At 31.7% G+C, this 121896-nt stretch overlaps 7 protein-coding genes across 19 annotated transcripts; 4 read left to right on the forward strand and 3 right to left on the reverse strand.

Annotated features, from left to right (window-relative positions):
- The first annotated feature begins 674 nt into the window (after nucleotides 1-674).
- On the forward strand, nucleotides 675-3611 carry Rpt1 (26S proteasome regulatory subunit Rpt1). Its single transcript, XM_031993511.2, has 6 exons — nucleotides 675-893; nucleotides 957-994; nucleotides 1086-1568; nucleotides 1650-1814; nucleotides 2865-3031; nucleotides 3104-3611. Exons 1-6 carry the CDS (start codon nucleotides 821-823, stop codon nucleotides 3480-3482), a joined length of 1305 nt encoding a protein of 434 aa, XP_031849371.1. The 5' UTR covers nucleotides 675-820; the 3' UTR covers nucleotides 3483-3611.
- Nucleotides 3612-4877: 1266 nt separating this feature from the next.
- LOC143174139 (uncharacterized) lies at nucleotides 4878-9673 on the forward strand. 5 transcript variants are annotated; one of them, XM_031993558.2, is made up of 3 exons: nucleotides 4878-5047; nucleotides 6744-9209; nucleotides 9327-9673. In XM_031993558.2, exons 2-3 carry the CDS (start codon nucleotides 6779-6781, stop codon nucleotides 9347-9349), a joined length of 2454 nt encoding a protein of 817 aa, XP_031849418.2. In that variant the 5' UTR covers nucleotides 4878-5047; nucleotides 6744-6778; the 3' UTR covers nucleotides 9350-9673. The 5 variants fall into 5 exon arrangements, with proteins under 5 accessions (XP_031849418.2, XP_031849386.2, XP_031849402.2 ...); XM_031993526.2 differs by having other exon boundaries at nucleotides 6744-9673; XM_031993542.2 differs by lacking the exon at nucleotides 4878-5047 and adding an exon at nucleotides 5186-5347 and having other exon boundaries at nucleotides 6744-9673.
- dib (Cytochrome P450 302a1, mitochondrial) lies at nucleotides 5268-12762 on the reverse strand. Its single transcript, XM_031993492.2, has 8 exons — nucleotides 12338-12762; nucleotides 11723-11963; nucleotides 10990-11165; nucleotides 10647-10851; nucleotides 10260-10407; nucleotides 9792-10040; nucleotides 9424-9645; nucleotides 5268-5417 (listed from the first exon to the last, which is right to left on the reverse strand). The coding sequence occupies exons 1-8, from the start codon at nucleotides 12525-12527 to the stop codon at nucleotides 5286-5288; spliced, it is 1563 nt and encodes a 520-aa protein (XP_031849352.1). The 5' UTR covers nucleotides 12528-12762; the 3' UTR covers nucleotides 5268-5285.
- Nucleotides 12763-12798: 36 nt separating this feature from the next.
- Cpr49Ah (cuticular protein 49Ah) lies at nucleotides 12799-21338 on the forward strand. 2 transcript variants are annotated; one of them, XM_076370005.1, is made up of 5 exons: nucleotides 12799-12860; nucleotides 15872-16024; nucleotides 17676-17854; nucleotides 18983-19244; nucleotides 20914-21338. In XM_076370005.1, exons 2-5 carry the CDS (start codon nucleotides 16013-16015, stop codon nucleotides 21010-21012), a joined length of 552 nt encoding a protein of 183 aa, XP_076226120.1. In that variant the 5' UTR covers nucleotides 12799-12860; nucleotides 15872-16012; the 3' UTR covers nucleotides 21013-21338. The 2 variants fall into 2 exon arrangements, with proteins under 2 accessions (XP_076226120.1, XP_031849426.1); XM_031993566.2 differs by lacking the exons at nucleotides 12799-12860; nucleotides 15872-16024 and having other exon boundaries at nucleotides 17655-17854.
- A 4527-nt stretch (nucleotides 21339-25865) lies between these two features.
- On the reverse strand, nucleotides 25866-46277 carry LOC116430741 (uncharacterized). 5 transcript variants are annotated; one of them, XM_031985555.2, is made up of 6 exons: nucleotides 38328-38419; nucleotides 37862-37917; nucleotides 37575-37686; nucleotides 30299-30549; nucleotides 29314-29433; nucleotides 25866-26946 (listed from the first exon to the last, which is right to left on the reverse strand). In XM_031985555.2, the coding sequence occupies exons 3-6, from the start codon at nucleotides 37611-37613 to the stop codon at nucleotides 26373-26375; spliced, it is 984 nt and encodes a 327-aa protein (XP_031841415.1). In that variant the 5' UTR covers nucleotides 37614-37686; nucleotides 37862-37917; nucleotides 38328-38419; the 3' UTR covers nucleotides 25866-26372. The 5 variants fall into 5 exon arrangements, with proteins under 5 accessions (XP_031841415.1, XP_031841331.1, XP_031841169.1 ...); XM_031985471.2 differs by having other exon boundaries at nucleotides 37575-37690; nucleotides 38328-38371; XM_031985309.2 differs by lacking the exon at nucleotides 37862-37917 and having other exon boundaries at nucleotides 37575-37690; nucleotides 38328-38424.
- Nucleotides 46278-52937: 6660 nt separating this feature from the next.
- On the forward strand, nucleotides 52938-55780 carry LOC116431691 (threonylcarbamoyladenosine tRNA methylthiotransferase). The gene is made up of 2 exons (XM_031987519.2): nucleotides 52938-53592; nucleotides 53887-55780. The coding sequence occupies exons 1-2, from the start codon at nucleotides 53195-53197 to the stop codon at nucleotides 55109-55111; spliced, it is 1623 nt and encodes a 540-aa protein (XP_031843379.1). The 5' UTR covers nucleotides 52938-53194; the 3' UTR covers nucleotides 55112-55780.
- Nucleotides 55752-120959, reverse strand: LOC116431753 (uncharacterized). 4 transcript variants are annotated; one of them, XM_031987650.2, is made up of 2 exons: nucleotides 119159-120959; nucleotides 55752-62907 (listed from the first exon to the last, which is right to left on the reverse strand). In XM_031987650.2, the coding sequence occupies exons 1-2, from the start codon at nucleotides 120398-120400 to the stop codon at nucleotides 62656-62658; spliced, it is 1494 nt and encodes a 497-aa protein (XP_031843510.2). In that variant the 5' UTR covers nucleotides 120401-120959; the 3' UTR covers nucleotides 55752-62655. The 4 variants fall into 4 exon arrangements, with proteins under 4 accessions (XP_031843510.2, XP_076221536.1, XP_076221532.1 ...); XM_076365421.1 differs by lacking the exon at nucleotides 55752-62907 and adding an exon at nucleotides 94177-94599; XM_076365417.1 differs by lacking the exon at nucleotides 55752-62907 and adding an exon at nucleotides 98285-98667.
- Nucleotides 120960-121896: the final 937 nt, after the last annotated feature.

Raw genomic sequence — 121896 nt, forward strand, 5'->3', positions numbered from 1 at the left:
ATTTTGAAAGATACTGAAAATTCTTTCATTTTATCACGAAATGTATAAGTACCGTAGAGTACTTTTATCGTAAACTAAATATTTATTTTTCGATAATAACTTTCAATATATAAATCTTGATATTTGCTTCAATAAATAAACCTTTTTGTCGCATATTAATCATTAATATTATTAATGTTTCCATTTTTATTTTTGTTCAGTTAAATTTCAGATGTAAGTTGAATGTTTACGACAAATTTACAGGAGTAATTGCACGTGATTTAATGTTTCCTTTATGAACTTCTCTTTGTTATTTGCGACATGTTGAAGCTAAGACTACTTATTTTTATTCAATTTGTTATTTGTGATTTCTCTTTAGAAGCACTAATAAGGACTAACAATTAACAAATAAATTAAAAATTCAAATATTTTTACATTTAATATTTATTTATGAACAATTTTTAAATACAGAAGAAAAGTAACTAACCGATAATTTTAAATAGAAGCATTTATTTTCATTTTTTTATATTTTTAGATTTTTAGATTTTTTACTTCTGGTGTATTGTTTTTGTTGTTTATAATGAAGAATATTATATAAAATTTATATAATTTTCGGAATTTAATCAATAAACATACATTCTTCCTTATCTCTATGGTCACAAATATCAATTTAAAAACTAGTAGTTCAGAATGTACAAGTAGATGTCAGTGACAGAAGGTACAATTTTGCTGGTAATGTAATGAAGATATAACCTCAAATTTAGTTTATGCGGTATACCTTTGCTAACAAGTAGAAAAAATCAATTTATTAAATATCTAAAGTATTTTATCAGACTCAAAAATGCCGGATCATTTAGGGGAAGACATGCGAAAAGTAAAAAGTGAAGATGAAAAAGAAGAAAAAGAAATAAAATGTAAGTTGTATTGTATATAAATCACGTATTGTATGTCAAAATTATTTAAAACAATAATTTCAGCTCTGGACGAAGGAGATATTGCTTTACTTAAAACTTATGTAAGTGAAATTTTATAAAAATAATACAAATAACATAATACTTGTTATGAAAAATATAATTTTTAATATATTGATAATAATTTTTATAAAGGGCCAAGGACAATATACAAAGAGTATTAAAACAGTAGAAGAAGATATTCAAACAATAATTAAACGTGTAAATGAATTAACAGGAATCAAAGAGTCTGATACTGGTTTAGCACCTCCAGCTCTTTGGGATTTAGCTGCGGATAAACAGACGTTACAAAATGAACAACCTTTGCAAGTTGCTCGTTGCACTAAAATAATAAATGCTGATTCTCTTGATCCAAAATACATTATAAATGTGAAACAATTTGCAAAATTTGTAGTAGATTTGGCAGAATCAGTAGCTCCAACTGATATTGAAGAAGGCATGCGAGTAGGTGTTGATCGCAACAAATACCAAATTCATATTCCATTGCCACCTAAAATTGATCCAAGTGTAACAATGATGCAAGTTGAGGAAAAACCTGATGTTACATATAGTGATGTTGGTGGCTGTAAGGAACAAATTGAAAAATTGAGAGAAGTTGTTGAAACTCCTCTATTACATGTTAGTATTTTATATTATTATATTTCATTGTTGTCATAGTACATTTAATAATAATTATAAGAAAATGTACTTTCATTTCAGCCAGAGAAATTTGTTAATTTAGGAATTGAACCACCTAAAGGAGTATTATTGTTTGGTCCTCCAGGTACAGGTAAAACTTTATGTGCCAGGGCTGTAGCTAATAGAACTGATGCTTGTTTCATTCGTGTGATTGGTTCTGAATTGGTTCAAAAATATGTTGGTGAGGTATGTCAAACATATTAAATACAAATGAGATAAATATTTATTGTAACATACTCCACTTAAATAACTTTACTAAAGATATGATCCTGAATAACCTTTCTTAATAAATTATTTTGAGGTTTTTTATTTTTAAGATATTCATTATAATAATTTCAATATTTTGCTAATTGTTTATAAGAAGGTACACTTCACTGATTCTAATGATCTTGAAATTTGTTGTTATGGACATTATTTTGGACAATTTTTTTCTATACATGTAACCATCTCTCAATCATAATTTCCGAGATATGTATATGAAAAAATCTGTTCAATATTATAAAGTGTAATGTAGGTTAGTGATCTTGTTGTTTAGTGAAATTGTTATTCATAGAACTAGTTTTTTCGAGATGGAAGTGCAGGTCGCTATTCTCACGCTCACATTATCACATGATAATTACCAATTAGCCTGTCAGATTCAAAAGATTTTTGCAATGATGAAATGACAATGTGGGCAGGGGAGAAGTTTTGCTGTACACTTTACACTCCTGCTCCGAAAGAAATAGCTCCACGAATACAAATTTGTATTATTAAAATGACAGTCGTGTGTACCTACATATTGTAAAAGACAACATCAATAAATGAATGTGAAAGTGAAAGATCTGAGCATAATGCGAAATTTTAATGTTCATAACTAAACTTTTATCTAAATAATTACGATAGCTTCTCTTTCTCAGACGTATTTTTGTGAATATCTTAAAAAGGGATTGTGTGTTATATGTGTAGGAGAAAAATGTTTCAGAATTACGTCCATGACAACATATTTTAAAGTCATTGGAATCAATGAAATGTACTTCTTTGTAAATAATTAGCAAAATATTGAAACTGTTATAATGAATATTTTGGAAACCACAAAAGACTATGAAATAATTTATTAAAAAAGGTTGCTCATAATCATTTCATTAATAACACATATAAGGTCAATATCATTGGTGCAGTTGCCGTTAAAGTAAATAATTACCATAAATAAGTCTGGAATGTTACAAAATAAATATATTGCGTTGATACTAATACTAGGGAGCTCGTATGGTACGAGAATTGTTTGAAATGGCACGCAGTAAAAAAGCATGCTTAATATTCTTTGATGAAATTGATGCTATTGGAGGAGCTCGATTTGATGATGGAGCTGGAGGTGATAATGAAGTACAGCGTACTATGCTGGAATTAATCAATCAATTGGATGGGTAAGATAAACTCTATTATTCCGACTGTGTTGAATATATTGCTTACTAATAGTTATGATCTTAATATTACAGATTCGATCCAAGGGGGAATATTAAAGTATTAATGGCAACAAATAGACCAGATACATTAGATCCAGCACTGATGAGACCTGGTCGTTTAGACAGAAAAGTAGAGTTTGGTTTACCAGATTTAGAAGGCCGAACGCATATTTTCAAAATTCACGCACGTTCAATGAGTGTCGAAAGGGATATCAGATTTGAACTACTCGCACGTTTATGTCCTAATAGTACAGGTGCTGAAATTCGTTCTGTTTGTACAGAAGCAGGCATGTTTGCTATTCGCGCACGTCGTAAAGTAGCTACCGAAAAAGATTTTCTTGAAGCAGTGAACAAAGTCATTAAATCATACGCTAAGTTCTCTGCAACTCCTAAATATATGACTTATAATTAAATATATCATCAAATTTTCTATACTAAATTTAAAATAAACATGTATACAAGGACATTGTATTACGAATTATTGACGAACTAATTTAACCGTTAATTATGCTTAATAAAATGGAAAATGTTCTTTTCTTAATTCTGTATTTCTTTATACTGTTTAAAGTAGTATTTGATTAATGTTTCGGTAGTTATTAACACTACTCATTTCTCATCAATTTGGCTAACCTTGAAATAAATTGTCAAAGTCATAATTCTGAACAACTTTCTCTTATATATATTACTGCCACTCGGCCTTAGTTTTCCAGAGATTTGCAAAAAATATGTCCAGAAATGGGGAGTTTTCGTACTTATTTACAAAGAGAATAACCCTCGTATGATCTTCATCTTGATATATATTGTTCAAAAGTTATGAAGCATTAAAGGTTCGGCATTGCTCTAGAAATTTTCGTCTTCATTTTCATTTATTGAAGTTGTTCCTTATAATATGTGTATTTACTCGTACATCATTTAGATAATAAAGAGTGGTATTAACCCCTTCCCGTACTTTAAAGACTCTGACTCGTGATGAAGATTTTGGCCCAAACATGAATAACACGAGTCAGACTCGTGGACTGAAAATCGGGCCAAACGTAAACATCACGAGTCAGACTCTTTTCCAGTTACCGGACTGCAAAATACGTGGGAAACCTACATTAGGTGAAACACCTCTTCGACTCCAAGCATAATATTGGGCTCATTTCCCAAAAAACATCGATCCGACGCCTCGAAAGAAAAACCCAATTAGAACGTGTAAAGTTTGTTATAAACGCAAAATATAAAGGGAAACGAAGTGGGAATGCACGGAGTGTAAAGTAGTTTTATCAGTATCATACCATGCAAGACTTAATTTTTAGAGTTGTATTTTCCTATTAGATATAAATTCACGGTGAGTATTATAATTAAACTTTGTGTTTATGATATGCTACTTATTTGTAGGCGTAGTATTATTACATTCCTTAGGACAAAGACACACCAGAAGACTGTAATTTCTATTAAAGTATTGTTTATTTATGAAATATAGTTTTGAACTATAAAATATAATAAATTTATTATATATTTATTATATATTTTAATATATATTAAATGCACAAAATCGAATTAATTTAAATAAAAAAAATCGAAAAATATTTCTTTACCATGGGGAACCGAATCCTGGCTACAGAGTACAATTCCAGAACGTTACATTTATGCCACTATTCAACTTTGTGAGTAATCTGATTAATACCGTACTTATTAAGGGGATAAATTTTTAATAACGAATATCTAAAAAATTATTGAGTATCTGCCCATATAATGGTATATATTCATAAATAGGAGAACCAAATCTATCAATATGCAAAGTTTCAATGAAATCGGTGACCTGAAGGCCTTGCACTCTCCTTGTTAGTTTATGCGGTGTACGTATCGTTATCCAGAAATGATTAATTCATTGAATATCTAAAGTAAAGCTGGTCAACCTTTAGGAACAGAATCTGCTTCGCTTAGAGGAGGAAAAGGAATAACTCAATCTCGCAACTTAATTAATTAATTAACGTAAGTTTAAAAGGCACACATTTATTGAAGCACTTAAAAAGGATAAATAGATTCAAAAATTCCTGATTATTTAAGGCAAGATATGCAAGAAGTAAAAAGTGAAGAAGAAGAAAATTTGGAATAAACATCTATACAAGGACATTGTATTACTAATTATTGATAAATTAATGCAATTCTCAGATATGCTTAAAAAAATGGAACATGTTTTTTTCTTAATTCTGTATTTCTTTTTACTGTTTCAAGTAGTATTAGAATCTGTGTTTAATATATTACAAAATTGAAGTTTCATTGGGCCATCAGGTTTGTTTATTAACAAAGATATCATTCCAAGTTCATCACCATGCCAGGAAAATTGAAGTTGGCTGCATATCTGTATGGAATAAATTAAAATTTATTATATACTTAGTTGTATTTCATGACATATTCTATTTATATCGATGCTATGTTTGTAAGATTTTATATTGGGTATTTAAATGTATTTAGTATTTTTTTTACGAAATAACAATTTTCAAAAACTGTGATTATATTTTATATTCACAGAAGTATAATTTAGGGTCATTCTTCTTTTTCATTGTTATATAGTTTTAGGTTATTTAATACATGTATCTATAATTCCTCCATGTTTAGTGATAAGAAAATTGCATCAGTCAGACCTTGATTGTTTTCAAAGAGAAGCTTATATTCTAATGTCAATCGTACTTTTGTATATAAATACCCATGTAAAGCAAACATAAAGAATGCCTAGAATAATATGTTTTTCTATTTACCTTCATATAGAGCACTTCAACATATACAATGAAGTGGTTCAGTAGTCAACTTTGTTTATTTATTTGTTTATACATGCACTGCTAATACAAGTATTTAAAATGGTTGTGACGTTCTATTCCATTTTATTCTGATATAAATAATATAGAATTTCATTTAGATCAATTGTGTCTAATTTTCATAGAAATATAGGTACTTCTTTCATAATTTAATGATAACTGTTATGAGTACAAAATAAACTTTCTCTATCTCTGACTAAGACATTTTAAAGTATTGGGATCAGAAATTTGAGTCATTCTTTGGTTGATAACATATTGCGAAGTAATATAATATTTATGACTATAAAAAGGTATGAAGGAGAATTAAATATTTTTTTCCAGTTTACAACCATAAAGTGTGCGAAAATATTCAAATAGTTCCTTGAAATAAATTATTATTTCTCACTGTAGTTGGCCTCCAACTATTTTTGAATAACATTTAACTATAGGTCACTGCATGCATTTTAAAACGCTCTATTATAAAGTAATTAAAGAAAACATATTATTCCATTTATAAAAACGAAGTTGATCTACGTTTCTGCTCAGAAAAAACTACTGACATCAGATTAAGTCTCTTGTAAATGAAACCAGTTGAATGCATTTTTCTATCACTGAAAATAAGTAGACAGATCTTTCACTACTTATTGTTCTATGTGTGATAAAAGAATTTAATTTTAGTTTAATAACTTATCTTAATAGTATAACGATAAATAGTATTATTTTATTTGTTAAATACTATTCAATAAAATTCTCATATTTAAGACAACATAAAAAAATATTTAAACAAATTTTTAATTATACATACATAATTTATTAAACATTGATATATTATATATTATATTATATAACTATAGTTATATTACCATTTATCCCACTTTATTTTTTTTGAATAGGGATACTTGAAAAGGGAAGAATACTTCTATTCTTCATGTCTGAACACAAGAATATACACCGAGAGCCTGAAGATGATCCATTGTATATAGATGCACTGCCGCTTTTGCCTGACACGAAATGTGTTATGCCAATTCCTCCGGAATTAGTGCACTTTCCAGGTTTTTACGCCTTGCCAGACATAACCGAATCGACATATGAAATGCTTGCAGGACAAACGAGTTTTGCACAGATGGTTCCGGAATCCGCGTTTGTTTATTATGTGGCTGTCTTGGCTTATGCCCGCCTGCTTAAAACACTTTATATATCAGGCGAACCAATTACACATGAAGAAACAGATTTCATACGAAAAGTTTATTGCAGACGTTTTCAGCCTCCAACCATAATATCTTTATATTTAAAAGGGTTTGGCAACACAACATTAGAGACAGGGCAAGAAATGCGAATACGTGCAAAACGTCGTCAATACCTGAAGTCGACAGCGGACGGCAGCGTTGGCTGGTTCGGTCAAGTAGGACCTAACACACATTATTTGTATGCAGCCTACCCATGCTTAGCAGTTTATCTGCGTAGAATACAATTTGATCTCCAATACACAAATAATGAGGAGTTGAGTTCTGCGTGGGACCTGCCCGACGACATGGTTCCCAATGACATCAAAAGAGGCATGCCTACGCGGAGTCTTCTCGGATATCGTGAAGCCAGAAAATTAACTACGCACCAAGCAGAATGGTTATCACGTTGTGGAGTGTCAGATGATAACGATGATCTAAATGCTAATCCTGCGATACCGTTCATTTCTGGATTGATGAGCGGCATACAGATGATATTGAACGGGAGCAAGGTAAAGCTTGAGCCTCTCCCGGATGGAGAAGAAGGCTCGTTAGTTCAGGCTGTAACGACTACCCAATTTGAACCAAATGTCCCACAGCATGATTCAAAGAAATTACAATTCGAAGCTACCTACGCCAGTAGGATTGATGGAACACTGGTTGTAATGGCAAAGACCATGCGCTATATGCAGCAGTTTAAAGAAGACAGTAACTGGTCCATTTATGACTGGGGAGGTTTGTCAAATGTCCCTTCTAATTGGACTTCTACGTGTAATACACTGTACGATTCAACCACTACTAAAATTAAGGATTATTCATTTCGTACTCATTCCTTTATACCTGATATCGAAACAAGCAGGTTAATGAGCATACTAGATACTTGGGAGACGAGCTGTCGAGAGAACAAACCAGGGACACATAGAGGCAACCGCGGCGAAAAACGAGAACTGAATCCTCAACATAAACACCAAAAAACCTTTAGGCCGCCCCGAAAGCAGATAGAAGCGAGATCGGAGACATCAAAGACTTCGTTTTTTACAACTACGACTTCCACTTCAGCAAAAGATGATCCGCTGTATATGGATGCGCTGTTGCCTTGGTCTGACACGCGATGTGTTATGCCAATTCCTCCGGAATTAGTGCACTTTCCAGGTTTTTACGCCTTGCCAGACATAACCGAATCGACATATGAAATGCTTGCAAAACGCACGAGTTTTTCAAAGAGGGTGCCGGCATCCGCTTTTGCTTATTATGTGGCTGTCTTGGCTTATGCCCGCCTGCTTAAAACACTTAGTCTGTCATGGGAACCAATTACGAAGGAAGAAACAGACTTCATACAACAAGTTTATTGCGGATTTTTTAAGCCTCCAACCATTATATCTTTATATTTAAAAGGGTTTGGCAACACAACATTAGAGACAGGGCAAGAAATGCGAATACGTGCAAAACGTCGTCAATACCTGAAGTCGACAGCGGACGGCAGCGTTGGCTGGTTCGGTCAAGTAGGACCTAACACACATTATTTGTATGCAGCCTACCCATGCTTAGCAGTTTATCTGCGTAGAATACAATTTGATCTCCAATACACAAATAATGAGGAGTTGAGTTCTGCGTGGGACCTGCCCGACGACATGGTTCCCAATGACATCAAAAGAGGCATGCCTACGCGGAGTCTTCTCGGATATCGTGAAGCCAGAAAATTAACTACGCACCAAGCAGAATGGTTATCACGTTGTGGAGTGTCAGATGATAACGATGATCTAAATGCTAATCCTGCGATACCGTTCATTTCTGGATTGATGAGCGGCATACAGATGATATTGAACGGGAGCAAGGTAAAGCTTGAGCCTCTCCCGGATGGAAAAGAAGGCTCGTTAGTTCAGGCTGTAACGACTGTCCTATCTGACTCACGTGTCTCGGTTATCTACGCCGATAGGATTAATGAAAAATTGGTTGCAATGGCAAAGATCATGCGCTATATGCAGCAATTTAAAGAAGACAGCGACTGGTCCATTTATGACTGGGGAGGTTTGTCAAATGTACCTTCTGATTGGACTTCTACATGTAATACACTATACGACTCAACCACTACGAAAATTAAGAACTATTCGTTTTGGAGTGTACCCTCCTCATTTGGTAGCGTATTTTTCTTTTTGGATAACATACTATAGATACTATAACTATAGATAACTGTAGATATCATTGTTTAAATGTTTCAAATTCGTTATAAGTAACATGTCTCTTAAATTACAGTTTACTTGCTGCTAACTTTATAATATATTATAATATATATAGTACTGCATACAGAATTCATAATCATAATTTATTTTAAAAGAGAATAGATACTTACTCTTAATAGCAGTACTTGCATGTTTTGTTCAGCAAAACGCCTAGCTATGCAAGAGCGAGGACCATGACCAAATGGTAGCAATATGTATGGGTGTATAGGTTTTCCACAACTTATTTTACTTTCTGAGTTTTCACGAAGCCATCTTTCTGGTATAAATGAGTTTGGATTATAAAAATATTCAGGAAGTCTACAAATAATCTGATTTTGTGTCACAACCACACTCTAAAAAATAAAATACATTATTATACAATTATATATTTATTTTATTTATTCATAATATTAAAATTATTATAAATTTAAAACTATAAATAGATATAAAAATGAAATTAAGCAATTACTTTATAAAATCATAAATTTTGAAAACTTACTCCTTTAGGTACTCGATAACCACTAAGAACGATATCAGTTTGTAAGATGCGGCCTATTCCAACAGAAATAGGATTTAATCTTAAACCTTCTTTTATAACAGCTTTCGTATATGATGCACTGCGTAGAACATCTGCTGTTATCGGTTGATTAGGTTGAGGTAGTAATTCTATAGCTTCGGCTCTCAATTTCTGCTGAATATCTTGATTCTTTGCAAGATGATACAAGATAAATGCAGTGCTGTAGGTGGTCTAAAAATATGTTGAAATAATCTAAAGTTATAGGTTAATTTGTACATTGCTTACAGTAGTAATATTAGAAACAAATATTCTCTGTTTATAAATATAAAATTAAAAAATTTAATTGTATAATCATATTTAGTTTATTTTAGGTTTAATCTTTAAAATATTTTCTGTTAAATATGTATTACTAAAAAATATTGCATATTATTCGTGTATCATGATATTTACAGTATCTACACCAGCAAGTAGCATGTCACAAGCCATGCCCACAATGTCCTTGATATCCAAAGCAGAATTTTCAAAATAAGCACTTAGAAATGATTTGTTTCGCCGAGCATCCTTATCCTTTTTTTGGGATACAAGTTCTAATGCAACTCTAATGCATTAGTAAAACATAAAATGTATATCATATCATATTTTATTGTAATTTGCAAATAAGAAAATTAAATTCAGAAATTCAGGAACCTACTCAACAGATCTAAACATTCTGCACATAAATTACTTTTTATATTTTGTTCAATTTAATGTTGCATTCAAACTTCGTATATGTTTAATTTCAAGTACTACGTATTATATTTTTTATTAATTTCATTATTTAAAAAGATTTATTCTTACGATTCCATATATGACTGTGCTTTACGCAATTTCCGATATAAAGGTGTTTCGAAAAACTTCCATAATTGTAGACCATTATCCAGCTTTAAAATTGCATTGTTTGTCGTGACAGCAGCTTCAATCAATTTAGAACTCCTTGAATATTTATGTCTTTCTTCTTCTGAGAAACTGTTCAGCTTTACATCAAAGACAACTAAACATGTCACTAAAATAAGAAAATTTTAATGAATTCAATAAAGAACTATTTAAGTAATAACATAATTAACTGCAATTGCAAAATTACATTAATTACTTTTTTACAAATTTTGTAATTAATTAGTAAATAATAACAATACGCAATTACATTCAAGAAATAAACGTGATAAAATTGGTAATAGGTCTTCAAATTTTTCTCTGTTACATAATGCAACAAATTCTTGGACAACATGATCTGTTTCCTCTATGTAATTTATTATATTTTGAGGTTTGCTTGTAACTTTTTGAAATTCTTTTCGTAATCTCCACCATTCTGGTCCATTCCTACAATTCATACAAAATTATTTGTATTCAATAATACAATGTAATACTGCAATAACTAAATATTATTATTTATTTTAAATACATCTATTTGAATTCTAAATATTTAATATGTAATTTCAAGATTAATATCAGATATTCATATTCTTCATTTATAATTGCATTTTTCTTGTAATAAGATTGACTATAACAGGTCTAAACTAAAATTAAATAACGTTATAAATTATTTCACTTATAACATTATCAAATATAGTTTAAATAAAAGATATCCTACTATTTCCATCAATTTATGATATTCGTTAAAAACAAAGTAAAAGGTTTACTGATTATTTTCATTAATTTATATTTCATTTAATACTTTAATATTAAATAATATGCGAAGATGATAATAGGTATATGGAATACGTTTGCATAAATTTTTGGTTGACAATGGTAATATTAGTGATAGTGTTCTAATTATTAAATTGAAGAAAATACTTAATATAAATGATAAATAAAGTTTAACAAAATTTGTAATTTCTATTTTTTTTTAAATTATAAACGTGTGAGGTGCATATTACGTGGGTAACAGGCCTCCTGTACTGTACACATCTGCTCGATCTTTTCTGTATTTTAAAAGAGCTAAGTGACTTCTCCTTTCTGGATGTAAACCGGATTCTGCTCTGAAAATCTCAGCTATATCTTCTGGTCGATAAACCCATACAACATTTACGTTGGGTACGATTTCTTCACGGACTAACGGCCCAAATCGTTTTAATTTCTTGACTCCGCTACCATATAGTTTAGTAAAATTGTACTCGCCTATATTACCATTTAATATAATAATATTAATATAATCGAATTTTAATCATATTTATAAGTACTTTCGATTTCGTAACACGATTGTAATTTGTCGACAAAGAGGAAACAAAAATTTTTCATTATAAAATACTTTAATATTTATATTGTAATCAAGTATAAGTAGCATGAAAGTTTTGTTACTTTAATTTATTTTTACATTTCTATATTATCGGAAAGAGCACGATCGATACAATTTTTAACAATAAAAACTTGAGAAAAGTCCTATTTTGTTAAATAGATACTTTACATATATTAAAGTTTAAATATTTTAATGAAAGCTTAAAATCTGAAGATACAATTATACATATACTTCACATGTAAATTAAGGTACTTACCAATTATCGGTAAATATTTGTACAGTGTTCCAATAATAGGTAAAGATTTGGGTCCTGGTATGTCTCGGAAAGGTTTTGGTTGACATTCGTGCGATACAATCCTGCATTCCATAAAGCTACCACAGTGAAATTGCGTACACACATTCTTTCTACACTGGAATCGGCTGCATCTCTTCAATCGCGTATACATTGCACTTGCAGAAACTATTTATGAAATCGAAGATTCACAAAAACGATGGTATTCGAATAGAAAACTTTTGAGAACGATCTAGCAACAAAGCATTCACAGCGTATCGATTTCGAAGACTATGTATCTGGATCTTTTACAGCCGAGAGATCCCAAGATTTTTCCTCTTTCTTCTTATTTCGTTGTCTCTTTCTTACCTCGCTCCCTTCGTTCCCTGTTCAGGTCACTCGTAGAATTTCAATGTGCTGCATATCCTTGCATGAATTCGATGCGACAGCGATAAAACGTGCCGTTGACGGGTTTCGTCACCTACCGAAACATCGAATAAAATCTAGAGTAAGAAAAATTTATATAAGTGTACAATAACAACATAAAGAATTAAACTATTTTTATATTATAAATAAAATCTTATTGACGTTCTTACTATTGATACTATTAACATAATCTTTATATGAATATATAACAAATTTTGTCTATTATTTCTTTGTTGCTTATTCCTTATACAATCTACTGATATTAATGACCTCGTAATATTGTATACATTGTATTTGTATGGACATTTTATATACAAAAGAATAAACTTTCTTATTTCGTTTATTATCTGAACGCGTTGAATGATATGCGAATCACCAATGATCCACAACTAAATCAAATTACTGTAATTCACTCAAATAAATGACAAGTACAGTATTTGAAATGTTTTTGAGAAGTTTCTCAATGTTGAATAATTTATGAAAAAGTCAATTTGTTGCGTAAATTCATGGTAATTATTTATGATTTGAATGACCCTGTAACAGGTCGTTGAGGTCATCATTCTGAACAACTTTTCCCTATAAATGTTACTACCGTTCAACCTTGGTTTTCCAGATATTCGCAAAAATATGTCCGGGAATGAGCAGTTATTGTAGATGTGTACAAAAAGAGTAACCCTCGTATGAACTTCATCTTGATATGTATTGTTAACGTGATTGCTTTATAGACGTAGAACTTAAACCCTTTTAGCAGTTAGTATTGGTTCAAAAGTGATAAAGCATTAAAGTTTCGCATCGCGTTAGAAATTTTGGTCTTCATTTTCATTTATTGAAATTGTTTCTTGTAACATGTGCACACGAACTTCGTTTAGATATTAGTCGGACTAGTTTTTCCGGAGTGGAAGAGCAGGCTCCGCCCCTTTCTCGCCCACGCTTTGACTTTATAATTATCAACAATTCTATCAGAATTGAAGAGTTTCTGCAGTATTAGGAAGTATTAATAATAATATAATAATTTAAATAGTCTCTGCCCTTCTCTGCCGTCTCACCCCATTCCAGAGAAACTAGCCCAACTAATACCATTATCTATTATTTAATGATATAAATATTTTTTAACTCGGTTTAATATTTGAGTTAATTTTTGGTTAAATTAGTTTTGGCTTTAGGTGATATCTATACCTACAGTTGGATTAGTATATATATATCTACTATGTGGAGGAGACACTATGTAGTTGTTAGACACTGCAGCCACAATAATAACTGGAATGTATGTGTAGATACAGTACAGACTCGTGAAATACTAATTTACGAGTGTTTACAAGTGTAACATCAGGTATATCTCACGCCTAAACCAATAACATCTTTCAATAAAAAGACTTAAATGTCTTTTATTGAAGTTTATATTATCGATTACGCGTTACAAATCTAGAAAGCGTTGAAATCAGTGAAGTTCGCTGCTTAAAAATCTAAACATATATTTTTATAAATGTCTCCGAAATTGAAGCCAAGCGGCGGTAACATACACGTATTATATCGAAAGCAGATGTTTAGAATCAACCTTCATTTATGCACAGTTAAAAGTTATTAATATTTTAGGCAAACAACAATTTGTCTTTTGTAAATGCTAACAATGTAATAAAGATGTGAGTCTAATACTATTTATTGAATTATTACTTATGTTCCGCAGTCGTGTCATGGTAACTATACTAGAAAGTAATGTCACAATCAATAACTATCCACTGTAACAATATTTTTTGGACGCTTCGTTATTTTGTCATAATTTAGTATTCAATTTTAATGTTACGCATTATTCTTATATGTATAGTTGCTCGATCACGTAAATTCTGTTTACATGTTTGTGATCATACATTGAAAATAAAATTCTTTATGTATTTAACGTTTATGAGTGCTATGTTACCAATCATTTATTTTCTACTGGCATATTACAGAAATGAAAGATTTCGTGATTTATGACTATACTACAAACTGTAATGTATAATTAATTACGTATTTCTTATTTTTCATCATTAGATATTTGAAAAAACACCACTTTTTAACGATCACAAGCGATCACAAAGAAAGAAAAATATCTATTTCAATTTTATTTCCATTTAAACTTCAATGATTTTGAAGTTACACGTATATGTAGTATTGACAAATTTGTTTTTATTAATGATAGATGAAAAAAACGAATGTTAGAATTTTAGAAATTTCGAATCAAATGTTCAAATACTAAATTTAAGGAAAAGTTTCATTTTCAACAAGATACTAGCACTAAGTCCTATACCTTCTAAACTTGACTCACCACAGTATATCTTATTGGATTATTTTTAATACATGTCACCCTTATTTTCAAATTTAGACCTCATATCTTTGGGTTGAATTAAGAAAGCGTATTTAATATCATAATATTACAAATAAACGTCACCCGAGACAAAGAATTTCAATATGAAGTAAACACATAATATTAAATAATTCTATATTATTTAACAACCTGTAGTATAAAATTATAAGATTTTTGTTAATACTTCTTTTTCCACAAAAATGACCGTTAATAAGTATATTTTATACTTGTCTTTTGTCGTGTCACTATGTGGTTAAAGCGTAACTTATATGATACTTTAAAAATATGAATCTAGTAAATATAATTTATAAGGTAACGAATATAATATCGCTTCTTATAGATTCAGGTGCGATTACATAATTAAAAAGTGATTGTATCAATATTTTTGTTTGCAACTAAGGGTAATTGTTACACGCTACGTGTGCCTAACATTTAATTTCTAATAGAAAATTTTATATCATAAATGTTTGCAACGAATTATATGTTGCTAAAATTACGAAATTATATCGCCATACCATAGAAACGAAAATTTTACAAATGTATCCGCAGGATACTTTTGTGTTACATGTGCATATTATGTAACAAGTATGAATGAAAAAATATTACCTTAATGTAATTTGTAGGTCAATACAGCGATACTAATAATCTACAATGTAAGTATTTTAAACGATCATTTTATTATACCATTTAATGGTTACACGCATGTTTATAAAGCAACGTACGTATAAAGGTTTTTGTAATCAGGTGTACAGACTATCTTGAGAGGCTCATCACCATCCAAGTGGGGATAAAGTGAGAGTTGGTATAAAAGGTGAATTCTTTACTTTCGTGAAGTCACAAACGTCTGGACCCAATCGGCATCTCCTTTTTGTGCAACAGCTCCTTGTTCCAAGATGAAGAGCATCGTAAGTAATCGTTATATAATACGTTCAGTTCAATTTCCATATATTAGTATCCATATATTAGTAACTTCACGGTACATAGAAATAAAACTTAAAAAAAAATTTCAATGTAAAATTAAAAACTAACAGAATTTTCTATAGAAATGGCAATGGTAATTGCAGTAAAATATGTTGATTATGTTTAAAATACTTGATTATGAGAAATAGCAATTGATGATCCTTTAATTATGAGTGTTTCACTCATTCTTCATTTAATTACGCTCTTTCTTTATGAGTATTATACAAAATGAATTTCAGATATATTATCAGGAGTAGATACACTAACATGGCATTATACTTTTACATTATAAAGAACGATAACCGTCATTATATTATTCTATAATTTTATGTGAACTGTTGCAAAATATAACACTCTGCCATTTTAATTTATAAAGCTATGAAATATTTTATTTGTATGCTATTGATATATTTTAATTCGCTTAAACAATGTTCCTTCATACAAAATCACTGTTTATATTTATAACATACACTTTCTATTATCAGACTTCGGAAGGTCACCATGCTATTTAATCCACTATATTCAATCCAATATACTTTTGAAATTTAGAGTTTTCCCTATAAATGTTACTACCGTTACTACTAATATTATATTTAATATAATATTAAAAAATTATATTTTTGTGCGTAACTGTGACATATCATTACAGTTAACGCAATTTCTTGTAATACATAAGTGTAAACTTTATCAAATTATACAATTTTTATAATTTAATAAAACTCCAAATGTATAATGTATTTTAGGGCTACAATTTCTACTAAAGAATTTCTCTAATAACTGTTTCATTTAAATTGTTATATTCTGATTGACTTATTTGTACAAGTGGTTTTAAAATTGAAGTAACATTGTACAAAAAATGTCTACTCTTATATTTTATAAATCATTCGGCTTCAAAATTGATATTCACTTTAGGAAGAAAATGTAACTGTAATGTAATTACAATATATACAGTTTGTCAAATTAATTCACATATTTCTAGAACAAAAAATATAGCTGAGAAGAAAGCCTTGAGACCTAAAAATCGAAAATTAAAAGTGACTCTCCGTTGCGTGTAATTAACTGTTGTAGCTTAAGTTTAAAATATTTATAAAAATCTGAAAAAACTTGTAAAATATTATAGAAATGTCGATGAAATACGATACATTTTTCTTTCACCTTTAATTCAGTGAAATGAATAGCGAATAAAATGAAGTTACACCTAATTTGTAATTTTCTTTCTTTAAATGTTTCATTAAATTCGTGTATTTCAGAAAAGATTGGTAGTCTAATTATGATGTACAAGTAGGTGACTTGAAGCAAAACAAAGAAAACTAAATTAACGAGTTTGCGAACTCTTCACAGGTCAGAAGTAAATGACCTGTGCTGGCATTTGCTTCTCACTTTCACTCATCTTGCTACCTCTCCGTGGATGGATGGTACAATGGAAATACCGTTGTTCAATCGTCTGCCCTACTAAAATTCCGTTTCATCCCAAGCATTTTCATATAGAGACATACAATACATATTTGCATCGTTCATGACATTAAGTCACCACTATAGTCGCACAGTGTACCCGTTAACATGACATTATGTTTGATGCAAGTTTTATTGTGCCAGGTGTTAGCTATAGTTTTGGGATTGGCAGCAGCGCAAGATCCGAATTACCATGCACGTAATTATCACGATAACGACAGGCCAAGCCCTCCAGCTGATGAAAGAAAACCCCAAAGTACAACACCTGTTCCGATATTGCACTGGAATAAACAGCAAGAACATGATGGAACATATAAAACGAGGTATTACACATTATTTTGCTGCGTTTCATCGGAATAAAGATAAAAATAAAGAATAAAGATAAAAAGAGACCAGAGATTTCATGAGATTTTTGCAAATGGCAATGTCAGTCATCTTTCGTTAAAAAGTACATTATTTCTTTATATTTAATTTTGTTATACCCTTATCGCCCATTGAATTAACAATTAATTATTACATTATTATATATTTTTGCTACTTTTGTATTTCTTGATTAGAATGATGAATATCTCGAAAATAATGCTTCTGATGCGTGTATTTTACAAATGATACAGTGAAACAAGTTGTAATAAAAAAATATTAATAATTAAAAATTTTATAAACGATAAATTTCATTAAATTAGTCGCGATTTTTGATAGTCAATTTTTTAAATTGTAAGTATACAGTTTTTACGCAGTTAAAAATTGCATAAATGGAGTTTGCATGTACAAAAAATGTACTTAAGAGAAGATCCTATATATTTGATAAAAATATATATTTTTCATGTTTAAAACGCTCAAGCTGTCTCTTATAATTTAATTGAGGTCATTATCTTCATAAAGAATACAATGATTTTAAAAAACCATTACCTTCAAAAAATATATTTTCTGACTGTGTATAAAGAGTATCACGAAAATCAAGCGATATGTACAATTAAAAAGATATTTATTCTGCTCGTTCTAGATCCCACTAAGGTAAAAATAAAGTTAACACAATGTTATAACATAAATGAATAATAATATAAACCGTATAACATGCGACTAAAAAGTTTTCCTGTTCAACAAAGAATATTTTCGTCACAGACGAAATGAAAAAATACTTTCAAAAAAATAAATAAAAATTCTGTTCTATTCACTGCAATTATCTATGAATAAAATCTGTTAATTTCGGTACGTTATTTCCAAATACGTTTAATTTATTTTGCACAAACAGAACTTTCAATTTTCTATTGTTCCATACTGTCTGAGAGTTCGTTAGTGATATTGTAATAAAAGAAATTTGCAAATAAATATCGTGCGAACGTTAGACGTGAGATTCCGTGCGATACCGTGCGTACTGTATTCGGATGTTGGGCGGCGTTTTCATTCTCACAAAGACGATTTCAAATCTGATGCGTATAAATTATTCGTAGTTATGAAACGGGAAACAGCATCATCGCAGAAGAGAGTGGTTACATCAAGAAGGTAGGCGAAGGTGAGGAACAAGGAGAGGCATTGGTCCAACAAGGAAGCTACTCGTATACGAGTCCCGAAGGGAAGCTGATCACTATTCACTACACAGCTGACGAGACTGGCTTTCACGCGACCGGTGATCATATTCCCACGCCACCGCCAGTCAGCGAGGAGATTCAGAAAGGCCTCGACCTCATCTTTGCAGGCATTCGTCAGCAAGAGGTACGACCCACGGGTTATCTTCTTCTCACTCTCGTGTTTCTACTTTCTCTTCATTCTTTCCATTTTACCATCTTCAATTCTTCCCACTTCTCGTCTTACTCCTCTTCAACGATGTTTACTCTTCTCCATTCTATATTTACAAACACGCATGTTTCTTCGCGCACAACGTTTACCGTTTAATTGAATAACTTCTAACACTATGTTTATTTTTACCGAATTACCACTATTTTCAGCGAAGGGATTAACAGATTCCTCTTAGAATTTTAACTCAAAATTATTTTACTAAGTTGAATCATTTTTCTTCAACTGATTCGTTCACTTTTCCTGCAATGATTATGAAATTTGATTTGACGGTACATTTTTCTATTAGATGATATTAAGTAATTGGAGGGATTTTATTAAACGATCTAATACTAAAAATAATGATAATAGAGCTTCTGAATTTTTAAAAATGTTGTTATATCCCATCACAGATATTATATCATGTTTTTATAAAATGTATGCTTGGTTCACCTACCAATACAGATGCTTTCTTGTTTACAAGGGACAGTTAATCCAAATATAACGATATTAAGAACATTTCTGAAATAATTTATATTAATGTGAACTCGGTACAGTCTGGTTATATCAAATTAAACTAGTCTTTCTTTTGTACGAAATATTAAGTAATCATTCTTTTAATATTTTTGAAGCTACACAGAATATACAATATTAGCTTGTTGTAAAATGAAACAGTTGCTGTTTAATCATCAGTATTTATTGATAACTTATCTATTGAAATAGATTTAATTGAAACACATGTTCTTTACTGCAATATTTTTCCTGAAATAAAAATCAGCAAGCAGAAAGCAAAAATTCTTTAAATTTTTTAAGAAAAACTATCTAGGCGCGTGGAAAATCTATAAATCTATCTATGATAATCTATGAAGAAAAGTAGATAATGTCTATTATGCAATGCTGCGATTATATTTTTAATTTTTTCTAAAACTATCGGAAAACATTGCAGTAATAAATATTTCTTTGGTTTGCACTTTCTCAAGCAATTAGATGTAAATTCGTTTTTATCTGATTTCTCGAAACCGCATGTTCAATATTGTTGGTTTGTCACTCCGAAAACACATTTTCGGAGTTTGCATCATGTCAGAAGTTGACCATCCTTGAAAACGAGAAAGCTAGTAATTGACCATATGTTAATTAGTCAATTATACCTGTCAACTTCTAGAAATTCTAAGAATGACAAGATTCAATAGTTGACCCTATTCTCAATTATGTTCTTTGAGGCTCAGATAACAAAAACATGACATTTATTAAACATAAAACTGTAACAATTTAAGTAATGAGAAATTCAGCCATAAAGAGTAAAAAGCTTAGGAATTTCTTACAGTGAATTATATACCGTTTCTTAACAACAAAGTTAAAGAAATTGCAATGTGGAGTCATACAACCAACGCCAATGAAATAAATCGTTAGTTTTTATGATAAGCAATTTAATTCAGGTAAAAGTGTATCGCGTCTTTATCGAAAGATTATTACTTTTAAAAACCTTAGTTTTAGCGTTTTCCTGGAAAATGGTCAACTACTAATACCAGGTCAATTACTGGTGCCTTTACCTTATTTGATATTTACATCGTAAGAAAGTGTCCATATAATAAATTTAATCATTTTTTAGGAGGCTGATGCACGAGAAGCCGCACAAAAATTACAACAGCAGCCCCTAAATCAACAAGTCGATCGACGAGACAATTATGACCGAAAGTTCCGGAAGTGAGAAGAATGAAGGATTCAGTTCCGCTGATACGCAACCGACATACAGTGGTGGTCAAAAGAACGATTAGAATTGATATTTTTGTACTGTGTAATATACATTTTCTACTAAATTGCAAGCATCATTTTCGTATGTAATAGTATTCATGAAGAACTCTCTACAACAAATATTTATTTATTGATAAAAAATACTTTATGAAAGCAAAAAAAATTATATTTATTCTAAACACTTAAATAATAATATATACCGATTATATCGTTGTTGTGTTTGTACTAATGATATGGCTAAGGCATATTCAGGTTGTAGTAAGAGAAGAACAAAAATTACAATAATAGGCTTCGCTAGTATTCATTGCTATGGAAGTCATTTTTTTATATTCTTTCACATCACATTGAAATATTGTATATATATATATATATTTTTTTTTTGTTTTTTTACTTTTATATTTACTGTTACTACATTCATTGTTTTAAGTAATGTATATTTTACAATAAATTACAAATTAGAGTTACATTTCTCAGCTTGCTACACATGTACCACTAATAATGACCACTACTGTACGTCATCTTAGAGAACTAATAATTAAGTCGTTAAATTAAGAACAATTAAATTCTATACATTCATGTGTATTTAATTTTCATAAAACACACGATTAATCGTATGATTAGTTTATCCTTTTTCTATTTTGTAATGAGAGTAGTCTCAACATAAAAGTTTATGACAATAAATAATTCTATGTTGTTTGTATAAAAAGAAGGTTGTTATAGAATAATTGAGTACCATAAAATCGACGTTATATATATATATATATATATATATATATATATATATATAGTCGAAATATATATATATATATATATATATATATTCCACTGTTTAGATCTCTAAAAATATTTCAACAAATTGTGTAAATGAAGCTCCTATATATGCAATAAGTTTCAAATAAAAACTGTAGTAGTATGACGAATAAAGATGATGAATTATTTGTATTTGAATGGGGATGTGTAATATAGGCATTTATTCCATTTTAATAAATTCGCACCCACAAGCAGAATAATTTACAGAAAAATGCTGCTTCATATCACTAAATGAAAAATAATCCACGTGTCAAGACTGGTATTAATTTTGAATTTTACTAATTTACAGGGTGATTCACACAACTGTTAGAAGCCATATCTTTTCACAGAAACGAACTTCTATTTGAATGAAGTAACTGTTATATGTATATTTATCATCATCAACTAATGTGCAACTGAACTACATTTTTGTAACGCGACTCAAAATAATAACGGTTCAGTATTTTCGATTCTTATGGTTAAATTCTTTAAAACATTAATTGTAAGTTTTACTGACCATTTCTGAGTCGTTTGCAACGTTACCAATAAAATGGAATGGCGCATATTACAGTAAGATCTGAAACTCGAATTTAACTTTGATAATACGAGTATTAAACTATAAAAGACTTCATGAGAAACTGAAACACAGAGCGGGGTGGTTTCCGACATTATTTTAGTTCTATAAAATTTATTTAAAAAACAAAGCGCGTAAAAGTTCATTTGCGTCTCTTTTCGCGATAACGTGTATAAAGTGAAATTTAATTCGAAATATAAAAACCATTTTTTTACAAGGTTTCTTCTAGAAATTGTCGTACATTAGCAGTGTCTTTTGCGTTTTTTTAAATTAACATAATTAAACACAATATCAATAGAAATCTATTTGCTCGTTTATACAAGTTTAACTATGTAAAAAATCATATAATATTAAATAAATGAATCAAACCAAACCACTTTGTTATTTAAGCGATCGCTAACGCTCCACGTTTGATCATTCAACTACTGATTGTCACCGAACTCATTAACGTTAGAACCCAGTTTAACTGCTTTGAGTATTCTTGTACAAATTACAAAAATTCATTTGTTGAAATTTCGATTAACATACATCTCAGCGCGCGCATAATAAAATCAATTCGTTCAATTACTTCTAACAGAAAAATCCTACTTCATAAATAAAATTTCAGGAGAAGAAATTCGAAACGGGTCATTTTGATTCATCTTATACCTCCAGTATTAAACATTTGAAAGTGGTCTGTGTACGTCCAAAGTAGGAAATAACTCAACATTGCTCCCTCTAATATACAATTATTCTCGAATGATTTTGCCAAGAAGTGGGAAAACAATGACACCTTTTGTTAAAAGGTCCGTGCCAGAATGCACGGCACTTAACCCAGAACCACTGACGGGTAATGTTTTACAATTCCTTATCTTCTCTCGAAGATACTACAATAAGTCGTTAGACATAGGTATTTACACTGTTTCGGTAAGCGCCTGAGTTCAAAGTCCATCGAATGAATCAATGAGAGTGTAAAAGTGTTTCCAGCAATAGAGCGTGAGAAGTGTGAAGTGTGTATGAAAGGTCAGCGGTGTAAGAAACGACAGGAAATGGATCGAAAGCGAGAAACGTTCTCACGCAACAATAACATTTCAAGGACTGGTGAAAGCGAGGGTGGTCCGAGCTACGGGAAACTATGACACCATCTAGACGCAATGTCCTTCATCAACGTCGCCGATACCCACGAATGGCTTGAAGATGTTCAAGTTGGAAAGAGAGACGAATACATTGAGGCAAAGGACGCTTTCTCTGGACGACCTTCCTACAGAAGAAAATACAATGATTCCTCAGGATTTCTTTTTTATTTTCCAAGAATCTTTGCAATTTATCCAGTAGAACATTTGGTAAATTAACTTAGCATGATTAGGAGATATATCACGGTGATACCTGTCCTATAGAATGGCATTTTGTGTACCAAACCAAGGGTTTGAATATCAACCCTTTGCACTCGATTTATTTTCAGTGTTGTTGAATGTGAACTTGTATTTATTTATAGGGAAACGAATTAAAGTAATTTACAACGGTAGAATTCAACGTTTTATGTTTATTTTATTTATTATTATTATAATATGAGTTAATTTTTATAATCTTTTAAAGCATGATACTTTTTAAAACAATTCCCAACGTGACGTCGTGTTTTAGAGTAAATTAGTGTTGTCAGCTCTAGCATGACATGCAAATTCTATAACACATTTGTATTGTCATCTCCAGCATGACATACACTTGCAAAGGGTTAACGTTGTACATCACAAGGACGTTTCCTTTTAACTGTACGAAGTTGGTGTATAGAATATATATCTATAGCTAGTGCATTGGGGTGGTTTCTCAATCTTGCACTGTATCGTCTGCAGGAATAGAGTTCGATATGTTTGTGCACAATCGATTCTGCTAAAAACGATTTTCAAGATCTTTTCAGTGGAATCATTCAAATGAACAACGTCGTTTCACTTAAGTGCTATTTTGAATAGTACTATGTAACACTGAAACAATTTGATCGCTCAATCGGGATTCATCAAATTATTCGTTATATCAGAGCAACTGTCATAAGAAAACAGTAACTGGAAAGCAAGGACTGAAAAGGTTCCGAAAACAACTGTTCGAAATTGTTATACATTGATTTCGATTGAAACAGTTATGGAGGACCGAAAAAGAGTCATAATTTTTATTAGGAATATCGGTTCTGAGCTGTATCGGTTCTATACATATACTATGACTGTTATTTTTTAGTTTTGCATTTCGGTTCTATATTTTGGTTGTGCATTTCTTCTAGAACCGAAAGCTGATTGTTATAGAACTGATACAAAATCTTTTACTGTGTGCGCAGTAAAATCAAACAATGAAGTATATACTCGTCAAACGCAGGGCAAATTAAAACAAAACGAAGAAGAATTACATGTTCATCTGAAATATAAATAATTCATCGTTGAAGGAATTAATACCATTTTGCGTTTTAAGATGACGTGTATAGTCGTCGAATGCAATTACATAGCTGGTGATATTGGAAGTACCGCAACCGAAACCGATACAGCTCAGAACCGTCGGTAGGTGTTTGTAGAAAAATGAGATTTCTTGTTTCCGATGCGCAATGTGTTAAGTTAGTTAGGCCAAATTTAGTACAGATAAAAAGAAAATGTTCAATATGATGTCCTTGACAATATACGTATTTTAACTCTTTGCACCCCGAATTTCTGTTGCACCTTTTTCTCGATAACTCTGTATTATTACGATATTTTATTTGAAATGCATTTTAAAAAATAATTAGTTTGTAGAGAACAGTGTAAGCGATTCTTCTTATTAATAATATTGAAAATAACGTAATAATATAATTTACTTGAAAAATATCTTGACAAAGAAGCACACCCGTGAATAAAACTGATGTCGAGTCACGCTCGACATAGGAGCGCAAAGGGTTAAGCTCATTTAACACGTTGACCTAACCTATGAGAATTTAGAGCGTTTCGTATAGCATTATTTACCGTTTCATAATATACTCAAATGGTATTTATTAGAATGAATTAGCAATGATTTGGTATCATAGTTCCCAAGTTACACTATTATTTAGCTACCCGCGTAACTAAACATTTTGTTACGACATCAGTGACCACCTCGGCGGTCAACATGTTTGGCAGTAGAGGGGTGAAACATTTAACCAGTTAACCATGTTTAACGCGTATGCAGGTAATTTTAAAGCTTAAAATGATATTAATTCTTTCAACGATGAGTCATTTATTTTTTTTTTTTTTTAGATAAACGTGTAATTCTTCTTCGTTTTGCTTTAACTTTTCGTTAGAATATATTATAGATGCATTTGAACTGCGCTTAACCAGTATACACTTCATCGTTTAATTTTATTGCGTGCACAATGAAAGATTTTTGGAACTAAATCCCACAGTTAACAGGTTAGATATCCAAACCAATTTCTCTCGGAAAGGCGCCGAATTAATATTTACATTTAATAGAAACTTCACTTAAACATATGAGTTTTTATTTGAATTTATTTTCTATGTTCGTTGTGTAGTTATAAATATTTTGTAAGGCTAGTATTTAAAAAAATGTACATGTACATATATGAAACAAGCTCCAAGAATTCCTTCATCATAGTGAAAAGTAAAAACGAACGTCGTCGTCCAAGTACATTAATATCGAAATGTTATTGCTGTTTTAATTGGAAATGTAAATATATCGCGTAAATACGAACAATCTAAATGATACATTAGGCTGTCATGATTCTGTTAGTCATCTATCATTACGCCTTAACGTATTTTACAAAACTAAATTATAAGTTCCTCATACAAATTTCGCGATACTAATGATTCTTTTGTATTTTCCTTATGTTTTCAAACGTTTGACTACTAGCGGAACATTATAAATAATAGAATAGCTTAATATGGCACCTAATGTTAACAACTGAAGAAATCTTCCAATTTCTTCGTAACATTCATCGTAATTCCGATGATTCAATCATCGAGGTTACACTAGTTCGTATATTTCTCGTTTCCTCTTATTGAAAGGACCGGTGATGGGTCATAAGGTGTTCCGTTCAGGCCGACGTATTTGTTGTTCTTCTGATGGAGAAAGCCACCGGTGTGTGGATCCGTTTTATAATAAATTACTCTTCTGATGCCAAACGGATCGACGTAACCGAAAGAGCCAACGTTAGTTCCGGTAGGCTCTTGTTCTTCTTCGTGGTATTGTCGCTTCAAATAATACTGAAATCCGTTGGCAGTGCTGTGTGTTCCATCGTACGGAGGAAATCGTGCAACATTGCTCCGGGAACCGGACGTTGCCAACTGAAAGTTTTTCCTCAAATTGTTGTAGCCGGCATTGTCTTCGCTATCGGAGCGTTGCAGAGGATTGTAGTGATTGTTCGAAAGCTGAGAATAGTTTCTAAGGTTTCGTAATCCGGATGAAAAGCTTGCTTGATTCGTGCTGTCATAAAGATTATTTGAATTCGTCGAAAATACACGGGGTCGGATCGTTGTACTGTCGTAAAAATCGGAGTTTATATCGTTCTCAAGTATCGGAGCAACGCTATTCGGTTTCCAATGCCTGAAACAGAAATAATTGTCGATTTGTTAACATGTGTTTACTGTATATTAATTTCTGTATACAAGGTTTTTCAGTATGAATTACCACATGACTATTTCCGCTGTTTCTGAAAAAAACATCGTTAACCCTTTCGGTGGAATAGACGAGATACTTCGGTACCACGATGTCTTCGTATAATGCTACAGACGAGATATCTCGTGTCGCTTTATTATTGATATGAAGTATTATATTTCATTTGAAAAGATACAAGTAATATGTCATCGTTAGTAGAAGGTGCTTAACCCTTTGCGCTCCTCTGTCGAGCGTGACTCGACATCAGTTTTATTCACAGGTGTGCTTCTATGTCAAGATATTTTTAAAATAAATTATATTGTTACGTTATTTTCAATATTATTAGTAAGAAGAATTGTTTACACTGTTCTCTACAAACTATCTTTTAAAATGCATTTCAAATAAAATATCGTAATAATACAGAGTTATCGAGAAGAAGGTGCAACAGAAATTGGGGTGCAAAAGGTTAAAGATGATAGACATAAAATATTTTATATTTTACAGAATTAGTGTTTTTGTTGTTTATTTTGTATGGAATACTTGTCTCTCCTGATGCGCAGTGCTGCCACAGCTAGCCAGTTTATACGCGTTGACATTGAACATCGCTGTCGGTATCTTATGTTTCGCGCAACTACATATGTTTTCACTCTCAACTGAAAACGAAATATGTTACGGGACATTTTTCAACGGATTTCGCAAGGCAGACATCTGCTCTATCGCATACTGAAATTAGATTTTCTCAAATGTAATTCTAGCATGTCGATTTTTCTCGGAGATAAGGATATTCCTAGCTTTTTAGAGATCTAGCATATGTATGCATGTATTTTTCTATTTTCGAAGAATATTAACCTGACAACATTGCAATATTTTTTTTTCCTGTACTTATTACAATTACTTTTTTCATATTTCTAGGCTCACTAAACTTCTCAGAAAGTGATAGAAATATTTAAAACGCACGCCAATGTTCAAATCATTTACTCTTTGTTTTATGATCGATAACATTCTTTTGTTTATATCGATCTGTCTGCTCCTCTCTGACCTGTTTAAAAATGAAATTTACCTGTTTAAAATTTTTACTTCTTTTGACGCCATTTGTTAAACAATTATCATCCAATTATAAAAATGAGACCCTTTAATAAAGTTTATGTAAAACATACTTCGTTGTATTAAAGAGTACTAACGAAACTTAAAAATAAAGTTAAATTTATGTTTGGAACAGCCAATATTCTAACGTTTTATTATATGTTCGCCTAAGCGAGAGTTTATACATGTGGCATATAATAATGAAATATTACTTCGCAAGATCATTATTGTTGAATATTTAAATAGATGGTCTGTAATAGAAGCTTTAATCTGTTAACTGTGGAATTTAGTTTCAAAAATCTTCTATTGTGCACCCAATGAAATCAAACAATAAAGTGTATACTGGTCAAACGCAGCTGAAATACACCCATAATATATTCTAACGAAAAATTGAAGCAAAACGAAGAAGTATTACATGTTTATCTGAAGAAATAAATAATATATCGTCGAAAAAACTAGTATCATCTTGACTTTTATTATTAAGTATATTCGTCAAACGCAGTTATCTGGTTAAACCTTTGTAAGAAAAGAATAATTCGTAAGCAACATGTCCGCCGCCACATGACCGCAACCGTGCAAACATTCTTGACGGTCGGGTAGTCGGTTTAAAATATACAGTATGTTTAGTCTTTTAGTGTTTTTATGGAAATACCGCAAGACCGTTCTGAATTTCCATACTTTTAACATTGTACGTCGATTTACTTATTCAAAATAACAATGCAGGAAATAATTAATACTAAATCGAATATTGTGGAAACACTTGCCACTGATCAGAACTCACACGTTTTAAGAGAGTGGATCTTTAAGAAATAGTATTTCTTCTAATTCTTTAAATTCGAATAAAATAGTATCTATTCTTTCTCGTTGTTTAATTGTGAAACAACACTTGAACATCCGCTTTTGATTACTTTTAAGATATGAATTATTTCTTATAAAAGCGATACATCGTATATTTTTAGAACAAAATGACAAAAAAATTATTACGAAAATACTATAAATTCATTTATGACTCAGAACAGGGGTATTAGTACAGTTAATTTTCATGAAAGTCGTTTATGCAATACAGTGTTTACTTACAAGTATTTTAATTTATACGAAATGGGATAAGTTCAATAGGCTTTATTATTGTTACTGAACCGAAACGAAGCGTAAGTTTTTCAATATTATGGCACAGGGATAGATAGTTTATAATAAATGGTTCATATATTAATATAAAGCAATTCAATATAATACCTGAAAGGATTTGGTGGTCGCGTTGGGTTCACAAGAATTCCAGTTTGAGGAGGAGCACGTTTCGTTTCCGCTACTGCATCGTAAATAGGTCTGTCTTTACCCACGTATACCATTTTAGACCTAATTGCAATAAAAGATATTAGTACAAACTTTTATTTAGGATAACATTTATATCATATGCATAAGGGAGTAAGGTAATAGAGCCTCGGATTTGATCTTTTTCGCTATAACGTGAGTTTAGAATAAAAATAAGTCAATATGTATCCCAATATTTATGTAAATTCACATTGTTTAGATAGTAAAGTTCTAATATTTCGTTATTCCTAATGTCTCGAGGAATTAATTTCACGGGGCAAAATGGAACACTTCAGCACAGAGGCAACGGGAGTCGTTTGTTATGTGCTTTATTTATAATTTTAATTGGTTACGTTTCATCATATTAGTGTATAGCAAGTTAGAATCGAAGATGAGATAAAAACTGACCAATTAGATTGCAACAGTGCAGAAAAAGGAGATGGCACAGTTGTTTGTGATTTTTCTTCATGAAATCATATATATTCATATTTTATATATATCAGCTAACAATGAAATATATTTACCTAGCAATTTTGATTTAGTAGAAATAAGGATTTTGTGTTTTTATATGACTTTACACGAGTGTTCCGTTTTTCCCTACTATTTTTGCGATGCAGATGTTTCTAACTATATATTTTTAATAAAAAAATCTTTTATTCCCTTCCAACCAAAAGTCTGCTTAAAACTTTAAACAAGAGAAGGTTTCATGCGTTTATTACTCCAAATACTTTGACATTATGATTAAAAAAACAACGTCCTGTTTTTCCTTACTTTCCCCTACCTAATAACAGTTATGATTCTATTTCTGTTTTCCATAATTGTTTTAAGAATCAAAATCAATAGCATAATTGTTTTCAACGCTTGACTACTAATCTATACATAAATGGAATACATTAGTTTGTTCACTTACCTCAATATACGAAATCCATTACTATCAGCTACGTAATCTTTAAGGCGTAAGTATCCAAGGGGATCTAGCCAGCCCTCTGTGCCAATGACAGTACCATCAACTAATCTCTTTTCCTTTCTGTATTGTCCATTTAATGTTTGGAAACGAAAGTGTCTTTCGGGACCTTCATCTGTCTGAATGTGGTATTGTGTGGGAGCAAAACTCCAGCCGCTGTTATCTGCGCTTCCTGCGTTTAAGCATAATACTGAAACCTAAAAAATCAATAAAAAAGAAATGCTTAAATGTTGTGAAAAAGAATAAAAACGATTATTTTCGGGACAAGATGGAGCGAGTTGTTACGTCTTGTATCAACACGTAAACATAAGACCAATTGCTATTCGTTATTACCGCCGATATAGAAATGTACGCCTCAACAATAGAAACTGTCAATTGTAACAAAATTTCGATCCATCACCTCCAACAAGTTTGAACGTTGAAATTCTTCTTTTTAGGTGTGTTAATTATTTCGAATCATTGCTTCATCTCTAAGTGAATTATACATTTTTTTAACTCTTATAAATTTTCGAACGACGTAACAATTATTCTTTGGGTGAAGTTTTAGAGAAAAAGTTATAAACCGAGAAACATTGAGAAAGGGTCTGTTGATTGTTCATGAATGTAGAACAAAATACGAAGGTATAAATGTTCTCCGGTTAGATTTAATTTAGGCTCTGCTACATTTTTACACCGCATGGAGGCAGATGACATGAACAAGAGCGACCGAAAACTACAAATGCTGTGAGAATTACCCTTGTAATCTAATATTCATATTAGTATCAGTTAGATGGAGTTCTGATTCAGAAGAATTATCTTCTTTACGGTCGACAAGTGCGTCAGGAAGTAAATAATAACGCCACTGACATTAAGATTAATAAACAATGTAATGAAAGTATGTTGTTTATTTTCTCACTTGATCTTAATCTATTTTTATCTTTCGATATGATTTCCATTAAAAAGAACGCATTTATTAACGCTATTTCATACAATTTTCGATGTTTAATGGCAGTGGAATATTCCTACAAGTCATTAATAAAATATCATTATATATTATTTTATATCTAATGATACGTGACAGGAGAAGAATTAATTATACGCATATATTAATAATAGAAAATAGTATTGTATGTTCACCAATACAAAAATATTATAAAAAAACTATTAAATAACGTGATGGAATACCTTTAATACTACGAATAAAGAAGATGGTAATGATGATTACCGAAAAACTTTCTCCGAAAAATTTCCTCCTGTGAAACTGATAGAAAGTTTCCTTGAAGCGATATTCAGTTTTTTAATTATGTAATGTTATATGCATTTGCTATGACTGAAAATACTTTCTAGTTTAATAAAAAATGTATTATTATTATAACAGATGTTTGGTTTACTTGGTCGAATACTCTTTGTCAATGTATGTACACATATATTGGATTGGTAAAAAAATCTTATTGAATTTTTGAATAAAGCTTAAAGAAAAATTTCACTATGGTAAATTAAACTTTATTGAACTATGCGTTGCGTATTTTATTTGAAAACTTTCTATTATCTTTTGTTTACCTATTTATAATATTTATTTATACATTATATTATAGTATAAACGTCATATTAAAAAATGGTACGTCGAGAGTTTGAGCAACCTAACAATAAATCGTTGAAAGAGTAAGTGACTCGTTAAAATGAAACTTCTACCTCTGAAACTATTAAAATTTAAGTGACTTTTTATTTCACGCAGAAACAGCTCAAGTTTATTCGTGATTAGAATTATACCAAAAATTTGCATCTCATTTCGATTAGCGTGTTTAAGTAGGTAGTAGATACTGAGATGGGTAACTAGATTAGTAGATTGCATAGCTTACTGTGAGTGTTAGAAGTATAAATAATATCATGGACTCATGTAATTATTGAATGAATCAGCACTACTATAAATAAGTATCAAATCGAATGCGTGACATAGTAATAATGACAGTCCTCGATGTACTTAATATTCATTGCCAATGTTCAGTTCCTATATGGTATAGTGACCTTCGGTGCATCGGATACACGCTTGGCACATTGAGTTAATGATTTGTATGGCTAACAAAGTTTCAATGTTTACTCTAACGATTTACCATCTATCTGCAATACTATCACGAATGTTGCTGCATCACAAATAAAAATTATTATGAAGTACTGTACATAGAAAGAAGATTTTTAATAGTAAATTATTTTTCTGGAAAATTATTATGTTACAACAGTTATACACTCAGAGAAAAATCAAAAGTTTTCATTTAATAGTTATTAACAACAAAATTCTTAAAGTTTACTTAAATTTAATTGACCTGACGTCTCTAAGTGGTATTCCTCCTTAATACAAGAAAGTAAAGCGTAATGGCACCTTTAATTATATTAAAGCTGGTTCGTTTTACCTTGACCTATATATATGTGTATATGTATGGTTGATATGTGTTTGCTAGCAAAAGTGTTTCTTCGAAATGATGCATCTTTGTTTGTGAATACTCTGATAAAATTATGTGTGATAACGCATATTCTTACTAGTAAACTTTTCAATTTTATTGCTTATGAATACATTTAATTCTTGAATCAGTGTGTTCATACATTGGTAAGTAAATGTATGCATTTACCGAATTAACATATGTACAATTAGTGTAGTATATATCATACATTATAGCATGTGATCCTGTTTCTCATTAACATTGACACTGATACAAGCTCTAATACCGCATTTAAATAAAGTTCTTAATACATTGCTACACCTCTGCTAACTGCTACGTTATTGTATCTACTTCTTTTTATGGAAGGTATTAACGTTTATTCACTCTCTATATGAATTGTCCTCAAATTTAGTTTTCTTTGTGAATTATTCTTTGACTAACTGTTGTAAATTATTATATACGTTATAATATAAATATATATTAAATCCATCAATATCCTATAATATTATGTTTGATATTTTATTATTTATTTATTGTTACTTTGAATATTTATGTTGATTTTATTATCTGCATTTAATAAGTGATATATTTACATTTGATAGTAATATTATAGTATGCAGAAAATTAAAGGATGAAATGAACATTAAAAATATCCGATCTATTAGATTTGAAAAATTCTAAATAATGTGTATACGTGTTTTAGTTAATGACAATAAAAATTTTATGGTTTCCTCGATGAGGAAATGGATAAACGGAATTGTTTTTAATTAATTTCAAATTCTATGCTGACAGTGACCCCAAACTTGCTTTCCATACAACAATGGAACTATTGCATAACTAATTTAAAAATAATAGAAACACTAGCACAATGTAATCGTTCGCATATCAAAGAAACTGGAAGAAGGTACATTGCTTAAGAGTACAAGTTAGACAAAGTTACGAACACTAGAGCATTAAAAACATTACAAACAGAACATTTTATGAAAGTTTAGTTAAACTGATTTCTTTATTCTGAAATATTACTGTAACCAGTCGTGGTTATTTGAAAAATTCTTAAAATACTAATTAATTTCCTTTTTATTATCTGCCGTAATACATAATTAACAACTTTCACTGTACAATAGTATTACATTGTTATTTTTAAACGTGTTTAATTTACTTTTTAGAAATAAAATTTTCAGTTCACAATCATTCTCTATTGAATAAAAATACATCAACGCATCTTCTTATAAATAAAAATCATTCGAGTGCAAAGATGTACGATTTTAAGTGGTATTTAATATATATAAACAATTTCGGCATATACATATAGAGAGAAATATGTCGAAATTATATATATATATAGAACTTGTTTCTTATAATTAAGTAGGCACATAGCTTGCTTTTTGTGTCAACTCTGAAAGGTATTAGATTCTAACCGCGACTGATTTGAAGATTATCCAGCATTTCTTCAATGTAGGAATGTGGTATTGTGTAGGATGTGTGTCCGATGATTACACACCAGTGTTTTGTTATTAGTGATCTAATGGCAACTTTGTAACTACCTATTGTTATATCCTGGAGCTTTTCAGTTAATTTTTCCATGACTTCTTTGTTATTAAGGAATAAAACACATGCTATTATTTGAAATGTGTGAACAAATTTAAATGTCTTTTAGTTCTATTAAGGTTTCCTACAACATAATTGCGAAACTTTCTTGCTCTCAGTAGCGCTTGTTATAAAATACACACACGTTTCAGTACAAATCCACGAGTTAGTGATACTATGGTAATGCTAAGTTATCGTAAATTCCTCGGAATTGTATAATCGAAACGGTATAACTGTTAAAATAGTTAAATTGCGTTTTTTAATCCGTATAACGATATTAAACGAATCATGTAGCGTCTCATTAAAAAAGGCAAAGACTACTTTGAAGTCCTCAAAAGTTACCTTTGGTAATTTCATTACCAAAAGCTAGCGCAATAAATATCAAAAGTAGCCTTCCCAAATACTGTAAATTTGTCTGCAAAAGTTTGTTTTTAACGTTAAAACTAACGAAAATATTTAGATGTAGGTACCCATATTTGGGTGAAACAACCTGTATATTCCATGAAAATCAACTAATTTTCTCCTTACTAATTTTCTCATATCATTAGCAGCAACGGAGATATTTTCGGTTCTAGTCTTTATATTTCACACTATGCAAACTGCTTTTACACCTCTGAAAATAATGAAGGCATTGAAGCTGATCATAATGATTGCACCATCCTGTATACTTCTGGCACAACAAAACGACTGCTGAGAATATGCATAGAGAAGCGGTTTAGCACGTGGTGCGATCTGTAGCAGGTATAGGGTGTGGAATAATCACAAGCCAATGTATACGAATAAATGAACATACCACTTACACGTGCACACTCTTACGTACATGCCGCACTGTACCATTGGCCACGGCACTTTAGTAGGAATGCATCTTCCCTTAGAATTGGAACGAAAAATAGTAGAGCGAGCTACATACATAGTTTATTGATGATACCATAGTGTGGCAATTCTTGAAGTGGTAAATACTCCCATTGTGACTTTGTTTAAATGCAAAATGACGCATAACAAAGACTAATTGCCATGCCTCTACACGTATTTGAAATTACTGTTAATGAGTATAAGAATAAGAGTAGAGTAAGAATAATAATAATTTTATTTCTATGCAGAACATTTTTTAAATAAATTTTCTCTTATTCAATTTCTAATGAACACATTATTGATAACATTTTTAAGCGGAATGAGATTATAACGTATGCTGCAGTTATTTTAAGGAATAAAAAATTAAAACAATTTCCTTTGAGCTAGCTGTATGTGACATTATATTATAATTATGTAGATACTTGTTTGTAAAATATAATTTATACAAATATCAACGTAACAGAAACCATAAAATTATTTTTATTTACCAAATTTTGTATTTCATTGAATTTTACATACTGGAGAATAATATGCAAGTACATCAAATTTATGGTTTATTTAAATTAGTAATACCTGATTCATTACATTCTTCCTATTTCGAAATACTTATACGTTCACAAAAATGAAAAATCGTTTTTTGGTATTCTGCGAACGTGTTTCTATGAAAGTTTTTTGTTCTCCTTGTGTTTCAAGCGATTACTAAAACAATCATCATTAAAAGGAGAAATGGAAAAGGAAAATACGTTTCATCCAACCTAATAAATTTCTTGTTATCTTTAATTAGAAATTTTCAACTATCCAATTCTCCGTTTCTCTATCATTATTATCCTCTGTAATATTACTTTTATGTTCATTTCATCCAAGTAGATATCGCCACGGATGCTTTACCTTTCTGTAATATTCTGCAAAAAGTGTATAACTTTTTGTAAGATTTTTATGCAACTGCTTATCCTCGAAATAATTGAAGCTGGAACCTTAGAATGTATAGTATTTCTAGTCGTCGGAGTTCCTTTTAATTAAAACTTCGCGGATTAAGGTCACTGCATCGTATGTTTCAGTACACGGAGATTTCATTCGTACGTGTTTGTGTTCGTGATCGTTATTATGAAAATCTACCATTATAATACTACGAACGAGTGTCTTCTATTACAGGAGAGAGCATGATAATGACTTATATTCTAGAGATGAATTTAAATGGCGAGAGGAAAATACTCTCATACAATTCTTTCACCCGTTTTTCACGCATCATGAACACCTACACTGAATCTTTTTCAAACCTGAAGTGAGTACAGTGGCCCTGAGATTTTAATGCTTCTCGAATATTAATTATTTCAATATACAACAGTGTATTACTGTGTATATATTATTATTTTTGGTAGTATTGTACATATTATTATTAGTGTATTATTGCATATATTGTGTATTATTATTGATATTTAATCTTCAAATAATTATGAGATTAATATTTCATTTCTAGCACTACTTATACGTAAGAATAAGAAAATTTTCTTAATGCATGTGTCGAAATCCATAACTACTTTTACACTGTAATTATACTAAAAAATTAATTGTATACTGTGTAATTAGAAATTGTATAAAAAAATGTTTTATTACGTGTAAAAAAGGTTAAAAATAATATAGCATTTGAGAAATATATATTCAATAGTGGATAGAACGAATTATATATATATATATATATATATCTGATAGTTTTCATTACGGAAAATGTAAATTATAGGAAGTGTACTGGAATAACTTATAAAGTTGTAACTTTATACATTAAATTGATTTGTAATTTATATGGAGACTTAAGTATATTTTTATCGTTAGTTTCAAAGGTTATAGATCTTTATTGAGAATGATACTTTAGTATTTACAGAAAAAATAATTTCAAACGTTATTGCGTACACGAAATGCTACTAAAATTTAAATTAATAAATCATCGCTTCTTATAAATTTTGCTGTAATTATGTTCTCATTGTGTCTTAGTTATAATAAAAAATGTACACTAATTCTAAAAATTCTAGTTAAAAATAGTTGTGTCAAGAACACAGCAATCAGAAAGCCGACGTACCATCGAATAACAGAATGTTAAATGAATACATTAAACCTTTTTATTCCAAACAAAAAAAAATAATAGTTAAAGTCGCCAGCAGAATAATTTCAATTAATTTGTTTAAATATATTTACAAAATGAGTCGTTGTATGTGGTATAGTTGTGAACTTTTATAAGTTGAACAGAATTTAATGAGTAAACTCATCATTACTAAAATATTGACTGAAATAGAATACATTAAATATTCGAATTCGTACGTATACAATAAATAACGTTACCCGAATAGGTGTAAAATGTAATTAACAAAACCTACCGTTAAAAAATTCAAGCTAATCAGCGTCCACAGGAACATAGTCGTTACAGTATCGATTGAAATGTATTAGAACTATATCATCATTCTTCTTTCTTTCTTTGCTTCCTTATCACTGTCTAAGACGATGTTTCCGAAAAAAATAAAACACATGTCGGTGAATATTGGAATATCAGAATGCGCCTTATTTAAATTAGAGCGATTAAATTAATTTCCACGAAGCTATTAAAACACTTCATACTTGAATGCTCATTGCCGCATGAAAGTTTCTATCATCTTTCACTACTTACATTTTTATCAGTCCATTATAAATAAATAGATATTCTATGAAAACTATTATTCCGTTCTAAAAATAAAGTATCTCCACTGTGGTTAATTCCAATTAAAAGTAAACCTTACATTCACATTATTAGTAATAATGTCTTCATTTCATTTTCTACGGAATTAATAGCATTACAATCACGACTTTCACTTTGAATTACAATTAAGCATCGTTTTATTGTTATGAAATAATAATCTTTTCAATCAAACATTGGTTCATTTAGGAAACACATTATTTATTTCGAAGTCACTGCATCTTTCAAATTGTCCAGCGGCGATGTTACAGATTGATAAAGAATTGTTTCAAATATATGTTAAACGTATAAGATTAGTAGAATTTCTCCAGTTCGATGTGAAATCGATTGTGCTCAATATTATTCATGTATAGAAATTTTGATAAGGATAAAAACTAGGAAAGAAAGAAGACTGCGGTACCACAGTGTATAACCAGCTCGAGTATCAGCGAAGCGAACGCAAACGACGCGGTGCGGGAACTGAGTCTCGGTGGATGCTTTGTGTTTTCAGAGTATCGTCAACCATTCTATAGATCTGAGCTCCTTCCTCGCAGATGTATCCCTACCTCGTTAAGGTGCCTGCACCGTTTTTCCTGTCCAGTAAAACCACACCTATGTCTACCATTACAGATGATCACTCTACATTTAAGGTTGCCTCAAAGAAGCTTATAGTTATGCATGCCTATAGTGCTCAATCTTTAATCACTATTACCTTCCTGCATCACAATGACCGAGCCTATATATATATATATATATATATATATATATATTGCAGGACTGGCACGGCATAAAATGAGTCACCGTCCGATAGTTTAACACTAAAACTACTGGACGGGTTAAACTGATCCATTTCAGAATTTGTATTTCCCAAGTATTTCAATGAAGATAGCGTTTTCGTGAAACATTTTTCATTTAATTTCTGTATCTGTGCAGATACAGGACTAGGAGATCCTTCGAATCTCGAGAAACCTATTGCTTTAATTTTTAGAAAACATTCGAAATAAGTCACTCTACTTGCTTTAGTGTTAACATTAAAACTACTTTTTGCAATTATAAAAAAGATAACAGATGTTTCTCTAAGAAATTATTAGAGATTGACGCAGTAATGTGCAAACTGAATTGAAAGTCAATTAAAGTCTGAATAGATGCACTCCTCGAGTTTCCATAGAGGAATTTCAAAAAGTCAATATAACTGCTTGGTACCTTTAGTGTAAATGGGATAGTTTACATCATACTCAAATTTATTGCTTCATGATTGCGACACCTTAACTAGCATATCAGTCATATGTGGGTGACAAAGTATTTGTCCGTTAGGAGCCATAAATGTTGCAGTCAAATTATACATCTTTTATGGCAAAATGTAGAAAGATTGTTATAGTGAAAACAAGTGAATTTTAATACTTAAGAATGCTACAAATTGTACTATATTAAATTTGAAGTTATAATTATGATTAGTTTCAGTGCATCAATTTTGAAACCAATCACAACAACAATAGTATTAGTTTTTATTAGAATGCGGAAGTTTATAGAAACTTATTATTTCCGAGCAAGCTTCAGTAAATTAAATGGAATGGAATACTCTTTCTTAATCAGTTGTTTCTATAAATTAGAAGTAAACTGGATTCGTAATTGAATAAAAAGGTCTTGAAAAAGCGTAATGTGTTATAAATAAATAAAGTTCTGTATCCCAGTTATTATTGTTTACTAAATAATTATTATGAACTAATTACTTAATTAACAGTTTCATAATCCCGCAAATTATGTATGGACTAGATAATACTTTCTCCAAGTTTATAAATTCATTTTCATTCGAATTTTAGATAGAGTTAAATTTTATTAGAATTTATGATATTACAGATTGATAATTACGAAGAATATTGTTTTTCCTGTTCCTCTTCCAATGTACAAATTATATCATATGACTGGGAGTTTTGTGTATTCTGGTTTGTCGATTGAAGTGTTCACCAAGAAATTTCAAACAGAATTAACGTAGCCAATATTATGTTGATTCTATCGTACCTTTTGTTAACAATTTTTTTAATTCTACTAAAAATTACAACTATATTCCTCAACTGTGTGTTAATCTCTCAATAATTGTGTTTATAACTCATAATAGGTTTAATTGTATTGAAGATCTTTACAAACTAACAAATTGCTTTCTTTTGTTTTCTTTCTTTTTCCTCTATATGCAATAAAGTGTTGATTATAATATTTTGTATTTTATATCATAACCGTTGTGCTTGTCACGATTTTTTTCACAAATAAAATTATCAATTAATTTATTGTTATCCCCAATTTTAATTAATTTTTAGTAATAAAATTATTATTAAAGGTATTCAATGAAATTCCATAATTAATTTGATGAAAAATTTCGGGTTATATTTTGATAAAAATATGTAGTTACCATATGATTAGTTACATCAACTCTACGCGCGGAAATCAACTGTCAATCTGGTTTAATCGATTAAATCAACTCTAATTTAATGCAATTTTACTTTATTTACAGAAAGTATACTTTAACTATGTATCTAAAAATAATTTTTTTTTAATTATTATTATTATTTTTAAAAATTTTTATATTCTATATTAAAAAACCTTCCTTTATAAACGATTACTTGCTATACATTAATTTTAATTTTAAATTGTTACTTTAATATTTTTTTTGTTATTATGTATACAGGTTTCAATAATATTACGGATTAACTGAGAAAACCCTTGATTATATACGTATTCTTTACAATGGACGCAATGGCTTAGTGTTTCGATTTATTTTCTGTAAAAAATGCATACTTGAATGTAATATCAGAAAAAAGTAATGAATAATAGAAATACGAGATTCTTGCATGTTATACGTGGGTCATTGTACTTATACATATTTTTTGGAACGAACAAGAAACAGGCATATACAAGAATGCTATAAAAACGAAAAAGAAACCATTCAAAATGTATTAATTCCGATTATTCAAGCCAGTAGACTTGTAAAAAATACAAAATTTATTAATGTAAATATATGTTTCACAACGTGAAAAGATAAACGGTGGTTAATAATCAATAACTTCCAAATAACAATTTTCATGAGTACAGTTTATGATTCCTTTTTAAAATTATAATTTCAAAAGAATAAATTTATTTTCATATTTCTATGAAATGTTCATATTTCCGTATTTTAGTTTTTCTATTGCCTCTCAAATTCCATGTATGATACTTTTGTTTAATACAGCAATAAAAACGAAGGAGTGAATTTGCAGGTGCAACTAAAAATGTATATACACCAACTAAAAACACATGACTGTTTCGTTTTTCAAGATATTTAAAAAGTCACTGATAAGGTACCATTAAAACAGCGTGACATTTGTATAAAAATTATGTCAATGGAAGTGCTAACCCCTTTTAATTACTTCGCGATACATCAGCCGTTAAATATACATCACTAAGCCGAAATAGACACGATCACACGGTGTTAGGAACGCTGACGTTATAATACAAGAATTTCTGTTCGTTCCATTCGAAAACTTCCGAACGATGAAAGTTGACAAGTATTATCAGAATCACATATAAGAAAGCCCAATTTATTCTCTTACAGCGATCTGTCGGTCGAGTTTCACGATCATATTTTCTCCTTGGTTTACATCGCTTTCACTTTTACGAGCCGAGAATACCGTACACTCTGAATGAATGCGATCGTGTGCGTTACCTTTATGTATTCAACGCAAGGCCCCTAACAATGAAACTGTAACACTCGCACTATCGAATGATTTTGTGATTACTTAATTTTTCAGCCAACTTCTTGCATCGCAATGATGTTTCGACAATTAATTAATTTTATGAAAAAGAAGCAGTATATTATTTAATACATTATTTAAATACGCGTGTGTTCAATTATCACAAATATTTTACAGTTAATCGTACAACGCAAATTAACAATTTAAATAATTTGCAAATTCAAATTCGCTCAGTAATACCGCTCAGTATTAATATTAGAAGAGTGCTATTCTTATTGTAAATTGAATATTAAGATTTAAATAATTTACAAATTCAAATCTTAATATTCAATTTATAATAAAAATGACGCTCTTTTAATATTATTACTGAGCGATAGATTTTACGTAAACGAACGCCATTTAAATGGGTCACGATTAACGTATGTTGTATGTACGTGTGCCCATGAAGGCTTTCATTGTGGATAAGCAGACCCATATTTATATTTACATGAATTCTCTTTCTTTTAAGTAAACTGCAGAGTCGTCTCTACAAAAATCCATACACGTATTATCTTTTCGAAATAACAGAAAAATAATAGCAGAAAATATAGTGACATCAACGTTTACACATTTTCATTAGAAAACATAGTTATTTCTAACAGGTATCCTTCTAAATATTATATTCAATTGTTTCTTATATTTGTAAGTTGACGAATCTGGTTGCATTCGGCTTTCATCTTCGTACATTATCAGCACACAATTTTGTTGTTTTTGTGAAAGAGCTGTAAATTTCTGTAAGTATCATCTTGTTTCATGTTAATAAAAATCTATTATTGTGTTTTTCTTTAGAAGCTATGTGTGTGTTTACATATTTTTGTTTACTTGATCCAAGCGCGGTAGATGTATGCGGGGAAATATTCAGAACATAGTTAACTTTTTTATTTGTAATTTTTATTTACGTAGTTATATAGTTTGAACGTACTTGAAACAATTTTTGTTTAAGCAATTCCTTTCCTTCTATCTAATTCTTCGGCAATATCTTGTTACTTTGATTCAGCTCTTCAATTTTTGAGAGGTAAATAGAAATGAATACTTAATATTAGAAACAGTAAATAATAAAATACGAAAGGACTACTCGAAAACTTTTCAATTCCTTCTAAAATGAAGATGTACTCTGTCATTAATATTGCTTCTTATCTTGTACCTTCTCATTCATAGAGTATTTGCGAAACGAACAATGAGTAATGCTGAGAAAAATTCTCATGGTTTATTGGGAAGAAACAACTGCCAGGAAACAGATACGATCAAAATATTGTAATTTCTGTCAACGAACTTCCACGTGGCCTGATATTACATGCATTTGCTACTTTATCACATTAATCACCATCTCAATTGTTTTATTGTTTATTTTACCAGTGGTATTTAATAACGTTGCAAACTAAATGTCAATGTTACCAGGAATATCGTTAATACTAAATAAAATAACTTGAGATGAAGACACAATGTACATAAATATGAAAAATAATGTATTGTTCTTAGTACAAATACAATTTTAATAGTTGTGTTACGTTATTTAGAAAATGAAGGATTTTTCCATCACAGAACTAATTGTTTGCATTATAACTATGATCATAATTACTTATAATTATATTATTTTTATATAATATAATTTGCATTATATTATATTATTATTTAAATGGTGTTGGTCGTATAAAACAAATTATTTTCGTTTTAAAGTAAAACTTTTAAAGATTCCTTAAAGGACTCGCAAAATATTTTTATCTACAACTGACTTCATTGCTCCTGCATCTGGATAAATGTAGAATTCTACTATTATTCAAGACCAATAATGCGAGGTATCCTTTGTTTGTTATTGTAATTGTAGAGATTACCTTTTTAATTTTGCTGTCATAATTTGGCAATGGTAAACAACAAAAATTCATGAATCAGGCGTATACTGCATAACTGTTCTCTTTAAAACTTTGAAATGATCCCGTACGAATAATCTTATTTTTTCCTAACCACTTATTGTTAGTTTGGAATTTAATGGACAATTATGAGCTACATGGGTCTATTTATGCAATCCGCCGACAATATTTTGCAAATCATCGTATCAATTTCCAATAAAAATAAAAGATCGAATTGAAGTCATGAAAAAATGAAATTCTGTTTAAAGGTGCATAACTTTGCAATACGCAAATATTAAAAAAAGGTATTGTACGGTTTAACTTATAATACTATGATTTTTCGAAAGAATATGAAAAGATTTACCAGCCCTTAAAAAAATTGTAATTATCTTGTGGCTACAATTTGCGAGATTTTTTAGTAGGTTATGTCAGTGGTAAATAAAGTACAGCATTTTTTCCAAAAATAAAAGTGTAAATGATGTATAAAATGAATTATGAACAAATCACAAAATATACATATTAAAAAGAACAATTCTTTCAATAGTGAAAAACACTAACGCAGACGGCAATATGGACGATTAAAGGAACAAAGATTATTTTATCGTCTTAAAACTTGGAATTGAACTGACCATGAATGGCATTTGGAGTGTCTAATATCTATAGGTAAGTAGAAGATTTTTTTAGTGGTAATCTCAAGTAGTCTGACTTCTACGTTTTAGAGAAACTAAACAATGAAATTTTCAACAGAACCATAAATGATCCATATTGCCGGCCGAAGGTAAATTAAGAACAATCTTTAGTGTAATAATAATTATATTTTGTTTCTGCACTAATTTAATACAATAAGGTAACATTACATTGTGTGAAATAAACAAATTACGAACCAAAAATATGCAATTAACTTACAAGATAAGGTATCGAACCGGGAAATTCAAGAAATTACGAAACTTTGTGTGTAAGTAGAGCAAGACAATCCTAACACATTGCAATTTTTTTCTATACCAAATTTCACTTTAAAGGGCTGAAACAATCCCTTGAAAAAAATACAAATTTTTCTTTTCCGTGAATTACCTTGAAAACGATAAAAGATAACGAAACAAAGTTTCAACAAAAAATACATTGTTCTTCTAGGTTTACAAAATTTCAAAATAAAATTGTCATAATCCAAAATTTACGTTTATAAAATTGCAAAATACAATTTTCGTAATTCAAAGTTCAAGCCAAAAATTAAAAAAAATTTTATTTTGCAATTTTATAGACGTGAAAGAACGATGTATTTTAGATTAAATTATGATAATTTAAATTAATTTAAATGCGTTTTTAAGTGTGAATTATTACGTTTCTCGAACGCAAGCTTCATGTAAATTTTATTGTAATATTGACACTAAAATTAGCATTTACACTTGTGCAAAACTTAAGGAAAAGATTTAAAACAATGTGGTTTTAGGTTATTTTGTTATATTGTATCATGTATAAACCAGAATTCTTCATGTAATGTTGCTATCTTGTGAAAATGCAAAATACATTCGTTTAAAAAATAATAAATGTAGGTATGTGTATAGAGAAACTTACGATATGCTGATACTCAGATAATTAATCTTTTAAATGTTATCAATTCGTCCTTTACCTTATACGGGAAAATATATTTACCTATAACTCGTAATCCATTATTACTTACAGCGACTATAATTCTTCTCATATTGCAATAATGAAATTAATTCACGACAAAACGTTTCAGTGAAGTATCTTTTATTTTATTATTTCTAAGGATAACATGTTAATACTGCATTTAGTACTGTAAATAATAATTATATTTGATATTTTAAAAGCGAGAAACAGTAATAAATTCTAAATTTATTAAATATACACTAAACTAAAAAATGATTAATGCGTAGCTTCGTAGCGTTACGGCATTCATCATTGAATAGCTTTCTTTTTTGCATTGATAATCAGTGACATGTTTTCAACCTACTTCTATTCATTTCGATTTCAAATATAAACTATATTTCAATTAAGTAAATAGTATAAGTAAATAAATATTATAATAGTATAAGTAAATAAATATCACATGTAACTGTTTTTATTAGAGCATTCGACCAAGAAATGTAAGATCCGGGTTTGACATCCGATTCAGAAAGTACATTTCTTAATCTTAACAAAAATGTGTATTTAATCAATAGCAAAAAATATGTATCAATAATGTCGTGCAGTTATTCAAGAAATAAAACACTAGGAACTGTTCAAGTATACAGCACAAAATGAAGTTATTATTTACAGTAATAATTCTGAATACTAATTCTGACATTTCATACCAGAAAAAAGAAATGGATAAGAGTTTCCCCTAATATTGTTATGGCAGAAAAATTAAAATGAAAATTACAATCGAATTACGAATCTAAAGTAAACATGAATTAACGTAAAATAAAAATTATATTTAAATAAATCGAAATCATCAGTAACAATAATTCTATATTTATAACGAAATTAACACCTTCTAACCAGACCACATATAAAAACTGTATAAACTTTACTCAAAGTAAGCAGAGCTGCCTATAATTTTTAACTTCGAAATGTGAATGTAATGAATCGACAGTACAGTAATGAAGAAACTTACCACAAGACACAATGCCAGTTGTCTCATCCGCATCTTTAGCGGATGAAATTGACAAATAATCTTGACGAGATAAATTACTCCTTATCTCGAATGGATTCACAGGGATTCAGAGTCGAATCCTTTCACGTCTAATAACACCCGATGACTGATCCAACAGCGACCAAGTCGAAGTCGAATCATACTCAAAGGCCTACGTGAACAAGGCAAGCAGTCCGTACTTGGCAGAGTAGGCCGGACTTACGCCTTCGCAATTTTCCTTTACGGATTATGATATGGTTGTCTATTTAAGGTACGCCAGATCTGGACATAAATTGTATAAAATACAGAATTAAAAACAATATTTCACATACTTCGTTATCTGTATCTTCTTATTAATCTTGAACGTTTAACACAATTTTGCAATGAGAAAGTAAATTATTTCCAAATCATTTTTATTTTACGTATTCATTATAGGAAGAGATGGTAATATTTACATACTACTTTTTATTCATGAGAAAATAAATAATTTGAAACGTACCTGCCCACGTAGAACACCTGTAGCGTTGCACAATTATGTGTTATTTGTTTTCAAATTATTTTTTATTGTATATTCGTCTTTAGGATACAAAACAGAAATGAGTACAACTTTTTGGTTTAACGAATATGACAATATTAAACAAATATATAAAATTTTACTCTTTATTGTTAGATACTTGCGATTAACCAAAAGTGTACGTATAAAAATATCCGTTCCCGGAACGTATAAATGAACATTTGTATACCTCGAATTGTATAAATAAGAAGGGGAAACTAAATTTAAATAAAATTCATATTTTAGAGGCAATGTTTTTAGTTTGATAACCACTGTCGGCAAAACATGAGCTCAATTCTGACATATTTGGCGCTGAACCCAAAGTTCTTCAGGTTACGACGCCTGGATGAAAAAAAACTTGTTTTATGTTTTATATACCACCAACGTCATTTCCGAAATGACGCAATAACCTTCAACAAAAGAAAAAAGATTTTCAGATATCTGTTTCTGTCCTACTGAATTTTACTCAGTAGACAATAGATAATTTTTATATTTTACAATAAGGATAATTAAATCGTCTTTTGTATCGTACTTTATGAAGAACTTTGATTCCTGTAAATTCAAAAAGCAGCTGTAACGACCGCAAACAGTTTATCATGCAGACGTTACGTCTCTGAAATGAACGATAATGAAAGCTAATAATTCTAACTTAATTGTGTGTAAATGTCAAACATAATGTCGCAGATGTGAGATAATAGATACTGTCTAAATCCCTCGTAAACCTAGTGTCGGATTATTTAAGTGGGTAATATACTTGGAACAGAATTCTATTTAATAAATACGAATAACAATGTTTAACACTAAAACTACCGGACGGGTCAAAACTACCTATTCCTGATTTCTTTATCATAGAACTCTCATTGCGAAACCATCTAGAAAAATATTCACATACTTTGTGATATTTTCAATCGCGTTTATGTACTTTGAAATCATTCGACGAGTGTAAACAAAGTAAACCAAAAACAAATCGTGATGTCGGTAAGAAAAAGTACTTTTCATTGGCGCCAGAATGGTGCATATATAGAAAGTTGAGCATCAAAACCATGATAAAAAAGTAGAAGTTCCTTTTCATTTATTTACCCAAAAAAATTGATATTACGTAGACAGACATTCAATTAAACGATCAAAACGCAGTGTCACAAATAAAGAACTTCCACAATGTACAAATAAAAAACTTCACTTTGTTTGTTCAATCAAATGTATTTTCTTTTGTATACAAGATGTTCTGAAATATGAGACCATCTGAGCATTATATTTTTCACTCAAATACAAATCGAAATATTCTTATTGTTGTGCGAATTAAGACTTCACTTTGGAAATATAGGTAACATTTCTATAACACGGTCGTTAGGTCTCTACAAAAATGTCATATTATACAAAGCAACTAGTACAGGAAGCAAACATAAGTTCCAGAAATTAAAAAAAGAAAAGAAAATTAATATAAAAGAAATATGTTTATTAAAACAGTATTTGAGCAATAGAACTAGATATTATTCCTCAGTTCTCGATATTAATTTTTGTATTTTGTATTATCTTAGTGCTAATTTTTAAAAATTGGACATCTAATTCCCGGGGTGTTCTGTTTAAACCCCACTTAGCTGAATGTACGGTCACGTATACTATATAGGTATTTACGCACGGTACAGTCAAAAATCAGAGGGCGTTGCTCCCAAGACGAGCTATATCCTTGAGTATCCTCCTACAACGATTTCACAGTTTTTTAAGTTGTTTTTCTTTTCCTCATATCTAATTTTTACATATGCGTACAGAAAGATTATGTATAAAAAATATTTCAATGCGTTTCCGTCGCTTTAAAATACTGCATTATTTACTAGATATATCAATCAAATGTATTAAGTATTAGCCCTTGTCTACACGAATTAATTCTGATTCGTACATTTCACAGTATTTCTACTTATAAAAGTAATTTTGTGTTATGGATTGTTTTCTCATACTTCCGTAGGATACAAACGAATTAATAGAAACGATAACCGTCACGTATTATTTACATTTATTCCTTTCTCATAATTAATTTCATAACTATAATGAAAATTATTTTCTTAATTAAATATAATTCATGATTCATAATTAAAATGACTTCCTATTTACCTGTCGGTTTAACAGAGAATTTCTTTGACCGCCAGTAAGATATTGCGACCCACTGCTGTTAACAATGATTGTAAGGAGGATCTTCAAATAATTTTACTTTTCTTAAATAATAAAAATTTAAATAATTTATTTTTGTTTATTAGATATTGATGTAAAGTATAAGGTAGCATCATAATGGCTAATAATAATATAATGGTTAAAACTAATGGCCGAATATTTTTGTAACTGCTTGTAAGTGCCTCCTCTTTCCCATATCTATTGGAAAATTTTGTGACATTGACTGCCAACGACCACGCATTAGTGAGGCAATCTGCAGGCAAACCTGTTCTAGTTATGCAAAAAGTTGAAATACAACTAGAAACAGAGATAAAGGAAAAGTATTAATAGTACTTACCTATGTACTTATTTAATCTATATATAATTTATATCGATATTGTGAATTTTACAAAAACATACTAGCTGCTTTCAAATGAAGTAATCAATATCTTCTACTAACACGTAATTTTTAGAGCAGCTAGTACGTTCTTGTAAAATTCACGATATCGAACATTAATACATGTGTACGTACATATGTTGCAATGACCAGAATTTTTCTCCCAATGGATACAATAAACTAAATCAGATAAATTCATAAACTTTAAATTTCATCAGGAAAAGAGTATCTTTTAATTCCTTCAACTCTTTATCTGCTATTGGCACGATTTAGAAAAATAACAGTTGTCTCATTCCTGATGAAATTCTGGTGCTGGACCTGTAATGTTGTCGCGAGCATTTGGGAAACTTCCTACAATATTTGTTTCGGCCAAAAATAATAGTTTTGTTCATCAGCAAGTGTTAAAATCGCATTTGTTTCTTCATATTTTAGATCAGTATGGTCTATGAAACATCAAATACCAGTAAGATAATACCACAGTGCATCAAACTCGAAGTACATGGAAGAGATACGAGCACAATAATTTGTAGGTTTTAAAATGTCTAGCACTATTTCCTGACTTAAAGTGAATGAAAAACATATGGGGAGTCCTTGCAGAAAATATTTCTAAAAATAATACCAGATATGAGACGATTAATCAACTAAATGTAGCGATAAATAAAAGAAAAGTGGGAAGAAATAAAGAAAAATGTTGGGAAACTCATTGGCAGCATGAACACTAGAATGTTTTAAATAATAAATCGTAATGACACAGCAACGGAGTAATCATTTTTATTCTTGCCATTTAATAGTTTTGCAACTGAACTTATAGTTTTGTCCAACTGTGAAACGGCATTTTTTGTACTGCAAAAAATAATTGGAGGGCATCATTTGTATTGCATTTCCAATGCACTTTAAATATGTTTCAATGTACCTCCACTGAAAAAGAATGGAGGATTTCAAAAACAAACCATAGAAAAATCAAATAATCAAATGAGCTTATAATTATGTTTATATTGTTATATACTATATTATACTCCGAAAGTGTATTTTCAGTCACGTCGCGTAGCTGTCATTCGTTGCATGCCAATATCTACATTCTAGATTTTACTTTCTATGTTAGGTTGCAAACATCGCTACAGGATTTTTAAAGTTTAGACATTTAATACCTTATAAACCGTTTGAACTAGAGAATCAGTGTTTCACAGAATATAATTTCTTAAGGTTAGCCATAAAGTTGTTCAAAAAAAGAATTTGGGTGGTCGAGTGCTCAGCTGAAAAAAGTTTAATAATTCATGTCTGTTCAAACTTTAGTATCATAATATTCTTACATCAACTTTTAATTTCCAAAGTACAAAACAGCCTAAAGGTGTTAAAAAATGGAGGATTCGAAACAATTTTGTTACATTTGTTTTGTCACAATTTTGTTACAAATTCTGTGGAAATAGGTACAAAAATCGATACCTGATTGCTAAAATAAAGGTTAAAAAGTGCGCTCTGAAATTTAACCTTCGACTTTCAACTACAACTTTTAATAGCAAAGAACTTATCGAGTTTGACTTACGTAAAGAATACATATTTTTAAAATGGTCTTATGTTTCTGGGACACCTTCAATACTCTCACGTTCATATATGAAAATCTGTTAGTTGGCTTCGTATCAATAGGGGTTCATCGAACTCTACGTGAGATTCCATAATATTTTTTTGAAAATGTGAACCGCAAGAGTTGATAGCGGAGCCAAGCACCTTTTGTGGCTACATAACGTGGGCTACGAGTATACAAATACGGGGTGCGTGACACTTGGTAGATCGGCCCGTTTCTATTCTCCGTTACTTCCTTACTTTTCATTTAAAAATAACCTTCTCTTATTATTCATCTGTACATTGTTGCATTTGAATTTGTACATTACCTAGATACAGAATTTTATTCGTACATCGTCTGACTATTGATTTGAGTATTTTGATATGAACACTGTGAAACATTTGTGGCCGAGCAAACTAATTTACTATAATTTATTAAATATTATTCTCAAACGTCAGTTAACTTTCAATTTAAATCAAGAAATCGACTAACATTCTGAGCATCGAAGCATCTCACATTATCCGTTCAAGTGAATTATGTAACTTCGATAACTTTTTATTTGCAGTGTAAATAAATGACGAAGAAGATGAGGGGTTACTCCAATGGAAATAGTAAAAAACATCTTATTTTTGCAAAGAAATTACTTTAACCAATGTACACTTTAAATATTGAATTATTTCGAATAATAACATCAAATAACAAATAACTTGATGAAATCAAATAATAAATGCGAAACCTGCAAATAAAATAGCAAATTGTAAAATATTTTATTTCTCAAATACATTACTACTCCAGTAACATTAATAAAGGCACTGTAACAAACAAAGTAAAGAATACAATAAAAATTTTATTCGAATTATTATTTTAACAAAATTTGATATCAATAATGTCCAGTTTTAGAATGAATACAGTATATAGAAATTCTGTATTATACAAAATATATATGTAAGCCATGACATTTTGCATGTAGCGTAAAATACGTTAGAACTGCATAATTAAAAATCAACAGTAACGAAATTGTGGTAAACTCTTTGTTTTAAAGGTGTAAACAATTGAAAATTCTAGCCGGATAGCCGTTACACTTGGCAATCTGCCTACCACCAGTGCGAAGAAGGCTATCAGTCAGGGTCCGTCTAATAGTTATAGTCACACGTCACTTTTCTATATAGACCGTACATTCACTGGATGTGATGGAGTAAAAAAATAGATCTAGTTCGTAGTACACCCGTCCCTCCATTTACGCGGAGTATCCGTTCCACGTATATTCGTCAATATTGTCTGCCGATACAAAGGAAAACAAAATGTTAAAAAGGAAACGACAGCTTAGCAACAAATTAATAACAATGACATTTTAGAAAACAAAAGTAAATTTTATTCGGTGTCACTGAATTCAAATTGTGTAAATTGATATCACGTATAAACAATACCGCGTAAATAGTAAATAAATTTACCGCGTAAAAGAGAGACTCGTGTAAAGAAAGTGCCGTGTAAACGGAGAGACTGATGTACCTACTATGTTAGGCAATTTGTGTAGTAGAGTACAAATATGTTATGTTACACGACCACAGATGCGATAGAGGGTAGTCTAGTAATTTTCTGTCTGTAGTATTGAGTTACCGATACTGTCAGATACGCCCATAACCCTTCGCATTCGAGAGTTTTTCTCATCATAAATATTTCTTACTTGCCGATGAAACACTTGGCGACGTCCAATTCAATGAATAAAGAATTTTTTATATCAGCAACACTGTACTGATTGTCATTTAAAATTTTAATATATTTGATTCTGATCCCAATTACTTATCGCACTGCTATACAAAACCAACAGTCGATACATTACAGGGCGTGACACGAAAATGGTAAGGGAGTCCTAGGACCCCCGAGAGTGTATGACAAAATTTTATATTGTATGTTACGTTTATCCTTATATTTACCTTATCCGCACCAAATATCTCGCCTATGGTATATGTATTTTTCTAACTTTTTCATGTATCTATGTTGTCTAAAAAAAATAAAATTCTTACAATAAGTAATACTAATATTTCGTTTAAAATTAAAGTTAATCGTTAAGATGTACTTGTAACATTTTGATCTACAACTGTGAATTGAAATTGACCGCGTTTACTTTTAGTACATCTTAGAGCTAGCGCCACCAAAATATTAGAATTTTCACACGTGACATAAGAGATAAATAAAACATAACCTATAGTTTCTTTAGTAAGTTTTTTCAGTGTATCTTTTATATTTTATTGTTGATATTTACTAATCATTATAGTGTGAAGAATTGTATTAAAAGTAATTTGTAAAAAAGATGATAAAATAATTTCCACGTTATATCAAACACAAAAGTAACCTTAAAGATACTTTATTGGTAATTCAATTCGTACAAAAAATGCCCGCTCCGTGTGAAGATATTGTTGGAGACATAGAAGATCTAATATCATCGCAGGATATTACACCAAAAGAACGATATAGTACAAGGAAAAATATTACTGTTCGTTCTAAACGAAAACAATTGACAGAAGAGCTACCACAACCTCCAATACTTAACAGCATTGTTCCCGGAACTCAAACTATTTATGTAAAAACATGGGGATGTACACACAATAATTCTGATAGTGAATACATGGCAGGTCAATTGGCTAGCTATGGTTACAAATTAACAGAAAATAAGCATGAAGCAGATTTATGGCTTTTAAATTCATGTACAGTAAAGAGTCCTGCGGAGGATCATTTCAGAAATGAAATAGAAGCTGGAAGAAAAGTGGGAAAACATGTTGTTGTGGCTGGGTATTACAATTTTTTATGTCAAATTATTGTCTTTGAAGTATTACATTTATTACCTTATAAAATGTTTTGTATAAAGTGATTTATAACTTTTTAAAATAAAAACGTTGGTAATATTAATGGGAAAAAATTTGATATAACTTAAGTTTATTATCTGTTTGCATGAATATTTATTTTCAAAATTCATTATGAATATTTTAAGTTCTTTAGACCAAACAAAACAGTAATACATAAAATAAATAAACATTACTATGACTGAAATGAATATTAATTGAAGCAGAATCAAATATTTTTCAGATGTGTACCACAAGGTGCTCCAAAGTCGTCTTTCTTACAAGGTCTCAGCATGATCGGTGTACAACAGATTGATCGTGTTGTAGAAGTAGTTGAAGAAACTCTGAAAGGAAATACAGTTCGATTTCTGCAGCAGAAAAAAGAAGCTGGTAAAAAAATAGGTGGTGCATCTCTAAGTCTTCCTAAAGTCCGGAGAAACCCATTAATAGAAATTATAGCAATAAATACAGGATGTTTGAATCAGTGTACTTATTGTAAAACAAAACATGCAAGGGGTGAATTAGGAAGTTACCCACCAGAAGAAATTGTTGAAAGAGCAACACAAGCATTCGACGAAGGTGTTTGCGAATTGTGGTTGACGTCTGAAGATACGGGGACTTATGGCAGAGACATTGGTACTAGTTTACCAGAACTGTTATGGAAACTTGTAGAAGTGGTGCCAGATGGTTGTATGATACGTGTTGGAATGACTAATCCACCATATATTATGGAACATCTAGAAGAAATGAGCAAAATTCTAAGTCATCCAAAAGTTTACAGTTTTCTTCACATTCCTGTACAATCTGGAAGCGATCAGGTACTTTCGGATATGAAGCGAGAGTATACGCGTGCTGATTTTGAGTATGTCGTTAACTTCTTACGCGAACGTGTCCCAGGATTGACAATAGCTACGGATATAATCTGTGGATTTCCAACAGAGACGGAAGATGATTTCAACGAAACAATAACGCTTTGTGAAAAATACAAATTTCCAAGTTTGTTTATCAATCAATTTTTTCCAAGGCCAGGTACACCAGCTGCTCGAATGCCAAATATACCTACACAGCAAGTGAAGAAAAGAACAAAAAAGTTGTCAGAATTTTTTCAATCTTATTCCCCATATGATAACAGGGTAGGGGTTGTTCAAGATGTTTTAGTTACAGAAATATCTCATGATAAAAGACACTATGTTGGACATAATAAATCTTATGAGCAAGTTTTAGTACCCTTAAAAGAAGAATATTTGGGGAAAATGATTAAGGTGAATATTGTAGAAACGACAAAATATTCTATGAAAGGAGAACCAATAAATGAAGGTAGTTCTCCATCGTTGAAACCATGTCTCCCAAAGGGAACTATTTCCGGAATACCGATAGAAATGAAACCATCAAAGTATAGAATAGCAGCTGTTTTAGCAATTTTTCTTGCGGTAATTCTACGGCTCCTATGGAAGTTTTTAATTGTTTAAGACTAAGCAAAAAAAAAATATATATATATATATATCTAAAAATATTAAACGATTTATTCTTTATTCAACATTTCCTCAAGTAATAAAATTATTTCATCAATGTAGAATTTCATTAACCTCTTTAGAACGAGAGTCGATTGTACAATGCTGGCTTATTGCCGAGAGGAACATAGTACAAAAAATGTTAGACTACAGAACAATCACAATACAATTATGTTTATTGAATATACGGGAATTACTAAATTAGTTATGATAATTTACAAAGGAATAATGAAAAAGACCAAATAAATAAGCAATAGAATCAACTGAGTAGACTATTCTCTAAAGTAAGCGTATGGCTAAATAAATGCATTTGATGACTGTTAATTCTAAGTATGATGTTCACATAGAAGAAATCATTCTTCGAATGGAACAAGAAGAAGAGAATATTACAACTTCTTTACTACACTTTAATTAATATATTTATTGTATTATAAAACCTTTAAAAACTATTTACATTTTAACAATTTGTATTTTACTCAATGCAATTTAATGCTTTTACACATGTTTATTCTTAATCAAAAACATACTGCACCTGAAAAGAATGAAACCGCCCAAGGTGAAAAAATTAAAACAGTAATAAATAATTAATTAAGTATATTTCAATTGACAAAATACAGGAACCTGCCCTGGGAGGGCTTACAAAATTTTATTAAAAAGACGCCGTTGTTCTAATTTGTTTATTTAAACAATAATACCGAATATAATTTAACTTATTCAACATATTCGAAACTAATATTTTAAATCCGCCCGTCTAACATATTAACCGTATAGAAAACTATAATAATACAAAAGTGAGAGAGCACGGTCGAGGGCGAAGATGATTTATCATTCTCGAATATTATATCTTTGATAAATCGTTTAATTATAAAAAAAAGTAAGTAATGTAAGAACATATACCTAACTACTGAGATATCATATTCTTTAAAAATACAAACTTCTTAAAATATTGCATTAACAATGTTCCTTCTATTTGGTATAACACCTTTCTCAATATCAAGGATTTGCTTTCCGTTAAAACAACTTACTATATACCGCGCGTGGTTATACCACAATATCTCCTGAGTATTAAAATCCACGGGTGAAAATACATAATACGCTCGAAATGACAAAACATGTTACTTAAAAATATTCTTTATAATACTCATAAAAACCGAACTTCAAACAAAGTTCGTTTTTCACATGAATTTTGAAAATATAATTTTCAAACGAATTTTTGTTGTGTTGCATTCATTTAAAATACCCAAGAAAAATGATAAATATTAATGATTAAAATCTTAGTATGTTATTTACTTTTGATTCATTATACCGATAAAAAGATGAAAAATAGAAAAATGGGAAATTTTCAATTCTGTTCGCACAAGTCTTGTTTTATTAATTTTCCGAATTTATTATTTTAATCAAATTTGAAACGACAAGAGAAGATGAAAATATACGAATTAAACTAATAACTATAATCAATAAATTTAATTTACTCTTTGTCTTTCATCTTTCGTTGCAATAACATTATAGATTATAGTTAAGTACTAGTTTAATTCATATCATTCATTTTCCCCTTCATCTGTCTTTCCAAGTTTTTCTCGAACTGGTATCTTGCAAAAGTAATACAGCCCTTTGTCGGAGAACAGGAAAAGAAACAAAGGCAATGTCAATATGTGTTTCATATGCTCTGGATCTTAGTAACAATTAAACAGAATTGACCTGTAAACACACTTGTTTTCGAATGAGGAAAGGAACATTTTACGTATCATGTTTGCACACGTGGCGAATAGTATAAGTTGGTAAAGAAAAAAGCAATTGTTCAACTTTTTAAAGGAACAATTAAACGACAAATAACTCTACAACATCGCACGACAATGTGTTTTAAGTCTCTAATTCAATTTTTCTAATGGTCAACGGCTGCTTATTTTAATTGTAAAAACACGTATTTCATTTATAAAAACACGTATAATTATTAATAAAAAGGCATTAATATTCCACAAAAAATACATTTCTCACCATTTCAGGTTCGGATTTTAAAGATTATAAGAATTTTATTAAATCAAATAATTATTTTTATTTCTCGCTTTCCATCAATCCTTTAAAAAGTCAAACACTAACACTATATAAGGCACATTATTTTTCCGATGTAAATGATAGACAATGCCTAAATTACTTAACATCTAATCCTAATTTAGTTATACGTGTAATGCACTATCGTGTTTTTACGAATAAAAATATATATATTGTCGAAAAGGCCACATCGCGTAAATTGCTTTCGCTTATGCTACTTTTCCTTATACAGAAAGTATTTTTCTAGTATACTAAAACAATTTTTGTAGCCTCGTTCGCAAAACATTTTGGTGTTTTTTCGCTCGGAGGCATTGAGTTTTCCCTACCTAGCATTTTGAGACGACAGTATGTAATACTATGTAATCATTCAAATTAATTTCTACCATTTCATCTAACATATATCGCTAACCGTATGTACAAAAGTAATTGATCTTTTGATTAAGTCTTTGAGCATAGTGTTATCGCTTAATGAATATTTAAAACACTACGTACCTACACTGGAATGATATTGTCCCATATCACAGAAATGTCGCGTGTGCTCGTTGCACCCACGCTGTTCTGAGATGATGTTTACTACTCTACTGAGGATTAAGTAATTCAATCGTAAAAGAATTGTCATGATAATTGCATTAACTATTAAGTTACGGATTTTTATACATTTATAGTTAATAAAAGTTCTCGAAGTTCTGTTACTTTTCTGCTATTAGAGACGATATAACACAGTCTTCTCCATTTCTTTAAAAGACTGGGAATTTGCATAAAAATCCGTAGGCTACTAATAATAAAGTGGCAAAGAGATGGTTTGCTGTTCTATTCGTTGAAACTCGTACAGTAATAGCCCTTAAAAATTTATACTGCGAATTGATAAACAATTACCTAAAAGAATTTAGTGTGAATTTTAAAAGTGATTTTTACTTTATTTAAGTCTTAAATTTATTTTATTTTAAAAACGTAAAAAAATGCATTTTTAAATTAATTTTTCAACATTTTTCAATAATTGAGATTTCCATATTCAAATGAAAGATATGAATGTATGAACTTTTTTTGACCTTTGAGTCTCAACATTGGGCTACATTCTTTTTCTTTTAAATAAATCACACTCATAACTCGAATTAACGGCATAAATTGTAAACGACATTGTAATAAATAGAGAGCATCTTGGTAAATATTAATAGACTTGGTAGGCACTAAGGTACTGACCAAAATTGTGGACATAACGGAACACAAATCTTTTCGCGACATTTCATAGAAAATATTTGGATTTTCGCTTAGAGAGACATATTAATAAACATCCAGACTGTTTTCGCACTTTACAAGATAGAAATTTCGTGATTAATACTTCGAATCCAGTTTATGCTTTTGCTGATTAAGATTCTAATAAAAATTCAACAACCAGTTAGTTTATTTGTCTATTGATACTAAATTTCAGTTTCGTTTTTTCTTCATTTAATTAGTTTAATTTTTACGAACCTTTGGATCTAGGACAAAAGTCCTAACAATAATCGGCACTCTAACTGATTGTTTAGTGGGAATGAATGTAAAATTCACGTTAAATGATAACTCGTTTTCGTATTATCCTGGGCGGAGCAGAGCAAACGGAGCCGCACAAATTGACCATTAGTGACATTCCCGACTGGGAATTACAGTCTATCAAAAATCTCGCAGAGGCAGGGATACACACCCCTGATGATTTACACAAAGTACATAAAATAATCATGAGATCCGTAGAGCGTAAGATTCTATCCATTAAGATATTGAGAACATTTCAGAGAGATGAATCACTATCAGACAGTGTCAGCATATTAAATGCAATTAATGACAACGAGATCAGCAAATGCTTTCTTTTCTACCACTGTCTTTTCCACAATTATTGGACTGTTTGTATGTATCAGGCTTTTTAAATTCATACTGAACAATATCATAAACCTGGGAGTCTTGTATAGGACTTTTGACCTGTTCTGAAAATTATTTTTTTTTTTATGGGAGAATATAGTCCACCAATTGATTAGATACAACGAACAGACAAGAATTTAGATTTAGAAGTGAATATTAATCACGAAATTCTGCTCAAATACAAATATATTACTATGCACTGGTTATTTACATGCAGTCTTTTGTGATTCAGCATACACCGGTACAAAAATAACGTTCAAAAATGAGGAAAACCTAAACGAGAACTGGCACTTTACCAACACATTAAAACGACGTATAACGAATTGAAGTGGTGTACTATATACTAAAAACATTGTAAAAAATAAAATATGGCTCTCAAGGAGACAGGTGAGAGGAAAAGGGAAGCGTCGCTTTTACGTGTGTTGCAGTAACGCGACCCTTTTCCCGTTCTCTTTGCCTAAATATTAAAACGAAATAGCTTATGGCAATCCTTATGGCGTAAATTACATGATGGCACAAAAGTATATCTTTTTTTTGCACCAGAAAGAATCTTCAAAGCTCGAGCACAATAATGATAAAAACATCTTAAGGGAAAGAAATTTGTTGCATTAAAATAATAATAATAAATTCGCACATGCCAAATGTTTAATAAATTTTTTCTCTCGAATGTTGAGATTTTTCGAATACGCAGTACATGCTCAATTAATATTGAAACAATACTGTTGAGTTTTATTTATTTAATTAATAAATAAACGTGTTAGGTTATTGATCTATTAAATAGACATAAATTTAAAATGTTTGTTGTTTAAATTGTTAAAATACAACAGTTTTCTTCCCACGAAATAGTTTTCATCGTTAAAGTCCTTCTCTCTTTTTCCAATGCTTAACTTATTCTCTAGTTTCTGGCACTGTGCATTTCGATGCTCTAGCTCACGTAATTTTTCTTAACTTATTTTAATTTTATTCGTACAGCTATACATTCTTCGATAATACTTTTTAAGTGACTCTGTTATGAGTCATGGCAATCCTTTTTTTGATCTCGTATTTTATGAGACTAGGAGCAATACATTCATGTAACTGATTCAACTGATTCGTGCTGTGTGTAAAGATCACTGTTTTTCCTTTATCACACATTATATAACCTTACACAGTTTATTTACTTTTTACACCTCTATACATATTCAATTGCAAGAGTTAATACATGAAAGTTTGACCAAAGAATTATTACAACCTTGAGTAAACCATAAACATATCAGAAGGAGGTACTGTGCTATGTACTCTTCAAATGACTAAAATCAGTTGAATCACTTACACATGTGCGCAAAACATTATTTCCATTTCCATTGAAGAGAGAACAGCGTTATCATAGGAAAGCAAATGGAGAAAAGAAGGGACTTCATTGAAATTTCATCGCATATAAGACAGGACTGCAGCATGCCAACAGTTTACATTTTAAAAAGTCTATGACTGATGTTTCACAATAATTTACATTTCATAGTACTGACAAATGTAATGATGAATAAAATTCATGTATATATAATATATCAACAGTTATTAAAATATTAATTTTACATCAGTTGCACATAAATTTAAGAATCTATTGATTCACTTCTATAAATATTCAAAACAAACTACTTCAAAAACAATAAAAACAAAATTGGTCAATGCGTTAAAATTATGAATTTTTTATTATGTACTCAACATAAAATAGTTATAATACTCAAAATAGTTAGAGAATTTGGTTGAAAATAATAGTTGAAGAATTAATAAGTAGGTGAAAATGCAGAAAAGTAACTCCCTTACTGATTTCAATGATTTTTTAATATGTCATACAAATTAATGCTTTGAACATGGAAACTAAAAGACATCAAACTTTTTGTAACAATTATTATTATTCAAAGTATTAATTTCTATAAGATATTAGAAGATCATTAAAATCGGTGACGAAATGGCCTTCCTGCAGCTTCATCGAATTTTATTCGTGTTGATTTCTGGAATAAATTCTCACATGACATATTAGTTCCAGTGAGTAATTCTCTAATTCCTTTGAGCTTCATACCATTAAATGTTTTTTTCAAAGTTGTAGCATCGTTTCAAACGTAAATAGTGCGCATTTAAATGTTCAATAATTTAAAGACAAATACAACTGTGTCTAAAGTACACCTTTTTTTCTCAAAATTGTATTCTCAGTGAAATATCGGCGTGTAATAGTAATATATTACAGAAAAGAGAAAGTGAAAACGCAGAAGTAATTGGCCGGAGTTTAGTCGCCAAGAAAACCGCTGCTCGATGAAATATTCTTTCGCATATTTATCAGATAACAATTATGTATAAAAATACTTATGCAAAATGAAATTTATACTTTGTATGCTACTTTGAATTTATAATTTGTTTCTTCGATACAATATTTTATAAGTTAGGTCTTTAATATAGAATTCAAAACTTCCCACGTATGATATGGTCAGCTAAATATGGCCAAAATTTCGGAATCACTGTATGACGTAGCGAGCGTCTCTTTCATACTGGCTTCATTAGTTCACGATGCACGACTGTTTCGAGAAAGTAAAAAGTGGTCGGTGTAAAGCGTCGGCCTGAACCCCTTAAAGGTTTTACGAGCCGGCTTTTATGGGTTCTCATATTGTCTCCTTTCCTCTTCGCATCTTATTCGCACTGCTAATCGCTAGTCTTTACCAATCCCTTTTGTCTCCTCATCGCTCGAACCGAAAGAGAGCGCGCTGAGACTTGATTGCTCGATTGTGAGCAATTTTAGGGCTGTGTAACGACTCTACGTGAACGAGTAAAACGCGAGCAGAAATTTATGACACTGCTAAAAGAGCCGTTCAATTTACATCGTGCGAATTTACGAACTGAAAATTAAGAGAAACGATGAGCAATATTCTGAAAACATTCCATAAACTAGCTGCTAACGTGGCAGCAAATTAATAGTATATAGTAATTGGCTGCTACTCTAAAGAATTTATAAATTGTTATCCATAATGAAGCGATAATTTCAGATTTTATTGCGTTTTCACCTTCTCTGAAAGCTGGTTCTCTCTTCCACCTGTTTACCCGATCGAACAGGCACAGCAAGTACTTCGGGACAGAAATGAATCTTAAACCAAGCTTGGTCTGCCTCCAGACTACATTGCTTAACCCTCATGCATCAGTGGGGTCACTTTAACCTAGAAGCAAACCTCTATTTTTAAAAATATATAAATTAATTAAAAATGAGCAATTTATGTATGTTATAATTGAATCATAGATCTTTTTCTTCAACCAGGTGTCAATTTTGATTGAATTACATTTGTAAAATATTAATACAGTAATCGGCTAAAAACAGTGTAAAAGTATTAATATTCATTTCAATGTCCAAGTACTCGAACGAACGCCACCGTACCACTTTTTTCGTGAGGAACTGCGTTTCACGACAATTACAATAATTCGAGAAATATGCTTATTCTAAACAGTTATAATTTAACTTTCCTTGTAAAAGATGACAACCTTAAAAGAAATGTTTTATAATACAGTGTGCTGAATGATCGACGTTTCTTCGACGAAGTTTATAATCTCCTGAGATTCCGCTTGCTTTGCCTCGAGCCGACAACTAGGCGTTTGCTCCTCTTAGTCGGCGTAGCTAACAGGGGTGTTTTACAGGGGCCCGTGTGCGGCCTCGATGAACACGAGGTGCAAAATTCCATCAAGCAACCTTGCCTTGAACACGTTCCCACGTTCTTCTCGTCATTCACGTGACAGGGGAATGAACACTTTGGACAGGGCAACAAATGCTCCCCGGGTGCAAGGGTACGACTAGCCTGAAAAAAGTGGAAAAGAAGTAATTAGTAACTTTCTATTACCATGAACTCTTACCGAAGAAAATTACATTGTCAAAATTGGATAAGAATCGGCATAAAATTTTATCTTAACGTTTTCAAATAAATAAAAAATGCAATGAAAATGCAATATTAAATTCTAATATTTTCGAGAATTTCATATTTTCTTGTGGATTTATAATTAATTTATCCTTTTTTACAGTTAATATTGCAAAACTACAAAGAGACCTATTTCTTAAAGTAGGTATATATACACAAATGTTACTTCGATACATATAAATACGGAATATGACGATATACGAAATCCTTATAGCGCTTACAATGTAAAGTTCATAGATTTATTTTCGCATCCACAGCACGGGAAGTGTTATTATATAAAAGATAAGAAATAGTTTTATAAATTTTTTGTACAGATAAGTAGGTATTATCTTTTGTAGATCAACAATATTTAATTTCCTCATTCGATAATGGTAAGTTGTCGGTAGAGAAATGCTCAAAGTAGATTTGTACATTACCGACACTTGACCAGACGGTAACATCGTTGCTGCGGTCTTATTTTCAGAACACACACTTTTTAAAGAGACTTGTACAAAACTTCGAAATATATTTAATATATTGAATCTTATAACAGTCATTACACAAGTTGGTAAATTTTACAATTGAAAATGTACAGTGTTTAATTACTATATAACTTATGCAACGTAATTTACTTCTCGAGGTAAATATTATAATAATTAACTAAATTTCTCTAAAACTAATGTATCAGAAAAATCATAGTGAAACGAAACACATTACACAAAAAAAACCTACATTTATGATATTAATTATTCTGTGACATCGGTGCGTTACATTATGTAATATAACTATTACCATAAATTGTTATTTCAAATTTGACAAATGCCATACCTATTTAGGCAAAAAGAAAAAGGAAATTGTTACTTTCTGCAAGCGCGAAAGTTCATTACAGAGTCTTCACATTTTGTTTTAAGATAATCTAACTAATTGCATTTCTATCTACTTGATTCCTAACAATGTGAGGTAATTAGTGAATGAACCAATATTGTCACTTTTCGAATCCCTTTTGTGCAGGGAATAATTAATCGCATTAGTTACGTCAGGTTGCACCTGTTCACGTCAGAATGACTTATTGCAGTAACGCAAGGTGAAAGGAGCGTTAAGCCGAGCACCAACACAAGGATTACAGGGGGATTCACCTGTATGCATACATATTCAAAAGTGTGATCAAATGCACGTAAATGAGTGCTAATTGTTTATATGCAACATCACTAGTTTGAGAACAAAAATAATTGCTGGTGTACTCGATGAAATTACTTTATCGTTAAGAATTTGTTAGAAACAGGACAGAATATGATACTTATTTGATGTCTACGTTCACTTTAAAGTTTCACGATTGATAATAGAAAAGTAACATTTAATTTATATTCAAGAAAAGCAAATAACATTCAGATTTGTCGAGTTTAATTTAAAATACATTACGAGTCTGACACGATATTATAGGATAAAGGATTAACCCCTTACACCCCGAATTTGTTTTGCATATTTCCCTCGATAGTTCTGTATTATTGTGATATTTTATTTGAAATGCAGTTTAAAAACCAGTTAGTTTGTAGAGAGCACTGTAAACGGTTCTTCTCACTAATAATATTGAAAATAATATAATAATATAATCTATTTAATATCTTTTAAAAAGTATTTTGACAAAGAAGCACACTTATGAATAAAACTGATGTCGAGTCACGCTCGACATAAACATTTATTTGAGATTCTATCGAACTAACCGGAAATAGCATCTAAATACTTCACGCGATTGTTTATGGGTGAATAACCTATCGAAAATAAACGTGGCCAGTTATTGTGCGTATTCGCGACTGAAACATAGCGTCACGAACAAAGAGCAACGTTGTCGGGACATGTTGTGTCGAGCATCTGTCGTGCATTAGTAATTAGTACGTCAGCAAATGCGTGAGAAAATTTCGACGATAAGTAATCTGCAAGGTGAAATTCTTCTCTTGGATGCAAGTACTTGAATGGCAAAAGTCAGTTTTGAAAAGCATTCTTAAATATTTCTAAGTTAATTACTTTTTCCATATAATTGACATGTATCAACGCTCTCTATAACATAAGAAAAAATTAGTATTTCTCCTGTGCAGTTTATAACAGTAATTATCATAAGAATTGTAATATAAGTTTCTATACTTGCCCATAAAACAAAACCATATAATGAACCATCTTGTTTACCAAAATATTCTTTCTTCATTATTTATCTAATATTAGTTAACGAAAAAAGAGAATATTTTAAAAAATGAAGAACTCTAGTATTTCATACTAACTGATTTTATATCTTCAATGGTAATTTCAATATTACTTCTTTTCTCAATATTCATTTCAAATTTATTTTATTCACTGAACATACTCAGATATGTTTAAGTTAATTTGTATTTGGTTTAAACATGAGTTAGTTTTGTTGTACTATTAAAATTATTCTCAAATTAAGTATTATTTAATTGGATTTTAATGTTTTATATATATATTTTTTTTAATTGCCTGAAAATGAAATCAGTAATTTCAAAAGAATGTTATATTTATTAAGGACGTTATATTGCTAAGTTAGAGGTCACTTTATAAAAATATATTTTTATTCAAATTTTTATTATATTCAAAAGAAATCTTATTTTCTTAAATACATTATTTACTATTATAAAATTTATTGAAATATTATCAAACGAACGTCCTTCGCACGTTTTTCTTGGTTGGTTGGCGAAAAGATAGCACGCTTTCGGCCGACAGTAATTTACGACTGTGTCACTCGGATCCTCGTGCCTAGCAACCGAGTGAATTCCAGTCAACAATTCCGAAAGAAACGTCGAAACGTTGGCGTCAGAATTTCTGGCGGGAAAGGTGGGCCTTGCGGCTTCGAAGACATATGGACGTAATGCAATCTTATCTTTTCCTCCTTAATTTCATTACTGAACGATATGATATAGAGAGTTTGTATACTCTTACGATCATTAAATATGTTTTCGATAATTAATTCGATGAGGATTTTTATTAAATATTTTTTTATATTATTAGGATATTATAGTATTTATATTACACGAGTTACGAAGATCAAGTGATGTAAAATCTCATAGATTTCATATCTTTCATCTTTTATGGTTTATTTCATACTTTTTTCAAACCTTACAGAAATGTTTATATATATTTTAAGAAAAGAATTTCTTTAAGTAATCTTTCCCTTCGTAACGAAAATACTATATTATACTGTGGATGTAAATGGATTTATAACGTATTTTATTGCATAAATTCTAATCAAATAAATATTATTGTACATTTATTGAAACTCTTTACCAAGGAAGTACTGTTTTACTGAAAATTCAATTATAATATCGATAATAAATCCAATTCAATTATAAATCCAATTATAATAATCCAATTATTATTCTTTACTTATCCATTAACGATTTTAAAACCGCGCTGGTGATTATAATTTTTCTATTTTTAAGATTTGTTTGTACATCTTTTCTTCCGAAATTTTCTTTTCATTCTTGGAAACAAAAATATGTATGCAAAAGATGGGATTGTGTATTGTTATAAATAAGGTTATAAATGGAACTTACAAAAAATGTGTTCAAAATTTGTACCAGAATTCGCAGTATATTAAACGCGTACTTAATAAAGAAACTCATTAACAAACATAGTAACACGATCTTTTCAATCGTTTAATCAGCGACAACTCATTGTTAAGTATAAATTTAGTTACAATTTCTTTTTTACGAAAAACAATAGTATAAAGGCGAGTATTCTTCTTATCAGAAAATTTCCTTAATCGTACTTCCATCTTCCCAGTTCAGTTAGCTATGAATATCTTTACTATATTGAAGTTCTTTGTTTGTACAAAATAATTATTAATATTAACTGCAGCGAATACCACAGCACACATACTGGTAAAAGATTTCTAATGTAAATTTGTATTGTTCAGTAACTTCTTCATACTTTCGTTTAACGTCTGAGCTATCAAAGAATAAGTTACACGTTCGTTCATTCGTAAAAGTTTTTCGAAAAGAAGATGAGGACTCAACACACGATCATCGTAGGTAGATAAATTCCAAAGAAACGTATGGCGTGAGAGGTTGAAAATTTAGTAGAATACCCGAGGGCCAACGGTTGTTTCAAACGTATGCCGCCCATGGCAACAGAGCACAGAAACGTAAAAAGATGGCGCTAGGGCTTTAACGGCCCTTTTCTCACAATGTAGCAGCCGCTGGGGCTGGGGCAACATTGCGCGATATGTGTGTAGAAAAACGCTGCCGATGTCGTAACAGACCCCACATATCCCCACGTCTATATCTTCTTGTGTGCTTCCTGCATAGAAGAAGATGAAGCGCGTCTTCGGTGATTACCACGGAGAGAACCATTATGTGAAGTTCGGAATCATTAATTGGGTACACTATGATTTAAAAGTTTAGAAACAGTCATATCTCTCAATAAAGTACACCTCTTTCATCGTCGTCGTCGTTGTCGTCGTTGTCGTTGTCGTTGTCGTTGTCGTTGTCGTTGTCGTTGTCGTTGTCGTTGTCGTTGTTGTTGTATATCATACTGGTTTGGTTTATACGCGATATCCAGTTACGAGATCTGAATTCAGTGACGCTGAATAAAATTTACTTTTGTTTCCTAAAATGTCGTTATGATTATTTGTTTTCTTAAGGTATGTGAAATATCTATTTCTAAAACTTATGGCAGCTTTTTTTCCAATATTTCGTTTTTCATTGGCACTGGCGGACTACATTTGAGCAATTTCCACTCGCATACAACAAATTCACGTGGGACGGATATTTCGCGTGAATGAAGGGGTGGATATAATTATTTTTTTTTTTTTAATATATTGAGATATAGATTAAGATTGAGATTATGATTAAGATCAGAGCGATTTTTCTTTTACAGAGAAGAAAAGTATTTTTTGTAAATAAAATAAAAAAATTTGAGTGACATATATTTTTAAACATTAAGAAATACCAAGCATAAAATTTATTTGGATATAAATAATGTTTGCATCTAAAATAATGTAATACAATTCTTTGATGATTTTATACGAGTGCTTTCGAAGTTTTGAACTTCGGGGTGGTGTATGTGCCACCATATATTAGATACAGTTCACTGACCATAAAAGGGGCAGTGATAGATAAAAACGGTTCATATGTATTTTGGCAATGTTAGGATATACATAAAAATAATTCACAGCACCAATAATTTTCAAAATCAATACTTTCTTCGTTTCAAAATTTTTTCTATTAAATTGAGAAGAATATATTTTTTATGAAATACATTTTAACAATCTTTAAACGAATAGCTATCTAAATGTTTGCAGAGTAATCTGATGAGAATAAAAAACGTGACGTAATACTCAGAACGGCATAAACAATTAAAACGAAGGTCAATAATAAATATTTTTTCTTCTATTGCAACTAGACTGCAAACTTTCTTTCATATCTGTTTCTTCAATTGTTGTACTTTATTTTCTGAAAATAAAAAATAAAAATCTACAATTATCTCAACTATGCAGCAAAATAACAAAATTGAAATTTAAATCGAAGATTGAAAAACTTAAAGTTCATTGCGAGAAGGAAAACTGTATCTAAACATATAGAAAATAATTGAATAAAAAATTGTTTTATTTATTAATTTTAAATAAACTGTTTTATATTAGTTTCACAGAGAACAATATTCATTTTTGAAACGTTAACGTTTGGGTATCAGCTATTAATAAAAGACAATGTAGCAATACAGTATTTTGAAATAGAGGTCAAACATTCCGAACGAAAAGAATGGTTCGCTTTGATGATGAAGTGCGGCTCGAAGCTTCCCATCCACCTAGTAGGTAAACGAACAGAAAAATGGGATATGCTCAGGAATACAGAATTCAATGTGATAGCAGCAAAAGTTTTTCCCGATTATCTCGGAAACTAAAGCCTTCCGTTTATATATAAAGGAAAATGTTACTCAAAATCATGTCCTCGACAACATATTTCAAAATCATCAAATCGGAACCGTCGCAGTACATCAACAACTGCACTTTTACTTCATACTTCCAATCATCATTATTCTCAATAGTTCTTGCTTTATTGACATTTTTATTATTTTCGTTATTGCGTCCCTACTACGTAATTATTCAGTGTTTATGGCGGAAGTTATTTATGATTGGACTCAATAGAAGCGGACCCGTACAATGTTGCGGAGGACCGCTCTAAACTTCCGAGGGGCCGCCCCAAACTTCTTGGGACGAAGATAAAGGTTCTGGACCGCGTCGAATCCAATACAAAGTTGAGCCATGGATCAAGAGTGTCGTTGTCGGGCTCGCAACGGTTTCTGTTGGTCTTTCGTAGAAACGTGCCGTACAGATGTTTCCTTACGATACCGAACGTATTCGTCAACCCTGGCGATAGCGGACTATGTACATACAAAGTAGAGCTCAACATAGAAGTTCGCCGGGGCTGAAGCCACACAATATTGAAGCAGATAAAGGGCAGCTACAAAAAAAAGACCCACGGTTTCCGGGTGTCAAAGATTCGAAAGCCTATTATCAATTGAAACTTCGTTCGCTATGTAACTTTGTTGTTTCCCTCGAATTTCTACGTAGGTTGCTGCATAAGTTTCGGGAATCCCTCATTCCTAGCGCTGCCATTTAGTTGTTTTTACTATTTCTGTAAAGCTTCACATTTTTGAGATTAGAAAGTACTGACACAACACAATTGAAAATGTATTAACGTTAAAGGAGAATATTTTGAAAAACAATAAAGCCATTAGTTTAACCCTTTGCGATCGGTGCGGCCACAGTGGCGACATTAAACATTTGTTTTCGAAATCGGTGTCGCCAATATGGCGGCATGTTCTTTTTTTCTGAGTACAGTGTTATGTTACGATCCAGAGATATTGAGTTTATTATTCTTTACAGAATTTATATTCAACAAATTTTTAATATCTATATATTTATTATAAACCACCTATAGAAAAATAATTTTGAAAAAATATACATATGTATTTGTTTCGACTAATTGGTACTGTCATCAGAAAAATATGCCGATCGTAAAGGGTTAAACGTATTTGTGACTTTTCTGGTACTTTTTCGAAACTCTTGCGCCAACCCCCGTATAACATAAAATTTCAATTTCATATCTAATAAATAATAGTGAAGATATAATATTAAATAAACAATTTATTTAATTTTAAAATAAATAATTAATATAATAACTTCGTCAATTTTTTTTGAGATTTTCACTGTATGATCAATTGTTTAGTATTTGAATATATTATTCGTACTGGATGAAAGTTTCTAACGTTACAGTTTCCTTGCTCTATGCTTCTGTTTCCTACTTCGATAAATAAACATATGTAAATGCATGTAAGTGTGACACTCACCGGAACTTGCCGAGATTATTTTAAAATTGATAATTTACGTTGTGATAGAATTCTATAATATTCAAATGAATTAAGCAATATATAAATGAAATATTACAAACATTTATTTCATTGAAGCATAATAAATTTATCATCTTAATTATTAACAAGTTACATATTTTTATTTAATAGTTAGATAACTTAATTATTTATATTCAACTTTTTGTAACATAAAGTTCGATATGTTATGACGAAACTGTACATCTGTACGCATTTGTAGCTAACAATGTTCTCAAAAGAAAATAAGATAGAAATTTTAATAAAATTTCATTTGTTTTTAGAATATTTTTACATCATCCGAAATATTAATATGCTAAATAAAATTCTATTATGATTTAGTTTTGTTATATCTGATTATAGAAATGTAAGTTTGTCTAAAAATCCGTACTTCATTATGACATTCTTTAATTGTATATTCATTATGTACTTGTACAGATTTTTCAAAATAAATTTGCTGTCATTCTCAGTTATACAATTCTGAATAAATTTATACCCTTTTCGTTCTTCTTATCGTTCTATAGGAGTTGTAAGAACTTTTATTGATAGAGACGTCAAGATAAAATCTGGAACATTATAGTGTTAAGAGTTAGTGCGAGTGAAAAATGTATAAAACGAAATTACTATTCCACGCGCGTAAATAAGCGACAGGTTTCGATGAACGAGACCGATTCTTATGCTAATAATTTTGCCGAAAGTATGACTAAAAAATATTAAATAAATGTTAAACTATGACAGAATTTCGTTAAAGAAATTTTCGAATATTGTAACCATGACAAACATTTATTAATAGCACGCAATTTTTTTTCATACGGTGCAAAGAAATTTGAAAAGTTAACATCAGTATCAAATAGATATTTGAATTTCAATTCTTCGATATTATTTCATTTATCGCAGTGTGTAGAATAATTACAATTAAAATTCTTGTTAGAATATATCGAACTATGGTTCTGACCGTGTGCTGCCCTCATATGGCACATAGTCGAATGCTGCTCGCGCGTGCTTTTGTTTCCTTTCGCGTAGGGTCCACGCTAAATCGTGTTTGTCTGTACTAATAAACTATATGATGTAAAAATATATATATATATATATAATCGTATTTCTATTTCCTAAAACCCACTAAACGCTGACAATCCTTATTATTACTTCGTAACATGTGACAAATAATATTGTCACTATAAAGATTATAACTTCTGTGTTACTCCATAAATTCGGGTAAAATTTTTCAATTTAAGTTAACCCACATGTTGAATTGTGTTGGCTACAAAACAAGTGAAAATTTTATTGTGTAGTGAAAAAAGTTTGAAATACATTAAAATTTACGTTGACAATTAAAAGTTAATGCTTCTCTTCAACCAAAACATGTGGATGATTTTTTATCGTTAGTAGAATATAATGTATATAAAATTCTATAAAAGGGAAGATCAAATGATCGAAAGGAAAGGAGACTTCCTGGACCAGCTAGTCCTTCGTCCTAGCACAACCGGAGGCTTTGAAAAATTCGGACCATTTACTCCACTCTTTTCGCCTATCGCATCGAATTAAGGTGTACCGGTAATTCAATATCTCCATTAAACGTACTAGGACGGTGTCGAGTTTCGGACTTTGATTCTGTCAAATTAGATTTCGGTTCGATTAATCCGATCGTCCTGCACGCAGCTTTTCCCGTTTACGGTTGTCCAAAAATTCTGCCTTCCCTTAGCCCCTGGTACCAGAAATTTTAACAAATAGTCGCTTCGATGGTGCCCATGATTTTTATCTCGCACCACGGTCTCAGGTTTCGTACTGACGTCTCAGAAAATCATCGTTACCATTTTAACTATATGTTCCGGTTGTTCAATCGTTTCATTTATTATGATGAAATGATTTTTGTAATACCGTGTTTTATATGAGACTAGTGATCTGAAGCAATTCTCGCGAATATCGTTGAAAATTCTATTTAATGGTGAATTTCAGACAAATTTAGTGACAGAAAATAAATAATTTATCTGAAATTAATTGCGTAACGGTATCTTGGTATGCTATTAATTTGGATTAATGTTTTATGAATGATTTATTAATTTAATGCAAAACATTTATTTAAAAATGAATTTGTATTAATATGCAATTTAAAGTAATTTCTTTGAGTGATATTGACAAATGTTTCCTAACGAAGATAAATTCATTAAATGATTAAACAGAATCATGTATTTTTAATACATTAAAATTAATCGATACGTCTTACCATTTTGCATGGAACATTACTAAACGGTGATTATGATAAAAAAAAAAACATAAGTCTAGGCGATACTTTCGAAAATATAATTTTCTTTTTACAATTCTAGGTTTTATTTAAACATACATGACAGAGTAAACGTGTCACTAATAACGAAAATTGAATATACCACATTTTGCAATTCTTATGCAAAACTCTTATGCAATTTTGATGATTTGGATTTATTCTTTTGTATATTGAAAAGTTTTCAACATCCACAGTTTGTCGAATCTTAAATTTCACAAATAAAAAAGTGAGACCAATAACTCTTTAAGTATCAAATTTCAAGTATCGATCCTTCCTCTAAATTTCATATGAAATTGGATCACGAATAGACAGGAATCAATGAGAATATGCATAATTCTTTTGCACTTGGAATAGAGAGTTTGGTCATTTCCGCGACATATCTTATAGGGCCTGACAATGAGAATATTTTACCTGTGAATGACTTACACAATTAAATCAGGTAATATCGAAACCTTTCAAAAAGAATTTCCGAAATAAATCAAACTGATCTACTTAATCAAGAATACAAAAGCTATAAGAAAATTAAATCTGCAATAAGTAACGATCCTTTTGGATATGGGTTCCGCCTACCAGATGTTCGTGTTACCAGCACCAGCAACCTTTTTTTCGAGCGAAAAAAATGAAGAGGCCTCAGCTTCGACTGACTTCCGATTATACACCAGATTTAAGGGGAGACGGAAACGCCTATATTGACCACACTCAAATCGCTAACTTTATATATACATTTTTCTAAAATATTGTGAGTTAACTTAGCTTTAGTCATATGCTTTTGGATCTTTCTATGGACACTGATATGTTAAAATTTGAAAATATTGTTAGCCACCGAAGATATAATTTTTCAAAAATATTTTAATATCTGTTTCAATTTGTTTTTAATGAAGACAGACTAGTACTAATAAATAATATGAGACACAATTACATTAACTTATTGATTTGCACATTTCTTTACAAAGAATTATTTTTTAATATTTGAAGGCCCTTCAGCTCGTCCTTTACGATAAATTCATTTTATTGAGTAATTGTTTTATGTTTGTAAAGAAAACGTTGGAATTACAATCAAAACTATTAAGAAGTATATTGATTTATTTGTTCATTTAAAGGACTGGTATTATTTCTCTCGAACAAATATTTAGAACATTTAACGTATTATATACCAGTCAAGTAGCACCTGGTACGAGATTTTTCAGTTTTTGTAATTTTATTAAATTAAACAATGTTTAAATGTTTAAAAGATAAATTAAACTTCGATTGGTAAAGATTGTTAAGAAATCCGAAACATCTTGAAAATCAATTTTTTCAAAGTTAAGTTTTAGATAAATATCGTGAAAGCTACCATTCTTAGATATTCGAACTTTCAACATAAAATTCCTACACACCCAGTACATGTACTTTGTCACTAGTTCGCCGACAGAAATGGCTTCTCGTTATGGTCCATTACCCATGGAAATGATCTGCAATAGGCATACAATACAGGTACCTTGACCTCGACCTTCGTAATACACTGCTTTTCATTTCTTATAATTAGTTAATCGATTCACCCAGATACTGTGGACGTCAAGGTCGTTCACAGGAAAGGCAATGTCACCAGTAATGGCCGTTCAGCGAACCCTTCATGAACTATAAATTTCATGGATTTCGGTGCCTCTGAAATATCTCGTATCTGTGTTATTCTGAAAATCTCTAAATCTTTTCGTCCAAGTATCCCTATAAGTATCCAAACGGTTCAAATAATTTTGTAATGCAGAACATTTCGAAATACCTTTGAGGTCTTAAAGTATTTTTTCAATTAAATTTTTGAAAAATTATGTTATCCGACAAATATGATATACAGTGATCTAGATTTATTTTAAATTCAGCAAACATGTTTAGAACACTGTTACGTTTTTTATGAGCAACAAATAAATGTAGAGAAAATAATGTAACTGCAATTTATATTACATGTATTGGTATAGTTTGTGGGACTTGTTTGCGTGGGAACGTAAGAAATTATTCGCATACCTCGTAGGCATAAATTCTTCTTTCAATGGGTAATAAATTTCAAGCATGTCGATATATCAAAATTAAAACTCCATTACTCTAATGAAAAGGGGATTGATAAAAATTGTTTATCAAACCTAATGAATTAAAGATTTCGATTCTCGCCCGAAGTGACGAACGAGATTCAAGAGATTGACTGGCTCGAGGTCGCGGCGTCCGATTCATTCACTTTAAGTTCTCATACACGATTGTCTTCTATTCCTGTCTATATGACAATCAATTAGACGGTCACGCATTAAATATTTACACTTGTATCTTAAATACCTTTACTTGTTTCAATTTACAATTATAAATGGTAAGTTTGTAACATAAATCTTTTAGATAAATTGTATGTAAAAAATAAAACATTCTGGCCCCTAAAATTGTTATAAAATAATTCTTTTTAATAAGAAATTAGAATTAACGAAAAATTTAATTGTATAATGAACAGCTGGAGAAATTTTATGTAAATTAACATTTTTAAAAAGTGACATTAGATAGAAATCCATTTCCTCTGTAAATAGTTTCAATGTAAACTACAAAGTGAATGTTTAGGTTACACTTACAATAAAAATGACATTCGGCCAAATATCCCTTATTGACCTGTGTCAACTGTGACATTTTCAAACTAGATGAACGAGAAACACCGCCTACCTCCTTTTTAATTGGCAATTGAGTCTTTTTTATTAATCAATGAGTGACTTTATGGTTCCAAAATCTTTTATTATAAAATAAACTAAAATTAGTTTGTCTAATTTTTCATCGATAAATATCACCTAAAACTTCTTTATTAATTATACATGTTATTGAGTGTAAATCGATAGTAACGGAATTAAGAATGAAAATACTTTAACTTCAAACGTATATTCGTAATTTTTAATGTAGAAGGAGAAACTGACTGTTATCTGATAGAAACACAGCTATGAATAGGGACATTTGTCTCGGTTAAAATATCGATTAGAATGAAAAGAAGCCGACACGCTCGGTAACGAAATCCATTTTTCTTCTTCGGCGCATACACCATTCTTGCCAGCCAAAAAGAATTTTTTCGGTCCGATTGGAGCTGTGCTCATCCATGAGGTAGGTTTCGGGTTACGGTATCAAAAGGTTCAAGGTACAGTACTATGGACAGAGTTCTACCCATCGGCGATTTTGTACATTCAGGTAAAATTATCTGTGCAAAAACTCAAAAGAATCCTTGGAAGATTCGTCCTTTCAAGGGTAAGAATAGTGAAATTTTGGAGGACCATCGGGCAAAACCACTTAAAGAGGCATACGTATGCGTAGAAGCACAGCTCTACCCCGTTTTCGCCATCTTTTGAACATATTCGCCATTTGTCTTTCATCCGGAAGGAAGAAATATCAAAACAAAAAAAGACACACAAAAATAATGTTTATGGTCATTCAATATTTAGAAGTACATACATATTATTTTAATATTTATATAGAACAATTAGCAATGCTATTAGCATCGATAGCTGAAAGCGTGGAAAAATTCAATGAAGATTATTTTAGTGAAAGTGAAATTCATTTACGCAGAAACTCCGTAATATTAACATCCTTATTAACAAAGTTCAATGTGAATTTGTTTAAAGACTTCCAGCTGCTGACGAAATATTGAAGACAAAACATGAAAACACAGAATAAAGTTCGTGAAGTATAACGAAACAATGTACTCGAATACTAAAGCATACCAATAAGTAGCATACAATTCCATTTCACAAACAATTCAATCAATCGATAGCAATAATCGTTAGGTTAACGTGACCAATTTTCTAAAATGCGATAAACAAAGGAATAATAAAAATGACTAGACAAACGATAACGAAATGATAGAACGTAGGAAATACGTCAGCCAGCAGAAAACGTATTAAATAAGAATTAATTAAAAACAAAGAAAAGAAGTAAACTTTCACAATTCGAATGTAAATTGTTGGCATTTCAAAAGGAAATCACTTTGAACCTGCAATATTATCCGTAGAAAGAAACATCCCAAGTAAACTGAAACGGTTCGGGCGAGAACGAAAAGCGGTTCAATTTAGGAAATATTGTAGTGGCCCGGTAGAGTGGTTCGCGCCAAAACTTGGCAGCTTGAATTTCCAGACGTAAGTTGCGTGCGGGCCAAGAGGGCTCTGCGCACGCGCAGACAGAGAACGCTCTCGTGTATGTGCACGGTCCAAGATCGTTCCGCTTCGAAGTGGGCCAGATGCCCGCCGGCAACGCACGTCAGATGTATCATTATCTCAGCCTCACTGTTGCTATGCAATTAGAGTCCGTTAATCGGGATCCCCACCATATGACGCCGCCAACGCGCCTTTCGTGACGCCAGCGACAAAGGTGGGGAGAAGGACAGGTCCGCGGAGGGAGGAGAAAAAAAGATCGTTGAACAGGGCAGATCGCGTCCGCCGGAGGAGGACGAAGCACCGCCAGTGCGAAAGAAAGAGAAAACCGGCCAGACGTAGAAAGGGATAGGAATCGCGACCAGGCTAGAGACGAAGACGGCAACAACAACAATAACAACAGCACCACGTGGATGTGAGAGCGCGAGAGAGTTCTCTTCTCGGTCCAGCTCTTTCGCGTTCCTTTTCCGCCCGAAGATTTGGTAATTTTCTTTTTTCTTTAGGGAGTTCCTCATTTTGCCCCTTTTGCTGCGCGCTGGACCGTAACGAAGAAGAAACTTTGGCAGACAGAAGTAATTGCCCCTCGGCTGAAATGCGAATCTTAATGGCTAACTTCCTGTTTCACCTTTCTCTTTTCCTTTTTTTCTTCAATTTAAATTCCGAACGGCGATTTAGCAAAAAAGTTGTGGACGCATGAACCTTTAACGATTTTGTCCATTGTCACAGGCATTATGGAAGAATCGTATGCTGGGATTCTATATTAAATCTGGTATTCTATGTTGGTTTCAGGATTCCGTATCAGGATGCATGGGAATTGGGTGAACGTGCGTGTGCGTGTCCGTTTTGGTGTTCATTATACGAACCCAAGGCAGACTACCAACGAGACATTTCTGTAGCGTCCATTAAGATCCGTCTGACCTTGGAGCTTTTCAGGAAGATGCGCGCGCAGCTGCGCGGGAAAACTTCGGTACCATGTGGTTTTCGTTCATTCATGACACGCTGGTTTGGATAGGCTTCAGTCTTAAAGCATAAGAATTTGAAACTTGCGAGAATGTATTTTGAATGAAACTGAATTTCACAAAATATGTAGGATCCCGTTTTCGTACGCGTGACACTTTAAGTTTGGATATCTGAATTTCAGTCTTCACAAATGGCATTCTACTTATATAAAATATCTTCAATTTGGTATATATCTTCGGTAATAGAATGTGCTAATTTAAATTCATTTGATAATAAATTACAAGAATAAATTTATGCCATACATTGTGTAAGAGGAGCTAATTATTTAAATGACTTTAACCCTTAGAATTTCGGGAATTTCATTAGGATTAGCTAGATCAGCGCAAACTTCTTACTGCTCAGTAATCCTTTATCAAAACAAAGTCCTTTTAATTCTATAATATTAAAAATTATTTGTAATCGTGTTAACGAAACCGCTTCAGTAATTCTTGTCTATTAAATGCAAACTTATTTGGATACTTTAATAGGCAGAAATTATAGGTTAAATTCAATACATTGATTAGTTGCTTTCAAAAGAGGTAACTAAGCGGCACGTTCAGAGTGCATCGTCATCTTTCTTAGAACTCCGACGATTTTGCCTTGACTAAACTCGCGTGCGCAATACTTTTTTCTTTATTTTGTGATTTTTGCATCATTTCCAAAAATAAATTATATCCAGTTTAACAAATTTATAGGAATATTCATTAAGTAAATGTTATTTTGCATTCCGAAGTTCACATTTCTTCCGTTGCTGTATACATACATTTGTTTATTATTGTTATTGGTATTATTTATTCTTAAGGAAAACGAATACTGAACAAAAACAGTCCGTTGAGCGAGAATTAATGTCAGTTATAAAGACATGCAACAAGGTTGCCGAAAAACTGTTCGTTAACGTACAGTTATTTGTATGACTATGCTACAAGGCACTTTAATGAACTTATTACACGCGCTTTACGTGAATATACGTGCCTGGCTGCTTGGTATTCCCGCGGTCATACCATTCTAACGGTAATAGACCTATTAAATCGTTGTTTTTCAGTTACCGAAACGTTTGACCAAGACTGTAAGACTGTTTTATGTACTTCATGATGTATTAAAACAATATTTCATTCACCGATTGAAGTTTGTCATTGAAAGAATTAATCGTTACGAATCGATACGATCAATTAACAACTACAATATTATCATTACGGACAGTAATTATCAATAAATATGTGATTTTGCAATTTTTATAACGCGCACCATTAAAAAAATGTACTTAAAACTTAACCTAATTAGTACACTTTAAAGAAACAAAAGACATTTTATTTTTATAAATCAATCGTGTATATACTCTACGAACAAAGTAATCGTATCACATAACAATATTATACACTGACATCACGTTTATAATAATTACAACGTACACTTACATTCCAAATAGCAACGCTTTCAAGAACAATGTCACAGTCGTTTTAATGTAACATTTCCATTAACCTGCGACAGCATAAAATCTAAATATCCTACTGTATCGCTTGGATACCAAGTGAACGGTTCACTTTTCATTCCATTTCTACAGTCTTTAAAGAAATAAGTTAACTAGAACCGCATTCTTTCCAGTCGAATTGGGTTGTTAACAAAAGCGCGCGGGAAGGTCGCCCGGAGACGGACAAGACCGGCAGGATCCGCGAGTGTCGAATCTACGCAGTTAGCGAGCGATCGAGTGACCAAGGTTCAGGACGCAGGATATGTGAACGATGACGTGGACCAGTTCGAGGCCATTATTCGTTCTGCAGAAAAGCGGGAGGTCGTTCGGTAGAAAGGTGTCTGCTAGTGTCAAAATCATTGCCAGCCAGGGCCACGCGTCTATTATACATACATTATTCAACACAATCACCAAAAAGACTCGTTGCGAATTCAGCACGATGCACCGTAACCGCGTAGCAACAGGGGCCCAGCAACAGGACCTGTTTCAGCCTCTCTCTTTCGGCCGGCCTCCTCTGTCTCGCTCCGGCCCGCGCTAATACAGCTACCCCCCTCTCTGTTTGTTTCTGGCTGTTTCTGTTTTCGACAGTTCTTAGGCGAGCACGTCCGTCGCTTTCTCGTTGCTCGTTAACAACACGACGTCGGAGAAGTCGGTAGCGCGGCCCGAACACAGTTCTTTTTGGTACACCTTTTCGGCAACCCGGGGACCAGTCGGACACTTCGGGGAGCACTACCTAACGGAATGTTTTGCCGATGGTTCAACGAACCCCTTCGGTGAAAATCGCGCAGAAATGCAATCGGCCGGGCAATTTCTCTCCGTTTCACTCCGCCGGAATTGTATTAACATCGTAAATATGATGTACGTGATCGATGCCATAAAGTTTATGGCCGCATTCTTCGGTTGGTCGGATTCAATACTTATAAAGTCGGACTTATAAAACGCGTCGGTTTGACGGATATGAAATGTTGTAAAAATTATTTGGTAAAACTTCCCGTGGATCTTGATTGACGCAGGTACGAGGATACTTGTACTAACTTTCTGTTTTTGAAGCTCTAGCTTTTCAAATCTGCATGAACGAACGTCTATTTTCCTAGGAACTATACAATAAAATATACGATAAATATCTGAAAAGCTATTAAATAATAAGTTCTTCGTGTATATTTTTTTGTCTTTATACGAAAACTGGAATTTCGAAAGAGTATATATCGATGTATCTTACTAAAAAAAAAAAAAAAAAAAAAATTATTTGTAGTTATATAAATGTTTTCAAAGTTTGAACCAGAGTTTTCTTTACAGGACTGCCTTAGAAAACGTCTTTATTATAAAAATTAAGAAATCACATTATTAAATGTTTCATTTTTTCAGATGATAACATTCTTGTTGGACGTACAGTTAGCAAATTATTGGCAACACAATATTGGATACATGCTGAAGATAAGATTTGTTGTTCAATACATTGTTACTCTATCTGAAATTACGTTTAGGCATTCATTCGATTCATTGTCGATGTTGGTAGTTTCTCCGTAAGATGCTTTTTTAAGGATTTTAAGTATGTTAGCAATATTAGGGTACGTTCAAATGTTTTCGATACTATGATATTAATATGTAGTACATATTGATGTCAGTGTACGTGCAGGATATTTTCAGATTGTTAATTTTGAATAGAATTAAGTGAATTCATCGAAAATAGAAAAGAAAGGCCTTTCACTAAAACTGGTAAAAGAAAAATAAAATGTCCAGTATGAAAATAATCGTGTGACAATAGAATGCTATTATTGTGTATTTAGTGAATGATATAATGGACATTAATTTTTAAATAGGCCAGACCTTTTATTTGTACCTGTCACCTGCCTTTTACCTCCGTCGATCTATTGAAGCCGGTATCTTTCAAACACAAATGTTTCAAACACTTCCACGGATATACAATTTGGCTCACAAGAATCTAAATACAAATACAGGGAACTAAGCATAGTGTTGTGTATTTGAGGTGTAACATTTTTTCCCAGAAACGTTTGCAAACGTCGTGTATACTTCGTGGGTCTAATGTTCACACACGTCTGTCAGAAATCTTTCTCTTCCGGTAATTTAATATTCAATAGAAATTAGTAGGACCTGAAGATGGATATTTGACTCTTGACTTTGATCCTAATTTTGCCAGTGTTGCCACGTGCACAAGGCTATTCTTCTTGTTGAATTATACAATGAATTGTTTACAACTATACTCTGCACAGTTAAATTATTTAAAAAATTGAATGTGCTTTTTAATTATTTATGGTAACTGTAACTTTTTATGCAAGTGTAAATTTTAATATATTAATTTAATATATTAATTTGCAGAGATTGTAATCAAGTAAAAAATTGGGTTTTCAATAAATACTTGACTAGGGCTGAAATTAAGTATAAACCCCATTAAATTGCTTTAAATTTATTATTACACTCAACTTTTGGACAATCAAAGTTACAATGAATATATGAACTCTGTAGTCCGAGAATTCTTCTCGCGTGCTTCTTTTTGTCTTAATTTCACATTTATTATGTTCTTTCGTACATCATTTACATATACAAAATGGGTCGGGTTTTATAGTAGTCTTCACCTTGCATGTGACAATATCAAACAATTTTCTTCTTTTTTATTTTTGCTTGTACTGTTTATCTTCCTATATAATAAAGTCATTAAATTAAAAAAAAAAAAAAAGAGTATGAGCATGACTATTTAAATCTACGGAACTATGTTTTCGAAATGTGTTATTTAAACCAAGAAAAGGATACAAATAATCACAAAAAACGATGAAATATGAAATATAATTTAAAAGAAAAATGTGTCTGATTACTTCAACAGTTCAGCGTTTGTTAACGTTTGTTTGTACATTAAACCATACAATGTATACAAACGATATTAACTTACACATGAAAGTGCGATCCATTTTAAACCTAAAAATATAACAAACAAATTTTCTAATTCAATATAAATATAAATGCATTGCAAAAATGTCTTATATATTAAATTCAACATTAAACTGTATATTACTACCATATTAACACATTGTATACAGGCCATTATACACATTATAACTTTTGTCAGTTACATAACAGAAAACAGAAAATCTCGGTCACATGTAAAAAGAATTAAACTTCTATTAACATAAAATGTCAATAAAATAGATAGATACATTTATTTACCACTGCTTGACAGTACACTAACAACGTAAGTTTACATTACCCGCATGTAATCCGTTAAAAAAATATAAATATAAAAAAATTGTTCAAACTGTAAAGGGAAAAGGCTAGGTACGTGGTCTTAAACTAATTCACTAATTCTTGGTAAAACCGTAGGGCCGACACTTGCCTGACCCATCGAGAAAGACGAATAGACGGCGGCATTGGCACAAGGAGACGGTCTTTCTGTACGGTACAACCAGTAAACCCGCACCAAACACAAGCCGCGGTTTATGACGGTAAATTGCTAATCCATAGATTCCGGACGGCACTCACAGAAACTCTGACAAGTAAAAGGACCCTGTACTAAGAATTTATAACATCCGCCACGTCCCTTTTTCCATTCGCAATGGCGAATTACCTAAATGAACCTGGATACTCGGAGTTAGGGCAAAAGATCAGTAATAAAATTTTCTCGAACTACGTAAACATGTGGCGGACAAAGTCGGCGTACGTTACATTTTATGCGTGAACATTTTGAATTAACATTAAAACAACCGTATCCATAAAAATTACGGGTTTCAATTTTCTTATTTTGCAATTACTAATATCTTAAAATCGTTAAATATCCGAAATGATTTGAAAAATAAATGGTTTCACTTCGAGACTATAATCAATGTATGAAGAAATAGAAAAAAATTAATCGATACAATTTTTATAAGAGCTAACACGTATTTAGGAAATATATGTTACCCTTAAATATTGTTTGAAATGAAATTTTACTCTGGACTGAATTCTGAATTCTTCAAATTTTGGTAGAAATTGAATTGAAGTACCCTGTAATTCGATAGTTGTGAATTACAAATTCATGTAATGAAAGAAGTATCTAATAGGTATCGAAATAATAATGGAACACTGTTGTTAATCTTTGAAAATTTTTTTAAATTAACCAAAAAAGGGAACTAAAACTAGAATTGAACTAAAATAAAAAATACAAGAATTATAACTAGTACTTTTAAGAACTTAAATAATGCTTTTAAGAACTACGCGAATGTGTAATTATTTTATAAGCTTTCTTTACTGAGATATACGAATACTTTCGTTACATATTGTTATGATTATTGATATTATAAAAATATTTACGAAAATATTAGGAAGCTTTACGAGAGCAAAGTTTAACATTTTAGAAAAAGGAACGCATCATGAATTTACAATAAAAATAACATTGAAAAGAAAAGAAAATACTGTCTCGTTGCAACTGAATATTTTTTGTTAATCAATGTGTAGTTTTATAATTCCATAAACTTTTGCAATAAAACAAACGTTCCCGAAAATATTCATATATTAACCATAGATCTATTGATATCTGCCTGATATTCCATCGTCAAATGTAATCAAAAGCTTTTACGCTAATGATCACACGCGGTACTGAACATAATAACCAACCAGTATTCAATAAATAAACTGCAGATCTTTATACAAATTCAAATTTTTAACAACATAATTCGAAAAATAGAATCACGATGGAAAATAACTTTTCCTTCTAAATACTATAAAGAGCACTACACTTTCGATATTTGCTATATTTTATCGTATCGTATGCATTTCCTGTCGCATTTTCAAATTTCCCATAAATGCAGACAAATTCGGAATCTACTAATAAGTAACTGAACCGGTGAACCGCTTCAACCTCGAACGTTCATTCACAGTTTTTGCTATCACGATAGAAGCAACCGGCCTGCAATAGAAATGTAGTCGTGAACAGAGGCATGCGCATTTTACGTGCATGGAATGCCTCCTTGTGCCAGTAAAACCTGTACAGTTAGTCGATCAGATGTATTCCCGATGCTATTTCCTTTGTAGATCTCGATGACAGTTTCCTACGGTACAACGTGCGACTCGAAAGCGAAAATAAAAGTCCGCTTTTCACCTAGTTAGCTGGCTTCATACCTGCGCATACCTCGTACACTCTGGGACAACAGTGTGCCCCTTCGCCCTTTCTCCCAAGGGTAATCCACAGTCCTTGGCAAAAGATACGACCTTCTGAACCTGACACCGTAGGAACACCCACCTCAACCTTATCTCTACCTCATTATCGGATCGTAGTTAGCCGTGAACTCTGCCCTCGTACCTGTTAGCAGATCGGCCCACCTTCGCTTTCATTACCTACAACGAAGTAGAAGATCCGGTCCGCTCGCAAAGTTACCACTAATTACGTCGCTCTTTCGATAAGCACGAAATATTAGATCGTTCCTTGAGTGTGGTTTATTTAGATTTCACATTTGAATTAAATATACGCGTTGTACAACTATTTGCTTCGTATGCTTGGGAAGGAACGTTAACCTCTTGCGCTGGGATGACGTACCACGCACGTTAGGATGTTTTTATTCAAAAATTACCAATGACGTCTTATAGACATCGACAGACTTGTTGTATTACATATATTAGATTGTTTTGAAATGTATCATTCTACAGAAAATTATTAACCCCTTGACCTACAATATCGTATCAGACTCGTGACGAAAATTTTAAACTGAATTTGAAGAATTTAAGTATAATTTATTGTTTCTTAAATGTAAATTAAATATGTTATTCCTTTTCTATTATGAATCGTTAAGCTTTGAAGTAAAGGTAGACATAGAATAAGCATAAAAAGTTTGTCCTTCCAAAACCAATTATAAAGTAGTTGTACCGATCATAGTTAATAAATAAATCATAGGGCAAGGGATTAAACAAAATTAGTGTACGCATCTGCGTAAAATAGGTAAAAACAAAATTCTTCGCGCAAGACTTTGTCAAACCTCTGAATTCATTTCTAAGAGGTTAACCCCTTGTCCTATGATGTATTTCGTAACTATAACCGACACAACTGTTTTGTCATTAATAACTTAATGAAAAAAAGAGAAAAATTCTGGGCACATTTTATGTTTCCGTTTGTTCAAAAATATAGTAGCTAATAGCAAAAACATATTTATCTTCAATTCGAAAAAATTAAGTAATATTTAAATTTGTTATACTCCTTTTGAAATCGTCACCGCGAGTATGACACGATATTATAAGGTAAGGGATTAATCCTTTGTGATCTGAAATGTCCTGGACTTTTCCGTTCGAAATTTACACCAGTGTTCGGTATGGTAATTTTTTAATTCAGAGCTAATATTAATATATGGTATATTTATAATATTACACGTATGATTACAAATTACAAAGTAATTTTCTTCTACGCGTATGCATTGTATGCGTTTCTCTTAAATAAGATAATTAGTTTGCAAATTTTTGCGCTATCGTAACATAAAGAAATGTAAAAAATTTAAAATCAAATCCAAATGAAGTTCTACATTTATATAAAAACTAATGACATACTTAATAAAATTAAATGAAATATTAACTCCTTGCGGTCCTACGTCGAGGTAAATTTGTCATTTCATTTTACTTCAACAAGCCGAAGTATTTCACAAATTTTTCATATAATGATTTGTAACATTACAATTATGTCATACATAAATAGAAAACTAGTGCTCGACAAATGTATCCAAATAAATGATTAAAGTGTTCTCTTAAATAACATTTTAATCAAGCAAATGATGCAAGTCTTCCAGTGCAAAACTAAAAACATTCCGAACCAGAATGCGTGAAATCAATTTCTACTCAATTCACTTTTTCATAACAAAACCCTGAAGCTTGGGAATGCGCATACACGAACGGAGATCAAAGATAATACATCCGTACGTACGGTATGCATTACCTTCGCAGTTCAAAGTATTCTATCCAAGAAGGGGAATCCACTGACCGACTAACCTACGTGTAACAAGAGCTAGACGTTTCATTGAAAGAACAAGCGATGAATGAACGAACAAACCGGATGCTGAGGCGAAGCAGCCGCTCAGGTAAAAGTTATCGAGCAACGGACGCGATTAAGCTCGGCCGGTTTTATCTTGCACTAGCGCCGGCTCTACCATTACAGAGTAGTTACGCGCTACAAGTATCGGTATCGCCTCTTGGATAACTTTCAATTACGACTATTAGCTAGAGTACTGGTTCCGTTAATGAAGTTATGAAACTCCGACCAAAGTATTCGATGTTATCTGTAACTGTCATTACCTATTCGAGAATGTAAACAATATTAACACTAGAACTACCGAACATTAAATACGATTAATATTCAATTCCTATAAAAATTGTAACAATAGATTATTTTCAGTTTCTTCAGACATTCATTATAGTACTCAAATGAAATTATTTATTTTCAAAATCATTTCGAATATTCAATGCTTCGAAGATATCAATAATTGCTAAACAAAAAATTCAAAACCAGTCATTTTGACTGGTACGGTAGTTCTAGTGTTAACACATTGTTGACCGGCAGTTGTACGCAGAGGGTATCCCATGTCACCAGTCATTATTTCGTAATTAACATTAACCATACCAGTACTTTTCCTACCATAACTAACTGACCACAAAAAATATAAACAAATTAGGTAATAAATTGTTTTTAGCGGAAACAGAAACAAAAGGAAAGATGAACATTGAGAAACCAATTAATCGGACAATATAGGAATTGATATAAAATTAAATGAACACAAGAAAACGCAGAATTTTATATTCGGTGATTCAACCGGTTCCCGATGCGTTTAGTGTTAAATATGAAAGCGAAACAATCTAAATCAACTTCAATATACTTCATTTATATATAATGAATTTAAATGAAATGTTTGGATATATGTTTTATATAACTTACAATATTCTGCTTTTGTAATATTCTATATTGCCCTGCGTTTTAAAAACGGAAATAGCTAATGCAAGTGCATACACGAATTAACTCGTGCCCAGTCAACAATGTGTGAAGGCATTGTATACGGAAGAGGTACTAGTACTTTTTCTTGCATCATCGAGAAACAGTAAATAAATGTTGGAAGCAAAAGTTTAAATCCTTTTACATATAATTGATCCCGAAAACATATTGAATAATAAATAAACGAGTTAATCGTAACTGATGTAAATTGAAGTGAGCAAAGTAGCTCGCATTTAATTCGTTAACTATTCTGCTTGTTATCGTGTCAATTCTTGTAACAACACACCCTCAAAAGTATTGAGGGTGATTCAGTTGTTTTATGACAATATTGTTAATAAGTAGCGTATTAATTTATTAACAGGATAATGTATTGATACAAACCTGATTTAACATTATGTCATTGGTAAAATAATACGGAAACTTTATACTGGATTAGAAACAATTACTACTCGAAAGTAATATTAATAATTTCCTATTCGAAAATGATATTAAAAAAAATTAAATTTCTTTACGCCATCAAAATATCTCGAAGCTACTCTACTGATCTACTGCAAAGTTTGCAGTTTTAATCTCAAATCTAATACAATATATAGTTTCTTGTTATTTTTTAGTTCAAAATTGGTATTTCACAATCGCCACCATTTTGTCGTACATTCATTTTCTCGAAATCTAATTCTATAAATCCTAAAATTTTCCTTCTACGTCTATTTTGTGCACAAAAAGTTATTATAACTTTGAGAAAATGTACTTCTTAGAAGTACTGGTAGAACATTTATAAAAAAAACTTCTTTAGTTTCCATAAACGAAATTCCAGAAAATGCATGTTTCCTTTTTCTACCTTTCCTATGTAAACGTACCCTCTTAATGCCACACAAGCGTTCGAAGTGTATCGTAAAGGCAGCGGTGGCTGAAATATAGCCATGGTCCTGGGCTGGGTCCAGCTTTTCCCATAGCTTTCCTCTCTCGACGATCCCTTTGCCATTGATTATTCTCTTGACAGCGTTCAAGAGAATCCAAGAGAAGAAGAGGAAAGCCAATAACCATGGAAGAAAGAAAGGGAAAAGCTGAGGGCTGCTGTGGTAGTTAGGACGTAAAAGGCGGGGCGAGGAAAAGATACGGACACAGGAATGCACAACAGCTGCCCCTATCCCCGCGGGTTTGCTTTTGAAACCTCAACGGTTGCGCCCAGCGTAAGATAGAAATCCAATATCACACGACAGAAAATGGAGAGAGAAAAAAGCAGCCGAGGCTTATTTAAATAAGTATCGACGTGTATACGTTATCTCCACAAAGAAAGATAAATATAAACGAATTATCATACATTAATATAGGCTAATTATCTAAATCAAATTCGAACTAAATGATGTAACTGAAACTTTTATTTGCTTGCTTCATTCGTAATGTACAGAGCGGACAAAGAGGGAACAAACATTTTCAAGTGAAACAACTTTTGTTTATACCACATGCAAAACAAATATAAACGAAGGATATATTTAATGAATTCATTTTTGCACACTAAAATAGAAAATAAAATTAAATTTAGAGTCGTGTAAATTTTACTCGAAGATAGCATATTTCCGTGGATAATAGTAAAACTGTGAACGCTGTGGATGGTAAAGAAAACAATTTCAAGTGTTCGTTTAAATGTAAAAACGTTCGATGCCACCCGACAATTTTTCACGTGTTTTTATTTATTGTTTTTCTGTTCAATAAAAACGGGCCAGCTGCGGCGGCGGACGACGGTAAGAGCAGCACAATGGGAGGCAATAGAGAAGTGCAGGGAACGTATGAAAGAAAAGAGCGCGTAGGGGGAGAAACCTCCCCTGCTTAGAATGATAAACCTCGCTAGTGCAGCAGCAGCTGTCCACAGAAAGCGTTTTTGTTCACGCTTTCTGTCTCCTCCTATTTTCCTTTTTGCACGACCACCGCCCTCGCTGTTTCATGTGCTACGGCCTCATCTAAAATTCGATTCGTACATTTTTAATCTGTTTCGATTTTAACGCACACGCAACGCTTATCTTTTCGACGTACTGATTAACGTTGTTTCATACCGAAATTCATACCGAATTTATAACATATTATAAATATGTATACATATAAATATAATAAATATAAATAATTAGTTTCCGTTAAGTCTTGATAAAATATTGTTTCTGATAAAATATTATGCTCGTGCAACCGTACCACTAAACATATGTACATTCGTAACGAAGTTGAAAAAATTGTCGAAATATTCTACAAAAATCTTAACATTAGACTATTAATTATTAACTTTATCAGTGTGTATTATAAGCTAAATCAGTTTTGTAAAGCGGTACTAATTTTAACCTGTTAACTGTGGAATTTAGTTTCGAAAATCTCTTATTGTGCATGTAATAAGATCAAACAATGAAGTGTACATTCTTCAAATGCAGGACAAGCACACTTATAATATATTCTGACGAAAAACTGAAGCAGAACAAAGAAGAATTACATGTTCATCTGAAAAAAATGAATAATTGATCGTTGAAGAAATTAGTATCATTTTGCGTTTTAAGATGACGTGTATACTTGTTGAACGCAGTTAATTGGTTAAAGGCAGTGTAGGAAGATTTTTTATTTAATAAAAATTCTATTTTCAAAATAGACAGCACTGAATATTATTTCGTTAAGAAGATATTTCAATTCAGAAGATTGGACCTTGTGTCGCTCACCCTATAAGCGTCCAAGCGTTAAACAACGGAAGCGTCGAGTAAATGATGAATCATAATTCGACATGAAACTGGAATGAGACGGTCGCACACGCACGCAAAAATTTTAAGCGTCTGCCCGATGTGCTAGCAACACAGTAGTATGTACCCAAACTACCAGTTATTCTTGATAACGTCCATATGCGATACGCTCTGTTTGTCACTGTTTATGGGCCCTTGATTCAGATCGGTGGATTATCTTTTCAGTTCTATCTCCGGGAATTCGAGAAAAAGGGTTCATTCATATTCCACTCATTCATTGTATATCTTCGAATTAACAAATATTAGAAATGGATATACTGTGTGCTACTGGTAAACAGTGGGGGCCGTATCCGGGTGTAAAACTGTGGAAACTAACGAGATAACAGTGACAATACCCGGAGCGATAAGTTCGATGATGATAAAGAATCTGTGTGTCCCGTGACGAAAAGACTGCCCTCAAAAATATAATAAGATCAATTACAAGACGACAGGCAAATATCCATTTTTGTTCTAAGACACATTTCCATAATAAATGCAATATATGAAATTTTAAATATTTCACTAGAAGTGTTTTAATTTATAAAACTTCCGTAGAAATAATTTGATTTTGAAAGCAACTGTTTAGAACTTTGTTTCACTTTATGATCTATCGAAAAGTTTATATTAATATAAATATATTTTTTGCAATTAATTTATCTTTAATGCAATCACATTTGTGTATTCAACGTTTCATCATTTTTTATATATTATATTTCGATTATGAAAGCAGTCATAATTTATTCCAATAGTTAGTAAGTTAAATAAAATTATTTACTGTTATTTGATTTTGTTGTAGGAGAGATAAATAAAAACGCGGCTAAAAAAAGTTTCATTGGCGAGACTGAAATGATAGATCCCGACAAATTGTTACTACATTTATTATTTTATCTTTTCTAATGGCGATTAGTCAGTTGCTAAACCATACAAAATTCCGCGTTTCTTTTCCGAGAAGATGAAAGAGCCCCCCAAAAATGTGGGTTTGATTCAGCAGGTAGAAAACAGTATAGTGCTAACTATGACGAACACGGCCGATCTACATGCAGATGGAAAGCAATACATGTGCAAGAATTGTTTTTGTCATCACTTCGATCAATTTTGCAAGCTGTCTGATATTAATGATAGTACAATTGATTACGAAAGACCGCATAATCTTAAAGACTTCAAATTAGTCTAACTATAAAATAATTCTAAATATCAGATTATTAAGGTTCGTTTGATCCGTTTTTTTGCTGGATCATTCTAAGCTAACTTTTAGAATTTGGAAAATATATGACAATTTAGTATTCTCCAATTTATTTAGTATGTCTTGGAAAATGTTCCTGAAGAATTCTTACTAATAAAGTGAAGAATTTAAGTAAAAATAACGTTACATTCATATGTGGATTAAAATTAATTTTTTGTTGCATATTACTACAATTATTGTTATTTTACTTTTGTTCTTATTGCGTGTTTTAGCCGAGAAAAATGTTTAAAAACTGTGTTAACGATTTATATGACAAAGTATATGAAAACTTGAAATGATCTTGTGTGAAATTAATGCCAGGTGGCTATAAAAGGAAGATTATCTGATTTTTATAGTTTCGTTCACGTCAAAAGGGTCTATAAATTACACTCTAAGTTACGTATTATTAATTGCGAGAACAAGTATAGATTTTTAGGGACATACATAGTCCCAATCTAATCAAAAGATAGCGCCGCTCTGGGAACATATTTAAATTTATCTATACCTGCGATTCCCGTAATGAGTAGGCAAACAACAAATCAAAATGATCGCAATAGTGAAATGCGATCTACACAAAGATATAATAAATTAGGATAAGCTGTCGGTAATTTCGTTTGTATCAATTATTACAATTATTAGACGTAAATTACAAAATGTGATTTCCGCCAAAGTTTAGTTGAACAAAAACTGAAGAAAATATACTAAAAATATAGAAAATTTTGTAGTCTAGTCGTTACTCTAATTATCATTAATTCCGATTTTCAAAACGCAGTCAGATGAGGATCTCCATAAACATAAGGAATCTCATTATATTATAATCACTTAATATAAATCAATATTTAAAGTCGTGAATTTGTATAAACTTATTATATTTCTGTTGAAATCATTACACGTTCGAAGCTTTTCAGTTGCAGTGTAATTTTATTATATTCTGCCAACAAAGTACTGTACACGAATAAAGAAGCATTTTCGAGAAGCACGTTTGTATTGTCAAACAACGTAAGGCAACAAGTCCTTGGTCAAATAACGGAATAGGGAACATAACTGTATCGAAACACACGTTCGAATATAAATGAGACAATCATATCTCCTGTAAATAGAACATATTCCGTCCGTGAGGCGACTGAAATATTTTCCCGCCCTTTTATCTTAGCGCCTCCGCTCACCGTGATTCAACTTACGTTACATTCAAGTATCGAATATTTTTACACTTCAACCATTCAAATGTTCCACTAATTTCCCTCTAAAATTATGAACAACTGTCACGTGTACAAATCCATCGAAAATTAACAACTCGCCTAGAACTTTCCAAACATTCAATTAAAAGATCACACACTTAATTAAAAACAAAATGGAAAAAAAGGAAAAAAAAACTTGAAAACGAGTACGCGAACATTTACTCCTTTTAATTAACCTTGACACGTCCTTAATATTCGTTTCTGTGAATAACTAAAAATAAAGCTATTCTTGGGATCGTTTCACGGTCACATTCGGAATAATTTTTCTTCCGGCGTTTCGCGTTCCTTTTGGACTATTGTCCGTATTCCAGCCGTCAGGTTTTCCCAGTTTCCTCCTAAGTCCTTTTGTGCCTGCACACTTTTGTGCTCCCGCAGTCTTTCCTCCTTCGTATCCTCTTCCTCGGAGAGATTTTGTCAGCCGCTCTTTCTACGTCCGCGTTTATATTTCTCTTTCTCGCTTTCTCTCGTCCCTTCTCTCTCCCACTCGGTCTGTTTTGCCGGGATGCCGCCTGTCCTCTCCAGCCTCGCGCGACCGAGCCTCCGGCGGGCCGAGAGAGCGAAAGAGAGAACGGTCCTTGTTGCTATGCAGCAGTCGACAAGGAAATCCGCAGGAGGAAGGGAGACGTTCGACCAAACTGAACCGAGCAGGAGGGCGACCCTATGATTATTATTCGCAGGCCGAATAACCAGTGCGGCCCTCTGGGGAAGAAGCGCGTGCTCCGCCGTTCTCGTTGCTGCTTGGCCACTTTTTTTACTCCCTCTCATTTCATTTCCAAGGTTCCTCTCTCTCTCTTTCTTGCCCTGCCCATCACCCCCCTCCAGCGTGTGGTTATCGGTCGCCAATGAGCACATTTTAGGAACACAAAGTTGCGTGCATTGAAGTCTCGATAATACTTCATAGCTATTGAGCCTGGTGTATCCTTGGTTCAAGGGGCTAAAGCTAGCGGTACTTATTTTCAAAATTTTCATAGAAATTATGAAAGTAGATTTTTTGAAATGCGATTTTCCTCTTGATCATCGTGCTAACGAAGGAACTTGTTTAATAGTTTTTTGTGGAGATTTGGGAGTTCGGTAATCGTGAAATGGGAAGTCTGTTGCGAATCACTGTTATCTATCGTATAGTTCCGGTGTTGAATCGTATAACTGTTGTAAAGGGGTAGCAAATTTCATGAAATTAATGTATCTTTAATAATTTGTTGCACAAGGAATAATATGGTGATTCAGAAATGTTGAAATTTTGTATACACCAGTGGTCATTGTGGTAACTATAGATTTAATAAGTGACATATTACATTTTATTATAATTAAACGTCATTATTATTTAAAATATTATATAAACTGACAGAGTGTGACATATTTCTGAATTGGGATTCAAGGAGTAATATTTTCAAACAAATAAACTGTTAATATTTACACATGAATATTTTTGTCGTTGCCTTATAACACGTTACTACTACATTTAAGATGACCACATGTATCAACGTTAATATATTTTTTACCAGAAGCTATTCAGAAGCTATTAGAGTTCATTCTAACTTTACTTTATTTATAATCTTGTCTTAACATGCTATCTTTTGCACAAAATTAATAAGAAAAATAACTAAGTAAATTATTCTTTATCACTGTATGTCGTTATCTAAACCTGAGCGAATATTTATACACAAGGAATAGAGATTTTTGAGAAAAACAATATGAACATAAATATTTAAAAATAAACTGAAATACATCGTAAATAAATAATTTCGAATCTACTCCTACCCTAAGATCCTTTATATTTAAACAACTGTTCTTCGAAATATTTATTTAAATGAATGAAATTTCGTATCAGAAAATGATTAGTCTATCATCCGGCCACTCTAATCTGATTAATTCTGATGTAGTCGTACGTACTGTAAACATAACGTTATAGAATACCGTTCTATGTCGGTCCTTCAGAAATTAAATTGTTGCTTGAAATATTTTTCACGTCAAAGAGGGATAATGCATGTCCAGAATTCAAACGTATCGAGATGCTGCGTCAGCCAGTATATCTGAGAATGAGCCTTCGATCCTGCCGATAGGAAGATAGAGATAGGAAGAACAGGCACGAGCTTTGAGAGTTGGCACACCAACCAGGCTAGACACCAGGGGCCCTGATGACGTAACGTTATTTACTTTCAAGTCTTCCGTTGGCAACAGGTCGTTTTCCGTGGTCCGAGATGAGAAGACGATTATAGAACGGAGGAAGTAGAGAGAGCAGGCGGAAAGAGAAAGGAAGACAAAGAGAGAGAAATCAGCGCAAATTAATTTTCTAATTTCCAAAAAATGCTTAATTATGACATTTCTCAAAGCTGCTACAACTACAATAAAATTCTAACATTCTTGCTTGAATCCATGAGTTTTTCCAAAATTATATTATTGTAAATTATCGCAAGAATAACGACGGAGAAAATAAAGTTAACGTTTTCAAAAGTGAAAGTGTGAACTTGCATTGCGAAAAATATTCGATTTCGCTCGGAAAGATATTTGCAAATACTCACTGTGACATTCGGTCGTTTATTTCCTTTTTTTTGTATATAAGGCGTTACGGAATTTACGTTATTATCATGATTATTATTTAGTAATGATTTAATAATAATTATTATCATTGCTAATCATACTTAACATCTACCTATTTTCTGTATTTAGAAAATACCAAATTTATCATCATTATTATAGTACCAGTCCATTCTATTTAAATCTGCATTGAGTACTATAATAAAAAAGAAAAGAATAATATTAAAAAATTTGAATGTAAAACAAAAATATATCCCCACTGTACGCATTAAAATGAAAACCAGAATATTTAGTTATCGTTATTTTGCAAGTGGCAGCAAATTGAAAATTCCCATTTGAAATGTTACAAAGTACGAACAAGTAGATGTTCCAGTGAACTAATTGTAACGTAAAGTATATTGCACTTTCTCCGATCTTGTCGGAAAGGGCGTGTACCGCTTTAGAGGTTCAATTAACGTTCCAACAGGCGCCCGTGCGTCTATAAACTGATTTCTCACGGTGCTCGGCTGGTCTATTCGCGTCTCCCGGATTCCAAACGCCTCCTATACGCCCTCGGTCTTGCACACGACCTAGACAACACGCGGCAACTAACTCCGCGTAGGATAAAATGTGCTTTGAACGTCCTTGACTTCTCCGCTTCGCTACACTGATGTACACGGGGATGCACCGTTGCAACGGTGTTGTAGTTACCTCGTTTCTCCGTTACAGTTTTCAATTAACCTCCTAACGACCACCACCGTAATATTACGTCCGTCGCGTATCGGCTTCGGATCCCACCACTGTGCTATAACGTTGGTTCGTGGTTTCTCATTTATATTATATCCTTCTCTTTAAATCACACCGCCTTCTTTCCATTGAAACAATTATTTTATTTGATTTCGTTTCATTCACCGGTGGAACCTTGGATATTGCGGATGACAGTAATTTAAGAGTGAAATGTGAAAGCTTAATTCTAGAAAATATATCGTGCAGTGCGACATGAGAAACTAAAGGTAAGTTTACTTTTTATTCGTTCATTTTGACTTTGTAGCCTGGAAATCGACTCGATGAATATGTTTGTTACGTACTCATTGGAATTATATCATTATTTAAATCTGATTATTTTAGTCCTGTAAGATATAATTATTCACACTGTCTATTGTAAAATAAATTAGTACAGAAAACCATGAGAAAATCAGCAGAAAAATGAAGTGATATATGAGCAGTTCACACTCTTTGCATGTTTTCAGACTTCAGTGTCCAAGTTAATTGAACAATTGATTATTTCACATTTTTTTTATCTCTGTAATTTAAGCAAATTTTTCGACTTCTTTTGTGGATCGGATGTTCCATTAGCAATAAGAAATCATTACAGAAATCAATTTGGCTTAAAACTTTTTGATTTGATAAAAGAATAGCCATATTGAAGCAGTAATACTTCAATACGTATTAGTAGTGCGTAATATACAATGAAGTTTAATAGAAAAGTGTTCAGAATTTCTTAAGCTTTTGTATTAATTATTCCGCGCGAGTCCCTTTCGCACTTTGTAATTTGTACATTCAAAGCGGAGCACAATGAGAAAATTAACCGTAATGTCTTACAGGCGTTCAACACGATCACTGAACGTGAATGAACTGCGATATACCGGGTTGCCTATTAAAGTGGTTAAGTTATTCGCTTCACGAATCGAGGCCCCATAAAAGTGTTACGGCGCATTTTACTGCTGAACAATTATAAGGCGACGGGACCATCGTTCGAAGATAATAGTGGTGTACGAGTTCATGTTTATGTTATGGGTATTGTTTCCTTCTTGTCCCTATGAAAGAATCCCGATGCCTACTAATGAGAGAAGAATCGTAACGTGTCGATGTCTGCGCGTAAATATAATTACAAAACCGAACACAGTTCTTTAAATCGTTTCGCGTGAACGGATACTAGAAAACATAGCTAATCCATCGAAACCCTCGAATATTTTTGATCATGTATTTCATACTTTCCTTTGTATTTTGATTTTTGTTGATAAACAAGTCTTAAAAGTTCGGAATCACTGGTATTCGTCAGTTAAACGAATTATTTTCTAATTAGAAAGTGGTCGCCTTAAAAAGTATTCATTATCCAAAATGTATTTAGAAGTTATTCAAAATGAAAGTAGTCGTTTCGTTGAGACGAACATCTGATAAGGATCACGTCTTACTGTTACTGATAAGTTGGAGTTGAATGTAATAAGAAATCTGAAGCTTGATTTTCAAGAGTTTTGTACAACTGTTTCCCAAACTATTGAATAGAAATGTAGTCCATAAAAAATGAATGAGACAATACATGAAATACTGTAATAATTTTAAGATAGCGTATACGGTACATTAATTAGGTAATGCAAGGGAACTGCAATGAGACGAGAAACAGCGAGCGTTCGTGGTTTTCTCGATCAACGAACGTCCTTGCGGTGCACGAAGAACCTCAAGGCCGAAACTCGGCTTGACGCGTGTTAGAAATTCTCGAACGAACATGCAGTTGGCGAATAAGATTCGCGTGTCGATTTGTATTGAGAATTCCAATAATTGACAAAGATCTTACATTTTGAAGGTTTTGAACAAGAAAATTAAGAATTAAAAAGAATTAAAAGTAATTTATTAGATTGAAATGGTAAACGCTCAGAAACTCGATGTTTAAGTATTTACCACAGGAATATATGTATGTAATTTACCATTCTACACGATTGAGGAGAAGAATACAACTAATAAAAGGCTTAGCCGTTAATTATTCACGTTAAAAGATTATAAGATAATTTCTTTCGTTTAAAAATGTAGATCAAAAATTAAAAATTTCAGGTTGAAAAATGTTTTGCTACGCTACTGGATCTATATTTTCTCGTATATTTAGTACCACACGTTATAAAAAAAAGCCAACAAAAAACCCATTTTCAAATGCTAAAATAGGAGTCTCCGATATTATCGAGTTTTGAATCTCCCTCGTCTGTGTGGTCAAAATGTGACTCTGTTATCTCTTACAGTTTTTGGGACGAAGATACATGAAGCTGGTAAATTAAAAGTGGATAAGATATGTCTTTAAGGTGTTAAGTAAATAACTGCTCCATTGAAAATATTATTTAACTATACTGATGAAACGATACTTAATTACTAGATTAGCAATGAATTCGTGTCATGTTCTGTTGAAGGAATTTTAAAAACAAATCTCATTTTATTTAACTAAATTTTATCGATACATGCGATTCAATTTTATTTAACAACATTCTTAATTTTTCACACAGTTTAGTTACTCTTTACCTGAAAAGTTGTTGATCTCCTCTTTTTAATTTGGCTAATTAATCACAACTAAAAAGTAAGAGTCACGATCGTGAGTTTATTTTTGGAGAAAAGTATACAATGTAGCGATAAAAATCCTAATAGCGAAGGTGCTTCAAATGTTTGAGCGGCAACATACGTTAGAGAGCTGTACAGTGTGGGCAGGGCTACATTGTTGCGCGCACGTGAGTACCACGTGCCTCAACGGTTCGTTTCAGCCGCCTTTCCCTTGTCTGCCTCAGGTATTCTCTTTGGATTTTACTAGTCCACCACGACCTTACCTCCTCCACTATCTCCCACGTTTCCTTATCTGTTCCATTTAGTGTAACTATACAATCATACCTTATTGTTTGTATAAATTGTGTTTTCTTCGTAGCAATTTGTGGTGACAAATTATACTTTCTAGCTTGGATCTGTTAACCAAACCGAAAATAGTGAAATTTTATATGAAGAAATAGGTTAAAAATATAAAAGAAAAATAAATAATCGAAGACAATATATTTATTTAAATTATTTTCTGCATAGAAACTCGTATCCAATAATTGCATTCACTGTCTTAGAACAGGTGGTTTGACTCGGAAGGACGTAATACTATACGAAGGAAATAGACTTAAAATATCGATTAATGATAAATAAGGCATAACGATATATTTTATCGTCTGATCTTTATCTCATTTTCGAAAAAATCAAATGTTAATATTCGGTAAGCGCGTTGTACTTGATTCTCTTGCTCAACCGCAGGTGGTGCAAACGGCAGATGTACATCTCACATGCAAAAATAAATAAAAAGTTTAACATAAAAGTTCACTTGTGCAAGCTTTCCTTTTTATAAGACTCGAATTATCATCGAGCAGGTGTGTTCTGTAAATTTCCAAACTGGATTTCCTTGGAAATGAGGTTTCAAAGAAAAAAACGTTGATGTACATTAACTTATTTCTTCATGAAATATAATTTCTTTAATGTATTAATATGTTGACTGCTACGAGAATTTCTAGCGTTTTGTATGATAATACTTATTCTTTAATAACAAAGGCAAATGATATTAAAAATAATTATTAATAATTTAGTATCAAAGTAGTCATATTACGCTATGATCTAGCTACTTATGTTACTAAATATCTTTATCAAAGATATCAAGTTTTTTATTGTAATTATTTTCCAGCAATTTGGGGGCTCCGATTATCGACGACCACCATGGCAGTCAACGTGTTGAAAACGAATATTTGCTTGTAAACAGGAACCATTCGTTTATGAATAAGTTTATACATTTGATTTCAAAATTTATTTCCCATATTATGCAAACTTTATTTATTAATATCTTACTCCTGTTATTAAGTGCATTATTAAAAAGTAATAAAAATGCTCTAATTATGTATATGAATCGCAAACTAAATATGCTTAACCAAATATTCGTAACTGCCGCGCGTGTTTCTTCCAGGCATCTGTAAATATTTGCATTCGTAGACTGATAACGTTAACGTTAGCGTGGTTCGCAGGTGAGATAAAGTCATTATTCATTATTGTTGCAGGAATTATTCAAAACTTGAATGGCACATACGTGTTAATTGAGAAAGTGTGTACACTTCTCAGAAAACGTTCGTTCGGACATCATGATCTTGGAGATCATTAAAACAGGACACTCGGTATAATCGATTCCACAGACGACAGTGTTCTCGTAGTTTTTCGAAATAGCAAGTATTAAGTATTAATTATGTAACTGAAACACAGTCCCCAGTATACGTTGAACGAGCGGCACAGAGTAGCCAAGGGGTCAGCCACTTCCGGCGGAGATACGAATTGAGTCCCCATTCTAATCTTCAAGGATGTTATCTCGCATAGTAACAAGCAGAGATCGCGTATATTACTGCTGAAACCCTTTAACCCTTCTGTGAACAGATAGCACTGACTGCAGAGTCATGATAATCCGAGGTAAAGCAACGCGCATAAATTTGCTTTCCTGGTCTGCAAACATCCTTGCACAGGGAGGTCTTTCAGGAACCCGGCGTCTAACTTATTCAGTTTCGCGAACGAATTCTTTAGAGATCCTTCGAATTTAATAGAAAAATATTTCAGTTGTTGCAGTATTGGTTTTATAAATAATATGAATAAAAATCAGGCATCATGCGTTGATTAACTATTATTGATCCTTTACAGTCCTATGTGGAGGCAGATTTAACATTCGATTTTATTCCAAGTTCCGTTATATTTATTCATAATGTAGTAGTGGTATCACATATGTATAAGCACAACTTTGATGCTTTTTAAATATTTTCAAATGTATGTGAAACATACCATATTTAACATTAAAACTACCGTACCAGTCAGAATGACTGGCTTCGGTTTTCTTGTTTCGTAATTATTGACACCTCAAAAACAGTGAATATTCCAAATAATTTCGAAAATATATCATTTCATTTCAATACTATAATGAATGCCTGAAGAAACTGAAAATAATGTATTGCTACAATATTTACAGGGATTACATATCAATCATATTAAATGCTCGGTAGTTCTAATGTTAAACAATATTCGAATTAAGGAAAATCAATGCAAGTTTCAGAGTGAGAAACCTTAAGATTCATAATGATAATTCTGGAGCCATTATAATTAATAATCAAGTTTTCCTAACAACGTTGTTGAGAAAAAACAAATATCACGCAGATATTTTTTAGAAATAAAGATTTCGATGCTCGGAACGTGGATGCTAGTTCATGAATTTTTCTTTGAGGATATCCGTTGGCTGTGCTTGGCGTGGCAAGCAAAGAATTCAAGAAAGGCGGCGCTTAGTTAACAAGGAAGGAAGGAAAGATAGAGGAGGCAGGCGGTAACTAAGATATATCTACGCTATGATATCTATTTAAAATTTGAACTGCGTCCCTTGCAACAATGTTGGCCAAGAGAATTCTTTCCGGAATATAAATGTAAGAACGGCAGCAACATGAATGGCAGATTTCATTAGCAATCTGTGAACAAGCTGCATTCACAGTTTTCAAATCATTTCGTGTTGAAATTATGTACGTATGTAAACTGTCAATTATTCGATCTTGAATATTTAATTTCAAGACAATGACGGAGAATAAATTATTCTCTTCCTCCGTCGTGGGACCCAACCGATCCCGCAGAGTAGAATTTTTTCGTTTCCTCCCCTTTCGGTCTCGAATGTCCTACAGTCTGGGTTCCTGTTTCCTCGAAACGCTATGGAACGATGCGCACCCTCGCTCCTCTAGACATCTTTAAACGGATGCAGGTCAACTTTTCAACCCTCCAGATGTTTCACGGTATTTACTGCGCCCGAGGGATTTCGTACTAACACGACAGCTTTTGAGATTCTATTTTCTAAATTCATTTAACACGCTTTTCGTTCACGTTCCGTTAGCAACATTGTAAAGAGTCATTCATCCGATAATCAACAAAACGGCTGGAAAGAAATACGGATAATTTTTTACATTGGTCATATATGTAGTTTATAAAAGGACTTCTTAAAATTTGATAGATACGAGTTAAACTTATTCCGCGTATACTTCAATTATTAACAATTATTTATTTTATGGCTACTGAAGTATTTTAACCAGTTAATTACGTTCAACGTGTATACATATTGTCTTAAAGCTTGAAATGATACTAATTCTTTCAACGATGAATTATTTATTTGTTCACATAAACATGTAATTCTTTATTTTACTTCAGTTTTCAAGGTTTTTCATTCAAATATACGCTAGATGCGTTCGTCCTGCGTCTGGGGTGTACACGCTTCATTTTTTGATTTTATTGAGTGCAAAACGAGGGATTTTTTCAACTAAATTCCATAGTTACATTTGTATTGTACTTTACAAATATCTTTTTTTGTACATAAGTCTGTATAGACAATATAAAGGTCGTCTGAGATAAATATATACAATGCAATTTTGAATGTAATTATAATATATATGTATATATTGAATGTAATAATATATTCTATTGTAAAACTACATATATACCTATAGGGTATAGTTTTCACGTATATAATAATTATTATCGTAATGTCAGACAAAATATACGGTTGTCTATGGAACGATAGTTACATAATGGATAACAAATTGATCGATTATGATCATTTTCTTGTTATTTCAATTTCTTTTATCAAATTAGTGGAAATATTTACTGTTGATAAGTAACGAATGATTTATGGCAAAGAATATATCGTTCATCAATTAAAAAGTTGCACAATATGTAAATTTAAAGAAAGTTTGGCCTTCATTCTTAATAAAAATACGTTTATGGCTATTTTTCAGTGTCTGTGAAGAATAAAAAATCGAACGTAACATTTTATCAAATATCAAATTACAATTTCATATTTTATTGAATAGTATTGTAAAAAATTCAAACAATATTATATTGAACTGATTGTTACGAATTACCATTTATCATCGCCAGGTGCAACTCACGATATTTCTTCCGGCCTGATTATCCTGCAGGCACCGCACCGGTGCAGCTGTCGTTTCGATGTCAAGAGAGAGGCAGACACTTTTGTACAACATACACAGTTTTCATAGTTCGATAAACAACCACGTTTTATATTTTTTAAGGCTGGTTTTAGTCTATCTTTATAAAATATAATTGAAAACAAATTAAATAATAGGAATTCAATATTTTATTTTCTAGAATGTCTTACCTCCAACTATATCTGTTAGTTTATATAAAATTACTTTCAACTATATTATATTCTATAAAATGTGTGGGTACAATCTGTGATAGCAGTGAAGAATGTCTGATGAGTTATTTCGATTAAAAGTTGTCGATTTTTAATAATATTAAAACATAATGAAGGTTTCGGGGTATTTCAGTACAAAAGAGAAAGTTAAAAGTTGTGAAAGTGTGAAATTTATAATGGGAATTGTAGTATTGTTTTAAAAATATATTTCGAAAGCAAAATACAAATACAAATCTAAATATTTTGCAATATGAAAACACATTTAACATGGTTTAATTACACTAATCAAATTTGTAGTTTTATTTAATTTTTCGTTTGCCGAGACCACTAACAATGAAACGAACATTTTTTTTGCAAATCGGTCATTAATTGTACTTGTAAAAATATGAATTTGTAGAAAGTAATAAAATTTAGTGTAATGTAAATATTAAAAAAAGTTTAAAAAAAAGTGTAATACAAATATTTATTTTTTGCTCTGTTTTTAAATTAATGAAAAATTATTGATCTTTTTATTTTGTGCAAAATTTTAATCTCAAATTTTATAAAATTTTCACTAATTTAATGAGATGTAATTAATTTGAAAAATTAGTTAATGTTTAGTATTTTTTCGGCTTTGTAAAGGAATAATTTTTCGAAATTTTCTTTGCGCGTGATTTTATGATGGCGAAGATGCTCGAAGCAACCTTCTCAGGTGCCTGCTCGTGCAATTTAATGGGTCTATCGCGGTCCAGACGTGGTCTTTTTTCTCGAAAATTGTTCTTAGAAGCCCGAAACCACAGGGAGGGGTCGATGCACCGTAATTACAGGGTGTAAGGTACTGCAACTTACAGTTTCAGATATGAAACCGGTAAAACTCTGCCTTGCATTCATTAAATATTATCTTCAAGTTCAATTTTTTCTTTTCTCTTTTAAGTAGTCAAATAATATAATACAAAACTTGATAAATTAAAAATAATTCTGAACGTACATTAATGAAAATATATCAATGTTAAAAGCAGACAAAATTGAAATCCTATATATTCAATATTAAAGAAATACAAATCCTGAATATAATATTCTCTTAGTTCGTCATTTCTATCCGTTTGCCTATTTTGTATTTTGACTTTTTAAATTTCACTACTTTTAAATTATCACTACACGCATAAACAACATTTTCCTTCTTCGTTAAACGTATTTTACATTTAACAATTTTTATGAACAATATATTTCAATACATCATTTTTCAGGAAAATTTCATTAATGACGAAATATTGATGCATCGAAGTTATAACTGCAATCTTATGCAATCTTCCTAATTTAAATCCCCTTATTAATCACCATAATCTGAGAACAAATCGAAGTCTTTGTCAAACTTCCGTCGATCCGATAATTTTCATTTTTTCGAAACACTTTCGCATTCGAAAGGCGTGTAACAGAAGGGTTGCCGATATTTCCATTACTTCTTTTTCGACAGTGTTTCAAACGTATAGCCGAACGGAGAGCCGCCGTAAGTTAAAACAATGAAAAGAAATATGCATACAAATATATGCTGTAAAAAAGAGGCACTTCTCTCGGAATGCTTATTACGTACATAAATAACATTTTCTATTTTTTCTGCTTATGTCTCAATCATCCAATGGATTTTTACGCAACACTCAAGATCTAAATGGACTCCGTGTCCGCGGGGCAAGAGTTAATAGCCAAACGGAAACGTTGTGCATATTTACTGCAGTGAAGGAGTATTTTTCAAGTGGTTGCCAAAATGTTTATTTACAATGGCAGCGTGTTAAACTGAAATTCGTTGTGCGAACGGGGTAGAAGGGTGATTGGTTCTTTGGCGAGTGCGCAACGACGGTTGGGGTTCCCCTACACGATTTAATGCGTTTACCGAGGTATCGAAGCATTCCTGATCTTTTTGCGCGGCTGTTGCTCCGAGAATCGTGGGACCAGAGGAGCTCGAACGCTGCTGCCACGCTCGTTACACGCATACCAGCAGCCCTCCTCGCATCAGCAGCCCTTAGGTTCAATTCTTTCGATCCTCCCATGTCCGCTATACGTGTGTCCCACGTGAAGAAACGAAGAATAAGTGGAAAGAACAAAGACCCGTGATTATAATCACGATAGCGATCGATCTTTCGACGGTTCTGCGACTATCGAAACCATTACGTTTTCACTGGACGCATAACTCCCTTTTTATTGATGTTTAATTAAAAGCTCGAAACGTATTGATTCCAAATCCCAAACAAGCCAAGAGCACCGTTTCTCGAGCATTCCGATTATAAAGCATTTGAAATATGTAATTAATCTCATATAGAATATTCCACAGATACCATTTTTTGTCGTCAACGCTAAAACTACCGAAATTCATTGAAATTCTTCTACAGAAACTCCAAGAGTGAATCTACTCAAACTTTAATTGAATTCAGTTTGCGCATTGCTACATCAGTTTCTTTAGTAATTTCTCAGAGAAACATTTCTTATCTTTTCAATAATTGCAGAAAGAAGAAAGAAGAAATCAGGAATCGGTAATTTTAACCAGTCTGATAGTTTTAGTGTTAACTGATTAATTAATTAATCATTTTTAGTTTAACCGGTTTCCCCATAGTGGTTTTCGCAACTGTATTCACTGAACTATTTCACGTGATTTTACGTTAATAGTTCAATAAAGAAGTAAAGAATTGTATACTTGCTGTACGCTTACATTAGATATTAATAAACAGAAAGGACTATTTAATTGTAGCTCACATGAATTGAACGACATTTACATTTATTCATTTCTGTCGGAAATCTTCGTCAAGGATCGTACGTCATATTATAAGATAAATGTTTGAACAAAAGGGTTGTTCAAGAAAAATATTGCAAACATGTTGTTCTTTCTGGAGAATGTCTTTTAAGGTTAATGATCCTTTAAGAAAAATGGATCAAGTCATGCACCGGCTGCAGTTGCGAAATGCGGGTGTTTTGACTAGGTTTGTAACGTCGTTTTAAGGAGAGCGTTTTGTTTCATGGCCTGTTGCGTCGCATTACACGAGGGCGTCGTTTTTCCTTTCTTGCGTCCCTCATACAATGATATCTTTTTGTAGCAATAATTATTATAAAATTACTGCTTTTAACTATTTTAAGATTACTATTTCAAACTTATTATTTTATAAACATACTAACTATTAATATTTTTCTATATATTTTACTGGTTTTTCTAATAAAAGAAACTGAAATATTGTTCAATTTTCATACACTTAATCATTTAGCATTTCAGATTTTATTTGTTTTACTAAACAGAATTTATTTTTTACCATTCATATTGTTGAATATATTATTTGTCACATTTTGTTTATAAGAAATTGTCCTATTAATACGTTACTTTGATTCCTTACGTTAGTCATTTCATTATTAATATTCATGAACACATTCCTGCCAGAAGAATCAAGCTATTATTCGCATTTTTCAAATTCAACTGAAAAATAACGCTGCGCGTTTATTAGTGTGTTTAATATAGTTATTAATACTATATCACTGAAGTACTTACACGTATAAAAACATTCATTTATAAATATCTGTGCATGAATTCGAAGATTTCCTTTTTAACACATTCCGTTTTTTCATTCAAATATGTACGTTTATATAATATTCTCATGGCAATATTTATTTCCTGCGTAAATTTAATCTGACGCTTGTATGTATAAAAATTGAGTCCGCGGAAACGTTTATTTGAAAAAATTTGAAAAATCCCAAGTTACAAAGTGTCGCAGTATTCCACAGTTGAACGTCCCACCGATTCGCAACTGCAAACACCGTAACGTATTCGTCCTATCGCTGCTAGAGAAGCTTACGTTATCGACTCGCGAATATACATAGTAAATTTCCCCCCGATACGTCCTCAAGGGACACATCCGTGGCTTCCGCGAAATCCTTCCAGCAGTTTTATGCCGCTTATCCTTTTTGTAAACGATAGAAGTTTCATTGGGTTGCAGGAACGGCGCTCGTATCGGATGTTGCTTACGTCTCGCCTACAAATGTGCATCCATCTTGAATTTCATGAATGCATAATTATTTCTTTGTATCGCTTTTGTCGTTATGCGTAGTCAAGGAGACGCGCGAATTCTTTCGCTAAGTAATTTCTTGAAAACTTCCTTACTGAGCTCCCATTCTTTTTTTTTTTAATTCAAGGATTACACGTGCATTACAAACGAAACTATTTATTTCAATTAATTGTGATCTATAGAAATAACATTAAATATGCAGCGTAATCTGCAATATAAAACTTTACGCTTAATATTTTCTAAGGAAACGGATTTAACACTATTTTTATCGAAGGTGTCGAAAGATACCTTTTGAAATTTCAATTTGAAATTGTTTTCTCAGTTTAATCGTTTTTCTTCAATTGAATGTTGGACATTTCCTATAATTAATTTGACAATCGTTATTACGGAAGTGGAAAAGTCAATTCAGAATATACGAATAAAATTAGAAAATAATTTTAAGTTCAAATTTTAGAAGGTGTCCTTTGACACCTTCGATAGAAATAATACTGATTATTTACTTTTTTCTATAGTAAATTAAAATCCAAGTTGTAAAATTGTACCGCACTCCTCTATTATGTTTAAGATTTAAATATGTTTCTGATCAATATTATTAACGAATAATAAATAGAAATTATTAACGAATAAACATCAATTCCAAAACGAGTTCTTGGTTTTCATACAAACATTCTAAAATGCAAATAAAAAAATATCCTGAACACTGTTTGTTTATCGGTGATACTTTTTCAAGTGGAAAATTGAATAAAAATGTCTCAAGTACCAAAGAAGAAAACCTTGATACTAAAACTACCAAACGGGGTAGTAGTTTTCTTAGAAAAATTATTAAAGAAATTGATTTAACAATACGCAAACTGGATGATTGATCAATTAAAGTTTCAACAGATGCACTCTTAGGATTTTTATAGAGAAATTTCAAATAGATAATGTAACTGCTCGGTAGTTCTGGCGTTAAAAAATGAAAATCAGAAGAATTTTCTTAATTTCGCAAATTATTGTGACTGAGAAAGATATATATTTAAAAAGAAATATTGCATTTAAATACGACAAAGATTTCCGTGCACCGTTCGTAAGTGAGAAGAAAGATGACGCGATCATCCCACGGATCACTCAACGTGTTGTGTGAGAAATAGCGATGAACGGTTGATTGAACAGATTCGCGAGGCCGCACACGAACGATAAGATTGAATTAGCGCTGTAATGATTGCGCGATTGCACTTCTAATTGAAACGGAACGCATCTCGACTAATTTAAAACGAACACCTCCGCAGTTTCCATTGATTATCCGGACGGTCGAGTACAAGCTATAATCGCGGCAAGCTATTTCTTCTGCGAAGCTAGCTCATTCACAACGTTTATTTTGTTCGCTTTTATACTAAAAGATTCTCCCCTCCCCCCACACCTCTCGTTATCTTACCAACCGTTACCAGACCACTTTACGCTTCATGAAACACCGAGACACGGAGCGCACACCTGGCCAGCTGCTCCATCTTACCACTGGGTCAATATGCGTACCTGATAATGTTGCTGCACCGTTGCATGACCAGTAGAAACCGCAGGAAACTAAGTAAACGCGCGACAATATCGTTATACCATTTTTTACCTATTATTGTCGTTGTTACAAGACCACGAAGGTACTGTTTTTCAATGTAAAAATAGATACACAGTAGTAGAAAAATATTTTTAGTTAATAATATATACGTAATGTTCGGCAATTTGAAAATTGATAAATGGCGCGTGTATATTCCAAATACTAATTATAAGATTGAACAATACATTTGAATTACCTTGTTGTACCGAAACATATAAAATATCTTTATTGCTTTTAACGATACACAAACAATAGGAAGAAAAATATTATTTTGTAAGGAGTAATTAAAATAAGAAGGATTTGAACTTAATTAAATTTTCTGAAAATTAAAAATTTTAAACTTGATGGAAATTTCGAAATTAATTCTTTGGATGCAGAATGAAAAATTTTATTTTCACGAAGATGCTCGATACATCATTTTACTAGAGAATTAATACCTATAGATTTTAAATCGACATTTATTTATCTACGTCATAGTGTTTCTTCAAACTAATGATAATTATGATTTTTAATGTATCCTTGAATTAATATACTTAAAATATATTCCCCTTTATCATTATCTATAAATAATTAACTTTTAAAAGTAACAATGAATAAAATATAGCTTTATTTGAAAAAATAAAATAAGTATAGAAAAAACCACTTATGGGATGAACCAATACTTTCCACCAATGAACCAATCTTCTTGTTCAAATTCAATTGTTATAAAAACATATCGAATATTTGCAGACACAGAAAACACTATAATCTATATTCAGTGTCTTTAACCCCGCCCCCGGACCCCAGTGCGTTCAATGAGCCCCTTAAACCCTTTTTCTTATCATCTCGTATTTCCGGGCAGATCGAATGATCAAAGACAAAAACGGAATCCGATAAGGGCTGAATTAACCTTGTCACCGGTCAAAATTTCAAAGCACCCACCGGAAAAAGAACTTGGAAGGAAACTTCCTTACGACAGGAAATTACCCGCACCAACTGTCACCTTATAGGGCTATTTCAACGGATCCTGCTGGCCGTTGCTAATTATCAAACCACTTCCTTCCTTCCCTTCTTCAATGGTCGCCTTTCCTTCGTTTTCGCACGATTTCAAAGAAACCAGGGTCTTAGGTTGCCACAGTACTTGAAGACAGATAGTTCGGTGTTTCAGTGAGAAAAGTTAGCTTTCGAGGAAGGAAATGTTATTTTACATATTGCGGTTTTGAAAACAGCATGTTTATTAAAACTGGATAAAAAGAAAATTTCCTGTAATATTTTTTTCGTACGAATGCCGTGTCCTTTTCTTTATACGTGATTGTTTGAAGGTTTACATTTTTAAATCTTATGGACTATGTTTTCGAACTGCATAAGAAACAGTGAAATCAAATTTTAATTGCATGATCTTTAGGAATTTTTTGAAATTCTACACTTACGTATGAAATCATCTTTACTTTTTGAGAAGAGTATGTAAAAGTTATAGGTTAATTCTATTTGTTGTTTAGATTCATCATAAGAATTATACCAATGAGATATAAAAAGAAGAGAAAAACTTAAGAGAAAAGAAAATAAAGTTTATCAATGTTTTATAATGTTTAATTAAAAAATACAAAAGGAAATTTGATGATAATGTTTTACGGGTGAAATATATTGAACACGATAACACCATAAATTTTTCCATTATTTTAACTATGTGGAACTATTTTACAAAATAGTCTGCAGGATGGAAAAGAATTGCAACCTGTATAATCTACATAAAACACGACAAAAACGAATCTTCTAAGGTGTAGGTTTACATCGTGCGAAATTCTCACGATGTTTCAGTTATCAGGTAACGAAACCTTATGAAAAAAAGGTGGAAAAAAAGGTATCGGAACCTTTTCTTCTCACAAAGAGATTGGTGTCTGAATTTCTCGCCACGGGAACAACTTTCTATGGTATCCTAAAGATTGGCAGAGGTTGGAGAAATCGAAGGAGTGTAAAGAATGAACGAACACATACGAAAAAAGAGTGAATAGAGTAAGAACTAAATAACATCACAAAACACAAATAATAGCAATAATTTTCTCTACTAATTCCATGTTACTTCCTTCAAAAATTATTCCAAATTAATCCTTTTAGGCCCTTCTCTTCTCCATACCTAATTCAGCAACATTTTAATATTATACTTCCCGCTTTATCCTTGAACATTTCAGAAGCACTGCAATCACACACAAAAGAATTACAAACAATGATAATTGCAATTAGTAGCACACGCAGCTATTGAAAAGCAATTGAACGTCGAGTCTTTCTCGTATCCCAAGGGGTAGAAGATTAATCAAGAGATTCTTGTCCCACAATCAATTAGTTATTCAACACTTTGTCGAGACGCTGGAAGCAGAAACGGACAAAATGAAAGTGTCAGACACTTCAATATGGATGATGAATCGTCCTGGCGAGCAAGGTGCACGGCGAAACGCATTTTCGCGTCGATTTTCACGGAACCGGCTTCGCTGCAATCGCGAGTAGTTTCGGCGTGTCGCGGATCCCAGACCTAACCCTCGTAAAAGAGACAAAGAAAAGAACAGCTAAGGTTCTTTGTTGTGGCACACGGAATACTGTAATATATTCGCATTGTTCTCTGCGGCCGGTTTTTGCCGTAGGGCTAAGCGGCGGCTCGCCGTGCAAAGGAGAAGATTCGTTGCGTAGCAGATGCAGAAGGAAAAGGGTCTACCTCGTGGCGGGCACGTATCGATCGTTCGATTTACTTTATTGGGGAACGTTCGGACTCGCCGAATATATACATAAGTATATATGCATATATATATGTATATTCGTATAAAAATGTTGACACACGCGCTACTCTCCGCGAGAGCGCAAAATATATTTATGTGCTAGGCTCGCGGTGAGATCGAGATCGTTTGGAAGGGACCGCGGTAGCGCGGTTTCTTGTCAATTATGCAAAATCGATTATACGCGCGCACATTAATATAACGTCTCATTCTATGCTGCTTCGGAGAGGTGCGTGCATTGTGTCCCAACTCTGCCCGTATATCGCTTAACACTAAAACTACCGAGCAATTTAAGTGGCTTATTTGAAATTTTTTATAAAAACAAATACTAGTCTTGTATATTTGTAAATACTCGGATGTAACTGTAAACCTTTCGCAAAATCGTCTTCATAATCTAACACGTTCAGTGTTAATTCATCATACATGGTGTATGGTCATTTTTGCAAGAAAATATTTTTGAGACACTTGGCCACGGATAGCAGTACACGTTAAAAAACTGTAGAAACGTAAAGAAATGATATTAAAGGATATAAAAGTTACTAAAAACTTAAATATAACTTAATATATTATTTGAAAAATCGATATACTTTATACACAGAATGTAAGTAAAATTTATGGTGGCATGGCACGTGTTAAATACTTGCACAGTAAACGTTCTAAAGCGGGTCACTTTGAACCGTTCATAATTTAACTCATTTGCGTTATACGGAAAAGCGGAAAATTGGTCCTTATTAGCAAAAATGTTTTTACCGCATTAAAACAAGAATGGTTCAAAACGTATAGAAAATGAAAAACAGAGTGGCGTAAACAAAGAATTCATAATTTTATTTAGGGCAATAAATTTAATATACACACGCGCACACACATTATTATCCACATTCCTATAAGCTTCCGAAGTATGAACCAAATTGGAACTTTTTCAATTAATCGATTAGAATAAAAATATTTAAAAGAAAATAATCGAGCTTAAGCTCAAAAAAGTTCAAAGATATACCAAATATACAATAAATTCTTAATACACTAACTAATTCATACACGCACTAATCGATTTTGAAAGATAAATTGTTAAATTATTTCAACCACAATAATGATTATAAAATTAATTAAAAAAAATGTTCAAAATTTAATTAAGGAAAAATGATCCAATTGAGAAAATGATTTTAAGTTAAAATTTCAGAAGGTGTCTTTTCACACCGTCCGTAGGAATAGTGTTAAATAAAAATTCCAAGTACAATTGAGTAAATAATTTCCATTCAGTAATCATTAAAAATGATTCCCTTGTATCGCCAAGCGTGATAAATTAGATCGCGTAAGGTTCGGGACAGATTGATGCAACGTTAACTCCCCTCGATCAAGGCACCGATGAGTACTTTGTTATCGCGGTACACATAACAGAGACCTTGAAGTGCCGGCTAGCATAGCGTGGCTCGAGAAAGGCTTTGTTGCACGGCCTGCGATAACAAAGCCGCCGTCTGCTCTGTAATCTACCGCTATCGCGAGAAGAAATGCACACCGATGAAAGCTCAAGGTGCAAATGGCAGGTACCCGGCGGCGTGCTCGGCCATCAAGCCGATGAGTTTAACGCGGCGTTCATTTTCGCAGATGAACGAGAGCTACACGCACAGACTACAGGGTTCGGGAATTACTAGGGGTGCGCGGAACCCAAAAATGTCGGTTCGGTTCAGGTATTTTCCTCCGGATCAATGTTACGACTCGTTTCCAAGGACAGAAGAAATCGAGTATGGAAGTCTCGTAATTTATTACATGGCAATAAAATATTGTTTAATTTTTGTACATTTAATCATTTAGCACTTCAGATTTTATTTGTTTTACCAAACAGAATTTATTTTCTACCTTTTATATTGTTAAGTATATCATTTGTCACATTTTCTTATAAGAAATTTATCTGTTAATACGTTAGTTTGGTTTCTTTTGTTAGTTATTTCGTTATTAATATTCATTAACACATCCTTGCCAGAAGAGTCAAGTAATTAGAGAATCAGTCGCATTATTCAAATTCAATGGAAAAATAACGCTGCGCGTTTATCAGTGTGTTTAATATCGTTATTAACACTATATCTACTGAAGTACTTAATGAAAGCACATATTTTGTAACCCTTAACCCATTAACCCCTTATGATTTTTTTCTCAACTCTGATATCGATACGACTACTTTGTCATGAATAATGTATTGGATAAAGAGACAAATTGTAGCCATACTCTATGTATATGTTTGCTCTTAAGTGTAATAATTGATTACAAAAGAATAATATTCACTTTGAATTCAAATGAATAGAGTAATATTTACGTTTGTTAAATCACATTGAAAATCTTCACCGCGAGCCTGCCACGTTGTTGTAAAGCAAGGAGTTAATTGTGGAATTCAGTTTCAAAAATCCCTCATTATGCATGCAATAAAATCAGAAAATAAAGTGGGTACTTGTCAAAACGCCGGTCAAATGCACCTAGGGTATGTTTGTATGGAAAAATAAATAACTCATCGTTGAAATAATTAGTATCATTTCAAGCATTAAGATCACGTGTAGACACGTGATCATCGATAACTGAAATTTCATAATTACTGGAAAACAATTATAATTTGTGAGCTAACACTGATGTCGAATAAAAATGTTTAGTAAGATAAATACCTAAATAATAGAGGAACACAAGGATTCTGATGCCAAATAATTAATAATTGTTTCTTTTTATCTTTGAATAAACGAATAAGGAATAAGTGATACGTAAAACGTTGAAGTTTTTAATGGCAGTTAACGTGGTAAGTGCTAAAGACGGTCTTCTCTCACACCGCTCCTTGATTTATTTGGATTTTCTTTCGTGCAGGACTTACAATGTTGAAACTCTAGGTACTATTCAAACATATATTATAATGTACAATCACAGAAATTATGTTTTTGTTTATGGTTTAACATTGATTTATAATTCGCCAGTGGCTCGAGAGAGAAATTATAGTAGTTAAGGGTTAATTCAATTTTCATTGGAAGCTGATTATGTTAACTCATTGTCATTATCAAATATTTTCAAATTATATGAATTTTTAACATATGTATTACTTGGAAAATTTAACGTGTTATAATTGCATCCGAAACGCAGGATATCGCGTCATCCGTTCATAATATGTTGGCAGTAGATTAAGATCAGTATATAAGTTCAAATTTCATTGTAAACACAAATTGGTTTAAGTATTAATATAAATGTATATGTGTTAGATATTTTTGTGCCTTTCAATATTCTTTTATTCAACTTCAATTGTGTAATTTTTATATATTTTGTATTTTTAACAAATCTACCAAAAGATATTATGTAATTCAAATTTGCCTAGCTTAATGAAATTTAGAATTAAATTTAACACATCGAAAAATATTCCAAATTTATTTCTTTTATCACAGTTAATATTTATTGTTTACAATATGGAAAACACCTTTCAGAATGAGAGTAAAAAATATAATATATAAAGAATTTATTAATTTCTAACTGAAATAGAGCGTTGCTTTTAAATACTGTAGCCTAAAGTAAAAAAGTAATTAATACAAACTGCTTTTGTTCAAAGATCAATTATTTCAATGCTTTAAAATTAAGCAATTTTTTTGCATGTAAGAGTAATTTTATTCTTAAAAAAACTAGAAAAGTATATTTGAGTAAAAAAAGATGCGAATATTTTACAACAAAAAATTCTTAATATAAAATTACAGGGAACTTATGACTACAAGGTGATTATGCCGAAATTCTTTTCGAAATTCATTACACTTAAATTATTCTAAAACGTCTGAACTAGTAGCGGCGTTCTCAAAAGGAAATCACGATAAATCAACGTCAAGAAGGTAATCGTACGAACAGAACAATTATCTTGGCCAGTTCGAGAAGTTCAATCTTGTGCAAATTACTTTGGGAAGACATACACTACCGTTCAAAAGTTTGGGAGTAGCCCTAGTTTCGACAAAGAAATTTATTTATTTCATTTCTGTGTTTCAAGAATTCTAAATTGAAAGTCATCCTCAAGATAAAAAGTGAAGAAACTGATGCGTTAAATAATTTTAAAACTAAAGGACGTAAGAATGAAATTTTTTAAAAATGTTATAAACAATTACGCGGTACCAGAAAAATTATAAATGAAATTAATGTTGCTCGTACAAACCCTTCTTATAATTATTTTCACAATTAAATAATAGCGATTAATCGAAGACTACAATGTCTCTACACAACAAATTTTCTACCTCTATTTAAAATTTATTTAAATACTATTTTCCCTACTTGAATAACCAGAAAAATTATTCATTAACTAAACGTACACTGCCGTACAGAAAGGAAACAAATATTTTTTTAGTAAAATTAATGCGTAATCTCTTTTCCTCCATACAAACAAATTTCCCTTTGTAACAAAAATTTACTGCAGGTAAAAACCAATTGATAAAAAAACTTGTTTACTACATTATTAAAAATAAGTTTTACTTCCCTGAATTTTTATTACATTCTGTTATTTCTTCTTGTTTAAGTGGAAAACAAGTTTTTTTTTTAAATACAATGGGAGAAACAGATAAAGATTAAAAAAACTATTAAAAAATAAAAATTTATTTATTATAAACTTTAAAAAGACAGGCATGTGATAATGATAGATATTTCCTTTAGTTTTAAATTAGTTATGTTATATATAATTTCTTTTTTACTTTAATCGTAATAAAACATTTATATATTTACTTCTTAAATTCAATTCAACGGCTACCGAATTTTTGAACTAGCGTATACAAGCGCTGCTCTTTTAAAAGAAACCGTGGGCGATCGTGTCGTAGATGATTACTACCGCGTAATTATTCCCCGAATTTTTGTCTGCAAAAGAAACAATCAGCGATGGTAGCACAGACATTCGAAGAAAAAGTAATCAGCAACCTAATTACAGGTTTCGATAGACTTGACTAGATCAAACACTGAATATTTCGCTTGCGTAAATCATTATTAATCGATTAAAGAGAAACTATACGCGAATTATAATTGTGTCTTCTCTTGTAACCGTGGGGAATATTAACTGTGATATTCCCAACACGCAAATGATTGTACTTGGCGGACCGCAAACCACAAGGTAATTAGTTGCGTTTCATCATTCAGTTATTATCTGGTTTCAAATAATTCGACTGTACAGCATTCTCAATTATCCAACACGTGGAGAAACAATGTTTCTAAAATGTACAAATGTAAGAAATATTTATACAATATCAACAAAATGTATTCTATCTATATATAAGAATCTAATGTAAAATTTACTATAAGGGTAATTGTAAATAAGATCTGTGTACCTATTATAAATAAATATAACAGCTGATCAATTATTTCGAATATAAATTATATTGTAAATTGTTAATCCCGATATGAAAAAAAACTAACTTAAAGAATGATTTTACAATAATTTCAAATTTTATTCGACGTAACGATTATTTGAACCGAAGCAATCTAATATCAAGATTTAGACCTGAATGAATTATTTCGAGTGGTTGAAATTGATTCTACAGATGAGAAACGATAAGTACAAATTTTTAATCATGAAATGTTTGGTTCAAATAGCTAATTTCACAACAATGTAACCATATCATAGTTCACACATGCATTTAAACATAATTCGAGATCATAATGAGAGTTTCTAATCAGTCGAAATCTAACGTAAATGTTCACTGCTCGAACGTCGCTGAACAGAAACATCAATTATACACATTTGAATTATCCGTAGGGACCGATTATCGGAACACAAGATACAGCCTACATTCATAGCACCGCAAATCGTGTAGAATGTTTATATTTTGAAATGCGCATCCTTCAACAAGCTTCAAATGCCAGAATTTAGTATCCCATCTGAGTTTAGTATGTACACGGAGAATATTTCAGTCCAAGTATCGATAAGAAATTTAAGTCGTGTTACAATGTAACATATTCTTAATGAAAATGAAAACGAAAACTGTGCTTACAACTACATAGAAATAAAACCAAAATAATGGGAATAAAGTGTAAAGTAGGATCCAAGTAGAAATCCGAAAATTTCTGCGGATTGTATGAAATATTGAATAAAATAGTTCAGATAGAAAATATTCGGAGAACTTGGAGAAAAACGATTAATAGAGATAAATTGCATTTCAAAGTAGTGCGGAAAGCAAGATGGAAAAAGAAGCAGACAAATGTGTTTTGCTAAGTAAAATACACTTGGCTATCATAGTTTACATAGAAAAATACTGAATTAAATACAAAAATTGTTATATTAACAGTTAAGAAAATAAATAATGAGTCAGTTATGATTTAGGGATGCAATTATTGAAGTGAATAAGAATATGCAAATGCATCTGAATATCTTAAAAGAAGATTAAAGCTGATTCCAAACAAAATGTGTAATAGTTAAATTTGTGAAAATTGAGTATTTGTAATACATTCGATTATCATGAAAATACTAAAACGTAAGTCTGCGATCGCTAGAGAATGGTTGCTTTATAATTCCTTGCAGGTAATTGAAACTCTAGTTTTATGATCAGTTTGAATGTGATAGGAAATGTATGACGCGAATTACAAATTGGATCTCAATACTACTTCGTGTGTTAAAAAAGAAACTGTAAAACTGCGTTACTTAGAAATTAATTAAAGAATAATAAATTATAAATCTGTACATAAATTTCTCAAAATTCTTTACAAATTTTTCAAAACAATAAAAGTTTTGTAGATGAAGCGAAAATATCAATGATTTTTAACCCGAGACTTTATATTTTATATATAACTACGTCTTTGTAATACAGTAATTTTGCTATTACTTCACGTATCTTTACGTTTTTAATTTGTTTTTATGATAGGGCAAAATTTGAACGTTACAAAACGGTACAAAGTCACGTAGAGTATATTGAAGTCAACATATGGCGAACAATTATAATCGTTCGCAGTACCGAAAAAGTAAAATTTTCAATTGAAAGTCAGAATATTACCACAATACTATTAAAATATTGGCTAATCTTTCCAATACTAAAATGTTTTCAAATTATTTAGTTTATACAACTGTATACGTTATTACAATGTGAACATGATAAATATCACAAACCAGAGCCGCGTTTACGACAGAACGCATGCATCGCGCCTAATTTTTCTATTTTCTTAAATAATATTAAGCAAATGTTGTTTTATAAAAATTTCGTGTGAATTCATTAGTAAATACTAATGACATGTTTGTAGCATTTTTGAAAAAAAATTTAAACAAATTGTTTTTAAATAAATTCGAAAATTAAGTAAATTTTTCTAGACCAATCAATTGGTGAATACTAATATAAATAAACATATGCAGGATGAATAGTAATGTTTCGCCGTTAAACAAATTTTTGTCTGAAAACTATATATATATATATGTATATATATTTTTTAAGAAGCTGAGAAATATTGTCGTAAGAAAAAATGTATAATGATAAAATTGTAATTATAGAGGTTTCTTCGATGTTTCTGGCTAGAAACTGCCATCTGAGAATAAGTATGTCGGTGGTGCGCGATAGTGGCAGAATACGGTTCGCAACGGTGTGCAATATACGTCACGTTCTTTACTAGTATCGAATATTATCTCCTGCAAGAATCTTTGTACACGGTTTAAATCAGACACTGTAACAGTTAGAATTACGCTCACTACATTCTCCTTTTTGATATTTAGTCAGCAAATAAAGAGGTCAATGAAATTATTCTTAACAATTGAAAACTCTTTCCATTTTCTTCTAGTCTTATTATGGAATATAATTATATTATATAATTTAAATGCATTTTTTACTATATTATTTATTATATAATGTTATTATAAATTTTTAAGTTATTGTACATGAATGTATATACGATAGTTCTCCTTACCTTGACGAAGGAGTGAAACTTCACTTTGCTAGGAGAAACAGGCGGGCTCCTAGGTGAATGTTGATCGTTTGGTAATCGTAGAAGATTCTGCACTTGTAACAGACAACCCTTTCTAGCATATCTGCTTTTAGGACTGGACTGTATATCTCCTTCTACCTTGGACTTCTTGATTAATTTATAATTTTCTTTAGCATTCTGTTTGAGCATTATATGGGCCCATCTCCTTTTGTTGGCCTTAGAATCACTGATGCAGATCCTCCTCCAAGTTTTAGATACTATGCTGACTGAACATAGATCCTGAGGACTAAGGTAGGACAATATCTTAGATACTATTCTACAGTGGTTAGTCTTGTCACCTAGGAGTACTAGCATGTCCACGGTCTCTCTACCAGTGTAATCTGGGGTAGCTCTAGTACGATACAATCGAGAAGATATAGCACTATGACTGAAATCCAACCTCTTTGGCTTGATCTCAGCAATTGCAGCAAGATCTGTGATAGACAACTGGCTTAACTTATGATTCTCTGCAGAACTAACAGCAGGACCAGGTTTTCTACATGTTGATGAGGTAATATTACGCGGGATAGGAGGTGGTGGTGTCTTGTGTCTAGGCGAGAGGATTATTTGGGGTGTGCTTTGTGACACCATGACTAGCTTCATTTCCACATCCTCTTCGATTGGTTCAGAGGCAATGAACGAAGAAGAAGGAACCGCTGGTGACGGTGGCGGTGAAAGAAGTTGCAATCTCGTCGAAGCCGGTGTTATGGGGACCGTCGTTCTCCAAGTTCGACGTGTCCTGCCTCGCAAATTCTTATCGAATTCTCGGTAGCCTGTGCTTTCATTCATTAACTCGGCACTCGAGTGTTTCATAGACAAACTGTCATGATTATTGCTTAAATTCGACTGATCTCCGAGAAAACTATCCCTGTCCGAATTCTCGGACATCAAATAATCGGATTCGGACCCGTTTAAGAGGTGATTTAATTTTGATCGATGTCTCTGAGCCCTCTCCGATTGAAGAGGATCTATTCTGGATCTGTGATGCCTTTTCGAAGAAATACACGACACCCTGGACCTGCATTCTGAAATATTGATTGACGTATACGTGCCGGAATGAGGAGTCAACGTCAAATAACCACTGTCGACACTATCATGAGAACAACGGCTGCTTGTGTTTATCGTGCTAAGAGGCGTCCCGCCAATATTTGTATTCTCCAACGAATCCATTTCCATACTTTCCATCGAATAAAATTTCACAATGAATACCGGTCTAGCTACCTCTTCTTACACTCGATTAAACGATTCCAAATCAGGAGCATATTAATTTCGTTTCTTCCATTTCACTGGCGGAAACAAATTGAAATTGTCCGTACGCGTTTTCCTGCGTGACGTTTCACCGATTTAATACGCATCACATCTGTCTTCGAAAGTTTCGATGTCACACAGGTTTCGTCTATGCTACACTACACTCCCCACTTACTACGCTCACGTGCGTCGCGCGGGAAACTGCTGGCAGGCAACATCTGCCTGGGAATCCTCGTCGATCGTGTAAGTCACCCCTCCTCTTCGTAAACAAAAGCGAATCTTCGACGGAAACAAGAAAAACGATCCTCGATATTTTCTTGTCTCTCACTTGTCACAATTAGTTTCAAATGACATCGCACATGACACGTTTAAAACTGATCGACAAACCGTGTCGCGCGAGCTGTGATATCTGTCTTTGCGATGCTTGGATTTTCAAGTACGGATTCGCGGTAAACACGCGCACCCGGGCATCAACTCTCTGTCTGTGTGTTCTTCCGCTGCGAGCACTTCGAAAACTTTGAAATCTGTTTATCCGTTGTCCCACCGTGGCTCCCTTGGCGATTGCCCGACCAATCGGGTGACGCGTTTCATCCCGCCGTTCGTTACCAAGCGCTGTCATTGGTTCAAACTTGTCGACCGTCTTTGCGACGCTATTACCTCTGGCGGCCGTTACTAGACTTATTCAATTCTGTTGCTGGGGAGACTTTCTTGGTTCCCTCTTTCCCTTTCGAAGCGCGCTTACAAGAAGGTGGATTTTGCGTTGAGATTTTGTATCATGCGTTCGTTATAATTTTTTTTGAGATGCATGTTATACGCGTTTACTAAAATCATTTTATTACTAAAAAAAATGGTAGAAACTGTAGAATGTGATAGAGCTAGACGATACCATCTGAGGTTATTTTTATAACTTGAAACGGGAAAGCGTTTCGCACGTCATTTAATGTCATCGGACTGTGAATGTTTATGCAAATATGGATCCTTCTGGCTTTATTTAGAGAATTTCACTGAAATTTCTTTGTTTTGTTGAAGTTTTCATCAAGTACTATGTAGAAGTTATTCAATTTTCTTAAAGTTGTTGCAATATCGACAAATAGATATATAAAATCCGTAACGTACTTATTACATAATGACATATGTATCTTTGAACATACTTTCAATTCAAGGAAAAACATTTTGAGTGAATAAATTGACATGTGATTGAAACTTTATAGTCTTAGGCACATTTCCTCATAATTTTGTGCACGTTTCCTCGGAAATTTACATATAACGTGTGTATAGTAGTTTAAAGCAATACAGAAATATGTCTTTCTCAAAACAATACTGCCAATCGGTTGCATAAAATTGTGTAATGAAAATTCAGAATGTTTTATTATTGAGGCACGTTTATATATTTTCGTTTAACGTTCATATAAAAGATTCAGTTGTGGTATGAA

This window comes from Nomia melanderi, chromosome 1 (genome assembly GCF_051020985.1).
Source record: "Nomia melanderi isolate GNS246 chromosome 1, iyNomMela1, whole genome shotgun sequence".
In the NCBI taxonomy this organism is placed as follows: domain Eukaryota; kingdom Metazoa; phylum Arthropoda; class Insecta; order Hymenoptera; family Halictidae; genus Nomia; species Nomia melanderi.

What these genes read in the sequence shown, in the direction of transcription:
- Rpt1 (XM_031993511.2), top strand. Translation starts at nt 821, where the DNA reads ATGCCGGATCATTTAGGGGAAGACATGCGAAAAGTAAAAAGTGAAGAT. An exon ending in AGAAGAAAAAGAAATAAAAT is followed by an intron (nt 894 to 956) that starts GTAAGTTGTATT and finishes CAATAATTTCAG; the next exon opens with CTCTGGACGAAGGAGATATT. An exon ending in TTCAAAAATATGTTGGTGAG is followed by an intron (nt 1,815 to 2,864) that starts GTATGTCAAACA and finishes TACTAATACTAG; the next exon opens with GGAGCTCGTATGGTACGAGA.
- LOC143174139 (XM_031993526.2), top strand. Translation starts at nt 6,779, where the DNA reads ATGTCTGAACACAAGAATATACACCGAGAGCCTGAAGATGATCCATTG.
- dib (XM_031993492.2), bottom strand. Translation starts at nt 12,527, where the DNA reads ATGTATACGCGATTGAAGAGATGCAGCCGATTCCAGTGTAGAAAGAAT. An exon ending in ATCACGTTTATTTCTTGAAT is followed by an intron (nt 10,852 to 10,989) that starts GTAATTGCGTAT and finishes TTCTTATTTTAG; the next exon opens with TGACATGTTTAGTTGTCTTT. An exon ending in GTTATCGAGTACCTAAAGGA is followed by an intron (nt 9,646 to 9,791) that starts GTAAGTTTTCAA and finishes TTTATTTTTTAG; the next exon opens with AGTGTGGTTGTGACACAAAA.
- Cpr49Ah (XM_031993566.2), top strand. Translation starts at nt 17,655, where the DNA reads ATGCAAGTTTTATTGTGCCAGGTGTTAGCTATAGTTTTGGGATTGGCA. An exon ending in GATGGAACATATAAAACGAG is followed by an intron (nt 17,855 to 18,982) that starts GTATTACACATT and finishes AATTATTCGTAG; the next exon opens with TTATGAAACGGGAAACAGCA. An exon ending in CAGGCATTCGTCAGCAAGAG is followed by an intron (nt 19,245 to 20,913) that starts GTACGACCCACG and finishes ATCATTTTTTAG; the next exon opens with GAGGCTGATGCACGAGAAGC.
- LOC116430741 (XM_031985309.2), bottom strand. Translation starts at nt 37,613, where the DNA reads ATGTTCCTGTGGACGCTGATTAGCTTGAATTTTTTAACG. An exon ending in TTAGCTTGAATTTTTTAACG is followed by an intron (nt 30,550 to 37,574) that starts GTAGGTTTTGTT and finishes TTGATTTTTTAG; the next exon opens with GTTTCAGTATTATGCTTAAA. An exon ending in AATGGATTTCGTATATTGAG is followed by an intron (nt 29,434 to 30,298) that starts GTAAGTGAACAA and finishes TATTGCAATTAG; the next exon opens with GTCTAAAATGGTATACGTGG.
- LOC116431691 (XM_031987519.2), top strand. Translation starts at nt 53,195, where the DNA reads ATGCCCGCTCCGTGTGAAGATATTGTTGGAGACATAGAAGATCTAATA. An exon ending in AAACATGTTGTTGTGGCTGG is followed by an intron (nt 53,593 to 53,886) that starts GTATTACAATTT and finishes AATATTTTTCAG; the next exon opens with ATGTGTACCACAAGGTGCTC.
- LOC116431753 (XM_031987650.2), bottom strand. Translation starts at nt 120,400, where the DNA reads ATGGAAAGTATGGAAATGGATTCGTTGGAGAATACAAATATTGGCGGG. An exon ending in AGTTTCACTCCTTCGTCAAG is followed by an intron (nt 62,908 to 119,158) that starts GTAAGGAGAACT and finishes CACTTTTTTCAG; the next exon opens with GCTAGTCGTACCCTTGCACC.